Source organism: Lontra canadensis, unplaced genomic scaffold (assembly GCF_010015895.1).
Source record: "Lontra canadensis isolate GAN:19392208 unplaced genomic scaffold, GSC_riverotter_1.0 scaffold45, whole genome shotgun sequence".
In the NCBI taxonomy this organism is placed as follows: domain Eukaryota; kingdom Metazoa; phylum Chordata; class Mammalia; order Carnivora; family Mustelidae; genus Lontra; species Lontra canadensis.
Window position 1 is genome coordinate 10150243 of NW_022631039.1, and position 139438 is coordinate 10289680.

The 139438-nt window shown below is 44.7% G+C and overlaps 2 protein-coding genes and 1 pseudogene across 2 annotated transcripts; 2 read left to right on the plus strand and 1 right to left on the minus strand.

Annotated features, from left to right (window-relative positions):
• The first annotated feature begins 12128 nt into the window (after window positions 1-12128).
• Window positions 12129-12532, plus strand: LOC116876261 (annotated as a pseudogene).
• Window positions 12533-20555: 8023 nt separating this feature from the next.
• On the plus strand, window positions 20556-110698 carry BAIAP2L1 (BAR/IMD domain containing adaptor protein 2 like 1). The gene is made up of 14 exons (XM_032872681.1): window positions 20556-20856; window positions 45810-45885; window positions 51070-51156; window positions 86384-86445; window positions 86553-86624; window positions 87932-88069; window positions 88961-89113; window positions 90831-90998; window positions 93655-93802; window positions 95800-96007; window positions 96667-96744; window positions 98054-98234; window positions 110125-110162; window positions 110623-110698. The coding sequence occupies exons 1-14, from the start codon at window positions 20806-20808 to the stop codon at window positions 110696-110698; spliced, it is 1536 nt and encodes a 511-aa protein (XP_032728572.1). The 5' UTR covers window positions 20556-20805.
• Window positions 110699-112534: 1836 nt separating this feature from the next.
• BRI3 (brain protein I3) lies at window positions 112535-121652 on the minus strand. The gene is made up of 3 exons (XM_032872682.1): window positions 121327-121652; window positions 120671-120773; window positions 112535-112950 (listed from the first exon to the last, which is right to left on the minus strand). The coding sequence occupies exons 1-3, from the start codon at window positions 121466-121468 to the stop codon at window positions 112818-112820; spliced, it is 378 nt and encodes a 125-aa protein (XP_032728573.1). The 5' UTR covers window positions 121469-121652; the 3' UTR covers window positions 112535-112817.
• Between the last annotated feature and the right edge of the window lie 17786 nt (window positions 121653-139438).

Here is a 139438-nt window from a genome sequence, read left to right on the forward strand (position 1 = left end):
TTCCCATTATTGGTACCTGTGGGACGATGCCAGACCAATAAATTCATTGTCAGGAATAAAACCCCAAAATCTCCCGATGTGTCTCTCCTCCCTGGTGTGTATGTACACCAATGGCTAAGACCCTATTACCCTCGAGAAAGAAATGTATCTCCCTCCAATGGTTAGAAGTTTCAATTTAGGAAAGATTCTGATTTAATAGAGGTGAGTGCGGGCACCAGCAACAGAATTTCCCTCCAACATTTTATTATAAATATGTGTTTAAAAACCTAATGAAAAATTTGAAGAATTTCACTGATCCTCCATTCCTCTATCCATCCAGCAAGCCATCTTATTTTTTGATGCATTTTAAAATGAGTTGTAATGTCAGTGCATTTCACCCATAAATACTTCAGCACAAATATTATTTAGAGTCCAATATTTGTTTACACTCCTTTTCTCCCCTTTGAGGCAAAATATGCATAAAATGCACCATCTCAAGTGTACCATTCAATAGATTTTTGACAAATGCATACAGCTCTGTAACCCCTATTCCCATCAAGACAAAACAGTACTATCAATCCAGGAAGGTCCCCTCTGCCTCTTCCCCGTGAACTCACCAGTCCTCTACCCTAGGCATGTTGTGATTTTTCCCATCACAGATCAGTTTTGCTGTTCTAGAACCTAATATTGATAGAATTATATGGCATGGACTTATTGGTACAGTAGCATTGGAATTTAAAAGGCAGCCCAGGGCGCCAGGGTGGCTCAGAGGGTTAAGCCCCTGCCTTCAGCTCAGGTCATGATCCCAGGGTCCTGGGATCGAGCCCCATGTTGGGCTCTCTGCTCAGCAGGGAGCCTGCTTTCCTCTCTCTCTTCTCTGCCTGCCTCTCTGCCTACTTGTGATCTCTCTCTGTCAAATAAATAAATAAAATCTTTAAAAAAGGAAAAAAAGGCAGCCCAGGTGATCCTACTGCCAGCAGGGCTGGGAACCTCTTCCTCAGGTTACAGATTGGGAAATTGAGGCTCAGAGTGACTTTTTTTTTTTTTTTGGCATTATGTGACAGTTAATTGGCCATAGATGTGGGCTAGAACTCAATTCTGCTTACTGTACAAAAATGGGGTACTGTTCTAGAAGAGTAGTTCTCAAACTTCAGCATCCATTAGAATCCCTGGAGGGCTGAGGAGACCTCATCAGTCCAATGCAGGGCCCAAGAATCCGATTTATTTTTTTCTTTATGGTTTAAGTTTTATTTTGGAGCATCAATGCTGTGAGAAATACGTGTCTTTTTTTTATTTTCTTAAATTATGTTATGTTAGTCACCATACAGTATATTATTAGTTTTTTTATGTAGTGTTGCATGATTCATTGTTTGCGTATAACACCCAGTGCTCCTGACGTTTTCTTTTGAGAAAGAGAGAGAGAGAGCATGCATGCAAGCACGGGGTGGGGGGGGAGGTTGGAAAGAGGGAGAGGGAGAGAGAAACACAAGCAGGCCCTATGCTCAGCATGGAGCCCAATGCAGGGCTCGATCCCACAACCCTGAGATCATGACCTGAGCCGAAATCAAGAGTTGGACCCGTAACCAACTGAACCACCCAGGCGCCCCCACTAGAATCTGATTTCTAAAAAGCTCCCAGGTAACGCTGATGCTGCTGGTCCAGCGACCACAGTGGAGAACCCGTGTTCTGAAGATTTACGATCAGAAACGCAGGACGCGTTTCTACAGCTGGCCAAAATGCGTAAGCTCCGTAACAACCCGGAACTGGAGGCGCATGGATGCTGATGATGGCCACATTACAGCGGGGTGTCCTCGCCCCTAGCGGGCTTCCTCAAGATCTTTCTCAAGGTCATTTTCAGCAATCATACTAAGGACTTCCTCGTGTGTGTTTCCGCAAGAGCGTCCCCACTTTGCCTCATTTTCTCTTGAATTGGGAGGAGTCTTCTCTCCTGGCTGAGTCATTTTTACGAGTATCTGAGCTGATGCCAGGGCCCCTCTTCCCTTCAGCTGAGGTTTTCCGGTTGTTTGAAGACCCCCTGCCACTTCCAAAGGCTGGGAGCAGCCCTGGACAGAGCTACCCTCTAGGACAGAGCCCCCGCATGCTGTCTGGGCCATGCGACTAGAGGAGGTGATTAAAATCTTTTTAAAGATTTATTTTAGAGAGAGAGAGAGAGAGAGTTAGCACAAATTTTGGGGAGCGGGAAAGAGGGAGAGAGAGAATCTCAAGCAGACTCCCCACTGAGCATGGCGCCAGGCAGGGGCTCTGTCCTAACCCTGAGATCACAACCTGAGCCGAAACCAAGAGTCGGATGCTTAAATGACCGTGCCACCCAGGCACCCCACACCATGTAATTTTTAATTCTCGTGTTTATGAATTGATTTTAATGGGCCTTAGGAAAGTAGGAAACCCATGATTGTATACTCCTGGCAAATTACTTAAACCTCTTTAAATAAGTGTGAACTTAGAAAAGGAATTAAAGAAGCAATATTGATGGGCTAATAAGACAGGGGCTTATAAAGAGATGAAGGTCTAGGAGGCAGACCGAAGTCTGAGAAACCCCGCTTCAGCAGATTCCAGAAAACACAGGCTGTGCAGTGTCACAGAACAGCATGTCCTCTTAGGAAAACTCACATCCTTCCCCTGCAACTTTTAAATCACTGGACTGAAACAGGAAAACCACTCCAGTTCTTTTGTATTTGTATTTTACCTCTTTTGCATATTATTCTCAGTATCTTGCAATAACTTGCTTATTTGCTTTAAAATATGTGTATTTATCTCTTTGCTGCAATTTTAAAGTGATTCTTATAACATTTCAGGACTAGCGTTCTTTTTCCTTAAGGAACACATTTTCAATTTTATAATGAAAGTCAGCTGGAATATATGACTGCACATACAAAATCACTTTAGAGACAAATTTTCAATATCTTTTTTACTTATAAATGAGTTGTATTGTTATTAAAAAGCAACTTTATTCAATTATGCTTCTTTCTTTCTTTTTTTTTTTTTTACACTCCCCTTCATTCCATAGAAAAGTGAGACAATTCTAGCAAGAACATGTATAAGGTAAAAATTTTAGGGGTACCTGGGTGGCTCAGTGGGTTAAAGCCTCTGCCTTTGGCTCAGGTCATGATCTCAGTGTCCTGGGATCGAGTCCCGCATCGGGCTCTTTGCTTAGCAGGGAGCCTGCTTCTTCCTCTCTGTCTGCCTCTCTGCATACTTGTGATCTCTCTCTCTGTCAAATAAATAAATAAAATCTTAAAAAAAAAAAACCCAAATTTTAAAACTAAGACTGGGAATTAAAAGTAGGAAGTCAAGGTGGGAGAAAGTAAAAAAACCAAATATGCAGACCCTACAGACCCAAGTGGTTAATGTATTACAGTTGAGTTTCTAATTTGACTCTGAGCTCCTTGGCAGCCAAAGCAAAAAGAGACACATACTCTTCTCATGATTTTCATTTTAGGGAAAGAGGAAACATATTCATTTCCTTAGGGAAAGTAGAGATTTTCCCAGGATTTAGAAAAAGATGAAGGGGGATGCCTGGGTGGCTCAGTTTGTTAAGGTCGTGATCCCAGTGTCCTGGGATCGAGTCCCATATTGGGCTCCCTCCTCACTGAGGAGCCTGCTTCTTCCTCTGCCTGCCACTCCCCCTGCTTGTGTTCTTGTGCACTCTCCGACAAATAAAATCTTTTAAAATTTTTCAAAAGAAAAAGATGAAGGGACGGAAGGAGCATTGCATGGTGTAATGGATCCTGCCCTTGACATTCCTAAAGCACAGAAAACAAAACTCCTCCGACACCATCAAAGGTAAGATACCCTCATCTTCCATAATTTTCATCTAAAGTCTTTAGAATCATCCCTGTGTATATAGGTAATGCTGCATGTGAAAGTTTCTCTTTTTAACCAGCCAAAGTGTTTGAAGACCTTAAACTGTTGATACCATCTTTCCATCAACTATTCTCAAGTTTGTGTTCTCCCAGCTCCCAGCTCATGCGTTCAGTGCTCCCCACACATTCTCGCTTGGGGTCTAATGGACATTTTAAACTTAACATGGTCAAACTCCTCCTCTTCCCCTGAAGACCTCCTCCATCCACAACCTCCCCCACCCTGAGCTGATGGCGTCATCCTCCTATTTGATGATGCCAAAGCCCTGAATCTCTCCCATCCTTCATCCAATCTATCAGGAAATCTCCTGGCTCCATCTTCAAACTACCTCTAGGATCTGTCATCTGACCACTTCTCACTGACCACAGGAGCCACCAGGAACACTCCCCTGCAATACACAGTAGCCTCATAATAGGCCTCCCTGCTTCCATCCTGTCTCACCCCCACTCATGGTCTGGTCTCAGCCCAGAGACTGGACTGATCCTTTGAAAATGTGAATTATGTCATGTTGTGTTGGAGCTCACATCCCTACGAAGGTTCCTCTTTCACTCAGAGAACATGGCAACATACTTCCATGGCCACAAGGACCCATGTGACGATGATCTGTTATTTCACAGACCCTTCCCCAAAGTCTGTCTCAATCACATCAACCCATTGCTGCCCCTTGAAGCCATCGGACATGTCTCCAGCCTTTGTCCTGGCTGTTCTCCATCCCCGAGACACTCTTCTCTACAGACACCTGCATGACTTGCTTCCTTTTCCAAGACCACTTTCTCAATGAAGCCCACCTCGTTTGTGCCTCCATCTAGCCCCCTCCACCCTTCCAGTACCACTTATCCTACCCAATTTTTTCTTTTCCCCGTGGCTCTGATCTCCTTCTGGCCCACTATGTAATTATATTACTTCCCTTTTTTATCGTTGTATCAGAATAGGTGAGGTCGTGCTGTGGCAACACACCCCCCCCAAAATCTCAATGACTTAGAAAAACAAATGTTGATTTCTCACTCAGGCCACATGTCTCAGGGATCTGGGCTGAGTGTGGAGCCTCAGTGTGAAATGTTTCTGGTTGCCACGTCAGGGAGGCAGAAGGAAAGCTTTGAAGGGTCCACACCCACCATCAAATGTTCTGGCCCAGAATAATACATTGCTTCTCACAATTAATTGGCCAGAACTGGCCACATGGCTTCACTCAACCCTAAGAAGGCCAGGGAGTAAAATCCAACTGCCCAGGACAGGGAGAACTAGAACCATTGAGAGAATGACAACAATGGCTATGACAATTTTGTTAAAGTTTACCATGTCCCCTCCCCCTTTAGAACAGAAGCTCCATAAAGGCACCTAGAACAGTGCCTGGCACATAGTAGGTGCTCTTGAATGAATGGGTGGCATACATGGCTAGATTCGTATGGGGAACCAAAAGTGTGGAATTAACTATAAACCCCAAATCAGGCGCACCTACTGCAAACACATAGGAAAGAGGTTCTTAATCTATTTCTGCACTCTTCCTGAAGCCTATGAAACTACTTTCAAACCTTTTCCAAGGAGGGTCTCTAAAGCTCTCACCAGGTTGTGAAAAGATGCCCCTAAAACAGATCAAGACTCCTGATGCAGGAAGAGGGCAAGTTGGAGCGTGTCAGGTAGAATGCCAGACCCCACGGCTGATAGTAATTAGGGACTAAGGGCTAAGGGGTGAGTCACTTCGCCTCCCGGCTCAGTATCCTCTATGCGTTGGGCTCCCGGTGGAGATCAATAGAGCAGGTGCTCTCCTAGGTGGCTGGCTGCTCACGGAACCCCAGCCGGCCAAGGACGCCAAGCCGCGCTCACCTGCGCAGCCAGCGCGCCATCTAGTGGACGCGCCGGGCAGTCCAGGCAGCCTGCACGCATTTGGCCCTCGGGGATGGCAGACAGCAACTGGCATCAGAAGTTTGTAAGGACTCCAAGCCTGTGCAAACTGTGGAGCAAAACAGGCCTTCCCTGAAGGGGAGAATGGAACTGCAGGGTTGGGCGTTCTGGGGCAATCCTTCTTTCCGTCTCTATCCCTCTGGTTCACAGACACAGCGCTGTGCACATGAAGCAAAGGTGGAAAAGGACTCGGCACATTTAAGGGAATGCTGACCATTTCCGTAGTGAAGTGATCCTCATGCCATGTTTTAGAAAGTCGAATGCAAAAAAAAGGATCCACGATGAACAAGATAGCAAATGCTCAAATATAGACAGGATCAGTTTTCCTGATCTTTCTACCCATCTCAAGGACCAGAAGGGCTCATGGGCTGTGTCATGGATCCTGTGCCCGGTCAGCCTGGTCTTAGGGGAGCCCCCGAGGGATGAAGGGCCCCTGCTGCACCACCTGGGTGACCAGGCTGAGCCAGATCCTGGGGATCAGGGGCACCCCGTAACCAAGAATCACATGACCTGTAGGAAATGTCAAATTCCAGTCCCAATGGGGACTCTTCCTTTAGACAGGGAAGGAGATTGATTTAAATTCTCTCTTCAGGGGCGCCTAGGTGGCTCAGTGGGTTAAAGCCTCTACCTTCGGCTCAGATCATGATCCCAGGGTCCTGGGATCGAGCCCCGCATTGGGCTGTCCGCTCAGCAGGGAGCCTGCTTCCTCTTCTCTCTCTGCCTGCCTCTCTGCCTACTTATGATCGCTGTCTGTCAAATGAATAAATAAAATCTTTAAAAAAATTTGTTTAAATTCTCTCTTCAGGGATGAAGGAAGGCACTGAGCTATAGGGGCCAAGCCTGCCCTCAAGGCACCCACCATCTTTTGGCTGAGACAGTTATGGACAGGAGCAGAATATCAGCAGCCTCTCTGGTTGGACTTTGAAAAAAAAAAAAAAAGGAACAACAGAGCTAACACTTCACTGGAAGTAAGCGCTTTACAGTAGCAAAGTGACAGGATGACTCTCGGGGACTTTTTCCCACCCTGAGATTCTCGGTGCCTCCACAGACACATCATGGCCCAGAGTGAACACTTCCAGGCTTGGTGTCCTTCACCTTCTCCACAGAGGCCCAACCAGGGTAGCGGCATTTATCTCCAAGGCAAACAGAGCTGCCTTCTTATCTGTCTGTGTTTACTCATGATGTCACATCCCTCCCAGCTTCCTGATCGATGTGACTCAAGGGTGAGTTGCTGGTCAAGGTGAGTCATGCCTTGACCCACCTTGTTCAGGCAAGGCTCTGGCTCCCAGGAGGGCCCCAGTCGCTGGGGAACGAAGCTGGAGTGAGACCCTACAGGTGAGACACAGCATCTGACGTAGGGAGTGTCAATGAAGGGGGGGGTCTCAGCAGCCTACATCGACCTCTGTCCCTGATGAGTATGTAGCACTCCAGTCTCATTCCCGCTTCTCAAATGGGCCGGGGGGGGGGGGCAAAGCCTCAGTGGGGTGACGTGTCTTGCCCCAAAAATACACAGCAAACAAGACACAGAAGGGTTTGCTTTCTGTGTGACAGCCGAAGCAGCAAAGCCAGGCCTAGAGCAATGGCTTCAAAAGGCAGAGAGGGGGTGAGGGTCCGGCCACAGAAAGGTGGGCCAAACCAGGTTGGAGAGAACCCAGAAGCTGAGATCGGAGATTGGGGCAGGGCCCAAATTCCAGCAGCCGATGTAGGTTCCTCCAAGGTGGTTTTCTGCAAAGAGTGGCTTGGGAGCCCCGGGGAATCCCAGCATAGTTTTAGCCTGGTTACCTGGCCCGTCTGTGGCTGGTCACCTTCTCTACCGTCACTGCTGCTAATAGTCAAGAAGTCAAACCAGGAAGGGTTCACCTTTCAAAAAAGTAATAGTAATAATGGTAACAAAACTTAAATTCCATGTGACTTTACAACCAGGCTCAGAGCCGGGGCTGGGGGAGAAAAGCAGGCCAGCTGATCTGAGGGGGAACTACAATCTGTTGACAGTGAAATGGAATGATCTGGACATCAAAGGCAGCTGTGAAGGGGGCGGTGTGGGCAGGCTGCTATCCCAGAATAGGGACCAGCGACCTTCCCTCAGCTTGCGGTAAGGCAGCTTCAGCCATCCCCGGCCTCCTCCTGGCCAGCGACCCCAGAGCAGGGCAACTGCCTGATCTACGCTGCTGCTTTTCCCTCCTGTACATACGGATGGGGAGCCTGGTGGGTACCTACATCTCTGGAGAAGGGCCGCTGCGGAAAGCGTGGCCCTTTCTGGAATACTGTCTACCACCTGGAACACTGTCTACCCCCACTCCTATTGATTCGGACACACAGGGCCAGGAACACGGCGTGACTGGCTCCGAGTCACACAGGGCCCATTATCACCAAGACTAGAAGCTAACCTTCCCACCACGCCAGGCACACTGTTGTCACACCCTGTCCCATTCCAATGGCAGCAGGACACCTGGGTCAGCATATCGCAATGGGGACAGGTCCCAGGAGCCCAGGGCTACTCCAATGCCAAGGTCAGGCTTCCAATGGCCTGGGAACGCCACAAGGCAAGAATGTGGCTCCTCTTTTCCACCAGCTGTTTCTACACAGAGGAAGAGGCATTGAGTCTGCCCATTGAGTCTGCCCTCCAGAGCCTACTCAAGAACCCAACGGCTAGCTCAATCAGAACGGGAGGAAATGCAGACACCCAGATATTCTGCCTGCTTAATAGCAAAGATTCAAATGTTTTACCCCCCAAGGAGCTTCAAATGACACTTTGTGCCAAAATCTCATCTCCTTTCATGTTTGGAAGAAAGCCGCTGATACAGGGGAAATCTTCCAAGACTTATGAGCTCAATTATAGGCCGAGAGATGGATCATCTTTTTTAGCTAATAATAATGCATGAATACTTTCATTTTCGTGTCCTCTGGGGATATTGTCATTGTTGTTGTTTTGTGGGAACAATGACTGACTCAAAAGCAAAGTGGATGATTTATCTCTACAAGGTTTTTATTTGCCAACTTTGAAAAATGATTCAGAAACATATTTCTTGGAAAGTGGGCATAAAATTACATTCTCTGATTAAAGTAAAATAAAAGTGCTTTTAAAAAGTGACGTAAGGATATAAACTCAACAGACAATTTTCTAGGCTTTTCCAGGAGAGTCCCAATTTTAATAACATTCCCCGCTCTGGTTCTCCATAATCATATTCTTCTGTGGCAGTCCATAGATCTTTTCGTTTTATCTGCAAAATATGGTTATCCCCAAAATGAAGACATTTAAATGTATTACAAGTTTCAAAAAGTGTTTTCTCACTTTTTGGATTTTTCATTTGAAGCTTCATTGTGTTTTGTATATGTTGACATCAACATAATCACAAATTTTCCCAGATTCTAATTACAATATATGTCACTTAAGAATGCTTTCTGCCACAGCACCCCACATGCTGTCAGGGGCCCGTTCTCTCTCTCTCTTTCCATACACCTCTCAATTCTTTGGTATCAGTCTTGTTGCTGTTTGGAGCTTGCAAGATGGCGGCCACTTCCTGCATGGACATGACTATCTGCTTTTTAGGAAGTTATGGGGGGGGAGTTAAACAAAAAATTGCCCTAACCCTAACTACTTTGCTTTACCTTCTCAGCAGACCTTTGTTTATTTACTTTGTCTCTTTGGTGAGGTTGGTGTCTATTTTGTTATTCCTCATTGCAAGGGGGACTAGAAATCCAAGTTTCTTGCTCTCCAGACCCTGTAATAGAAAAGGGGCATTAAGTATCTGACATCATGTGCCTGCTTGTTCCTTTACCAAGGCTCTAGCCACTGCAGACTTCAAAGATCTCTAAAAACAACAAATAATGCATAGCATATATGCTTTTAATTGGTGAGTGCATCCTTTGAGAGTATTAAAATGGTGAAGTTCTTTCCACCATGAATTTGTGACTCCTACTTCTGGGCCCAGAGTACTGCCTGACATCATAGCCAAACGCATCCTTAAAGTTTTATAGCGTTCGGATCCTAATGGGACATTACAAACTGGCTTAAGTGGCGGAATCTGCCTTTGGACTCAGCAGAGTTTTCATTGATTCTTCAGTTTTCTTTTGCTTCTTGGTCAATGTCAATGTGAGGGACATTTTTAAAGAAACACGTAAATTACTAGTCAAGGTTTTTGCTTAATTATTTATAATTGGACACATTTGCCTAATGGAAATTTTCGTTTTATGCTGAATTTCAAGATCCTCAGAGCTAATACTTCCCCTTTTAGTGAGACGGTTGCATTTCTCTTTTCGTTTATTGCTCTCATAGATCCATGAAAATTCAGTCAGAGTGGAGGGACAATGATAGAGAGAAAGGTAACAGATGGTCTGAGCTGTTCTGGAAACAAATTCACTGGAAATGCCCAGGTCCAAGCTTGAAGGGGCCCATCTGGTGAGGTGGCACCTGGCAGGTCTGTGGACACAAAACGTGGGTGCATAGTAAAGTGGAGGTGCGGACAACAAAGTTCATCAGAGACAGGACTTTGCTCTCTTGGAAAGAGAATTCAAGTGTAGAAAGACCAGTTGTCCTATTGGCAAAGAATATTCCATTACATTCCATACTCTCAGCCCCCGCTGCTGTTCACGTTGGGGAATTGCTTGACAGCCCAGTGTTCTGGCTTTGCTGCTGCGCCAGCAGAAACAGGGAAGGACATGAGAATGGGCTGCCTGGCTCCACAGATTTCTGTAAAAGCACTTCAGAGTGTCTTTCCCCAAGTCTGTCCTCCTGGGGAAAAAAAAAAACAAAACCCAACTCAAGGTAAAATTCTTCCAGAACTTACTGCGCTTATCTATCAAGATGAAATATTGGGCACATGGTGCGAGAATTTAAGTCTTACAAGGAGGAAATCTGCAGACGTGATCAATGTTCAGTATTCGTTAAATACAGAAAAGAAAGCTGCTTAGAAGGAAGTCTGGAATTTTCCCTGCTGCCGTTTTCCCATGGAAAAAATAAAAGGGCAAATGAAGGCAGACCAGGCTTATCCACTCCCACAAATGCAGCCATTTCCCCCATGAGGCCGAATCACTGAGGGATTTTCAGGGCAACAGACAAGCGTCTCTCCCTTTCTGCCCTTGCAAAAGTAAAGAATGTTCAGGTTATCTTGGCCTCTGGCAAACAGCCTCTCCTCACAGAGGCCGATCTGCACCTAGAGAATAAGACTTCAGAATAAGTGCTGCTGACAGAAGTTAAAAAAAAAATTTTTTTTTCAGACAATTTTAGAACTGAGAGTAACCTGAACCCCAACCACCCCATTTTGGAGGTGAACAGAGACTAAGACGTGGAAAATGCCGTGTCTAGTTCTCCCTATCGATAGAGGCAAACTGGAACGCGATCCTCTGTCTCCTGGCCCTGTACTCATCACTCCATAAGCAGTTTCAGATGGAGGCTACAAAGTCCCTTTCACCCAGTTATAAATACTCAAAATTACATATAAAATGTAGCAAAAATATTTTAACACACAGCTGAGTTTGGGGGAAAGAAAAGGAAACACCAAATGCTAAGAACACAAAGGAAAGCAAAACAAGTCCTTGGGACAGATGATATGGTGGCTGTTGGGGGTGGGGTTGGGAGTGTTGGAGCTGGAGATGGGCCCAAATGGCCAGAGGTTTCCAGTGTTTTAAGTCCCACTTGTGTAAGGACTTGTGACCTGTACAAGATGGAGAGTAGACACTAAGACCTATTCACACTGGTGGGACCCTAGGAAAATGCATGTCAGTAAGAGGGGCACTAGAAAGTACTTTTGGAGTGTTAAGCGTCTGCCTTCCGCTAAGGTCATGATCTCAGGGTCCTGGGATCGAGCCCCGCATCGGGCTCCCTGCTCAGTGGGGAGCCTGCTTCCCCCTCTCTCTCTGCCTGCCTCCCTGCCTACTTGTGATCTCTGTCAAATAAATAAAATCTTAAAAAAAAATTAAAAAAAAGAAGAAAGTACTTTTGGGTAGGAGGAGGACAGAGGAATTTGGCTTCATTAGGTGTTTAGTAGAAAAAAAAAAATCATCCTAAGAGAAAATAACCCACCAAGCCTGTGACATGGGGCAGGAGCAAATTCTGAATTTTATATTCTTCCTTGGTAATCTTTTTTTTTTTTTTCTTCCCTAAAGTAAGCTCTACACCTAGTGTGGAGCCCATTGTGGGGCCTGAACTCAGGGACCTAAGATCAAGACTGGAGCTGAGAGTCAGATGTTTAACTAACTGAGTCACCCAGTTGCCCCACCCTTGGTGATCTTTTTGGAGTGCCTGTCAAGAACAGACGCAAAGCTTGTCTGAAGGAACACTTCATAATCCAGGCCACAAGAGGTTTCTGTAGACAAAGTGGATCACCACTAAAGATGACCTCACAATAATTGCCAGAGCCACCAACATGGGCTGCATTCACATCAAAACCATGAAAAAGGCAGCCTGGGTCACCATTGAGAAGTATTACACGTGCCTAAACAATGACTCCCACACCAACAAGCATGTGTGCGAGGAGATCACCGTTATTCCCAGCAAGGTTCTGAAGCAAGATCACAGGCTGTGTCACACATCTCATGAAGCGGATTGAGGGGGCCCTGTGAGTGGTATCTCCAACAATCTGAAGTAGGAGGAGAGAGAAAGGAGAGATGATAATGTTGCTGAGGTCTCCATCCTGGATCAGGAAATCACTGAAGTCGATCCTGACACCAAGGAAACGTTGAAACTCTAGAGCTTTGGCAGTCTTCCAACCCACAGGTCACGCAGCCTATAGTTGGGATGAATTCCAAAATGCCATGGGGAAGCACTTGAATCTTCCGGCTGTGCTGTGGTATTGTCAATAAACCTTAAACAACAACAATAACCATAACAAATTCCCAGAACAGATAAAGAAATGTTGTGATTTACCATGATAGAGAATCAGCAAACACAATCGTGGCTAAATGAAATAATAAATAACCAAAACCAGACAAAATAGAACCAGTAGACAGAAACTACACAGAACTATCTGGGAGAGACTATAAAATAATGTAAATGATTACAGAGATGAAGGAATAGAAACCATAAGGAAATAACATTCAAAAAAGAAACTGGAAGATCCTATTAAAGGAGATTAGATTCACAATTTTAAAACATCCCACAAGACAAAGTTCAGACCTTGTTGGCCTTCCTGGTGAATGCTACTAAACAGTCAAAGAAAAATAAATACCAATTCTTTGTGAGCTCTTCCAAAAACAGAAGATGAGTTCTTCCCAGTTCCTTCTATAGGGTCAGTTTTTGCCCAATTATCAAAACCAATCAAATGTATCACAAGAAAACAACACATCAATATTCTTTATGATATAGATGTGAGAGTCATCAAGAAAATACTAGCAAACCAAATCCACCAATAATAAAAAGGCTTATACACCATGACTAAGTGGAATTTATCCCAGGAATGCAAGGCTGATTCAAAATACAGAAGTTCAATCATTTTAATACACCAGATCAACAGAACAAAGGACCAAAAAAGCCATGATCATCTCAATAGACACAGAAAAGCCATTTGACAAAAGTCTAATACTTTCATGATGATGACACTTGACAAACTAGGAAGAGAAGGGAATTTCCTCAATCTGATAATAAGGTTACCAGATAAATATACAAAAATCAATTATATTTCTGGATACTCTCAATGGACAATTGGAAAATGAAAACCAGAACAGAGTTCAATTTGTAAAAGCATCAAAAAATACTTAGGAATAAATTTAACAAAAGACATGTAGGGGTGTCTGGTGGCTCAGTCGGTTAGGCGTCTGGCTCTTCATTTCAGCTCAGGTCATGATCTCAGTGTCATGAGATGGAGCCCCACATTGGGCCTTGTGCTAGGCATGGAGTCTGCTTGAGATTCTCTCCCTCTGCCCCTCCCCCTGCTCGAGCTCTCTCTCTCCCAGATAAATAAATAAATAAATAAATAAATAAATAAATAAATAAATAAAATCTTTTTTAAAAGGAAGTGTAGGGGTGCCTACATGGCTCAGTGGGTTAAAGCCTCTGACTCCAGCTCAGGTCATGATCTCAGGGTCCTGGGATTGAGCCCTGCATCGGGTTCTCTGCTCAGTGGGGAGCCTGCTTCCCCCTCTCTCTCTCTGCCTGCAGCTCTACTTGTGATCTCTCTCTCTGTCAAATAAATAAAATATTTTTTTAAAAAAAGGAAGTGTAAAATTTACACTTTGAAAACTATAAAACATTGCTTAAAGAAATGTAAGACCTACATAAATGGGAGGACATTCCATATTCAAGAGTCAGAAGAGCTAACATTGTTCAGACAGTAATACTTCCCAAATTGATCTACAGATTCAACAAAATCCTTATCAAAATCCCAGATGCTTTTCCTGCATAAATTAATAAGTGAATCCTAAAATTGATACGGAGATACAGGGTATCCAGAAGAGCCAAAAACAATCTTAAAAAGTCAAAGGACTCACACTTCCCAGTTTCAAAACTTAGTACAAAACTATGGTAATCAAGGAAGTATAGCAGTTCTGTGGTAGAACAGATATATCGATCAGTTGAATACAATACAAAGTCCAGAGATAAACCCTTACATTTACAGTCAATTGATTTTTTAAAGGATTTTATTTATTTATTTGACAGAGAGGGAGAGAGCACAAGTAAGCAGAGCAGCAGGCAGAGGGAGAGAGAGAAGCAGACTCTCTGTTGAGCAAGGAGCCCAATGTGGGACTCGATCCCAGGACCCTGGAATCATGACCTGAGCCAAAGGCAGCCGTAACCAACTGAGCCACCCAGGCCCCCTGGTCAACTGATTTTTGACAAGGGTGCCAAGACAATTCAAATGAGGGAAAGAATGATCTCGACGAATGGAGCTGGGACAACTAGTTAGCCACAAGCCGAAGGATAAGGTTGGAACCCTTTCTTACACTAGATCCAAAAATTAACTCAAAATGAAATGTAGATCTAAATATAAGAGCTAAAACTATAGTACTCTTCGATGAACACATGGGGGTAAATCTTTCTGACTTTGGGTTAGGCAAGGTTTCTTAGATATGACACCAAAATCACAAGCAACAACAGAAAAAAAAAAGATGTATGTTTCAAAGGACAATGCACAGACTGGAATAGAATATTTGTAAATCATATATCTGACAAGAGATTTATATCCGGAATATATAAAAAACACTGACGACTCAATAATCAGAAGATAACACAGTTTTAAAATGGGTCAAGGAACTGAACAGATATTCTCCAGAGATGATATGAAATAAGTCTCTGAAAAGATGGTCAAGGTGCACCTGGGTGACTCGGTCATTTAAACTCGGTCAGTTAGAACAGCTTAGGTTGTGATCTCATGGGTCGTGTGAATGAGCCCGAAGTAAGGCTCCGTGCCTGACAGGTAGTTTGCTTGGGGATTCTCTCCTTCTGCTCCTCCCTGCCACACACACACTTTCTATCTCTATTTCTCTCTCTCTCTCACATAAAGAAATCTTAGGGGAATAAAAAAAAGATGTTCAACATCATTATCCATTAGAGAATGCAAATCTATACCACAAGCTACCAATTCATGCCCAGTAGGACAGCTATAATAATAATAATAATAATAATAAAAACAGACAATAACAAATGTTTACAAAGATTGGAACAAAAATGTTTCCCAAAGATTGGGAAAATTGGATCCTTCATACATTGCTGGTAGTATTGTAAAATGATGCAGCCACTTTGAAAAACCATATGGCAGTTCTCAAGAATGTTTAGCATAGAATGACCCAGCAAATTCGTTCTTTGATATGTACCTAAGAAACATGAAAACTTATACACAAATGTTCACATCAGTATTATTCACAAAAGCCAAAAAATGGAAATAATCCAAATGTCCACCAATGGATGAATGGATAAAAAAGAGTTGTACACAATGGGCTATTATTCAGCAATTAAAAGGAATTAAGTACTGATATATACCATAACATGGATGAACTTTGAAAACACTATACTAGATGAAAAAAGCAATCACAAAAGACCACATGTTATATGATTCTATTTGTATGAAATGTTCAGAGTAGGCAAAATCTACAGAGACAGAAAATAGATTTAATGGTTGTATAGCACTAAGGGAGAGGGTTGACGGAAAATGGGAGGAGGTAACTCTTAATGACTACAGGATTTCTGTTTGAGGCGATGAAAATGTTCTAAAATGGATTGTACAGCTTCATGAATAACCTAAAAACCATTAAACTGTACACTTTAAATAGGTACCTTATATGGTATGTGAATTACTTCTCAATAAAGCTGTTTTTTAACAGTGAGAGTTGAAAGAGAATGAAATAGCGTTATAGAAATAAAAAATACATTAAAATTTAAAACTCAATGGACAGATTAATTATATAGGGATTTGACACAGTCAAGGAAAGAATGAGTGATTCAGAGGATAATTCTGAAGAAATTATCCAGAATGCAGCACAGAAAGATGTAAAAAAATGTAAAAGAGAAATATGATTTCTATGTCTAGATAAACGATGAGTCGGTAGTGAGAGCCCTTTCAAATCTCCAGTTCTGATTTTGTTACAAGCCTAAGTGTTCTTTGACTCAAGAGACAACAACTAATAATAAAATGTTGCTGAATAACATGTCCGTTCTAGAAAATAACAAAATAACATTTCCACAGTACTTGTTAGTAATTCATAAAGGACAGAGAAGATGGATTAAGATTTGAACTTTCTTCAACAAAGTTGAACCACGTTGAAAAAAACTGAACGAAGTTGAAAAGCAGAAGTGGTTCAAATACCACTGAAATGACAAAATTGGTTTTCATGTGTGACTTACGGAACCCGTTGAATGCTTCATGGTCATATAGCATTTAAAGTATATTAATACGTTCTGCATTTAATTCTTATTCATAGGAGAACTTATACCAGATGTTAATAAGCCACTATACTTTATGGACATTATTTAGTGTTTTTATAAATAGGTGAGTATTTATCCTTTTTTGAGCACTAACATTCTCAGGGTATTCATATAATGATGACTGGATGTCTACTTCGCAATGCACAGCACATTGTAGAAAGTTCAGGACTTTTTCTCTAAATCTGTTTATGCCTACGTTTTGTTACCTTTCGGGATTTGCTGAATTGAAACTAATATCTGTATATTCTTGTACGACCCTCTGTTCTGCGGTCTATTTTATTGTTTTTTGAAAGCTGGAAAAGAAAACCCCTGATGTAGCTGCTTTTTGTGAAATGAAGAGCGTCTTGACTACCTCTTAACTGTGTCTTCCTAGCAGTTCTGGAGCACCTACTATGTGCCAGGCACAAGGCACCTGCTGTGCCCCAGACAGGAGTCATGCCTGCCCTGGTGACATTTGCATTCTGATGGGAGAAAGAGGCAGAAAGAATCTATCAATAAAGAAATGAAAAAGGAAAAAGATTAGTGTTATTAGTTTCCCATTGCTACAGAAACAAATTGCTACACATTGAGTGGCTTCAAACACTACCCATTTATTATTTTACAGTTCTGGGGCAGAAGTCTGAAATGAGTCTCGTGGGGCTGAAATCAAGGTGCCTGCAGGGGTAGTTCCTTCTGGAAGCTCTGAGGAGAGGCTCTGTGCACTTGCCTTTCCAGCTCTACTGGCCTCCTGTACTCCTCGACCTCTTCCCTCCACCTTCAAAGTGGATCACTGCAGGCTCTGTCCCTGTCATCGCATCTCCTCTGACTTTTCCTGTGTCGCCCTTATCCGGCCCTTTGTGATTACAACCAGTCCACCGGGACATTCCAAGACAATCCCTTCTTCTCAAAATCTCTGATCCCATTTGCAGACTCTCTCTGCCATATAAGTTAACACTCACAGTTCCAACACATAGACTTGGACATCCTTGCGGAGCCATTTTCCAGCCTTACCATAGTGAACGATAAGCACTACTAGAATGAAAATTGCATGCCGTGATAGAGAGGACCTAAAATAGCATCTTCAGGGCGAGCGGTGAGGGAAGGGCCTCTCTGAGGCTGTGTCTAGGCTGAAATCCAATCATGGAAAAATGCTGCGGGGGGGGGGGGTGGTGAGGGGCGCACATTCTAGGCTGAGGGAACAGCTTGTGAGAAACTCTATAGCAGCAGTGAACTTGGTGTGCTGGAGAAGTTAGGGCAGCTTGGACTGGAAGAGAGTTCCAGAATGGCTAATGAGTCTTCAACCCGCATTTTTTTTTTTTTTCCCCAGAATGAGAACCCTGAAAGCCCCATCCTCCCTCTTGGTATTTTATATGGGACTCTACCCCCAAACTACTATCATATCAATAGAGACCTCTTTTGTCACAAAACATAGGGAATTGTCCTGGACATCCCAGAGCACCTGTCCAGCCTGAGAGCCCCTCGTCAGGGCTAGTAGTTGATTGTGCCTCAACTATAGCTTCCATTATGGTCCTCCTTGAATTCTAGTTCTTGCACATGTATTGGGTGTGGGTCTTGCACTCCTACATCGCTCCCCGCGCCGCCCCCCCGCCCCAGCAGAGTGTCCAGCACAGAGCAGATAATTAATACTCACTTTTTCTTTTTGTTCAACAAACACTTACTGGGCATCTACACTGCCAATTACTGAGCCGGGAGCTGAACAGCATTACTCTTAATATCCGTATGGCCCAAGAACTGACCATTCTCAAAGACTTCTAAAGGAGCAGGTTGATCCTAACCAGGAAATTGTTTCCATAAAGGAGAGTTAAATGTGACTGAATATCTGCTTGTCAATTTGCATACAGTTATGAACCTGGTCCTTTGATTAAATTTCAACCTTGGCAATCAAATCAAGCCACCTGAGATACTTGCTAGTTTTATGATTGCTTGTAAATCTGTCTTTTCTGAATCTAAACTGAGCTGTGGGGTGTTAAAGGTTAAGTCTCTGCTCTTTCCAGCTCCTCGGTTGACTGGCTTGCAGCAGAGTGAAATGACCCCATTCATCAGAAGGCACAGAGGTGTGTGCTAAGACAAAAGTGACCTGCAAAGTTAAGGCAGAGATTTTTTTTTTTTTAGGTTAGTTTTTTTTTTTTAATTTAATTTTATTTATGTGACACAGAGAGAGAGCACAAGCAGGTAGAGCAGCAGGCACAAGGGAGAGGGAGAAGCAGGCTTCCTGCTGAGTCAGAAGCCTGACATGGGGCTCAAGCCCTGGACTCTGGGATCATGACCTGAGCCGAAGGCAGTTACTTAACCAACTGAGCCACCCAGGTGCTGTAAGGCTGGGATTTCAAGCTTAAATGAAAACCAGCAGGCATACTTGAAGAGCCTAATACGTATTGTTGGTAATTATAAGGTCATGAGTTCATCTCAATATGGCAAATGAAACCCAGTTGGCAAATCTTAGGAGTCAAATGTTAGAAATCTGTTAAGGAAGGAGGCAGCTGCTTCCACTGCCTGAAACCTAGGGCTGATATGTTATTTCCCTCCAACATCCAAGAACATATAATCTTTTGGTTCCCAAGCATGATGTTTTATAATTTGTAAAACCGGATACCATTGTCCCAGAGTCCAGGTGGTTATTTCTAAGTCTAGCCGTATCTCATTCTCTTGGTGTCCCCACCTGGGCCACACAGTACCTTCTTTGTGTACATTTCCTATTGAACTTTTATCACAAAAGCAGTTTAGAAGCTTTATATCCTAACAGCTCATAAAAGATGCAATCCACCCAAATGGAAGTTTTAAAAAATCAGAATAAGACTTCCTTATTGGGAGGATGTCTCGGGTAGTAAGCCGTCGTTCCTGTTTCGAAAAAGCGGCTCTGGATCCTCGGGATCTGGGCTGCGGCTGGGGTGGAGACAAAGCAGAGTATTAGGACCCAGGCACCTGCTTACACTGAGTGCTGAAAGGAAGAGTTCCCTCCACTACACCTCAGCCCACCATGGTCGGTCGGTCTTCCTTTCTTTCTTTCTTTCTTTCTTTCTTTCTTTCTTTCTTTCTTTCTTTCTTCCTTCCTTTCTTTCTTTCTTTCTTTCTCTTTCTCTCTTTCTCTCTTTCTTTCTTTCTTTCAAGATTTTATTTATTTGACATAGATCACAAGTAGGCAAAAAGGCAAGCAGAGAGAGAGGAAGAAGCAGGCTCCCCGCTGAGCAGAGAGCCCGATGCGGGGGCTCCATCCCAGGACCCTGAGATCATGACCTGAGCGGAAGGCAGAGGCTTTAACCCACTGAGCCACCCAAGCGCCCCAGTTTTTTAAATCTAGTAACGATCTCATGAATAGCACAGCTATATTACATCGAGTTAAAGGTCGGCCTTAAAGTTTAAAAACGTACAGCCGTTTCTGCCACCACAAATTTTATTAAGTTTCTGATACACTGGGAGCTTCCAAAACTACAGGTGGCAGCCCCTTTTCTCCATTTATGACAGCCCGTGCCCTGGGATCCCACAGATCTTTGAGGTCAACGAGAAGGGTAAGCAGGACGGGGGTCAAACAGGGAAATCAATACAACTGGGGGACGTGGGTCCCTCTTCCCGCAGTCCCCAAAAGGCAGCACGTTGGGGCGCCCGCGGAAAGTGTGGGTCTCGGGGACTGGCCTCCCCACCCCCCCGTGCGGGCTCTGTCCAAGCAGCGCAGCATCACGACATACTAACGCCTCCCAGGATCCGGGTCGCAGCGTCACCGGGAGCTTTCCGACAGCAGCAAGAGGGCAAGAGGTGGCCGGCGGGCCTGGGGCGCCTCAGGTGAGGACGCTCCGCCTACTGGGCCCAGCTGGCCTCCTCCCGTCTGCCCCGGCCCCTCGGCCCCGCCCACTCGGCCGCCTCAGGTGGGGCCGCCCCGCCCGCCCGGCCCCGCCCACCCCGCGCGCCTCAGGTGGGGCGGCCCCGCCCGCGCAGCCAGCCCGGCTCACCCAGCCGCGTCAGGCCGCGTCTCCTCAATTCCTCGCGGGCGGTGGCTGCGGCCGCGGCGGCGCTACAAGTTTTGACATTTTGGCGGCGGAGGAGCGCGCCGGCATTTCCGAGCCGACGGCTGTGGCAGCGGCCGACCCTCGGGGGCCCTTCAGCTGCGCCCCGGCGCTCCCGCAGCCCAAAGTCAGGGCGGCCACGAGGCCCGGCCGCGTCTTCCCGCGTTCGTCGGCCGGGCGGCTGCAGCCATGTCACGGGGGCCGGAGGAAGTGAACCGGCTCACGGAGAGCACCTACCGGGTGAGCGAGCCCAGCACGGCCCGGGACCACGGGGGTTTGAGGGCGGGAGGCCCGAGGGCGGGGCGCGGCCGGGGGTGCGGGGCGGCCCGAGACCCGTGGAGGACGGGGGTCGGAGTTCGGGGCCGCGGGAAGCGGGGAGGCCGCGGCGCGGCTCGCGGTCGTCGCCGGGGGAGGGTCGACGCGAGGAGCTGACTTTACGCGGGAACACCCTCCCCCCGCCCCTCCCGGCGCTCGGGCCGCCCTGCTGCCTGCACGTTTCACGGCCCAACGTGTCCGGAGGGCGTAGAAGGGCGGGAGGGGGTGGTCTGTCCTCTCCCTGGGGGCCGCGTCCTCCGGCCGGCTGCCTTCGGAGTCCGAGACGGGCCGGCGTGGCCGCGGCGCCCGAGGAGCAGCTACTCGTTCCTGCGGGCGGGGACCGGGCGAGCGCCGTGCGGGGCTCGGGCCGCGCCAGGGGCGCCTCTGGGGGGCGTCGCGGGCTCCCGCCCTCCCGGACCCTGGCGCGCGCGGCTCCCCGAGCCCCTCGGCCTGGACACACCGACTGCTCCGCGAGGTTGCGGTAAAATGGACCTAAATTACAGGAGAGCATTGACGGTCACTCTCTTAAGCCGGTTCTCCAGTAACAGACACGGATTTAGGATTAGTGGCCAGTTTAGGAAGTTTAAGTACTCGTAAATGAATTCCAGTTGAAATAAGATACGTGCTTAATCATCGGCTATTAATAGACGACAAAACAACTTTTGTTTTAATTCGGCTTGGGCTCATTGAACACAAGCTCTCCAAATTCATTTGTAGCCATTTTTAAGGCCAACAGTTTGGTCACCTTTATAGATTTTTTTTTTAGCCCTAAAATTGGGTTTCTAGATGCGCAAAGTCTGAGTGCATTCCTGAAATCAATAGGGTTTATTGACTGTTGTAGGATAAGAATAAAGAAGAGCATGAAAATATATTCATAATCATAAAAAAATTTGAACCTTTGGGTTCAAAACAATTGATTCCCTTCATCTGGATACACGCATAGGTAACGTGAATTATACTTTTTGGCTAGATACGGTGGACACAGTTGACACAGCATTTTTGGTCTCGGTAAGGAACTGTGTTGTCTTAATAGAGAGCAATTTTTCGAAATCCCGGAAATTGTTGATTGTTAAAGTTTTACATTTGTATTGAGCTTGTTAATATTTCCATAATCCTGAAGATAGTGTGGCAGGCAGTGTGAGGTGTTGACAGTGTGTAAATAAGACACTCTTAGATTTGGGGAGTTGGAGCTGCTCTGATGACTGTCAGTTAAGGAGAAACCGTATCCAAGCGAGGAATGCAGATCGTTGTCGATTTCAGGCAGTCTTAAGTATCTAGTGGGGCAGAAAAACATGTGAACACCTAAGTTGCCTCCAAGGAGACAGGCACATATATCTTTCCAATCTGGGATGATAGATCAGTTTGAGACAAGCAATCAGATGCTCTGAAGTAACTCCTTTTCTCCCACTTCTTCCTTTTACTTTAGCAATGACTCAGTGGAGGGGCTGTCCTCCAGTGAATTACAGTGCCACAAATGCCAACTCCAAAGAACTAGGGCAGGATGCAAAAGTGTAGATTTCAGTTTGGGTTTTACATATTTATAGACATTAGGCAGTGTAAATCATTTTCGTACTTTGCAAAGTTAAAGTGAACGTCAGAAACTAGTTACTGACTACTTTCCATTCCCAGGTGTCTTAAAACATATTAAAAGCTAGCAAGTGTCGATTGTGACTTTAATCACCAATTTTTCTTTAATGTTTTGGGATTGTGTTTTTTATGTTGAATGGTGGTAAAAGAATTTACAGCTCCAGACAGCAAGTTTATGTATAGTCTATGAAGTGAATACTGCTGGCTCATGCTTTGGCTATGATGGAAATGTGTAGTGAAATTTTACATTCACAAGACTGATTGAAAGCCTGAAAACCTTCACCACCTCCTCATTGAATTCTTCCCTACCCCACCCTCTGACAACCAAAGCTGAAAACAATTTAAGCTTAATATCATAAAAAAAATTCACAATGTGATGACTCTAGTTATTTTATTTAATTTGTTTATTCATTTTATTTTGAGAGAGGGAGGGAGCAGGGCAGAGAGGGAGAGAGAAAATCTTAAGCAGGCTTCACACCCAGCAAGGAGCCTGGATGAGGGGCTCCATCTCATGACCCTGAGATCTTGACCTAAGCATAAATCAAGAGTTGGACGCTTAAATGACTGAATCTAGTGTTTTGGGCTTTTTTTTTTTAAGAGATTTCCTTTATGTTACCTAATAACCTACAGTGTTTTACTAATGGAAACATAACCAGATGCATTGACAATAGCACCTGGAACTGAGATTTAATGACTTGCTAGTATGGATTTTAGATTTTTTTTTTTTTTTAATACTCAAATTTCTCCAACTTTGAAAAAAAGAATAAATTCTCCGGAAGAAGTGAGGGATTATAAACTAGTGTAATTCTCTGTAATGCGGTATCAAATATCTTTCAGTATTTATTTACACATTTGCTCAGTTCTCTAAAATATGTCCTTAGACAAATGATTAGTGGAAACCCATGCTGAATCCCAGGAGGATGTGTGTTTTATGGCTTCACAAACAAATGGTATGATAATAACCCCCCAAAAAGTCAAGTAATGTTACCATTGCTAATTAGAGGTCAGCCAAAGATCCCTCCCCGTCTCTACATAGTATGCCCATAATTTGCCCTTAGTGCTTGCTTGTGATTTTGCATGGTTTTCTGGTGAGTACATGCTTTAGTGGTACAAGGAAGAGGTAAAGTTTAAAAAAAAAAAAAACAAATAAAACCTTAAGTAAGAGTAACCACACCTTCCTAGAAGTTAGAACAGATAAAGTCTTAGGAAGTTGAGGAGGAATGGGTATGATGTCATCCATCCTGTACCTACCTTACCCTTGCTAAATAAGCAGCAATGAAGGGGGAGAAAGTCACTTAAAAAGGAGGGGGAAAGGGGCAGGTAAGTCTTTGTTTAAATGTCACCTGCTCAAACAACTCTTTAAAATTGTTTAAAATTGCCATCCATCTCCCAATCCCACTGACTTTACCTTTCTCACATAGTGCTTAGTATCTTAAGATATTCTGTATGACAGACTTGTTTATCTCTCATCCCTCTCCAACTAGAATTCGAGTGCCCAGAGGAGAGGAGCTTGGCTTTGTTACATTCTGAATGGTTACTGACAGGTAGTAGGTGTGTGAGTTTGTTGATTATATGAACATTTATTTATTTAGTGAATACCTATGCTAGGCTCCCTCACATCCCTTGACACTTTCCATAGAGCATTTGTTTCAATCTAAGTATACATCATCCCTCGAGGTGGATGTGGATTTTGTTTACTGTTGAGAAACGCACACCCAAAAGTCTAGAGGGAGCAGTGTCCATGTGCCATTTTCCCCGCCAGCCTCCATTCATCTCCTTTTTGTATAGTAGTTTAGTTTCTAGCAGTCAAAAAATGCACAAATCAAATGCCTTTTCGTATTTGGTGATCTAAGATATCACCAGAATTTTGTTCATCATTTTTGTTTTGAACAAAAATTTGTTTAATAAAAAAATGAGGTACTTTTGTTTTATTGAGTCAAACAAGCCTCTCGTCATGTATACTAGGTTTTGTTTGTTTTTATTTTCTGAACTTGGGTTTAATTGGGGATATGGAAGTAAAAGTCCCTGCCTAGATGGCTTCCAGTGCAGATTATGGTATACAGGTCTAGCTTGTGAAGGTTTCATTCGCCTTGTGTGTTTATTGCTGTAGCTGTATATACTATTTGATATCTTCATCTGTTCCCATATAATACTACTTTCTTCAGGTTTGCTGAAGATAAAATGGGATTTGCAGAAGCCCAGACAGCTTGCTCTTGGCTCCATGATGACTATAAAAAGGGACAGTAAGAATCAGGTGCCAGGTAGCAACAGAAAGAATTGCCAGGTATCAAATATTAAACTGAACAGCCCAGTATTGTAGCCTTTTGTCTGGTAAAATGAAAATACAAAGACAAACAATGGTTGTCTTTTTCTGTCATAACGTTTTTTTCCTGATTGGAAAGAGATTTTAGAACTGTGATATCATTATTGCTATGTAAGACAGAGCAGTGTCCTTTATTATGAAGCTTGGGAAGCTGGGACCACTTGGCCAGGTGACACCATCCTCAAGTTTGAGGTTGCTTTTGAGTTGACATTTGTGATATTATTCCAGTATTGGGCATTAATTCTCTCTTGGCACTTCTGTTTTAACGAGCCACAGGCAGACCTGCAGGGGAAACCTAACGTGCATGGAATTTCAACAAATTGGACTTTTATTTTTATCAGCATTCCACAGTTATTTATTCTGCTCTTCAAAAGTAAAAATTATTATAAAAGCTACACAAACATTAATTGAACTTACCTGTAGACATTTGCAAATGTATTTTTTTTTTTAAGATTTTATTTATTTATTTGACAGACAGAGATCACAAGTAGGCAGAGAGGCAGGCAGAGAGAGAGAGAGAGGAGGAAGCAGGCTCCCTGCAGAGCAGAGAGCCCGATGTGGGGCTCGATCCCAGGACCCTGGGATCATGACCTGAGCCGAAGGCAGAGGCTTTAACCCAGTGAGCCACCCAGGCGCCCCTGCAAATGTATTTCTTAAACTTTTTTTTTTTAAAAGATTTTATTTATTTATTTGACAAAGAGAGATCACAAGTAGACAGAGAGGCAGGCAGAGAGAGAGAGGGAAGCAGGTTCCCTGCTGAGCAGAGAGCCCGATGAGGGACTCAATCCCAGGACCCTGAGATCATGACCTGAGCCAAAGGCAGCGGCTTAACCCACTGAGCCACCCAGGCACCCCTTAAACTTTTTATTGGACTATAATAAATATATCGAAAGGTGTGCTTTGGTGTATATAGCTCACAAAATCGTCAAAAAACTGAACATGTGTGTATAACGAACACACATATCAAGATGTAGACTATGACCAACCTCCCTGAAGTCCTTTTTGTGCCCACTTCCAGTCACGTGTTACCTCCAAGATAACTACTGGCCTTAACTTCTAAGCACTGATTAGTTTGGCCCATTTCATCTCCCATCTTTCACCCAGTGTGTTTGTAAGATACACCCCTGTCAGAGTAATTGTAACTCCTTTTTACTATTGTGTAGTAAGTAGTGCACTGTGTAATTACATCATGATTTATCTATTCTCTTGAGGGACTTCTGGATTGTTTTCAGACTACTCCAGGATACAGTGATTAGTGAGGCTATGAACATTCTAGTCCATGTCTGGTGGGCATAGGCCCTCATTTCTCTTGGGTATAGACATGGGAGTGGAATTGCTGGGTTATAAAGTATTTGAGTAAATACTTTTCTGCTTTGGCAGAAACTGCCCAGCAGTTTTCTAAAGTGGTTGTACCAGAGTTCAGTAGCTTGTTTTTGGCAACAGTTGATATTCTCTTTCCTTTTAATTTTAGCCACCGTGGTGGGTCTATGCAAATAAAATTTTAAAATTCAAAACAAAACTGTTTTCCCCAGGTTTGGTTCAATGTCTGCAACCACAGCAGAAGCCCAACTCCCTAGGGGATACTTCCTGTCAGAGCCTACGACCTAGGGAACATGGGTCTGAGAGAGGCCATACAGCTGTGGTACTCAGTAGAGTAAAACATAAATTTAAGTTTAATAGACTCTAAAACTGTCATAGTTGCACACATCAAAAGGTTTTATTGCATAAGAGGTTTTGAGGGCATAGATGAGCCATGCTTTAACAAACTGGAATGCTGGGGGAGGGGGTACAGAGTTATGGTTTATTGAATTTTCTTGTTCCTTTGAGTATTAAAGTACCTTTCCTTTTCTTTTCGTGTGGCTTTTCTAGAAAATGTACCTGCTTTATGTTATAGGCACAATTGACTAATTTTTAAAAAAGAATTACAGTGAGTTACAATTAAATTAAGAGGTTTCAAGACTACTACTTTGTGAAGGAAACGACAGTTTTAATTTGGGTCTTTCCCCCCACTTAGATTGTACATGCTTAAGAACAAATCCCCCAAATCCTACTTCTTAGCATTTACCACTTTCATATTTTGTTCTTTATGTGTGTGTGTTGGTTTTAATCTCAGAGGATTTTTAAAACTGTATTTTTCTGATACTAGAAAATTTCCAAAATTTCTGTGACTATTCACAGGGAAAGTAAAAGTTCCCTGAATCTCACAACCCAGAGAGAATACTGTTAATTAAACTCTTACTGTCACACTTCCCGACAGTTTTTAGTCCATCTCTGTGTCAGTCAGTAGCCTGTGCCTCATCAGCTTGCTGACTCCGCAGTACTCTGTTCTCTATCAACAATTTATTGATCCAGTCCCCTTTTACTGGACATAAGATCGTTGCCAGCACTTTGCTATTAAAGCACTGTAGCAAGCATCATTGTAGGTAAAGCTTTGCACAAATCCGGGATGTTTTCCTTAAGCTCAATGCCCAGAAGGGAGTTGTGGGTCAAAGGGTAGGTACAATTTAAAGCATATTTGCTACACATTGCAAAATGCCCTCCGGAAAACATGCCCGAAGTTATGCTTAATCTGATTTTGTGAGAATGCACCTTTCCTGAACCCCAACTAAGTTGGTCTTTTAAAGCCACTTCCTTTTGTATAACCTATATAGTTTTTTTGTTTTGTTTTGTTTTGTTTTGTTTTTGTAAAATACGTGTAGCTATACTGTTTAGTAGCTATGGACATTGATTGGGACAATACCTGAGATTTCATATCTTCTGCTGTTGGGTATAACTTCCCCCATAAACTTTGTACATAGAGATGTGTGCAGAATAATTACACTCCTGTGGCTCTTCAAGCCTGTGTACTTTTGTTCTTACTTTCCTCAGCCTTAATTTTAAACTCCTATTTGTTTTCCAGACCTTGAGTCTGTCTTTTTGGTTGATTATTGTTTTAGGGACCTGTTCTGGTTTTAACAGCTGCCTCAAGTCCTTGTGGTTACAGGGGAGACTTGTGTAAATGAGATAAAAAGTTGCTGGTTCCTTTCTTATTCAAAAATAAACGAAAAATATTACCAGAAGGTATTCCCAATCCAGGGAGCAAAACAAATGAGCCCCCCTCAGAGATCTAACTGATGGCTTATAGCCTTCTGAAGCTACCTGTGCTTTAAGGAGAGCAGACTGGGCAGTAAAGATGGCCTCAGGTTTGTTGCTTAAACTTTTTATTTGGTGCTTTGGAGGTTGAAAAGTCCCTAAACAATAGCAATTTCTTCACTAAAAGTACCAAAGTATAGCAGTAGTTAAACTATAGGGCAGGGGAGGGAGACTTTGACTTGTCACTTTTACTCTACCTTCTAGAGTATTTATACTCTCTTTGTGTGAATGGATTACTTTTATAATTTTAAGGTTTAAAAAGGCAGAAATTGATGTACCACTTTTAATGGGTAAAAAGCTTCAAAAACTAAGCTAAAATGTGCCATTTTCTTTTTTTTTTTTTTATATTTTATTTATTCATTTGACAGAGATCAGAAGTAGGCAGAGAAGCAGGCAGAGAGAGAGAGCGAGAGAGGAGGAAGCAGGCTCCCCGCTGAGCAGAGAGCCTGATGAGCCTGATGCGGGGCTTGATCCCAGGACCCCGAGATCACGACCCGAGCCGAAAGCAGAGGCTTTAACCCACTGAGCCACCCAGGCGCCCCTAAAATGTGCCATTTTCTACCTGTTTTGCAAACTAACCTTTCAAAGATAAGCCTAATTTATTTATTTTCTTAAAGATTTTATTTATTTATTTGACAGAGAGGGAGATCACAAGTAGGCAAAGAGGCAGGCGGGGACCGGGTGGGGGGGGGAAGCAGGCTCCCCGCTGAGCAGAGAGCCTGATGCGGGGCTTGATCCCAGGACCCCCGAGATCATGACCTGAGCCTAAGGCAGAGGCTTAACCCACTGAGCCACCCAGGTGCCCCTCTAAGATAAGCCTAATTTAAAGTCTCGCTGTTTTTCTCTTAATCACTACTTATGGGAATGCATTTTTAACATTTACTAACCTGAGACTGTGAATGCAACAGAAAAGAATGCAACAAAACTGAGAAACCCAAATTCCAGTCCTTAAACAGTTATCGCTTGAGTCTTGTTCCTGATGTTGCAAGAAGCTGATCCCTTTAGGTGCAGCTGTATTCTTGAAAGGTATAAAGGCATTAATAACAATGACAAGAAAAGGTACAGAAGTGGTAATAATAACCTCTCAGAAATAAGGCTAAAAGTTCAGATGATTAAAACACATTGTATAGAATAATAATGGAGAGGTTTGGAATTGGGGATCAGAGCAGATCTCAGGTGAAGCATTTTTGTATGTACTTAATGTCATTTTCCTCCATTTGACCTTGTGCTCCAATTTTTTCATCTATAAATAAGGACTATAGTAGTACCTACGGCTGGTTATTGTGAAGATTGAACGTTGTAATACATGAAAGCTCTTAGAACAGTGTGTTAGCAGTAGTAGCCTGTGTTTACCGGAGTGTAGACACTAGGAGAGCATTGACTTTCATCTATTTTGTTTACTGCTTATCCCCAGTATCTAATAGAGTGACTGACATAGAGGCAGAGTTGAGTAAATATTTGATAAAAGAATAGCGTTGAAATCATTGGCACGACTTTTTCGGCCAATGAGCTATACCCTTCTTGAGGGTTTTTTGGTTGTTTTGCTTTTTTTTTTTAATCCCTCACTGTGCACAGTAGTAGTCAGAAAAAATTCTTGAATAGATACTGAAGATCTGTGGTTATCACGCAGTTGTAGCTAAAATCCTCACCTTGGTGGCCAGGGGGACTGAGCTAGCTCTGGTAATAATGGCTATGATGTTTTGAGCATCTGTTATGGATGTGTCAAGTTTGCTATCCACATTCATTCTCCAGCTGTTTTTTTTTTATGCACCACAGTTTTACCAAGCACTGTGGTTACCACTAGGAACCACACTGGAGAAGGGGAAAAGCAAACAAACAAACAAACAAAAAACCAGCCTGTGCTTTTCTAGAGTTTATAGCTTTTGATAGGACAAAAATGCCAAGGTTTTAGTCTGTCCAGCCTTTCCCCTCTACCTTGACTTGCCTGTATCAATTATGTTTCCTTGCTCCTCTCCCCACCCTCTTTCCCAGAGGGGTTCTGCCTTTACCAATTCAGTTCTTTGAACTTTGTTTTGTCTCACTGTTGGAAGAAAGAAAAAAATAAATGTATGTGCAGGTTAAGTTCAAGAGGTTTTAAGGCACGTTGTAAGAAGTCTTTCGAAAATTGGTAAGAGAATTAGATGAGAAACAAAACAAAACAAAAAGTAGAAGTTTTGATTCTCCTTACTGGTATCTGAGAACTACATGTAATGAACTTGAAGTATTTTTAAATTATTTTAGGTTTCTGAACAATATTTCTCAGATTGCAAGGGCTGCAGTGTTTTTGTTTTTGTTGTTTTGTTTCATTTTGTTTTTTAAGATTTATTTATTTAGAGAGAGCTAGAGTGGGGGCAGGGGCAGAGGGAAAGAATCCCAAGCAGGCTCCACACTGAGCCTGGAGCCTGACGCAGGCTGGATCCCACAACCCTGAGATCAAGACCTGAGCAAAAATCAAGAGTTGGATGCTGGATGTTTAACTGCCTGAGCCACCCAGGTGCCCCAGGGTTGCAGTTTTAATGCAAAACAAAATGACCCATCTCACAGGGTCTGGGTGAGGGAAGTTCAACTAGAATTACTCAAGATATGGTATAAGAATAGCATTTGGAAAGAACTGGTGAATTACAAAAAGAATGTCACTTGTATTTGAAATTAGCGGTTTACTTTGATCTAGTAAAGTTCCTGTTACCTTTTAAGTACTTTAAGGGCTTTCTAAACAAATGCAACCCAGCACATGAGACATTCTTTCCTGTAAATTCATTGCTTGCTTTTTATTCCAAGACACACCTTTTAAAAACAATAAGTAGGCAGGTAAGAACACTCAACCAAATAGTCTAGTGTGCTCTATAGCCTTCAAAGTATTTATCTGTTGACAGCTGATTGGAACCCAGCAACTTAACTGCTGTTTCCTTCATAGATACCACGTATCTGTGAGAAAGTTATATATTTCTTTTCTTTTTTTTTTTTTTTTTAAGAAGGTTGTATTTATTTATTTGACAGAGAGAGAGAGAGACAGCGAGAGAGGGAACACAAGCAGGGGGAGTGGGAGAGAGAGAAGCAGGCTTCCCGCAGAGCAGGGAGCTGGACGAGCAGGGAGCTGGACGCAGGGCTCCATCCTAGGACCCCGGGATCATGACTTGAGCTGAAGGCAGATGCTTAACAACAGAGCCAACCAGGTGCCCCAAAGTTATATATTTCTAAGTGATATTCAAGTAATATTAAAGATGTTTGCATTTCTTATTCCACCATGTCAGTCTAGATTGCCTTGGTACTTTTTTTATACCTGTCTCCCTATTAGACCATGCATTTTCAAGGGCTAGAATGCTTTCCTCATTCATCTTTGTGTTCTATATGTCCAGCATGAGACTGGGTTCACTATTTACTGTAGGTATGTAATGAAGATTAAACACATACATAATATAGTTGTTTCAAAGGCCCAAACATGAGAAGTACTTTACAGAGTTAGTGGAACGAAACCTAAGTACACATTATCTTGTACTTGCCACAGTACCCTTCCTGCCCCCACCACCCATCGGGAAAAATACTGGAAGAGGCCCATTTGCAGATTCTGATTGAGACTAATGTAATAGTCCTCTTGGTACTGTAGCTGTTAGGGAGGATTGTGTTTCCATTCTTCCAAATGGGAACATGCATCTCTGGGAGCCAAGCAAAAATGGATATTGGATTTCATCATAGTTGGAATTTCAAGAAGTGATTTTTACTTCATTCTCCTAGGTACTTCTCCCTCTGAAGTGCAAGGTCCAAAAGTTTCTTCAGATCTGGGGCAGGGTCCCCAAATCCCTTGTTCAGTTGAGGCCAGTGTGGGCCAAACATGGTTACAGTGTCTGATAGCTTGCTAATTGCCAAGGCTAGGAATGCCTGCTTTCAGCCCCAAAAGCTTTCTTCACACTGCCAAGAAATATATAACTCTATGGAGTTTTATATACATATCGCCTACTGGACCTTGGACCCAGTGTAATTGTCTGCACTTAAACTAGAAGGAAAAGTGGTTTCAAATAATTCTACGACAAATGTAAAACTTTTGTCTATTATTTAAAATAGAATGAAACTTTGTAGTGTTGAGCAGGATTCAGGCCATTACTTTAAGTTTCTTTATCAAGGATGGTCATGAACTCAGATTGCCTGTAACATAGTTCTCCCTCTGCAATTAAAACAAAACAATTGAGTGCCTAGATTCTTATACTAGTTTAGTGGGTGGGATAGCTCTGGGACTTAATATTCTTGAGAGACTTGATAATTTCATGCAAAAGTCTTGAATAGTTATAAGAGCACATGTTTTACTTTATCCCGCCAGTGTGGGATCTTTTTGTTTTGCTTAACTTTGCTTTTTCTTCAGAAAAATCTTGCTGCCTTAGTGAGTAGGGAATAGAGAAAGTGGAGTTTATCAAATCTGAAATAAAACGCCATGGAGATGTTATTGTTTCCAGTAGTGTATCCTAAGAGGTAGCAATACATAGTTTTCTGGATGATCATACTGGTTCTCATCTCTCGGTTGGTTCTTAAGGAGCTCATGATCTAATAGGTTTTTTCAGAACACTCGGAGAATATTCTTTCAGAAGCTAAGCCCAAAGAGCTAGCCCTGTGCTTTGCTGGTCACTAGCCCCGTGCTCAGATCATGTCTCAAGGGATGGAGTCATGTAACTCTGAGGGTATCATGGCTTCATTTCTGGCATGCCTTTTGCGCTCTGAAGGACCGCTTTTGCAGAAATAATTACTTACAAACCAAAGCTTGGATGTGGAGGAAGGGAAGAAAGAAAAGGAAGAATGCAGGCAAAACAACTTAGGTCATAGAGAGAAACTTTCATGGTGAATTTTCTCTGTGGGCTAAAGATTTCCTATGAAACTACCCTTATAGAAGAACCCAGAAATGACTTTTTTTGGGGATGGAGATGCCTGGAGAAACATTTGCCCAACTCTTCCCCAGTCATAGCTGGAAAGGCAGCTGCTAATCCAGCAAGGAGATTATTCTCAAAATAGCTGGGTTATCTTTTTCTACTAATGGATCTAATTGAGTATCACTCTAGAAGGGGAAGTTGCTGCTAACAGGTACGTGGGAAAATGCTTGCAGACCAGTAGCACTCTTCTGGATGATGCTGGACCCATGTTCACAAACATAGTGCATGTCCTGCATCTCAATACACCTGGCTCTCCATGGGCAGGCTAGTTAGAAACAACCAAGGAATGAACAAAGACACATAGCTTTGCAGCATTCCATAGCATTAAGGGTTTAAAGCCTGAGCCCTTAGCAGCCTGGAACGTTAGGAAGAGTCAGGGCTTTTGTTATTGCTGTTTCTTTCCTTTAAAAAAAAAAAAACCAAACACAGCTTAATTGAGGTGTAATTCATTAAAAAAAATTCACTCCTTTTAAGTATACAATTCAGTGATTTGTTTCAGTAAATTTACAGAATTGTGTAACCACCACAATCCAATTTTATAACATTTTCATCATGCCAGAAAGGTCCTTTGTGACTGTTGCTGTCGTTCCTCATTCTCATTCTGAGCCCCAGGCAACCTCTGATATATTTTTGGTCTCTTTAGTTTGTCTTACTAGGTATTTCATATAAATAATCATATAATTGTTAGGTCCCCCAATAATGGGTCCGTGATTAAAGGAGCGAGACTAATAGAAAGTGAAGGTCAAGCAAAGCTTTATTTCGCGCCAAGCATCAAGAATCAGACCAAACGTTCGGGGCTGCGCCTCTTACAGAGAGGGTGACCTCTCTCTGCTTCACAGATTAGCTTTTAAGGGCAAAGGCCATGTGGTTGGGCCTGGCCACGCACAGGTGGCCAATGAGATTGTAACACACAGAGAAAGCTGCACAGTCATGTTAGGTCATACATAAGTGACCAATTGAATTGCAATTTACCCTAGTAGATATTTGAATTAGCCTATCACCTTGGTCAGAATTGGTGCCCAAAACGTTTCCCAAAGGGTGGGGCCCACACTCCTTGGTAACTAGGGAGACAGTATGCACTCCCCTACTGATCGGATGTCTCCACCTGGCCTGACCCACCCTTGTATTTGGGCTTTGTTACCTGGGACTGCTTTCCCCGGACTTGTTTTTAAGTAAGTCCCTTGGGGAAAGGGGGGCAGGGACAGTTTAAGGGTTAAACAACAAGGTTATTGTTTAGCCTGGATGGAAGTGTTCTTGCTAAAATAAGTCCTTACAATAATATGTGGTCTTTTATGACTTCTTTCACTTAGCATGATCATGTTGTGTGTATTGGTACTTTATTCCTTCTTATGGCTGAATAATCATTTATGGATGTACCATGTTCATCTGTTCACCAGTTGGTGGACTTATTTCTAAGAAGGTGCTTTTTTTTTCCCCAGATTTTATTTATTTATTTATTTTTTATTTTGGGGATGGGGAGGAGCAGAGGGAGAGGGACGAGCAGGCTTTGCATTGAGCACCACGCCTGATGTGAGGCCTGATCCCAGGACCCTGAGATTATGACCTGAGCCATAACCAAGAGCCAGTTGCTTAACTGACTAAGCCACCCAGGTGCCCCTAACAAGGTCCTTTTTTTTTTTTTTTTTTTTTTTAAAAGACTTTATTTATTGGAGAGAGAGAGAGAGATGATGAGGGAGGAGAAGGAGAAACAGGCTACCTGTTTCTGAGCAGGGAGCCTGATGTGGGACTCGATCCCTGGACTCCAGGATCACGACCTAAGCCAAAGGCAGTCACTTAACCAACTGAGCCACCCACATGCCCAACATGGTACTTTTTTTTTTTTTTCCTAAGATTTTATTCATTTGACACAGAGAGAAAGATCACAAGTAGGCAGAGAGGCAGGCAGAGAGAGAGAGGGGAGGAAGCAGGCTCCCTGCGGAGCGGAGAGCCCGACGCGGGGCTCGATCCCAGGACCCTAGGATCATGACCTGAGCCGAAAGCAGAGGCTTTAACCCACTGAGCCACCCAGGCGCCCCCAACATGGTACTTTTTTAAGGGCCACATTACTGTGTGATACTTAAAAAGTAATTTAAAAGTCAGCTTGGCGAGTGGGACGCCTGGGTGGCTCAGTTGGTTAAGCCACTGCCTTGGGCTCAGTTCGTGATACCAGGGTCCTGGGATCGAGTCCCACATCGTGCTCCTTGCTAAGCGGGGCGCCTGCTTCTCTGTCTCTGCCTGCCACTCTGCCTCCTTGTGCTCTCTGACAAATAAATAAATAAATATGATCTTTAAAAAAAAAAAACTTGGAGAAACAGGATTAGGAAGGCAAAATTCACAAGGAAAACCCTGACATTTTCAGATTTTGTAAGTTTGTTATGACTTAGTAGTTACAGGGCAGAGCCTTACAGCTTTTGTGACCCTCTGTTGGAGCTGTTACTTTGAGGTAATGAAGTTGCAAGCAGTGATATCTATCACCTCATGCCTGATTTTCCTAGCTAATTGGCCCACTGGGTCACTGTCTGTTGAGTGTGTTCAGAGGAGCTGCGGGCACAGGGTGCAGCCGATTGAGCCGTGAGCACATGTATCTCTTACAGAACAACGACAGCAGTAGTGAAGAACTGCTGCTACTGCTGCTGCTGAGTACATTTTGGGCCTTAAATGATCCAGGCACTGTCCTTGATGCTACAGGTCGTCCTTGGCCTTTTATATGCAGTTCCTACGGAGGGAGCAATAAACAAATGTGCTGTATCCTGTGAGGTCGTGAATAGCCTTCTGAAGTGAGAGAAACATGGAGCGGAGGTAGAGAGAAGGGAAGGCGGAGCAAAGTGTCTCGGAGGTTTGGTGCTGAGGACTGGTGGATGGGTGTCCAGGAAGAGTCTTCAGGCTGAAGGAGAGCAAGTACAAAATCCCTGTGGTGGGAAATGGCTATGGCCTGTTCCAAGAATAGCCCAGAGGCCATCGGAGCACAGTGACCGGAGGCAGGGCACAGAGTGGCCAGAGTCCAAACCTGCTTAATTATGGGAAATACCCAGGCTTTGTGCCCTACCCTGCTGTTAAGGATAATGCTCTCGGGGCGCCTCGGTGGCTCAGTTGGTGAAGTGGCTGCCTTCGGCTCAGGTCATGATCCCGGGGTCCTGACATCAAGCCCTGTATTGGGCTCCCGGCTCATTGGAGGGCCTGCTTCTCCCTCTCTCTCTGCCTGCTGCTCTGCCTACTTGTGCATGCGCGCTCTCTCTCTCTCTCTCTCTCTGTCAAATAAATAAATATATATATATATATATTTTTTTTAAAGGATAATGCTCTTTGATAACCTTAATCTATGACAGACAGTTGAGCCTAAAACCGTTGTAATATACGGGTAAACTACCTTTCATCATTTCTCCTCTCCTACTTAGATATTTCCAGTCATTTGTACTTTTTTAATACTGACAGGGAAGCAGTGAAGGTTATTTTACAAAAGGTACTGTTTTTCACTCATCAGATAGGAGAAATGTATGACGAGTGTTGGTGAGAGTGTGGTAGAAGAGTACTTTCGTACAGTGGCTGTAGGAGCACACATTGTTGCAGACCCTTTCTCCAAAGTATGTGGTGGTGTCTTTTTTTTTTTTTTTAAGATTTTATTTATTTGAGAGAGAGTGAGCAAGTGAGGGAGAGTGAGAGTGCAAGCGTGCACGGAAAGGGGGGCAGAGGGAGAGGGAGAAACAGACTTCTCGCTGAGCAGGGAGCCCCATACAGGACTCGATCCTGGGACTCAAGGATCATGATCTGTGCCAAAGACAGATGCTTAACCAACTGAACCACCCAGGTGCCCCTGTTTGAAAAATCTGTCACATACCCTGTGCTTCAGCAATTCTTTGTCTAGGTATTTTCTTCATACTTGTGTGTACAAGGAGACGGGTACAATCCCTTGCCACATAGTTGTAACTTGTAAGCCATCTAAATGCCACTCAGAGGAAATAAACAAATTGGTTTACTTGATTGTGAAGGCTGAGAAGTCTGAAATCTGTAGGGCAGGCTGGCAGGCTAGAAGCTTATACTGCAGTCCCCAGGCAGAATGTCATCTTCCTCAGGGAAACCTTAGTTTTATTCTAAAGGCTTTTCAGCTGATTAAATGATGCCTACCCAGATTATTGAAGATAATGCTTAAACTGGTTGTAGATGTTAACCACATCTATAGAATTCCTTCACAGCAACACCTACATTAGTATCTAAATGACTGACTGGGTACTATACCCCTGTCATGCAGACTCCTAAGGTTAGCCATCACAATGGGATACCATACAGAAGTTAAATAGTTTAGACTAGTCAATATTTAACAAGGTGGACAGGTCTCGGGAACATAACACTGAATTAAAAAAAAAAATGTAAGAGTGAAATGTATTATGATACCATTTATTAAAATGCATAAAGGAAACTTGTGTATCATTCATGACTAAATACTTGTACATATAAAAGTGTAAAATAGAAAATGAACAGCATTTTTTTTGTGTATGTCTGTAAAGATTTTATTTATTTGATAGAGAGGCAGGCAGAGGGAGGGGGTGGGGAGAGCAGGCTCCCTGCTGAGCAGAGAGCCTGATGAGGGGCTCGATCCCAGGACCCTGGGATCATGACCTGAGCCGAAGGCAAAGGCTTTAAAGCCACTGAGCCACCCAGGCGCCCCAATGAACAGCATTCTTAATTGATGGCTCCCTAGGGAGACTTGACTGGGGTGGTTAAAGCATCCTGTGGTTTGGTAATGTTGTTCTGAGGTGTTCTAATTCCTTGATGCTGAAGGAAATCAATATGGTAGTATTAACCATTATTCCTAGGGGGAATCTTTTTTATTTTATTTATTTTTTTAAGAGAAAGAGAAGAAGGTGGTCAGATATTTGTTTGCTTGGGTAGAATTGGTCAATATTGTGCTGCTGCACGATATTGTGCTGACTCATAAGAAGTCAGTACTATTACAAGAAGTCATCTAAAAAGAAAATATCATAGAGACTCCCATAATTTCTCACACTAGAATAGTGCTCTGTCATACAGGTATTTTCAGTTCACTTTATTGAACAATCTAGTTCGAGGAATTGTATTGAGTCCTGAGGGATGAGTGCAAAGGTTAGCAGGAAGGCCGCCCGGGCATGACCTGTGGGATCGGATTCAGCAAGGTTTTTAAATTTAGCATCTCAAAGCTTTGGTGTCTCATCCATAAAATGAAGATAATAATAACCATGTTGTTAGGATCTAATGAGACAGCCCATATAAAATGCTAGGCACAGAGCCTGAAAAACAGTAGCACTCCATAAACGTCAAATGTATCCCACAGGGAAAAAAAAAAGAATAAATTGTTCTCAAATGAGTAAAAGACATAATAACACCTTCAATTTCCTTTGTACCCCACACTTTTCTAGAGGTTTTTGTATTCATGGTTTCTCTCATCCTGATGTCACACTTAAAGGTAGAATAGCCAGTATCATTTACTTCATGTTACAGACAGGAAGTGAGGTATCTGGAGACATCTGTGGAAATGGGAATGTTCATCCATTTGAAGAGTTGACTAATATTTTAAACTTTTGTCTTGGAATATTAATTATTACAGTTGATTCAGTGTGCACTGATTGTCAAGTGCTTGGAAGAGCACATCAGTGTTCCGTAAATACTTATTATCTCATTGAATCTTTATACCCCTCATGAGATCCAAATGATCATTATTTACATTTTATAGAGGAGGAGATTGAGGCTTAGCAAGGTAGTGATGTGATTAGCTCAGGGTTTTTTTTCCTTTTATTCTTCAAAGTTTTTTTCATCCCATGTTCCCCTGGCCCATTACTGGTGGGATGGCAGGTTACAAATGATAGATAATACAAATTGATACATACTGCAAGTTGATAGCTAGTAGCATAGATAGATAATACAGATTGAAGGAGAACCCAAACACTATTCACATTTGGCAGATAAGCATTTTTGTGTTTTATGAATTTGAAGCTTGAGTACTTCTGCTATAACTTAATACTTCAAACAAAACATCTCTGTTGTCTTATTTTCCTTTACTTGGCTTATGCTCCCCATTCAAGATGGGTATGAAAAATAGGACTCTTCTGACCATCTGCTAGCCCATAAGCAGCTGCTTTATTTCCAAATTTACTCACTAATATTTTCCCTAAAGGCAGGGGGTGTAATCAAATACTGATTATGTTAGTCCAGGAACAGCAGCTTCCAACAACACAAGGAAGTCTTGAAGAAGTAAGATTTTCTACAAATGATGTCTATCTAGAAGTATTCTCAAACAGTTAATCCTTATTAACAAATAATCTTGTCACATGAAATCTAGAATGAGTCCTGATTAATTTAAGCATTTGATACTGCTGGATTAATTTGTATGAGATTGTATAGAATAAAATAATATGGGAAATTTCAAGGATAAATGTTACCTGAAGGGCATCAAAACTCCATCTTAGAGATTCTTAAATCACTTTTAAAAGCTTATTCCAGTGTAAATATTACCCACATTTTTCAAATGAGAAAAATAAAACACTGAAGTAGCAAATAATTTGTTCTTGGTCATATAGAGAATTGGAAAAAGGAATGTAAAGAAACCAGTTCTCAGAAATTTAAAGTCAGCTCAGTTTAACTATCTGGCTAGTCATAATTGTATTAATTTATGCTTCAGAGTCTGTAGTTCCCTACTGGTAAAGGTAATAATTTTTCAAAAATGAAAGAAAAATATGAATGGTGAGGAAGTTAAAGCCATCTTGAGATCGCATAATTATGTTTAAAATTATAATGTGTTGGTCTACAGGAAGCAGAGGAAAAAAGCATGAGATAAACGGACCAACTGGAAATCTAGCGGAAAGTGCCTTCTAGGTTCTGAATGGTCTGTTCCTCAACATTTTATTTGGAAAGATAATCGTTAGTTCTCCAGTCCCGCTGATTGAACCTAGAGCCTAGAACCAACTCTTCTTCATAGGAGACTCAGTACAAGTAGAACAGTGATGTCGCAGGTGTTTTAGTTTAGACTACCCATATTGCTCTCTGAATGGAAATGAAACCCATTCTGGTTGAAACTGGTTGGGCAAATTACCCTCCTTGCCAGGCAGTAACAGGTAAAATACATACGAAGCTTTTGCTTTGATTATAACAAAATAGTGTTTCTTGGACCATTAGTACCTTTTATAATTTATTTTGTTTTTGTTTTTTGTATCTTAAACCTTTTATTCTTAGTGCCAAATCTACATTAAAATGGATTTGTCCATTATTACTGGTGATTTTCTTAAAATCCTAGGCTATAAAAAAAAATTGGGTTCTTAATAAGCCTTACCAGAGCATATGACCTTTGACCCAACAGCTGCCCCCTTTAAAAAAAAAAAATGGGACCCATTCAATTCACAAAGATAGCCACTGCTACTTATAAAACTTTACAGATCGTGGAATTCAAAGGCAGACTGCTTTTTTGTTCTTGGATTTAAAAATACATGTACTTGGAGCTAAAATAACTAGATTAACGGCCAAGAGCCAGGGTAGAGATGGATTTTCCACTGTTCAAAGGGGCCAGAGTTTCCAGGGGAAAAAATTTCTGTAGCTAAAACTAAATAATAAGGAATTGAAGTATATGTTGAACTTTCAAGCTTAAAAACTTGTATTTTTCTCTGAAGCTTATTGTAGTCCCTTGTTTTAGTAGTTAACTTTTTTTTTCCTCCAGTAGCATCATTGGGATAGTGGTTTATGCTTGGTGTTAACTTTGGAAGTTCTCATTAATTCATTGTTTTTCATATTTTAAGATAGGATTTGCATGTAAGCCTTTCAAGAATTATATCAAGAAACCAAATTATATTTTCCCCTTATTTGGCTGAACTAAGAATAATCTTAACAGAGATCTAGGGTTCTTTTCATGACTGCTTATATGCTAGTAAGGGGGTTAGCTCTGTATCTGTTTCCTTATATTCTTATCCACTTATCCACTGAGACTCAGCATCATTAGGATAAGAATTTAAAAAAATTTTAAGTTTTATCTTTTAATTAAAACTTAGGTTTTCGGGGTGCCTGGGTGGCTCAGTGGGTTAAAGCCTCTGCCTTCAGCTCAGGTCATGGTCCCAGGGTCCTGGGATCGAGCCCCACATTGGGCTCTCTGCTTGGCAGAAAGCCTGCTTCCTCCTCTCACTCTGCCTGCCTCTCTGCCTACTTGGTATCTTTGTCTGTCAAATAAATAAATAAAATCTTAAAAAAAAACAAAAAAACAAAAAACTTATGTTTTCAATACCAGACTTGGTCTCATGAGATTATTATAAGAATTTTTTAAAAGAAATATTTGAAAAGCAGTTTTATCTTTTTATTAAAAAGTAATTATTTTCTAATGAAGTTACTAGATTTTAAAAAATTACTGAAACTCATACATTGCTGATGGGAATGTAAAATGGCACAAGTACTCAGGGAAATAGTTCGGCAGTTTCTTAGAAAGTTGAACATACAGCTACCATGTGACACAACAGTTGAACTCCTAGATCTTTATCCTGGAGATATGAACACTTATGTTCACAGAAAAGCCCATATGTGACTGTCCATGTCAGGTTTATTTGCAACTGCAAAAGACTGTAAACAACTGAAATATTCAGTGGGCAAATGTATAAATTGTGATACATTCATGCTATGGAGTACTACCAGCCAAAAAAGGGGATAAACTACTGATAACTCCCAGCAACTTGGATGGCTCTTATGGACATTGTGCTGAGTGAAAAAAGCCAGTCTCAAAGGTCACATTCTGTATGATTCCATTTATATAACATTCTCACACTGACAATTACAGTGATTGAGATCAGTGGTTGCCAGGACTGTTGAGGAGGGTGTGGCTATAGAGGGGTAACATGAGGGAGGTCATTGTGTTAATGGAATATTTCTATAACTGTGATGATACTTAAATCTGTATATGTGGTAAGATTTCATGGGAACAATGCACCCTCTCCCCCAAATGAGTGATACAGAAACCAGTAAATACAATAAAGTCTGTAGTTTAGCTAGTAAGTGTTGTACCATTGTCAGTATCCTGGTTTTGATACTGTACTATGTTATATAAGTTACATTTAGAGGAAGCCTACCTGAGAATTCTGTGGGGTTTTTACAACTTCTTGTGAATGTTAAATGATTTCAAAATAAGCTTAAAAACAAAAGAGGGACTTGAGAAAAGATGATGGACATAGCAGCTGTGGCCACAGGTCTCTGTGATCAGGTATTGAGCCTTACCGTCTTACAGAGAGACTGGTAGAGGAGTCATCCTTGGCTTTGGGGCTTTATGGCTGTTGGTCGTGAATGGGGCTCAGACAAGGGGCTCTAAAAACACGGGATGAATGGACTGCCAGTTGAGCAAAGCAGATTGGCCATTTTTTCCCCTTTTTCTTCGAAGAATACATTGAATTGACAGCAACGGATCTTGAAAAGGAGTGGGGGGTACCATAAACCCATGGTGTTAAGGCTTGAAGAAGACTTTAAGAAGATTTAGCAGTTGATAAAAGACCTAAGAAGATTTGGGGTGATAGAAAATGGACAGAGGAGTGGTAGCTGCCTTAAGAAAACCTAAAGAATCTGCAGTGGGAGAACTGATGAAGGCTGCACCGTTCATCCCCAGAGGCTGAGGAGCAGTCCCACAGAAGGTGGGAATGGAGGGACACCCAGGGCTAGAGTAGGAGTTACACAGTTTGGTTAAACTGCTAGTTTTCCTTTCCCACCCAACCACCAGTACTATCAGCAGCTCCCTCTGCCTGGCAGACTGGAGATTTAAACCTAGGATATGTTGAATCAGAGGAGTTCTCCATGTGGAAACACCAGCAGGAGGAAATAAACCCTGGAGTTGGAGTAGAGAGGAGGGTAGTTCAGTAAAAATCAGTCCAGTAAACTGTGGAATTCCCAATCCACTCCCCTTCGTGATGGGGAAAGCTGACCCAGTGATTGTCTCTTCCTCTACCCTTAACAGAAAATGAGAAACTTCTCTGAAGAGACTCAGTGGACCCTGGTTACTGTCACAGGGCCAGTTTCTCTATAGCTGACTTGTCCAATCACTCCAAATGAACCTGCTAGTCAACAACCACCCTTTGTTTACACCCACACCCACAAGCTTCAAGCCACCATTCTAGGGCTTTACTCTTAAATATGAACTGGCGATCAGGTATCACCAGATGTTTGAAAGCCTCCAACATAAAAGATAGATGGATACCAAACAGTGAAAAGAAACAATCAGGAGATAATATGGGAAACTGGAAGATATTACTTTCAGTTTATTCAAATTAGAGACAATATTCACAAAACAAGAACAGGATGCTTTTAAAAAGGAATAACCAGGGGGTACCTGGTTGACTTGGTTGGTTAAGCATCCAACTCTGGGTTTCAGCTCAGGTCATGATCTCATGGGTCATGGAATTGAGCTCTGCACTGGGCTCCACACTCAGTGGGGGAGTCTGCTTGAAGTTTCTTTCCTTCTGACCCTTCCCCTGCTCTCATGCTCACTCACTCATGCTCTCTCTCTCAAATAAATCCTGAAGAGAAATGGGGGTGGGGCATGGGAGAATAACTAAAAACTCTGAAAGAGCCCTAGTGGGGACTCTGCTCAAGATTCTGTCTCTCCTCCCTCTGCCCCTCCCTGCTCTTGCATGCACTCCCTGCCTCCCTCCCTCTCTCCAGAATAAATAAATCTTAAAAAATAAAGTAACATAATAAGAGTTGGAATGTGAAGTTACCTGTCAGAAATGGGGAAATAAAAGTGGAAAATTAGAGAAAAAAGGTAAAATGATTAGAGAAGAAATCAGGATATGTAAAATATTCATCAGAATTCCAGAAATTAGGGAGAGAGAAGAAACAAAATAGGAACATTTTTCAGACCTAAAGGATGTAATTTTTTTTAAATGGAAGGGGTGAATCAAGTGCCCAATAAAATAAATGAAAAAATTCGCACACCGAGACAGACCACTATGTAGTATACAGGGCTTCCAAAAATAAGCATCCCCCTACAAAGTCCTATACAAAGGAAGAAGAAATGATGGCTGACTTCTCAATAGCAAAACTGGATGTTAAAAATAGTGGGGCAATATCTTTAAAATTCTAAAAGAGAATCACTTGAGCTCTGTAATACTCTACCCAGCAAAATATCAATCAAATATCAAGGTAAAGGTAATTTCAGACACATGGGGACTCAAATTTATCTCTTATGCATCATTTCTTAGGTTGCTCTTGGAGAATGATCCCCAGCAAATAGGAATAAATGAAGAAAGAGGAAGGTGTGGAGTCCAGCTAATGAGAGCTCTAACACAGGGGATCAGAAAGGGATATGTAAGGGTAACAGTGTGGCAGGGACAGTCAGGCCAGACTGAGCAAGAGGACAGAGAGTCCTTGGACGAAGTTCTGGGGGAAAATGGAGTGGAAGCTTAGCTGACAACTTTGTGTGTTAACTTTGTGCGTTGAGAAATACTGATAGACTTCTGCTAGATGTGATAGAGCATGTGGAAAAATTTAAGGTGGATTCATGGAAAACTAAGCGAGGAGGAGGGGATGAAATGATTGTTAATCCCAGGAGAAACAAAGACTGTACCAAGAAAGGAAACCTAATCCTTAGTACATTCCTTTCATTGTATGACCAATATTTACAAAGTCCTAATAACCCTGACTATCGACTTACCAGGAAATTGCTGTTTAATTATGTAGGAAGGATTGAAGTAGGGGAAGAGGGGTGGTGTGGAGAGCTGAGCCTTCATCTACTATAGTAGAAAGCCAGTGGTTATCATCCAAAATTTGAAAAATCAAGAATATTATCCCAAACTTTGGAAATAAATACAAGAATAGTGGGTTAGTTGAAAGTGCTCTTGGGAGTAAGTTCAGGTTTGAGGGAAGGTTGAGCCTGGGGTTGTTTTTCATGATAAGCCTTTATCACTGTTTGATAAAATAAGTTATTATGTTCTCTCTGTACTGATTTATAAAGGAGAACCTTTTTATCCAGCAGAGCATGTATATCAAGTATCTGCCTCTTTGAATGTTGGGTATTTTTCATTCTTTTTATTGCTTGGTCCTCTACAAACAGGGTTCACATTTTGAGGGGGTGGGTAAGGAGACTTGAGTGGTCTGCCTGGAATGATTAATGCTGTGAAGCTCATTATTCATAGGTGTAATGTATTTGTAGATACATTCATTCGCCATGTGTTCTGAGTCAAGAACTCAGAGCCCATAAGAATGATCTATTGTCTCTACTTTGATTTAGGATATTTTAAGTTTAGAACAACTGTCTAAATAATTGACTGTCTCAATACTTACCATAGTATTTGTCTCTATGTTTATGACTTTCTAGTGCTACAGGAATGACACTTTTAGAAATGAAAACCATAATATTTTCACAGCTATGACATCATGAAATCCAGGATAGGGAAACCGTGCCTTCCCATCTACTGTGTGCATAGGACCTACCACTTGGTGGTTACTACATGAGTACTTAATGAATGAACAAGATCTCTTAGAAATTTCTGTTCAATTGATAACCTAGAAATTTCTGTTCAATTGATAACCAAGACATTGCTCATATAATTAAGTTCCGATCATGTGCACCTGTTTTTAACACTCACCTGACAACCATTAACCTACTTAAAACCAAAGGAAGCATCAGCTTCTGGGCCCATAGTCCCTGTGGGGTATGCTTGTAGGTATGCATGTCTGCTACTTGCTCCATTTACAGTAGGTTCTAGGCAGCCCTTGAGCAATGGAAAACTGCCAGGATTACACACGCCTTGCTGGTGCAAGAACCCTGTTCCATCTGTAAGGAAATATATGCTTTTTATTATTTCGGAATAAACGTTCATGGCTTTGTAGACTGTACTGTCAAGCATACATAGGTATCCCAGGCTATTTAGTGACAAAATCTAAAGATTATTTGATCCACTGTTTGCTTACTTTATTAATTTGTTTGTTTTATTTGTCAGAATGTTATGGAACAGTTCAATCCTGGGCTACGAAATTTGATAAACCTAGGAAAAAATTATGAAAAAGCTGTTAATGGTAAGTCTCTTTTTTGAATTTATAAATATAGTGCACATATAAAAACTGTTTAGTCGATATTTTACTTAATTATTTTGAAGTGCTTAATAGCGAAATTTTAAAATATCTTTAAGTTGGTAGAAATTATTTAATTCTATGGAAGTTTGCAATGATAGGATATTAGTGTATTTGAAATGAATAAATGGAAGACGATGGAACAGTCTTTTGACAGTTGTGATACATTTCATGATCAAATCATGGTTATTGATGTGACTCAGTATTTTATATCATTACCGTCAATATGTTTACCACTTTGCAAAACAAATTCTTTGTGAACTAATAACATATGAAATGCGTACTTAAAATATTTATTAGTATTTTGTAGCAAAGGAATTGTTCTCTTTATAAAGAATTTCTTGCTTTTGGGTGTATAACTTTTGATAGTGATATCAGCACATTTTTATCCTGAATGGAAAAACATCTAAATTAAAGGTTGAACTTAGATTCTCATTTCAAAATGAGTGCTTCCTGTAAAATGAATTCAGGCATTTGCTATTGTCTCTCTTTGTGAACCAGACTTGCTTGCTAGTTTCAGGAGGTTTCATTTGAGAAAGCTGACCTGCATCTACACATGCATTTCCCTACTAGAAGGTGAATGTTATCAATGATCACCTTAAAAACTTGAGATACTGGGGTGCCTGGGTGGCTCAGTGGGTTAAGCCTCTGCCTTCGGCTCAGGTCCTGATCTCAGGGTCCTGGGATCGAGCCCCACATTGGGCTCTCTGCTCCGCGGGGAGGCTGCTTCCTCCTCTCTCTCTGCCTCTCTGCCTACTTGTGATCTCATCAAATAAATAAATAAAATATTGTTTAAAAAAAAAAAAAAACTTGAGATGCTAATAATCACCAAATTCTAACATGGTCAAAACAATTCTCCTTATGTAACAAGCGTCACCCCCAAAATATTCAGACCCCAGTTTCACCCTCTACCCTGGTTCACTAAGGCCACCAAGTAACATGAGTAAATTTAGTTTCCAATAGTTTTAGATTTGAAGACTTCAGATCAGGTTTTGTGTCTTTTATGTATAGTTTGTTTCTCCTATTCACCATGGCCCACTTTTGGCTGCTCCCTCTTGAGATTCTGAGAATAAACCCCTGGACTTACACACTCTGAGCATAAGCGTGCCCCAGGAAAAGGGGGTATGGTAGCTAGACTTCGGATGACAGGTGTCCAGTTGTCATAGTCATAGAAAAGTAAAGTGCTTATTTACTATCTTCTGCAGTATCAGTGATTTCTGTAGGTAACCCCTCACCCCTTCAAAAAGCAGGACGGAGACTTGTTTTAGAATTCTTGTACAGCTGACTCTCCCTTGATGGCTGCTTAGTCACAAGGCCACAAAGTCATTGCCTTAGATGCCCGTGTGAAGTAAATCACCATGACCTGCAGTGTTTTGTTTTGTTTGTTTGTTTTTTCTTTCTAGCACTTGCTACCTCTCTGAGGCAGTTATATAAGGTGACTCAAGGACCTGCCAGCAGCTTAGTCTCTTGCTAACAAGGCTTTTCCCCAAAGGGACTATTCTGCACTTTTAAAGTATTTCCAGTTTTTTTCTTTTCTTGCGGGCCATCTGTTTTTTACTGAAGCCATTGAGAAATCAAGATGAATTTGTAAAGTCCTTGGTAAGAATTTGTAGCATAGTTTAGGATGCCAGATGTGCAGTCAGCACTTAGGTCATAAATCAAGACAACACGCAGAGCTAACGAAGAGCATGGAATGAGCAGTGTCACAGGAATTTGAATAGTGAAGGTTGGTGGGAAACAGAGCAGGCAGTGGGCCTTGTAGGAGGTGTGCTAGCTGACAAATGTTAGGTTTCAGGCAGAAAAGACCTCATCCAAGCCTAGATCTGAGGTCCACACTGGCATGGTTGGGAAGCTGTTGGGAAATAATAAAATGCAAGTGGAGTAGGGTCAGGTTCTTAATGCATTTGAATGCAGGGTCAGTTACCTGTTGTCAAGTTATCAAGGGTCCCTAACTTGGTGGCCTAAGACAACAATATTTTATTATTTCTCAAGGTCCTGTAAAGGCAGTGCAGTTCTCTAGCCCCCAGGGGTTCCATCCTACAGCTGTAGTCAGCCAGGGATGCTGGGCTCCTTCCCTCCCTCTTGGGGGCATAGCAGGCTGTTGCAAGAACGCAAACACCTGAGGGAGTTATGCTTGCTGGCATCCCATTGGCAAGTCAGATGACCAAGCCACACAAAATATATAGGCGACTGCAAAGGTTGGGAATTCTGGGAGGTGTGGTTTATTGAAGGCCATTACTGTACAAATCTATCATGAACTCTGTGGCTTATGGGCTTACACTATGGGCAGTGGAGGCTATTACAAGTTTTGATCAGAATTGTAACCTAATGAAGTCATATCTTAAAAAATTATCTGGCAGAAGTATATAGATTAGATTGGTGAATTAGTCGGTCAGCCACTAACATAGAACAAATATGCTTTGTTTCCTTAAACAATAAATGATAGAAACTCTCTTAATGTATTCACCAAGTGGGGATGGCAAAATTATGAGAATATTGTTTGATTCTTTATTAAGTTCTGGATAAATTATATAGTTTTTAAAGTTAACTCCACTTTATGGTAAAAGCAAGAGCATTTTGCCATTCTGAGGTTAGTTTTAAACATAAGTCATCAGTTAATGAAAAATGTCAATGTAATGCGTGAAGGCAAACCAAAAATTGTGTTTATATATTGTGTAAGCCTTCATGCTGTTCTCCCACTGATCTGCTTTTCAGCTTTATCAGTATCTTAAAATTTAAAATCTTCACATTAAAATACTGCACATACTAGCTTGACCGTTTATTGGCTACCAACCTTGTTTTTAGGTGGAGTCTTCCCTTTTTCAGTTCTAGCTGAGATCAGAGAGTCAAAAAGCACTATAACTGAACTGAGGAGGTGACCTTTGCTGGAGTTTCATGCACTCCCTCTGATTTGCCACTGACCTTGGGCATGTCCCAGCATATCTCCACTCCACTCTCCTTCATGAAACAGGGTGATAAAACCACTGACCAACGTCTTCATATTCTTGAAAAACTTAACTAATGGCATGGAAGGTCCGCATAAATGCTACTTGTTATTGTTCTTTTTTACAATTATACTTTAAGGTTATTCTCAGACTTACGAAGTAACTGTATAATAGAGTGTTAGAGTTGTTAAACTTGTACACATATAGTAAAAGCCATAAAATCTATAACTTTTTAACTCAACAAGAAATGCTGAAATGGATGAATTTGCCATGAAAATACTACTTTTTTGGCCAGTAATATCTTCAGCTGGACTTGTACATAATTTGTTCTGTGACCTCCCCCTTTTTATACTTGAAATGCCTTTTTAATTCACCATTTTAAAACAATACCCATCATAAAATAGGGGGAAAGTAGTTGGTTTGGCCTCTGGTTTTCTTCACAGTAAAAGGAAAGGAATCTTAGAGATTCCTAAGGGCTCTTTTAGCTCCAAAATTCTGTGTTCTTCAAAGTTCATCTTTGAGTGAAGTGAAACAAATTTTCTTCAAAATCACCCTAAATAGGCTAGGTCTTGCTGAAAAGCCTGGTGGTTGTAAAATGAAAGAAGGAATTCGTATTAATAACTTTTTATTTGTTTGTTCAGTGGTCCTGCTATTAAGACATTTTATTTATTTATTTTTTTTTAAGATTTTATTTATTTGTCAGAGAGATCACAAGTAGGCAGAGAGGCAGGCCGGGGGGAGGGGGAAGCAGGCTCCCCACCAGCAGAGAGCCCGATGCGGGGCTCAATCCGAGGACCCTGAGATCATGACCTGAGCCGAAGGCGGAACACACTGAGCCACCCAGGCGCCCCATTAAAACATATTATAGATGACCGTCCTTTGTTTCAGAAAGGATAGCTACCTTGCCCAAGGAAGTCATGTCATTAGAAGTGAAGGTGGAATTCAAACTCAGGTTTCTCTTGCCCTCAGTTCCTCTCCCCAAAGAAAAAGAAAGGAAAAGAAAAATCAAAAACAGATTTTTGTACCTTATAATATAGTCATCAGAATCAATTTGAAAGGAGAGCTACTATTTTAAGATGATTAGTTTCTACAGCAATGAAAGTTTCCCTTGTCTCTGCCAGAAAGTTGGTGGGGGCAGGATAGAACCTTCAATTATTTTTCAGGTCATTCTTTTGTGTTTTTAGAATGATAATGTATTTCAAATCTCATAGGTCTTTTTCCCTGACAACAAATATATTATTGGTTGTGGCTCAGAATACCTTTTTCTTTCTTTTTTTTTAAAGATTTTATTTATTTGACACAGAGCAAGTGAGAGAGAGAGAGAGAGAGAGAGAGAGAGAACAAGCCCAAGCAGGGGGAACGACAGGCAGGGGAGAGAAGCAGGCTCCCCACTGAGCAAGGACTCTGATGTGGGGCTCAATCCCAGGACCCTGACCTGATCATGACCTGAGCTGAAGGCAGAGGCTTAAAACTGAGCCACCCAGGTGCCCCTCAGAATACCTTTTTCAGGGGCGCTTGGGTGGCTTAGTTGGTTAAAACCTCTTCCTTCAGCTCAGATCATGATCTGAGGGTCCTGGGATCGAGCCCCACATCGGGCCCTCTGCTCAGCGGGGAGCCTGCTTCCTACTTACTCTCTCTCTCTCTCTCTGCCAACCTCTCTGCCTACTTGTGATCTCTGTGTGTCAAAGAAATAAAATCTTTAAAAAAAAAAGAAAAAAAGAAAGACCAGGTTCCTGGGGCACTGCGTACAAGTTCTTCTAACTAATAATGTTGCAGACCTATAGAGCTGTAGAATAACCGGCTGAGGAAAGATTTCTTGCTGGAGTGGATGTGTTTGCAGCCCTAATTTGATATTGAAAACACATCCACTCTGGAACTGGCATCATGATGAAAGCAGGGCCTTTTCTGGACTTCCAGAGCCTGCTATTGAAGGTTCCCCAGGATCCTAAGATGAGGATCCGATAGGGTTTTCCACTGAGTGGGGGCCTCTGGAAGTGCAGTGGAGAGATCCCTGTCCCTGGCACAGCTATTAAACACCAGCCCTACCTTTTGAAAGCCACCCTTGGCACAGCCCAGACCTTCCTATAGCCAGAAGGGACTGAGAGGTATTTGGAAGCAAACCTCCATGGCACTTTCTCTTTTCTTTGTCTAAGTGATGATTTTTTGTGTCACTTTCCTTGTCTAGCTATGATCCTTGCGGGAAAAGCCTACTACGATGGAGTGGCCAAGATTGGTGAGATTGCCACCGGGTCCCCTGTGTCGACAGAGCTGGGTGAGCTGACTGTCCATTATATACAAACACAAGTCAAGCTGGTTGCAGGGCCTTTCCTCCTGTGAGCCCTAACAGGAACATATGAAGTGGCCCAAATCCAGAATAGTAAGAAGAGCTAGCCCAGTACTCCAGTGTGTTCACTTCTAGGATGATTGAATTTGCTGTGGTCTGTCGAAAGTGGAGGCTTAGTTAGAGGGCAGGCCAAGGCCAGTGGCTGGCCTCCCTGCTCCCTAGGAATTGGGCTTCTGCCTCTAAACTTGGGGCCCTAGCCCTTCCCCTTGGATCCCTGGAGCATGAAGCCCAGGGAGCTTTGACCTACATTCTTAAGGAGATGGGCATGGCGGGCCTCCTGACTCTGGCAGGAGTGTTTCCTGTGACTCACCTAGCAGAAAGTCAGACTCCTTTACGTCCTGCTCTTGGCTCTCGCTGCTTCCACAGTTGCTCTCAGTTGTGATTTTTCCGGTTTTGCTGGTATGAATTGATCTCCTGTGCGCACCCGAAGGGCAGCCACACCCTCAGCACCACCAGCCTCCGAGGGTATCTAGGTTTCTGTTTACAGAGTCCGTTCACTGCGCCCTCTCCTAAGGGGGGAAAAGTCGCTGTTTTTCCTTTTCTAATAGCCCCACACATAACCATCATTTTAAAATCTTGAATAAAGAATGAAATATGTTTTATTTTAAATAAATATGTTTTATTTTACGAGGGGTAAGATGTCTGGCTTCAAAATGTCTGCCATAATTTGAAATGTTCAGAATAGCAGAGGAAAATATTGGTGGAGTGTGTGTATTTAAAGAAATGTGTTTTGGGGCACCTGGGGGGCTCAGTGGGTTAAAGAAAAGTGTTTCTCCGATTAAAAAGCAGAAAGGGAAGCTGGGGTCGGGGGGAGCTTGTGGGGAACATACATTTAGGATTCAAATAATTCACATCATTTCTGTATAAAGTGTCTTAAGTGTTTTCAAGATTGCTTGGAGAACTCTTACCTGACCCATAAAAGTGGAGGAACAAATTCAAGGTGTGATAACAGTGCTGGGGTTGGGGGCTGGGCTGCAGGATGTGAAGTGGAACTGGGCGCTCAGGAACATTCTCTGTCAACTTCGGTTCTTGAAGGGTTTGTAAAGAGTCTTGAAACCTAAGCCTGAAGTGATGTCGTGTGATAAATAAGTCCATACTGCTCTATTTAGTAAAATAGAATAGTTATATGCAGAAATTTTTCAAAGCCCTGACTTGTGTTCGGTTGGTGCCGTCACTTGTGCGTGTTCTGGCAAGGTATGGACTCTAGAAACTCAGTCCTCACCAGAGTCCGTTTAATAAAATACACGCTGCTTTGTGTAGACAGAAGCAGATAGTAAAACTTACTGGGATGATGGAGATGATTAGAGGTTTCCAAAAATAGGATTAAATTAAAAAGAAACATCCTATTTGTGTCAGGCGCCATGGGAAAATGTATGACCCCTACATTAAACCATATGGTGCTCTGATTCACCATCGTTCAGTTTGCCTTTTTAATGTTTTATGGTTCTCGCCACTGTTTAAATAAGATTTCTGTTCCACACCTTACTTTATTCAGCTGTGAATTCATAACGTTGAGTCAGCCATTTCCACAGCAACTGTGTTGTTGCAAACACGGGCTGAAAACTTCTTCAGTTTGGACAAGGAAACTACGTCGCAGTGGTGAGATTTCTTTCATGTGGATGTGCGTTCTCTTTGGAGGGAATGGAAATAACTTGTGTTTTATTTTTGTTTCAAGTTGCCTTTTTGCTTATAGTCCCCACGTCATATAGTTAGTAATTTTCTGCTCATCTGCAGCAATTTTACAATAAAGTGCTGCTCTAGCAAGCTTTGCTTTTGGACGCCCCGTGTTTAACTTGTTTTCACGTGCCTGGTTTTTTATTTTGTTTAAAGTGTAGGCTAAAATACTACCCTATGTCTGTTTAAATCCCATGTATGAAAGACTAATGAAAAATTCATAGATGAAAGAGCCCTAAGGTAGATTCTGTTTCTCTCATTTTTCAAGGTTTTTTTGTCTAATTACTGACTTTTGGTATTTTTATTCCTACTTTATTATGAAACATTATAAATCCCATCTGATAAAACTGAAGGGGCATTTCATATGTGAAGATCATGAATCAATTCAAAATTTTCATTCTTGAAGAGTATTGTCTCTGAAAAACCTTTGTGTGTGTCCCTCCCCTCCATCCCCAGCAAATCCTAGTTTTAAAATTTCAGTTTAAAAATTTTGCTCAGGAAGGAAGTGAAAGGGATGCTGAAGAATTCTTATCCTTTCTAAAACTGAGATTATGAGAGTAGTTTTCATTTTAATATTGAATTCAAATATTTTTTAATGTTGCTGTAGGACAACCTTTGTGATTTTACATACTTTTTTACATGAAGTTTCTGTTTATTCTGATACTTTTGTACTTTGGGAGGTGGATGAAGAAAATATCCTCTAGGTAAAATATTGACCTAATTCATAGAAATTTGCTGTGAGGATTCTACTTGGAAAACCTGGTCAAATGTATTATGAGTGTTAATTAGAGGGGCAGAACTGAGCATTTCAGTCTCTCTTCTCACATTAGGGGGAAAAAAGATCTAAAAGCTGGAGGAAAAAGGTGATTCACCTTTTGCTTATTTTATACTTGTCATTTGGATTGGCATCCACTAAGAGCTGTAGCCATGCCATTTCTGATTCCTGGCTATGGGTGTTTCCATTTAGATATCCCTCTTAACACATCAGCTCACCAAATACTATGTGAATAATTTTAAGATGCTCTTGCCTAAAAGTAACACATACCCAATTAGTAGTGGCTTAGGCATAAAGGATGTTCATTAACACACATAAGAAGGCCAGGAGTAGCAGATGCCTACTTAGGTAATGATTACTAAGAGCTTAGGTTCCTTCTCTCTTTCTTTTCATCCTCAAGCTCAACTCATGGTACCAAGATGGCTGCCATTGCTAGTCTTAGGCGTCACATCCTCTCTCCTCCCATTGTATCCAAAAGCAGGAAGAGGAATTTCTTCTCAGTTGTGCCCTTTACAAAGAGGAAGCCTTTCCCTGGCAGCCCCAGCACATATATCCTCTCATTTCTCATGACCCTGCAGCCAGAGAGCTTTCCCCAGCATTGTTAGCCAAGGAATACATCTGAGGGGGAGAGGACATAGCTGCTAGGAGGACAGGTATTAAGGGTCTTGTTTCAGCAATTTTCAGTGAAAGGAAAGGCCTTATACAAATGTCCTTGCTTTAGCTATGCCTCGGACTGCATAGTGCTTCTGGCATTCTGTGTCTCTGTGGGATTATGTTTTTCTCCCACATGGAGTATGGTTTCACTAGCATGTATATACCTCAGACATTACAATTGTTACTTCTCCTGGATACTTGCTTTTTCTGCTGAAAACCATAGCCATCTTTTGCAGTCTGTTCCTATTTGGGATGTGGAAACAGAGGAAGAGTTAGGGATTTGGGGGCAGTTTCTGTTTTTCTGCCCTTTTGTTTTTCTTTTCAGCCTTTGGGTGACTTGTAATCATGAACTCTGAGGTGCATTTTCTCTGCCTCTGCTACTTTCCTTTCTTTCCTTCTCTCTTCTTCCTCTCTGCCCATGTGTCTGTGTGACCTTACAGCCTCATTTTTAAGAAACTGGGGGACCAGAGGAAAAAAGTCACCTGTAATTTTACCACTTTGACACAAGTACTTTGTCATCACTATATTCTTTTCTGGTCTTTTCTTCCCTTGAGGATACTCATATACAGCATGTCTCATGGCATATGTCGGGTGCTGGCTCTGCCCGGCACAGGGCCCAGCGCCTGATAGGTGTTATTTAATCTCAGAAACCCAATAGCCCTGAGTTGGGTGTAGACACTTTCACTATCTCTCTAGGTGAGACCTGGAAGGGAAGGGTGTGCCTTAGATCACACAGTGGATAATAGGTGGTTCAACTTTAGATTCTGAGTTCCTTGCCTTTGCACTATACCATGCTTGACTGAGGCAAAGAGAAAAAGAGCCAGCCAGCCAAGAAGGGGCCACTGAAGAGGAAGAAGATGGGAACCCCACAATGGGGACCTTTTCAAGAGGGAGATGAGCAGGAAGTAGTGTCAGTGGCCAAAGACTGCAGAGAGGCTGGCAGCTGTAGTGATGAGAGGTCACTGGTCCCCTCGGAATGGGTGGTGATTTCACTAAGGTGCTGACCGGAAATGCCAGGTGTCATGTTACAGGGTTAGGAAGGATGGAAATTACAGAGAAGTTTACATATATATATATGTTTATATACACATGTGTATGTGTAAAATGTATGTTAGATAATATAGCATATATGGCTTTTATAGGTCCTGCTTGACTTTTGCACTTGCACTTCTGTGCTTCATACAGAAACTCAGATCTCATTAAGTGCCTGCCTGCTGTGTGTCATGTACTTTTTACACTGCCTCATCTCATCCTCGGGAGCCTCATGGATGAATTTTTCCTTCATGATTGGCAGGGTGGGCAATAACCCAGTGTTTTCCTTGATGTGACTAATACGCCCTAAGGGTAAACTTGGCAGTCACCTTCTTCCACCTGGTGGGTAACCACGTTGGGTCCTGAGTCCCTGACGATGTGCTCTGTACCCAAGCAAGACAGAATAAGGGTTATAAGAGTTGATGACTCCTAGAGAGTATGGTAGGTGACATCGGTGTCAATGTGGGTCATAGAGTGCCTCCCTCCCCAACTGAAGCACAGGAAAGATCCTAGAACCTAGGACAAGGAGGCCAGGCTAAATTTTATTTTCCCTTGAGACGCTGGCGGATAGCAGGATGCCCAGCACCTAGGAGATGCTCAGTGTGCTGCTGTCGACTTGTGTGACTTTGGGCAACATTTCATGTCTGTGAGCCGTTGGCATGCCCATGGGGGATGACGGTAACCCCTTCTGAACTGTGTGAAGATGAAATGAGATAATGTGCCTTGTGGACTCTAAAGTTTCGAAGACCAGAAAGATGACTCTCTGCTGCCACTTCTTATGCACAAATATTTGAGAACTCAAAAACCGTACAATTTTTTTCATTGACATTCTCTTCTGTAGTGTTAGAGTAGGTGATGTAAGTATGTAAGCACATACATTTTCCTTGATTACTCCTGATTATTCATGAACCAGTTTTTCAGTTCACTCCATTGTATCTTTCTTTTCAATTTCATGAATCTGTACTCTTACCTTTATTTTCTTTTTTCTACTATCTTTGGGTTTATTCTATTGGTATTTTTCTGAATTCTGAAATTCATTAATTTTACGTACAGACCTTGTTTTGCTTTTTATTATTTTTTTCTTTTAAGATTTTATTTATCTGAGAGAGATCAGAGAGGGAGAGGGAGAAGTAGACTCGCCACTGAGCGTACAGCCCGGTGCAGGGCTCAATCCCAGGACTCTGAGATCATGATTTGAGCTCAAGGCAAACACTTAACTGACTGAGCCACCCAGGCACCCTGCAGACCTCCTTTTAGATGGCAGTGCAGGACCATAAAAATGACCATGCAAGTTAAAAACCATCGAAAGCCTTCTTAATAATCAATGGGGAAAATTAAGAATTGTCCCATGACCTTTAAAAATGTTTGTCAAAAACACTAAAAATTCTTATTGTCTGTTATAAGTGTATAGGGAAATGAAAAATATAGTAAAATTAGTATTTATTTGGTACACAGTAGTTTAAAGCATTAGAAATACTGGTAATTAAAGCATCTTTATTTGTAAAACGAGTGGTTTCAACACTTGTCTCCTCCTATAACTCAGGATAAGGGACGGGCCTCTTCTCTGTGCTTTTGCGGGTTGTCGTGCTCTTCCCTAAACTTGTATCAGTTTCCAACATTTTATCCTTTGTGATTTCAATGGGATGAGATATCCTTGAGAAGTCTTTTCATGTGAAGTTTCCTTTGATAGCACTTCCTCTGACACATCTTCATTGTTCTCACAGCTGCTTTGCTCATTGTGTTAAATTCGGGCTTCACTCAGTTCTTGTGGCCGCACATCCAGAGTCTCTCAAATGACCACAGTGTCAGCACTCCCACAGCCAGCTACTTCCTTAACTCTGTTTACTTTTTTTTTTTTTTAAGAGATTTTATATATTTGTCAGAGAGCGAGAGCGCAAGGAGGGGAAACAGCAGGCAGGGGGGAAGCAGGCTCCCCTCGGAGCAAGGGGTCCCATGCAGGACTCAATCCGGGACTCTGGGATCATGACCTGAGCCCAAGGCAGACCCTTAACCGACTGAGCCACACAGGCGCCCCAGCTCTGCTTACTCTTGTTATTACTATCATTCATTTCTTTGATGCACTTTCTCTTTCAGTGATGCATTTTTAAAACCTGTCACATGGGTTTATCTCTGGGAAACGAGGCAGCACAACCACTGCCCTCCTTTGCTGTTTTCTGTGCCATACATTGTAGCATTAGAAACACTTCTTTGGGACGTCTGGGTGGCTCAGTTGGTTGGACGACTGCTTTCGGCTCAGGTCATGATCCCGGAGTCCCGGGATCGAATCCCGCATCAGGCTCCCAGCTCCACGGGGAGTCTGCTTCTCCCTCTGACCTTCTCCTCGCTCATGCTCTCTCTCACTGCCTCTCTCTCAAATAAATAAAATCTTAAAAAAAAAAAAAAGAAAGAAACACTTCTTTTCTGTGAATGGATAATATTGTATAGGTATACGGTGTTTTATTTGTTATTATTATTTAAATAATATATCTTCTTAGAAAATAAAAATAGCTGATGTAATATGACATCATTTAATGAAATTCTTGTAAAGTATTTAGAATTTTCAAAGCAGTAGAAATGCCTTTCTATTTTCTGTTTTATCCATATGAACAAAGGTATCATGCAAGTTTCGCAGGGTGAAGTGACTCAAACATTATGGAAAATATTTTAATGTAAATATCCAAAACTTGTAAGTTATTCTATCTGAAATCTGAGAAATAATAGCAATTTTTTTAAAAAGATTTTATTTATTTATTTGTCAGAGAGAGGGAGAGAGAAAGAAAGGAGAGAGCACAAACAGGGGGAGCAGCAGGCAGAGGGAGAAGCAGGCTCCCCACCGAGCAAGGAGCCTGATGCGCTACTGATCCCAGGACCTCAGGATCATGACCTTAGGGTAAGGCAGATGCTTAACAGATTGAGCCACCCAGGCATCCTGAGAAATAATAACATTTTTAAATTTTCTGTAAATCTGCCAGAAATACATCCTTCCCCCCCCCCCAAAAAAGCCCTATTCTGGTCATTGCCTCTTAAAAATGAAGGGCTCTTTACGAATAGGCTGTTCTATTGTAGAGAATACTCAGAAAATATGTCATTGGTTTTTTTCAACTGCAGTTGAAAGTAAAATAGTAGTGATTCAAGAGAATTATCACATTTTAGTCATTTTTATGTTAAATGCTCTAAATCACTTGAAGATTACAGTAAGAATTAGCATATATTTTTGAAGTCTCTTTCAAATTCATTTTGTTAAAGTATCACCTTTTATTAGTTGTGCCTTAACTGCAGGGGTGAGCAAACCCGAGCCAGAGGGCTGGCCAGCGCCTGTTTGTAATTATAATTTTTTGGAAGCTGACCACACCCACTTTCTCACGTGTTGTCTGTGGCTGCTTTGAGGCTACTGTGGCAGAGCTGAGTGGTTGCCGCAGAGAAGTTTGTCGCACATGCCCCAACTGCTTACAACCTGGCCCTTTATAGGCCTTTTCCAAATAAAAAGCAGTTCCTTACCACCTGCTAAGTGCTTGGGTTTAATTAACCTGCATTAACCACCACAGCAGTATGTCGCAAGAGCACAACCATTTTGCCTTGTTGGGAGGAGCTAACAACAAAGAGCCAGAAACCAGAGCTCTTAGTCAGGATTGGTAGGTAAAATATTTTAATCCACTGTGTTTAGTTGTTAAGTCATAAATTACGTGAAGAACTCATTGTCAGGTATGTGCTTGTAGTGCACACAGAAATCTTTACTCCGTGTACACAGTTCACACCAGGAACAGTACTCATTTGAGAGGGAACCGAAATGTGTATAAAAGTTCCAGATTTGCCCCTAGATCAAACAATGTTTATTTTAAAAACTTAGAAAATATTGAAAAAAGTAGAAAGGGAAAACAGAAATGGCCACAGGAAAATCTTTTGGCAAAATATTTAAAAGAAAGTTTGAAATTGTTTTTTCATTTTTAAAGCATGGATAAATAAAGCTCTTTATCATTTATTTCTCAAGAAATAATGGGAGACTTTCTTTGGGGACTTTAGAGATGTACTATGAGGTTCTTACAGCTCGACATTAAATAAATGTAGACTGTTATTTTATTGCATTATTTTGAATCATTTATTAATTTGTTTGGCCCAGTTTCTTATAACCTTCTGTTTTGTGTCCAGTTTATCTCATCACCAAGAAACCTACAAAAACCACAGGTTTTCTTTTGTTATTGATACAATGTTTATAGGTCATGCAATTGTTTATTTTTTTAGATCATGCAACTTTAAGAAATACATTTGTTATAGTTTTGTCAATGTCAAAATCAGTCTTGGGTCTTAAAAATAAGAGCAGAAAAAAGTATTTGAAGTATCTTTAAAGAAATTTTATAAATTTACAACAATATAACAAGTATATTTCTAAGGTCTGGAGAAAGTAAAAGAATTCATACCAGAATCAATGAGAGAGCTAAGTTGAGCCAAAACAGTTATTATTATTTTTTTAATTTCTATTTTTTAGAGAGAGAGCAGGGGCAGAGGGAGAGGGACAGGGGAGGTAGATTCCCCACTGAGTGGGGGACCCGTATGCAGGCCTTGATCCCGCAATCCTGAGATCATGACCGGAGCGGAAACCAAGAGTCAGACGCTTAACCAACTGAGCCACCCGGGCACCCCCAGAGCAGTTATTGTTGACAAAAATCCCTCATCTTTTAGATGCAGGTTAGGCTCACTTTAAAGAGATAAAAATCCTTCCCACAAAAATAGGGAACAATCAATAGAGAATTTATTTTATTTGCTTAACATAATACCTGCTGTATGCAGGTGCTGTTCTAAGCATCTTACAAATTACTGACTTCCCAAACTCATTGTAATAGCCCTCTGCAGTGTGTACTATTATAATTATTTCCGTTTTACAGATGAGGACACTGGGGTACGAAATGAGTAACTTGCCAAGGTCACCCAGTTGGTTAATGGCAATCCGCCAGCTATATGATTTAATTTTCTACCTATCAAAATGGTGTACTTTTTCTGACTTGCTCTATTTTATGGCAGTCAAGATATCCTATCCTGCTCATTATAGTTTGGCAGATAAAAGGTTGTGTTAAATAGTGAAGCATCATGTAGTCTGAAACCAATTCAACACGTATAATTCTGCATTTTGTGTTTTCATCAGATATTATCAGGATTTTCTATTTTGTACTTCAGAGCATTTATAACATGACTGTTATTGTTATTTTCAGTTTGGGATTTAGAAAAAGATTATCCTGGAATTGTACCTGTGAATATTGCTTTTGGACTTTGCCAAGTGACTTTTATCATTTCAGTTTTCAACTGGCAAATGCTTACTCAACATGTCTTTCTCCCTTTGGGTACAAGAAAGATCTTAGCTTTAGTAATGATAGAGAAAGATAGGATTGTGATTTATAAATAATCTATAAAATATCTGTACACACCTACCATGTAAGTCCCCATATCATAGGAATACTGATTTCTGTATAAATTCCTAAAACTTCAAGAGGAGGTTCTGTATTATAAATTGTACTTCTTTACAAAAACTATTATAAGAAAAGCATTCTTTTTCTTAGCTTTGAGGTAACTAATTATATGTGCAAATGAAGTACTCTAATTAATAAAAACTAGAGATGTAAAAGCTAAGTTGTCAAATCAAGATTAGTCAGTTTAACATTTAATGCTTCCTCATTGCATGGTGAGCACATCCTGAATGTTAATCTGAAACATCATTGCCTGTTTTTCATAACTTTGTTATATTATACTTACATTCTTGTAAATTTTTGAATTTTGAAATATGTGAAGGAAAATTTTGCTTGAACCCAATTTTCACAATTATTCAAATTGGTCGTCTTCTTGAAAGATCCCTTGTGCACTCTCAACACAAGATGGAGAAGAGTATAGGAGCCCCTATTCTCATGCTCTCAGCCATAGCCCAAGAACAGCTGGTCCGGGGGCCTCAGCAACTGCACAGGCCACAGTGAGGGGCAGTGCCTCAGAAGACCCCAGGGGGCTCTGCTTCACCACCACCACCATCATTGTTGGTGGGAACTAGTCACATCCTCTTCCTTATGCTGGAAGATGTCGTACTGTGTTCGTGCCACTGAGCTAGGCCTGAACTTATGTGTCAGAAACAAACTCACTAAGTTCTAATACACAAATAGAGGAGGGGAAGGGACTTTAGAGCATGCCAAGAAAAAGTGGCTCTGGTCAGATGCACAGGAAACAGCAAAAAGGGTGCGGCCCCTGTGACTGGTTGAGGAAGGAGGATAAGTAAATAAAAGGGAGAAGAATCTGCCAGAGATAGGTGTAGTTATTAGAATCATGATGGGATTGGCGCTTGGCTTGACCCTGTCAGATATACATGGCCAAGGCGACGGTGATGCCAGGGTGGAAAGTGACAGCCATGGTGTGGGGTTTTTGGTAGGTTCTTTGCTAGTACAAAGAGGGTTCTGACAGTTTTTTATCTTAGCTGCTTGGTAATGTATTTTCTTAGGTACTCTTTCCTGTTCCAAATGACTTAACAAAATTATTAAAAGTAAGGATGCCAACAAGCACATGCAAAGATAACCAACATCATTCGCTATTAGGGAAACGCATATCATAACCACAGTGACATACCACTTCATGCCCAACAGACTGGCTATAATTTAAAAGACAATAACAAGTGTTGGCAAAAATTTAGAGAAATTGGAATACTTCCTTATATGCTGCTGGTGGGAATGGAAAATGCAGCCCCTGTGGTGGAAAAGAGCCTGGCGGTTGCTGTGGGCAGAGGGAGGGATGCATGAGGAGTGACGGCTAATGGGTACAGCATCTCCTCTTCAAGGGGTGCAGTGCTTTTGAACGGGACTGATAGCATTTGTACAACATTGTGAATGTACTAAATGTTGCCACTAATAAATTTGTGTTATGTGTATTCTACCATACAGACATACAGAAAACAAAAAATGCGGGGCACCTGTGGGGCTCAGTTGGTTAAATGACTAACTCTTGATTTTGGCTCCAGTCATGATCTCAGGATCATGAGATCGAACCCCACACCAGGCTCCATGCTTGGCACAGTCTGCTTAAGATCTCCCTCTACCCCTCTGCCCACCCAAGTGCTTGCTCTCATGCGCAATCTCGCTTTCTCAAATAAATAAATGAAATCTTAAAAAAAAAAAAAAAGAAAGAAAAGAAAGGAAAAAAAGAAAGCTTTTTCTGAGAAGTTGCCAGTATAGGGTGTTCTGATTCATACTATAAACAATATAGTAGATTAATTCAAGAGGCCAGTTGCACCTGCTTCCTATTCCCCTTGAAAATGCAGGCAACCCAACAGCAGTGTCACAAACATCTAATTATGACCTGTTCTCCTCAACTTTTCAATAGAAATAGGCAAACTTGAATTAGGACCTCAGTTGGTCAGAAAAAAATTTTTTTTTAAAGATTTTATTTATTTGACAAAGAGAGACATAGCGAGAGAGGGAACACAAGCAGGGGGAGTGGGAGAGGGAGAAGCCCGCTTCCAGCCAAGCAGGGAGCCTGATGTGGAGCTTGAACCCAGGACCCCGGGATCATGACTTGAGCCAAAGGCAGACACGTAACAACTGAGCCACCCATGTGCCCTGCTAAGAAATTTTTGAGACTGTCTGCTCTGTGCTATACAGCACGTCTCACATGAACTAGCTCCTAACCTCACCATAACCTGGGGAGAGTTTTAGTTGGCCCAGACCCGGTATGAATAGCACAGTAAATTAATTTTGTTGGCGGTCGTGGAGGTTCAGAATTCAAAAGTCTCATTTAATTCTCACAACAGCCCTCTGAGGTAGGGATAGTATTTCCATTTTATGGACAAGAAAACAGAAGCTTAGCTTAAGTAACTTGTCAGACTTAACTAGTTCAGGGTGAAGCTGGGGGTCTGTTGATTCCATGGAGAGTGGAGGGCTTTCCCAGACTCAGGGAGCAGAGGCACAGCACAGCTTTTAAAACCTTGTACTTAAGTCTGAATTTGTGATTTTGTAGTCCTTAAAGAGGACCCCACAGAAGTTGAGTTTCTGTGTAAGGAACAAATTATGAAAGTAGTCTGAAATCTAGAAGACTGGACACATGACAGGATTTAGATCCTCTGTGCGTTCTTTTTCTTAAATCCAGTGGAAAGAAGAAACTGGAAGCCAGAATTTGATTCTGTATAGAAAATAGCCCTGGGACTTGTCCCTTCGTAAAACTGAAAAGGAGCTGTGACTATCATGCTTCCGACAGTATCTCCAGAAGGATTCTGATGCTGGGGGAAGTGTCCTGACCGCCATTCAGCAGTGTCTCCTGGAGTGGGGAGGCTGGTGAGGCAAGGAATGTGAGAAGTGGATATTCTCTAGGATGAGCTTAGAATGATTTGTTGATTGACTAAAAGAGCAAATAAGATAAGGGTTTGGGGGTTCTTCCATTCTAATTCTATGAACGAGGTTTCTCTAGGCTCTCTTAAAAGTGTCACTTTCAATTTACACCATTCATAAACTTGGTCCCACCTTCAAGGTATCTACAACATAGTAAGGGACATTATGAAAATATATACATACATACCTGTAATACCGGACTGAGTGCTAGAGTGAAAGATACACAGGCTACAGGATTTCATGGGAAGAGGTACTTACACCTGAGTTGGGCTGAAGAAGGTAGAGGGAAACCCGAGTGTCAGGGATGCTGTAACTTTGTGATGGTCCACACTGGAGGTAGAAAGGTGCTGGTTGATGGAGGGAGCAGTGTGGGGTGGGGGCTGTGTATTTCAATTTGCCTCCTCTAATTTAGGACTAATGGAGAGGATCATGGGTGTAATGGGGACAGATTAGAATTGAGGCCTTGTTAGTTTGAGTGCTAGGCTACAGATTGTGTTGGTATGCCTCATTTCAAATTGAAATAAGAATTAGGATTATTAAGACTGAAAAATTTTGAGTTATTAAAAGCTGACTAATATTTTAGGAGCATGGGTTCAAAGACAAAATTAAAAGGTGACTACAGAGCAAACTGAATGGCAAGCCCTTCACTGCTAAGAAGTGGACTCATAACAAAGAGTCCAGAATAAGTCTGTGCCTGTGACTCCTGAATGCAGTGACGCTGACACCTGTGTGACTCAGGCATTTTAACTCAGCCATGCCCGATGGTCAGCTCCCATTTGTGTAATCGTGGAAATCTGTGACATTACTAAGGTCTCTCTTTTCTGCGTCTGTGCGCACGTATATGATTAATTAATTAATTAATTAAAGTAATCTCTCACTTTTCTACTCAATCCTCCCTAACTTCCCATTTCAAATTAATATTTTAAATAACTTGTGGTCTTCGAAGAACTTTAGGACTGTACTTTCATTTTACAATGAATATTAAAATATACTTTTAAAAAATTAATGCCTTTACTGAAAAATGAACCTGATAAACACTTTTTCTACCTCTATTATTTTCAGATGTCTGTTTTTACATAAGTAAACCTGTGACTATATAAACTATTTTGTGTACCACTTTTTTTTTTTTTTTTTAAAGATTTTATTTATTTATTTGACAGATAGAGATCACAGGTAGGCAGAGAGGCAGGCAGAGAGAGAGGAGGAAGCAGGCTCCCCATTGAGCAGAGAGCCTGATGTGGGGCTCGATCCCAGGACCCTGGGACCATGACCTGAGCCAAAGGCAGAGGCTTTAACCCACTGAGCCACCCAGGTGCCCCTGTGTACCACTTTTTTAAATTAGGCATTCTACTTCTGTTTCTTTGAGTTAATAAATAATCAGTTTACTTACTGTTTTTGATGGCTGCCTACATTTTGCTACTTTACATTACCAAGATGGAGAGCCTGTGCTGGGACGCAGATGGTGAGTGTTGTGGTATCAGGATGAGTACAAGATTTGTTTCTTCTTTGCTGTTGTGAAAAATTGTCCCTTAACTGGGAAGAAAAAAAAAAAAGTCATTCTGTGGTATTCTGAAAAGCACATAGAACCAAATACTTAGTACTTAAGGGATTATAGTAGTTTTTCTTCCCTCACTAAATCACAATATAAATGAGCATCTACTATCTGGTAGGTGTTGTTGTAGACACTACGGAGAATACATAGAAGTCGCTGCTGTCCGGGAACTTACATTCTAGTGGGTGGCAAATGACCAGGTCTAATACGCCAGGTAGTAAAAAGGTAAGGTACTGAGTGATAGAGGAAAGGGGTGGGATGGGGCTGGTTTAGGGAGAGTGGTCAGGGACATGCAGTAGGGAGGGAGCTCCACAGGCAGCTGTCTGGGGAGACCATTCCAGCAGAGTCCAGCAACTGCAAAGTTCCTGAGGCCTTGTGAACTTGGGTCATGGTGTCGAAGCCAGTCTTGTTGAGATGCAGTTAAGGATAGAGTGGGAGGGGATGAGTCTGTAGGTATAGCAGGTATGAGGGCGGGGCCAGGTCAGGTAGGGCCTTGTGGGTCTTGGTAAGAATGTTGCCTTTTAATCCGACTTGGGGGTGGGGAGCCTCTAAATGTTTTGAACTCAAGCGTGACTTGGTTTGACTTACATTTAAAAGCTCCTTGCTGGCTTGTGTGCAAGAATAGAGCATAGGAGGATGGAAACCGGGAGACCGGTTGGGAGGCTGTTATACCAGTACAGGTGAGAAAGAGTAGTGTCTTGGACTGGGATTGAAGGAGACAGTGAGGTTTGCTGTGCATTAGATGTCAAGTGTGGAGAATGGGGTGTGGTGGTGTGGGGTCAGGGTTTGCTTTTGAATGGGTTTGGGACACCTATTAAACCAAGTGGAAATGTCGAGGCAGCTGCTGGAAACGTGAGTCCGAAGTTCATTGTGTGAGTATGTAGTTCTATATCCCTGTGAACAAGTCAGGCCCTGTTTCGATTGCCCAACGACCTTGACACTTAACACTCCATGCCCTGGGGCGTCCCTCGGTTGGAAACCAACAATTACTGAGGATCACAGCATGCCAGGTGCTTCCCTTCTGTCTTGTTTGAGTCTCGCCAGGTCCTGTAAGGGACTGTTTATTTACATGTCCATCTTATAAATGATAATTGCAATGGATAATCATCTTTTTGTGCCTCCCAAGCTCCTTTGCTAAAACATTTTTTAGTTCCAAAGTTCATGCGCATGGAGCAGGTAGCCATTGACCACGCTGTTTGACTGGGAGTTAGGTCCCGTGTGTGTGTTTGGACCTTGATAGGTGTTGAGCAGGGCTCATTTTCATGGGGTGCCTTGGGGAGTCATTCTCACCGCTTTGGTTTTACTTCTTGCATGACCTAAACACTGAGCTGAAATAGCTTTAAGCAACCAGGCCCCTCCCTCACCCACTGATACCGCCCAGCACCCAGAGGTAGCCCGTTCCATTTTCAGGAAGCACTAGTAATTAAAGTGTCCTGGCTGATGCTGAGTAGACATTTCCTTTCCCTGTAATTCACACACACTGGGCATCATTCCATCCTTGGGTACCCAGTAGAGAAAATGTAATTTCTCTTCTACATGGTTTCTCGTTGCATATTTGAATGAGGATGCAGAGTAGTTAAGAGCACAGGCTTGGGATCAGATGCGAGTTCAAATTCCACCTCTTAGTGCATTTCAATTTGCCTCCTAGAATTTAGAACTAATGGAGAGGATCATGGGTGTAATGGGGACAGATTAGAATTTCAGTGCCACCTTTTAGTTCTCATGTAAACATGGGAAAATCATCTAACCTCTTAATGTCTTAGGTTCCTCCTCTGTACAGTGTGGGTAACAGCAGTACTCCCTTCTAGGGTGTGAGGACTAAATAAGGCTGTCTCTGTAAGGCACTTAGCACAACACTTGGTACGAAGGAAGGACTCCGTCGGTCCCATGCAAACTACTGCTCTCTCTGAGGATCTTATAGTCGTGTGGTGGTGCTTGTCCTCTTCCCTCTAAGGTCGAAGGTGAGGACAACAGTTGAACTGAACAGTTAGTCTCTTTTCTGTGTTTCAGTTGTTGTAGAATAAGAGATACAACAAAATGATTCTGTATTTTGTGGAATCTACCTTAAATTCACATCATTATAAAACCACCCAACATCTACATAGAGTATGTGGTTTTAGATCAAAGGAATAAATGGCTTTCCATCCGAGAGTTGGGAGCAGTAGTCTTTTTTATTCTGTTTTTAAATTTGCTCAGTTAGAATTGGTTGCTTAAAACAACCAAAACCCTTCATTCTTCTGAAAGAAATTCTTCAGTTAATTTTTTTTTTTTTAAGTAGACTCCCATCACAGGGCCTGAACTCACGATTCTGAGATCAAGACCTGAGCCAAAAATCAAAGAGTTGGACACTTAACCAACTGAGCCACCCAGGCACCCCTTCACTTAACTTTTTTTTTTTTTAAGATTTTATTTGTCAGCACACACAAGTAGGGGGAGCGACAGACAGAGGGTGAAGCAAGCTCCCTGCTCAGCAAGGAGTCCTGCGGAGGGCTTGATCCCCTTAAGGAACTGTGATCTGAGCCAAAAGCAGACACTTAACCAACAGCCACCCAGGCTCCCTACTTAGAATTTTTGAGATGGTTTTACTTAGTAATTCTGAACTGAAATAGTCTTAGTGCCCTCTTTACCTATGTATTTTCCTCTCTTTGTGTTTTGGGGTCCTGTTTCAATTTTTTTTTTTTTAATTTTATTTTTAGAGGGGGGCAAAGGAGGAGGGAAAGAAAGAATCTTAAGCAGGGGTTCAATCTCAAAACCCTGAGATCATGACCTAAGCTGAAATCAAGTTGGACACTTCACATATCCCCCCATTTCAGTATTTTTAAGAACTTTAAAAAATTTCAGGTGTAGCATTTTTTAGGGTTGCATGAAAATGTCTATAGTTAATTAGTGATCCCATATGGAATAACTAGTTGTCAGTTTCATTCATTTTTTTTTAGTTTCATTCATTATTGATAATACACCTGCTTTCATTTTTGTTAGTATCAAAATGTTTGTATTTTAACCTTAATCTACTAATCGATGAAAGAGGAAGATGAATAATTAATGTTAACACACCTCAATATAATAGCTTATAGAAAACTTCTAATCTTCTGATGCTTCTTTACATTCACATGTAAAGAAAACAATTGCTTGTAATCTGTATATGGATGCAAAATTGATAAATTATTTCTTTGTGTTATATAATTGATAAGCTTGAATAAATTAATGTCAACCTTTTAGCTAAAATAAGAGTGGTACATTAAAAAACCCACCTTGGGAAGTATTTTTCCTTCATTGCAAATCCTGTGCTCTACCTTGACAGTGCTTGTGTACAGCATATGGGCTAAATTAGTTGAATAGCTAATCAAAAATGAAGTGGGTAATAAACATTTAATGTGCTTCTTGAATCAGTTTGTCAATCCTAATGACAGAATTAGCACCTGAGCTCTGAATCTTCCCGTACCTTTACATAATACTTGGTTATAATTTTCAGAGAGGACATCTCTGCTAGGTCCTACCTTAAGTATTGACAGACCAGATTGCTGGTATTAGGCACGCGTCTGTTCTCTGCCTCACTGAAAAGACTTGAGTTTAAAATATCTAGATGTTTTCTTTATTTAAATTTTTTTATTTTAAAGATTTTTGTTTATTTGAGGGGGCAAAGAGAGCATGAAATGGGGTAGGGGTACAGGGAGAGGGGAAAGCAGAGTCCCCTCTGAGCAGGGAGCCTGATGTGGGCTCAATCCCAGGACCCTGGGATCATGACCTGAGCTGAAGGCAGACACTTAACTGACTGAGCCACCCAGGCGCCCCTCTAGAATGTTTTCTAATGATAATTCCATTGAGATTTTAAGTCCTTGTGTGAAGATAACAGTAATATTTTCTTTTTAAACCATTTTTATATATAAATTAAGAATTCATATGTCGTATAGCGTTTATTGGTTTCCATTTATTCTTCCTGCAAACCTTATTATGAGTTATTTCGTTTCTTAAAAAAGAAAAAAATTGTTTAGTGTGGCTGTCTCTAGCTACCTTCATATTTCACTTTTCTTTTATTACAGACTTCCAAAGTAAATGGTTTGTACCAAGTTCCTCCTTTTCTGCATTATCTTTCCTTTCTCACTTTTTAGCAGAAATCAGGAAGCTGGAAGGACGCTTACTCTGAGTGTTTAGCCTGCATCTTGCTCTTGGCACTTTTCCCTGTTAGGACACCTCACCCTCACAACTTGGGTTGCCGGTGTCCAGCCCTGAACCCACTTAGTCTGGTGTACTGTGTTTCTGGTTTGGCAGAATGAACATTTTATAAACAAAATTGTCCCTTGTTTTTTGGGGTTTTTTTGGTGAGGGGGTTCCTTAATGGGTTGTTTATGGCTCTGGATTCTGAGACCAGACCTCAGTGTTCTTAAGCCTTGGTGACGGAAAACAAAGGCGGCCAGAAATCTGCTCCGGAGCCTCCAAGGACGGAAACCCGCCTGCGTGGTGCCGGCCCTGCCGAGAGAGCTTGTTCTTCCAGGGCTGAGCTTCCTCGAGGTGGATGCCAGGTGCTCACACTCCAGATACAGCTGGGGTCTCTACTTCCACAACAGAAGCTTCCCCATCTAAAACCAGTTGTTAAGCGGGGTGGAGAGGGCAAGTCGAGGACCAGGCATGAAGTTTCAACAGAAATCATTCTTCCTATAAGAATTTCTGTAACACCTGTGTATTCAGCAATAAATTCAAATATTACAGATACCACCTCATGATGGGTCGAACTTGCCAGAGTTTTCTTTCCCTGCCCCCACTATACTTCTTTATATTTTCTTTCACGGCAATTACCTTTCATTCACTTATTCAGTGTACTTATTTATTGATCAGACTTTTAAGAACTATTATGTGCCAGGTGGGCACTGGCATTACATAGGTGACTGGGATCAGAAGATGAAGTTCTTGTCCACGAGTAACTCCCAGAAATATTCAGACACTGCCTGTGTTTTCCTCCGAATTGGGTACTACTTCCTAATTATTGCTAGTTCCTGATGGCTGTTCTTTTGTTTTTGATAAATTTGCTTTTTTTAGAGCAGTTTTAGGTTTATAGAAAATTGAGCAGATCTTACCCGGACTTCCTACAGACTCCTCTCTCCCTCACTCAGTGATGAACCAATATCAATATATTGTTGTCAGCTTAAGTCCATAGAAGGTTTACTGTTTGTGTTAACATGAGTTTTGGCAAATGTCTAATGACATATGTTCATCACTACGGTGCCCTTCCCCCCACACACCCTCTTTGGCAGCCGCTGATCTTTGTATTGTCTGTGTAGTTTGCCTTTCCCAGGATGCATTTAGTTAGGATTTCATAGTACAGAGTCTTTTCAAACTGGCTGCTTTTACTAAGCAGTATACATTTTTTTTTTTTAAAGATTTTATTTATTTATTTGTCAGAGAGAGAGAGGGAGAGAGAGCGAGCACAGGCAGACAGAATGGCAGGCAGAGGGAGAAGCCGGCTCCCTGATGAGCAAGGAGCCCGATGTGGGACTCGATCCCAGGACGCTGGGATCATGACCTGAGCCGAAGGCAGCTGCTTAACCAACTGAGCCACCCAGGCGTCCCTAAGCAGTATACATTTATTTAAGCTTGCTGCATGTCTTTCTGGGGCTTAATAGCTTGTTTCTATATTATCCCTGAACAATAGTCAGTTGTACACATGCACTACAGTTTATCCATTCATCTTGGTTGCTTCCAAGTTTTGGCACTGGGAAAAAGCTGCTGTTAACATTCGTGTACTGGCTTTTCTGTGGACAAAAGATTTCAAGTCATTTGGGTAAATACCTAGAAGCCCAGTTACTGGATTGAATGGTAAGACCTCATACCTTTGTAAGAAACTGCCACATTGCCTTGCAAAGTGGCTGTGCCGCTCTGCGTTCCTACCAGTAATGAATGAGAGTTCCTGTTGCTCCACATTCTCAGTGTTTGGTGTTGGCAGTTTTCTGGATTTTAGCCATTCTGATAGGTGTGTAATGGGTGTCTCATTTTAGTTTGCAATTTCCTAATGGTATATGATGTGAAACGTCTTTTCACATGCTTATTTACCATATGTTTATCTTTTTTAATAAGGTGTCTGTTTAGTTCATATTTTAATTGTGTTTGTTTTCTTTTTGTTTTAATGGTTCTTTATGTTTTTTGTCTTTAATATCTATTTGTATATATTTTATCTTTATGTATCTTTTTGTCTTAATGGTTCTTTATGTGTATTTTGAATATAAGTTCTTTATCAGATATGTGCCTTGTAGACATTTTCTCCCAGTCTGGCTTATCTTCTCATTATCTTACGAGTGTCCTTTACAGACCAGCTTTTAATTTTAGAGAGGGGGGAGGAGGGACAGAGGAAGACAGAATCTTAGGCAGGCTCCATTCCCAGCGTAGAGTCCCACATGGGGCTCAGTCTTACAACCCTGAGATCCTGACCTGAGCTGAAATCCAGAGTTAGATCCTTAACCACCTGAGCCACCCAGGGCCCCACAGACTGGTTTTTAATTTTAATGAAGTCCAACTTAACCAGTTTTTTTCTTTCGTGGATTATGCTTTTGATGTTGTCTCTAAAAACTTACTGCTAAATCAAGGTCATATAGATTTTCTCTGATGTTCTTAGAGTTTTATAGTTTTTCATTTTGCATTTAAGTCTATGATAGATTTTGAGTATAATTTTTGTAAAGGTGTAAGGTCAGTGATAGGATCACATGATTTTTATTTTCTTCTTTAGCTTGTTGATGTGATGAATTACCTTGATTGACTTTTGAATGTTGAACCAGTCTTGCATACATAGAATAAATTCCACTGGTCACGGTATATAATTCTTTGCATACATTACTAGAAATTGTTTGCTAGTACCTTGTTGAGGATTTTTGCATCTCTATGAGAGATACTGGTTCATAGTTTGTCTTTCTTGTTTTTGTTTTTGTTTTTGTTTTTAAGATTTTATTTACTCATTTGAGAGAGAGGGAACATTAGCTGGGGAGAAGGAAGGGAGAGAGACAAGCAGACTCCCCACTGAGTGTGAAGCCCAGTGTGGGGCTCAGTCCCAGGACCCTGAGATCATGACTTGAAGTCAGATGCTTTAACCAACTGAGCTAACCCAGGCATCCTTTTCTTGCTGTGTCCTTATCTGGTTTTGGTATTAGGTTAATGGTGGCCTCATAGAATAAATTAGAAAGTGTTCCCTTTGCTTCTATTTCCTGGAACAGATTGTAGAGAACTGGTATCATTTCTCCAAATATTTAAATATTTGGTAGAATGCACCAGTGAAATCATCTGGGCCTGTTGCTTTCTGTGTTTAGATGATTGTTAATTGTTGACTTGATTCCTTTATTAGATTTGGCCTATTCAGATGATCTATTTCTTGTGTGAGTTTTGGTAGATTGTGTCTTTCAAGGACTTGGTCTGTTTAATCTCCGTTATCAAATTTGTGGCATAGCATTCTTTATATTCTTTTAATGTCCAAGGGGATCAGAAGTGATGGCCGCTCTTTCATTTCTTTTTTTTTTTTTTAAGTTTTTATTTATTTATTTGACAGAGATCACAAATAGGCAGAGAGAAAGAGAGAGAGAGGGAAGCAGGCTCCCTTCTGAGCAGAGAGCCCGATGCAGGCTCGATCCCAGGACCCTGGGATCATGACCTGAGCCAAAGGCAGAGGCTTAACCCACTGAACCACCCAGGTGCCCTGCTCTTTCATTTCTGATACGAGTATAGGTTTGGTTCTAGATATTGTGGGTTTGGTTCTAGACCACTACAATAAAGCCAGTCAAATGCATTTTTTGGTTTCCCAGTGCATATAAAAGTTATGCTTATACTTTACGGTGGTCTTTTATGTGTACAATAGCATAACGTCTTTTTAAAAAGTACATACCTTAATTTAAAAATATAGCTTAAAAAATGCTAACCATCATGTGAACTTTCAGTGGGTTGTAATCTTTTTGCTGGAGGAGAGTTTTGCCTCGATGTTGATGGCTGCTGACTGATCGGGGGGTGGCTATTGAAGGTTGGGGTGGCTGTGGCGAGTTCTTAAAATAAGGCAACAGTGAAGCTTGCCACATCAGTTAACTCTTTCACAAATGATTTCTCTGTGGCATGTAGTGCTGTTTGATAGCATTTTGCCCACAGTAGAACTTCTTTCAAAATTGAAGTCAATCCTTCAATCCCTGCTGCTCCTTTGTCAACTTAGTTTTGTTTTGTTTTGTTTTTTAAGATTTATTTATTTATGAAAGAGGGAGCACAAGCAAGGGTAGCAGCAGGCAGAGGGAGAGGGAGAAGCACGCTCCCTACTGAGCAGGGAGCCTGACACGGGGCTCCATCCCAGGACCCTGGGATCATGACCTGAGCCGATGGCAGACCCTTAACCATCTGAGCCACCCAGGCGCCCCTTGTCAATTTAGTTTGTGTAATATTCTAAATCCTTTGTTGTCATTTCAACAGTCTTCACAGCATCTTCACCAGGAGTAAATTCCATCTCAAGAAACTACTCTTTGCTCATTCATAAGAAGCAGATCCTCATCCATTCAAATTTTATCACAAGATTGTAGCAATTCAGTCCCACCTTCACGTTCCACTCTTGATTCCACTTCTCTTGGTGTCTCCACCACATCTTCAGTGACTTCTTCCACCAAAATCTTCAACCCTCAGAGTCATTCATGAGGGTTGGAATCAACTTCTTCCAAGCTCCTACTAATGATATTTTGAAGTTTTCCCATGAATCACAAATGTTCTTAACGATATCTAAGAGGGTGAATCCTTTCCAGAAGGCTTTCAATTTACTTTGCCCAGATCTATTAAAGGGATCACTGTTTATGGTAGTGATAACCTTATGAAATATATTTCTTAAATGATAAGACTTGAAAGTTGAAATGACTCCTTGGTCCATGGGCTACAGAATAGATGTTGGGCTAGCAGGCAGGAAAACAGCATTAATTTCATGGTACCTCTCTATCAGAGCTCCTGGGAAACCAGAGGGCTTGTCAATGAACAGTAGTATTTTGAAAGGAACCTTTTTCTCTGAACAGTAGATCTCAACGGTAGGCTTAAAATATTCTAAACCATAGTGTAAATATGCTGTCATCCAGGCCTTGTTGTTGCATTTACAGAACACAAGCAGAGCTAACTTAGTATAATTCTTAAGGGCCTTAGGATTTTGGGAATGGTAAATGAGCATTGGCTTCAACGTAGTTACTAGCTGCATTATCCCCAGGCAAGAGAGTTAGCCTGTCCTTTGAAGTTTTGAAGCCTGGGATTGACATCTCCTCTTTAGCTATGAAGATCCTGAAAGTCCTAAATGGGATCTTTCTTCTAATATTAGGTTATTTCGTCTACACTGAAAATCTGTAGTTTAGCATAGCCACCTTCATGAGTGATCTGTCCTATCTTCTGGATAACTTGCTCAGCTTCTGTATCAGCACTTGTATTTCTACATCACTGTGTACTTTTATGTTATGGAAACAGCTTCTTCAATTAAACTTCATGAGCCAGTCGGTGCTAGCTTCAAGCTTTTCTTCTGCAGCTTCCTCACTTCTCTGCCTTCCTGGGCTTAGGGAGGGTTAGAGCCTTGCTCCAGATTGGGCTTTTGCTTAGGGGAATGTGGTGGCTAGTTTGATCTTCAATCCAGACCACTAAAACTACCTCCGTATCAGCAAGCAGATTGCTTTCTTTTCTTATCATTTGTGTGTTCACCGGAGTGGCACTTTGAATTTTCTTCAAGAACCTTTTCTTCGGGGCGCCTGGGTGGCTCAGTGGGTTAAGCCTCTGCCTTCAGCTCAGGTCATGATCTCAGGGTCCTGGGATCGAGTCCCGCATCGGGCTCTCTGCTCGGCAGGGAGCCTGCTTCCTCCTCTCTCTCTCTCTGCCTGCCTCTCTGCCTGCTTGTGATCTCTGTCTGTCAAATAAATAAATAAAATCTTTAAAAAAAAAAAAAAAAGAACCTTTTCTTCGTGTTCACCACTCAGCTAACTGTTTTGGTGCAAGAGGGCCTCACTTTCAGCCTATCTTGGCTTTTGACATGCCTTCCTCATTAAACTTAGTCACATCTAGTTTTTTATTTAAAGTCAGAGATGTGTGGATCTTCTTTTCACTTAAACACTTTAAGGCCATTATAGGGTTATTAATTAGCCTGATTTCAATATTGTCTTTGTCAGGGTTTGGGGAAGCTTGAGGAGAGGAAGTGAGGTAGGGGAACTATTGGTTCATGGACTAGTGAGAGCACAACATTTATTAAGTTTGCAATATTATATGGATGAGGTTCATGGTGCCCCAGAACAATTATAATAGTAACATCAAAGATCATTGGTCAGAGATCACCATAACAAATATAATAATAATGAGAAAGCTTGAATAATTTTGAGAGTCTCCAAAATGTGACAGTCACAAAGTGAGCAAATGCTGTTGGGAAATGGCACCAATAGACTTACTTCACATGGGGTTGTCACAGACCTTCCAATTTATAAAAAATGTAATATCCGGAAAGTGTGATAAAGCCAAGCATAATAAAACAAGTTATTCCTATGATTTGTGTCTTTTGTCTTTATCTCTAGGTTAGCCCAGCTGGAGGTTTACCAGGAGTATTTTAAAGAACTAGCTTTTGATTTCGTTGACTTTTCTTTGTTGTTTTCCTGTTTTCATTTGTTCATGCTCTAATTTTTATTAGTTCTTTTCTTTGCTTGCTTTAGTTTAAATTGTTCTTTCTCTTTTTCCTAAATTGGAAGCTCTTATTATTGACTTTATGTCTCTCTTTTCTAATATACACATTGAATGCTATAAATTTCCCTCTAAGTACTGCTTTTGCTGCATTGCACAAACTCCCTTTGAAATGAGGCTTCTTTTGTTCATTTTCTTTATGTAGATTCAAGTTTCTGGCCTATATGATTTTCTCTGGAAGAATCTCAAACTTCAGTTTTCCTCTGATGTCCTTGTTTTTATTCCCTCTACCCCCTCTTGTCTTTAGGTTTCCTTCAAAATCCTTCCAAGTGAAGTCAGATATAAACCCTGTTGAGGGTGATATAAATAGTAAAGTAATTGAGAAGGCAGATAATTCTATAATTTTAGATTTAAATCTCCATTTTTTGTTCTGTGGGGTGTTCTTAATTTTTAGTGGGTCACAGTACCTGTGGTATGACCTTCAGAAGAGTTTCTTAGCCTTCATTTCCCCCTCCCCCCAACTTAACTTGAGACAGGAAGGCTAGAGGGCTAGATTTAGCTAATTGTCCTCCCTCAGTTCAGATAAAGCTTTAGTAAAACAATTTCTCTTGAGGACTAGCCTTCCTTGTACAGGACAGAACAAGAACAGAGCAACACTGGGCGGATTTTAAAATGCTTATTTTCCCCCTCCCCTACCAGAAGCCCCAGGATTTTCTCTAGTCTTCATAGTAAGAACTTGGTGGGGGCTTCTAGCAGTAATAGTCATAAAAGTGTGAGACTCTCCCATAAGACTGAGCACGCTGGAGTATTTAACTCAAGCTGCTCCAGGTTGAGCCTCCAGCAACTATCAGTTACAGTTGCAAAGTTTCTAGCAGTACTGGCCCCAGCATTGGTTTCTGCTGCCAGTAAACTATGATTCTCCATATTGCCGGTCTCTGGTGGCAAATCTTTACCTGTGAACACAATTCTCTAATGAATCTAAGAAGCACTATTGTTTTTTGATTTGTTCAGCTTGTTTCTTGATGTGAATAAGAGAGTGATGATTTCCAAGCTTTTTACATGTTGGAGCAGAAACCAGAAGTACCCCCAGCGGTTCATTTCTAACCAACAGTGAGTGGTTGGTCAGATGTTACCTGTTCTCTAATGGGTGATTCCTGATACAGTTTAACTATAGATTGTCAGTACTTAAACCTGAGGTGTCAAGTATTTTGTTTAATAAAGGGAAAGGCTATGAGGTGGAGGAAAGTAGAGTATACTGTATGTGTTCTTTTTTGATAATAGGAGATGGACAGTTTCTCCTTTGGGGACTCTAGGAATGGGGGAAGAAACATAAGAGGAACACTAAGCTGAGTTTAGGAGAGGTAGGTGTCCATTTGTCTTTTTTTGTAAGTTTTAATGTGAGTTAATTTAAGCTTAAGATGTTTAATTCTGAAACATTTTAAGCATATTAAAGTATAGGAAAGAATACATAGATGTGTATGTATATAAGGAACAAAAAATGTTGAAACAAATGTGGTAGCTAGTTCTAAGTTGACGCCTTGTATGTAGACTTCATTTCCAGAAAACAAGTATTCACCCAAAAAGAAAGCCATATGGGTCTGTTTTGGGGTATTATGCATTATTGGACTGATTTGCTACTCGTGTCTGGATGAACACACCTTACCAAACAGTACTTCTCTTCAGAGCACAGGAAAGCACTAAACTCACCAATCCTGTGAAGCACATATTTAGTTACCACCATACGGCTGAGAATACCGAGGCTCCATGAGGTTACCTGGAGAGAGGAGGTGAAGGAACTTACCAGAGCCTTGTCTGGCACCATTGCATCTTCTTGCAGATGCTCTGACCTTTGCCCAATTTTTGTGCCCCTGAAGTTCTCTGTGGGTGATTACAGTCCAGAGCACCTCACTTTCTGAAAATGCTTTCAGTCTTTTTGCTTTCACAGCACTCCGTTCTTTTCCACCTTCCTTGACCAACCTTTCATCTTAACGAGTTCTTCTTCCTAAACATCTTGTGTTCTGTCCCTGAGAGATCAGCAGTAGCTCCTGGCCTTTTATTACAAAAGAACAATGTCCTTTGGGCAACCTATTCTAGGCCGATACATAAAAGTTCATTTGTTCTGTCTAAAAGGACTCCTCTCCTCTCCAAGAGGGAAAAAAATGTTTAGGTTTGTAGCTACAACTTCTGTTTGACTCAGAGAACTCAACATACTTCTTCATCAACCAGCATAGGATTGACCACCAGAGGAAGATGAAATAACTTTATTCTTCTTCAAAAATAAATAAATAAATAAATAAATAAATAAATAAATAAATTTAATACTGACTGAAGAATTGGTAGGAAATAAACCTGTATCAGAAACCCTAAAAGGGAATGAATGGTCAAGAACACAAGATCTTACCTCTGAAATGCCAGGTCTTTGTGATTAGATTCAGGAGGTACGTTCTTGGCTAGAATTCTGTCTAAGTCATTTTGGGTGCTGTGAATATCAGATCTGGGCATAAAGTGTTCATCTGCCTCTCATTTGTGACACTAATTTTGATGGCCTAGTGAAGGGTTTGTCTGATTTCTTCACTATAAAGTTAATTTTTTTTTCTACTACTGCTACTACTAAATTATGGGGGGAGGCACTTTCAGACTATGCAAATATCTTATTCCTCATCAACATTTGTTCCTTAGATTTAGCATCTGTTAATGAATTTTGCCCAAGCCAGTGTTTACTTGTTATTGAGTGATGGTTTTCTAACTCTAACACTCCCTCCGTGTTTACCATTTGGCACTTGGCGTTTTACTTTTAGCGGGAACCCTGCTTTCTTGCCTCTTTATTGTTGTGGACCTATGGATTCCAAGATTTTTTTCAATGATTTAAAACTTATTACTGGGCACCTGGGTGGCTCAGTGGGTTAAGCCTCTGCCTTCGGCTCAGGTCATAATCTCAGGGTCCTGCATTGGGCTCTCTGCTTGGTGGGGAGCCTGCTTCCTCCTCTCTCTCTCTGCCTGCCTCTCTGCCTACTTGTGATCTCTCTCTGTCAAATAAGTAAATTTAAAAAAAAATTATAACTTATTACCATCCTTAATTACTTTGGTGCTCAAACTGTCCTGTATTTTGGCCAGTAGGAGCTCCTTCAGGCTGACTCTCATCCATTCATTCACTCATTTATTCATTCATTTATTTTTGTGTACTTCCTCACTTTCTTACATAATGGTATGTTCCAGGCTCACTTTGTCTCTTCTCAGGTGTGGAATCAATGGCCATTTTTTTCTGAGGAGTGATACTTCCTTTTATAGTGGAGAACGATATTAGAAGGTACAATTTGAATATTAGGTATGCTCATTGCTATTGAGGTATCATCTTGGTCCTTTCAGCAAACAGAGCTAGGAAATATATACATATATATCATGTATACTGTAAACATACATATACACAAAAACAGATCTATTTATATACATATATATGCATATATACACTTGGACATACAAAAATAACCATATGCACTTATATATTTTGGAAATGTGTATGAACATTGGCTCCCAATAACCTTAACATATTTATATATTTTCTCAATCTATGATATATCTAAAACAGTTCTGGAATTAAAATTTACATCCATTTAATATAACACTGTATATTAATTATACTTGAATTCAAAAAATAGAAAGGAAGTCATGGGTGCCTGGGTGGCTCAGAGGGTTAAGCTCAGGTTGGTGCTCCAGGGTCCTGGGATGGAGTCCCACATTGGGCTTGCTGCTCAGTGGGGAGTCTGCTTCTCCCTCCCTCTGCCCCTATCCCCAGCTTGTGCTTTCTCTCTCTCCCTCTGTGTCAAATAAGTAAATCAAATCTTTAACCAAAAAAAATTTATTTAAAAAATGAGGATCCTGAAGAGATAATTTGCACACCCATGTTTTTATAGCAGCATTACTCACAATAGCCAAGAGGTGGAAAGAACTCAGGTGTCCGTCAACATTTTTTTCCAAGTGATGAATGGATAAATAAAATGTGGAATATCCATACAGGGGAATATTATTCAGTCTTAAAAAGAAAGGAAATTCTGACACATCCTGTAAGGTGGATAAACCTCGAGGACAAGGTACTAAGTAAACCAGTTACAAAAGGAAAAAAGTTGTATCAATTTATAATATATTACAAATTATTTATATTAAATAAAGTATTATTAGAATTATAAAATAATATATTTTGGAATACCCCCTCCAAAAAAAACACTAAAAGGAGTACAAAGTTTATAGGTTTGCCATTCACCCTGTCTACTGATTTTTTTTTTCCTGTGCTGAATATTGTGATAAAATATTGTAGAGACTCAATTGTTTGATTGTGAAGTTTTATTCTAGTAGGCATACTAGTGGATAACCCTGATTTGTAGAGGCTTAATCGTAGATTTTTTCTGGTGGTTCCCTTAGTCCTATGATTTAGTCTTATTCCAAAGGTGTGTCCCTACTGGATGTCAAGGGGAAGTCTGTGGTATTTACCAAGCCTTTCTCACTTGGTGGGACTTGAATTCCCAACTCTGTATTCCTAGTACTGTGTGTCTACTGAGAATCTCTGCTAAACTCCACATCTTTCCAGCTGCTGATTTTCTTAGAGTCTCACCCTACATGTGTGCAATTTAGGTGTTAGCCAAGGATTTGGTAGGAATTTATATACAGATTTTGGGTCTTGCTCCATTGTATAAGTTTATTCTACCATTTATCCATTGTAGTGTTTATAGATGTTTGAGTTGTTTCTGAATTGAAGATACGAATAAAACTGCTATGAACATTCTTGTGCTCGTCTATTGATAAACAAATGTGCTCATTTCTCCTGGGAATATATCTAGGAGTAAAATTGCTAGGTCACAGAGTAGGCAGATTGGTTTATCAGATACTGTCAGTTTTGCCTTTTATGGAATGTTTTATAAATGAAATCATACAATATGTAGCTTTTTTAGTCTGGCTTCTTTCTTTTACTGTATTTTGGAAATTTATCCATGTTGTTCTGTCAGTAGTTAATTTCTTTTTATTATTAGATAGTATTCCATTACATTCTTGAAATGAGTGTTTAGAGCATTTTTTTTTCACCCATTCTTTTCTGATATGCATTTGAAGGCTACAAATCTCCTCTAACTACAGCTTTAGTTGCATCTTACATGTTCTTATATACTATATTTATTATTTCACTTCAAAATAATTTTAACTTCTATTGTGATTTCTTCTTTGACCTGTGGGTTATTTGAAAGTCTGTTTCTTCATTCCCAGTATATGGACATTTTCTGGTTACCCGTCTGTTAATGATTCCTAGTTTAATTTTGCTGTGGTTAAAGAGCATACTCAGTATGATTTCAGTCCTTTGAAATACAGAGAGCCTTTCTTTTGATCCCTTTTTAACATACTGTTTGCTTTAAAAATGAAATTACCAGATACTGTATTCTATATATGTTCACTAGATCAAGTGTATTTATCATTCAGGTCATCTATATCTGTAATGATATTTTTGTCTGCTTTTGTCTCATTTACTAGGAGAAGTATATTGAAGTCTCCTATAATAATTATTGACTTATCTATTTCTTTTTATAATTCAGTTTTAGTTTAAATATGTTGAGACTATGTTAATGATGCATACAAATAAAAAAGTTTTCTATCTTCCAGATGAATTGAACTTTTTCCCATTATGAAATGATTGTTTTTATATCTAATGTTTCTCACCCTCTTTGACTACTTTGCCTTGTTTGGTTTTAATAAGCCTACATCAGCTTTCTTTTGGTTAGTATTTGCTATGTATCTTACTCCATCCTTTTACTCTCTATCCCTGTATTTAAGGTATATCTCTTATAAGCAAAATATAATTGTGTGGTTTTTTTTTAATCCTAACAATCTTTGTCTTTTAATTGGATTATATAGTCCATTTACATTCAGTGTAATTACTTTTTGCTCTATCTGTGGTCACGTCTTCAGTTGACCTCTTTTTGACTGGTTGTTTTTTTCCCTCTCTATTCACTTGGTAGTTAGATGCTTTATTCTTTATTATTTTCATGGCAACCCCAGTGGCATTTTTTCTTATCAAAGTCAGATGCGACTTGGCACTTTATTTTCATCTCAGACTATGAAAGAACTTTGGAACACTATATAATTCTAATGTATAATTTCTGTTTGTCCCACTTGTTTTCATAGGATGTTATAAATCACAGTCAGTGGTAGAATAATTACAGTCTCCATGCAAGACATTAATTAGAACTGTGGTACTACCACTGGCTAAGTCAGAAGCTAGGCATCTGGAGGAATATTGGATGAAATGCTTACCCGATCGTTTTTTGTTTTTTTTGTTTTTGTTTTTGTTTTGCATTGTTCCTCTATGCATGCTGTTACTGGTATAGTACTGACACTGACCAGAGGAGAACACCTCTGACTGCATCTAGGGACTGTGAGTGGGCAGCTACTGAGGGCTATTCTTAGAGGCGGGCAAAGCCTTTCAAGTTTAGTCACATGTTCATGGTTGCTAATCTGCCTCTGTACTAATTCAGTACTGGTGACTCTAATCTGTAGGATACACACTTGTGTATTTAACATATCCCATCTGCGTGTAGTTTCCTTTTGCTTCCATCATATTTTCTCCTTATCACATTTGATATTTTGAGAATTGTCAGAAAAAAATGTACCCTTTTTCTAACTACATTTTTGGTCAGATTTACTTTAATTCATAGCGTGTAACTTTAGGTCCACAATAGGTTGGCTTCCACCTTGTCATTTTTTGTCTGATTCCACTTGAAATAACATGGAGGAAGTAATGTGTAACTCAGTCAATGCTCTGTGCTTTCTGGAAATAGAGTATTCTGATTATCCATGATTGAATATAAATGGAAATATGTATGCCTACACATTTAGCACCTGTTCTATGCTGCTCATGTCCATTAATACTCTCCATTTGGTTTGTCTAAATTTATACCATGAATTGATGAAGAATTATCTAGTAGAAAATATATTAATAGTCCAATGACTAATCTATACTTCAAATGAAAACTTTCTATGTGTTCTTATCAGTAATACTCTCTAATTTTATTTAACTGGTTAAAAGTCCATTCTGATTATTGACGAAATTCATATCTTTATATAGTATTGTCCAAATTTTTGGACATGTTTGTTCATAGCTCCTAAAATTGGAGTGATATCACTGTCAGCTATTTGTATGAATTTTAGGGAAAAACTGATGGTAGACATTGACTTTTAGCAATGTCAAGTTCATGATTTTGAAATATGTATATATTTAAATTACTTTAATATTGCCATTTAAGAATGTAATTTACTCAGACTGAGTCATATTACTGTACTTACTACGTGTTTCTTCCCAGAATGTTTACTCAGAACCTAAAAGGGAAAAAGGAAATGGTTGATCCAGTACATACAGTGCTATGATTTCTGAGACCAGCACATTGGTTCCTGTTTGGGTGTGTATTTAGTTCTGCTCCGTTAGAATCTGGGCTGTGCTCCACCCTCTCCTTGAAAAAAATTTTTTTCTTCTCAAATGTAATTTATGAAAAATTAGGTTACAGGGCTAGGAGTAAATAAACGTGTGTGATGCCACATTTTAGACATAAAGTAACACTTGCTGTATTTAAGAATAAACTTCTGTAGAGTGAACATAAAGGCTGTTTTCATTTTCTGCTTCAAGATACACTTTTGGCAGCTCCCAAAATCACAGTAAAGATGTTTTCTAATCCTTCTTTTGACCAAGGACTGCTGCTGCCATAAAGTCAGCATTTAAATTCCACGAACTGTGAGGGACAGGAATAACAAGGATAAGGTCAGGTGTTCCGTTCCTGCCCACAGAGTGAATGGGCTGTTTCAGTGAGCCTTTCCACCAAGCCGCCTGAAGGGAGAAAACCGCCCCGCGCGGGAGGGGCCTCAGGGCCTGAGCACCAGGTTGGGCAGTGCTGCCTTTCACCCAAGAGCCGAGAGAGCCGCACTAGCACATGCTTTTGTTTTGGCAACATGCTTCCCAGAGATCCACATTATACAAGGTTGTAGTGATAAAGTTCATGATGGTTTGGGAGGAAAAATGAGTGCCTTGAATGTAGCCTGAATCACTGTGATTTAAGCACAATTATTTTTAGACTTTTTTTAAGAAGTAGATCTGACTTGCCAAGAATGGAGTGCTTAATTTTCAAGTAATTGAAGTGGAGATTTTGTTGCTGTTGTTTTTCATCTCCAGCCAGGAGTTATTTATGGATTTAAAATGGATGTGAAAGTAACTCAGACTATTTCAGTATCTGAAATCACTAAATGATAAAATGATGTATTAATATAATTATATTCTTGGTCATGTGAAGGCTTCCTTTGTGAAGAACTCTGATTTGTTTCATGTTGAGCTTTAGGAGAACTTAATTATGGGAGAAATGAAGTCGGTGTCATTCAGGATGGAGAGTGGGTATCTTAATACCTTGGTGTGGTGGGGTGAATGCTGGGGATGTGCACGCCCTCACTCTCAGGTTTATGCAGCGGGCTGTTCTGTTAGACGTTCCTAGAACCACAGGCCGCTTAGGGACTTATAGGTTATGTACCTATAACCTAATGAGGAGACTCTCTGCCCCCATCATGCCATGGTTATTTTAAGCAGCGTTGTTCACAGTGGGCTTCGTGCTGAGGAGTTGGTTTATCTGGGACGCCATGGGGACTGGGGAAATGACCTGGTACAGTTGATTTTGAGGGATCCGTGGCATCCCTGAGGAAGAGGGTCTGGAAGAGAACAATCTGGGAGTCAAGAGAAATGATAAGAGCTCGAGGGGCAAGACCTAAGAGGTGCAAGTGGTGGGTTTGAATGTCCAAGTGGTGGGGGACAGACTAGGGAGCCTCTTTCCCCACCCCTCATGGGACAAATGATTGGGCTCACAGAGACTTCAGAAGCCATTCCCACATACATTCTCTCCCAGGCAGGGAAGGGCCGGCACATTTGTTGCTCAAGGAAGCAGGATGAGTAAGGGGCGTGATTTCACCCTAGAGGCTGGCGCAGGTGATGACACACATGCACAAGGGAATGAGTCTTTGTTTTTGAGTGTGACATATGGGTGAAGTGTCAACCCCAAGTGACCGGCTGTGAGCTGGCAGCCAACAGCTGGGATTGGAGAATATGGGGTAAATTCACTTTTAGACATGTTGAATGTGAGGTACCTAATGAGACATCCAGGTGGACATGTTCAGGAAGAGGCTGAATTTCTTAGTCTGAAGATGGGGTAGGGGGACGAGACTGGCCATTGAGAGTCCATGTGTCCTTTTTTTTTTTTTTTTAAGATTTTTATTTATTTATTTGACAGATAGCGAGACAAGAAACACAAGCAGGGGGAGTGGGAGAGGGAGAAACAGGCTTCCCGATGAGCAGGGAGCCCAATATGAGGCTCGATCCCAGGAACCTGGGATCATGACCTGAGTCTAAAGCAGACACTTAACAACTGAGCCACCCAGGCGCCCCGAGAGTCACATGTCTTGACTCTTTCTAAAACGGAGCACCATAGTATCATCTGTGTAAAGGTGATAGCTGAAGTCACAGTCTAGTTGGTATTCTTTCTCTTTCCCTGTACCTACCACAGTCTTAATTTTAATTCTTCATCTGGAGCATTTCAGTTTACCCAAGGAATTCCTACCAAACTGTGGGAGGATCTACCCAACACATTTTGTTACACATATGGTCTGGTGATTGTTCCAAATGATGCTGTTTGAACACATATGGTCTGGTGGTTGTTCCAATATGATACTATTTTTTCCAGTTCTTAGTTATCAGACCCATTTGGTTCCTATAGATAAGTGAACAGGGAGAGGCTCTTGTTCACCTTTATCAGAGTTTAGGAGCAGAGATGCATCACACTGTCTCAAACTGCAAGAGATGTACTTTGGAAATCAAATGGTTGTCTTGCTCCTTTTGGAGTAAAGCTCAATTCTGGAACATTCTCCATATGACTGTACTTGTTTCAAAGAATTGATATAGTCCCTGGAGATATGAGGCAGAGCACTGTCCTTGCTGCATTTTCCCATGGTATTAATATTTTCCAAAATGATATAAGAACTAATACGAGAAAAAATAACCTTTATCTTTTATGCCTGACATATAATCAGATTACTCTGGGGATTAGATAAAAATAAGTCATTTGTTCCTATAGTTAGTTACTATAATGACCATGATAATCTTGTATAAGAGAATTTAAAAATTAAATCAGATAAATAGATTCAGCTTAGGGAATGAGAAAATATAGAAAGCATGATATGAATTTGAAGACAAAGTTGGCATTCTTTGGATGAACGGTGTTGTAGAGTAAGTTTGCTAGGTCCTGGGTCCCTCTGGCATCAGCCCAACCACGGGCATGCAGTTGGTACTTCTTACATGCCAGGGCCTGATGCTTCCAGGCACCGGAGGCCAGCAGTAGATTGTGCTTCATTCCATTATTTTACTTTGTTTAATATCTTTACAAAATGCACACAGTGACTTTTCCCCTTAACATGTGGTTTTCTTCACAGGCCATGTTCTCATAGAGATTTCAAGTACCCACAAGAAACTCAATGAGAGTCTTGATGAAAATGTATGTAAACTATTTTTATACTTATAAAATAAAATATATTTAATTTCTAAATTATGTTGCTTAATGTCTCAAATCTGGTGTGACTTTTTAATTGCTTTTGTTAACAGTTCAAAAAATTCCATAAAGAAATTATACATGAGCTGGAGAAGAAGATAGAACTTGATGTAAAATACATGAATGTGAGTACATGGTTTTTTCCACCTCCATGTTTGGAGGTGGGTATGGATCATGGGGGCCTGGCGTTCTGGAAGGCTGGGCCCGCCTGATCTCTGAGCCGGAGGAGAACTTTCTCTCACTGTTTATCCAGCAGCAGAAAACATGGACAGAGCTTAGTGTTGAGTATATACCCAGAAGGCATGAAACTGACAAGGTCCCTTGGAGCTGGGTGCCCTGTTTGCTTTAACACCTGGGATCTTTATTAAAAAGCAGAGAGGAAAATATTGCAAGGAATCCTCCTGCTTCTAGAAAGCATTGTTTTCAAAGAACACGAGTATAGGGACAACATCTGCATCTGTATTAGTGTAGCTGCAGCTGTTGCTTTCACAAACCAGCACTTCAGGTTGCGGGATGTGGGTGGGAGAACACCATCTAGGGCTCCCCGAGGCTCCCAGGTCCATTCAGCAGAGACTGCTCCTGTGTGGTGTCCCTTGCCTATCACCAGGTATTGATGACTCCAGCTGTTTTCTTCTTCTGCCTGACCCTCCAGCCGTGTCACATGGCTCTTTCCATCTCTCTTATCTGCTATAGAATAGCTGCTTTCTTTGCCATTCAGAGTCCCCTTCTCATCAAGACTCCCATGCAGCAGTAAGCAGCGTAGTTACCCCGAAATCACCCCACTGCCCCTGTGTGCCTGTGCTCTGTGTACTCTGGAGGAAGGTGGCAGGATAGGCGACAGCGGCTGAGGGGGATGTAATGGCAGGCATTTTCCATACATTATCAGATTTTTATCCCTACAGAAATGCCATAATGTAGCCATTCTTATCCTCACTATACAGATTAAAGGGAAAACATGAACTTTAGAGAAATAAATAGTTGCTGAGATCACACAGGAAGTGAAGGATTTCACCAGAATTCTAACCCAGGTCTGTGAAGCTCCAAAAACACCTTGCTACACAGCACCCACGATAATCTGAAGTGCTTGCACTTGTTCATTCTGTTTTTTAAAATTGTAAATCATAAAACAGAAGCATGTGACTTAATATTGTTTTTTTAATTCATCAAAGCACTTAACGTTCAGTGTCCTAAAAAATTTGAGAAAACAAGGAATAAAAGAAAAGACGTTCTTTTCTTCTAAGAGCTCCCCTTGGGGTCAGTGGCCCCTTGTATGAACAGGGGACTTTAGGTCAGACAAAGCTACATGCTGACGGGAGGGAGCGGTATGAGGTGAGGGCGTGCAGGGCGACGCCCAGTGGAAATGTCAGCCTCTGTAACTGCCCAGCAGCTGCGGTGGTGCTGCACTCAAATCAGCACAACGTTTAACTTACAGGCAACTCTCAAAAGATACCAAACGGAACACAGGAATAAATTAGACTCTCTGGAGAAGTCTCAAGCAGAGTTGAAGAAGATCAGAAGGAAAAGTCAAGGAGGACGAAATGCACTCAAATACGAACACAAAGAAATTGAGGTGATCTCTTCAGCACTATTTTATTTTGTTGACAATTTGTACAATATACAGGGATGCTTACTTAGCTCAGTCGGCTTATATTTCATCCACTCACAGCTGTGCTGCTGTTGAAGTTAAAAATGAGCATATTTTACTTGGTCTGAGCTGAAGGCTACAGAGTTTTCCAGAGTTAATAATTAGCCTCCTAAAAACATTGGCATTTTCGGGGGCGCCTGGGTGGCTCAGCGGGTTAAAGCCTCTGCCTTCGGCTCGGGTCATGATCCCAGGGTCCTGGGATCGTGTCCCACATCGGGCTCTCTGCTCAGCAGGGAGCCTGCTTCCTTCTCTCTCTCTGCCTTCCTCTCTGCCTACTTGTGATCTCTGTCAAATAAATAAATAAAATCTTTAAAAAAAAAAAAAAAAAAAAAAAACATTGGCATTTTCTCCTGATTTGGGGGCGGTGGGGGGGAGGTGTTGGTAAGAGATGTGCCATGATTAGCATTACTCTCCCCATGTTACAGATGAAGAAAATGGGGCTTAGGCCAAGTCATGTGGTTGTTACTTAGAACTAGGGATTAAATTTGAACTTTCTGGTTTCAAAGTCCTTGATTTTCCAATAGAACACAATCTTATCCCTGAAGTATGAAGTAATATTTTGTGCAGATTGCCCAGCGCAGAATGTAAGGCCTTTGGCAACGTCCTTCCACACATGAGTCAGGAATCTTAATGAGAATGGTGATACCTGCTCAGGTCAGGTTACAACTTTGTTATTTTATCTCATGTTTATCTGCATTTAGTGTTTACTCCATTTCAAAATAAACCAAGTGTAAAGATGGCACAAGATAAATGTCTGGCTGTTCAGCTATTTGATTCCTCATGACATACTTGTATAATTATTATTTATTTTCCTAGTATGTAGAAACCGTTACGTCTCGCCAGAGCGAAATCCAGAAATTTATTGCAGATGGTTGCAAAGAAGCTCTACTTGAAGAGAAAAGGCGCTTCTGCTTTCTGGTCGACAAACACTGTAGCTTTGCAAATCACTTACATTATTATCATTTACAGGTGGGTTTGTGACAGCAAGTTTTGTTGCATTATTAATAATTTAATTTCGTATTCAAACGCCCTTGGGATGCTTCACTTTCCACATGTGTCTCAATGTAAAGCGGTGGGCCTAGTTTGCCGATGAGAAGAGATGCCAAAAAAAAAAAGACCTCTTGGCCCATATGGTTATGTAAACTTTCAGAAATGTGGATGAAATGATTAAATATTGTTTATAAGATTAATTTGGTAGTATGTGTTTAGAATCTTTCATAAAATAATGCTTAATAATCGAGAATTAGTACTTTTTTCTTTTCTCACCTACGAGTCCGCTTTTCTCAGACTCTTTCTAATGCATCCTCAGCTCAGTGCTTCACCAGAGCCATGGGAGGAGGCCCAGGCCCAGGCCCACCCCACCTGGGTAGTTTGAGTGTCTGCCTTGGGCGTCCATGCACAGAGGTGTCCCTGGAAGTTCTGTCCCAGCTGCAGACCCACTCACAGCATCAGGACAGTTGTGGTTCCTTTTTCATTCCTCTTTAAGGTGTTTCCTCGTGATCTCATCACCTGTGGAACTGGCTTTACTGCCCTCCTTCGAGCACACGTGGTTGTGAGGTTTTACCCCCAGGAATCATTACAAGATACATGTTACTTTCCTTCCGTTTTTTTTTTATTATTATAAATTTTATTAGGCCTGTATAAGCATCTAAAACTAGCATTGAGTGAAGTCAAATATTCATTGTTATTTATAATAATTGAGGGAGTACTCCATGGTAGAAGCTTCCTAAGAGCTTGAAAATAAGGCAGCTTCCTCTTTTTCAGGGGAAAAAAACTTGGCCTTGTGTGTACCCATCGGTCATCTGTTACACATTCCATAAAGTTTTGCAACTTTAAGGACCATTCATCTACCAAATCTAAAGCCCTAAGATCTAACATTGTTACAGGAAAGGAAAGAATTGCGGTATTGGACGATCACTTTGTACTCAGTTCACCGGTGTCCGTTTCCATGGTGAGGGTGTCCTGCTGGACAGGGTCATAAGTTAAGTGACCCTGAAGCTCTTCCTGTGGCCTAGCCCTGCCAGTGATGGGGTGCTAACTCTGTCGCAAGGCAACCTGGCCTATTTGCAGAGAGCTCCAGTTGGTGGCAGATGCTTATGCTTAACCTTGGATTCCAGTTACTCTTTTTAGCAACAAAATCCACTTCTTTTCTCCACTGGAAGAGTCTTCACCTCTCTGAAACCCACTTCTGTGCCTTACCTTTTTCTGGCGCCAGCATCCTAGTCCTTTTAGTGGCTCTTTGGACAAAGCAGGCCCAAGCAATCAGCGTGTCAGGGCTACAGTCCAAGGCCATCAGTGGTTTGGGGTGAGGGTTTTGCCCTCTCTTAGGTGTGGGAGGAAGAAAACACTGATCAGCATCTCTGGGGCCACTCGGGAAACAGTGGGGCTTGATAAGATTGCTCAACCCTTCCATTTTCCCGTTTGAGCTCTTTCTGTGTCAGTCTCCAGCTCTGCCTTCACTCCGAGGGAGAGGGCAGCTCGTGTAGAATGGGGGCCCATAGCTCGCGCAGCAAATAGCACGGGGCGGAAGCTCATAGATGGCTAAGTGCTCCCTGAATTTGACACAGAGCTCTCACACTTCTGGTGGCAAGCCAGTAAAACATAATCACTAATATTTGACGTGACTTTTCTCAGCTCCTTGAACAGTACACATTTGTGTTTTGTTGTGTTTCCCTCTGATTCGCAGTCTGCAGAATTACTCAATTCCAAGCTGCCCCGGTGGCAGGAAACCTGTGGTGACGCTACCAAAGTGCCTGAGAAGATCATGAATATGATCGAGGAAATAAGGACCCCGAGCTCCACCCCCGTGTCCGGGACGCCCCAGCCCTCACCGATGATCGAGAGAAGCAGCATGGTAGGGATGGGTTCTCTCCGAGATTTCAGTTGTGTGTTTACTGACCGGACTGGGGCCAAATTTGCACAAAGGATGAAGGCGTTCAGTGGTGGCAGTCACAGGTCCTTCCCTCTTCTAGGGCCTCCCTTGTCTCACCCTGATCCCCTTACCTTCAGATTTGACATTAGCTGAGCAGTGCTCAGCACTGCGTAGTGCTATGTCCAACTCTATTATCCTTGTTTTGGAAATGTTATTGTTACTGTTTTTAATTGTAAGGATTCTAACTTCATAAGTTTATCGCCAGGGAAGGAGGCATAGGTGTCTTAGAAAATAACTAGCAAAAGTCTGGTGCCATTCATCACGACATAAGGCACTTCAGAAAAAAGTAGCCACCAAAGTATGTAAGGTAATGAAATCAAACACTGTAGTTTGCCGCTCCTTGAACCTTGGCTTTATTACTTTTTGCAGACATGGAAATTTGGCTCCTGTGCATAGTTTATACACATGGGTCCACCCTAATCTCTGAAATGAAAGCAAAGATGCTAAAGGCCAGTCGACAACCTACAGAATAGATCCATAACCGCATGGGGAATAAGAGAAGGGGCTGTCAGTGGGCCAGAAACGAGTATCAAAGAGAGAAAGGCAAGATCAGTGTGTGGAGAATCAAGAGAAAAGCAAATCTCAGCCCCAAGCACCTGCAGGGCAAGACTGTAGCAGAGGGCAGAGCAGTGAGCTCAGAGCCAGTGAGTGTAAGAGAGGGCGGAGAATGGCATGTCGTGTTCCTGTATGTGGTCGGTTCTAGATGATTCACATCCTCTAAGCTGCTCAGTTTCTTCCTCCTGTCCCAACCAGTAGGCAACAGGGGCTTTTGTCCACTGGCTGAAACTGTGTTTCTGCAGAAGAGGCCAGGCACCTTCCTGGCTGTGTCTTCTCTGTCCCCACCTACCTCACTGCAGGTAGTCTGCAATAACGAAAGTAGGCGGTATACAGACTAGGATAAATAGGCAAAAGAATAGGCAATGCTGTACAATACAGAGATGGACAGATAACCAGGAATCCCTGAACAAGTGAGGAAAACCAATATCATGAAAAGACACACTGAAAGAAGAAACGGGAGTAACCAATATTGGAGGCAATAGAGGCAGTAGGGCAGAGGAGAAATCTTAAAGAAATGAAAAGATACTATGTCCCCAGAGGAGAATCAGCTAAATATTTTGGAAGTTAAAAATGGATTATTATTCACAATTGAAATGTCTGGGATTTGCTCCAGCATATTCCAGGCACAAGGGAAGATGGGTGTAGCATATACGAAACAATATTGGCCATGAATTCTTAATTGTTGGAGCTGGGTGTTGGGTACAGGGAGATTTATTGTGCTGTTCTTTCTCCTTTATACATTCTTGAAATTTTTCTAAAATAGCTTTTTAAAATTTTCCTTCCCCTTCCCCCCCCTTCCACAAAGAACATAAAACAAGAAAACCTCCACACCAATGGATGGGCTCATTAACGGAATGGAACTGCTTGGGAAATTAATCCAAAGAGCTCTCCCAAAACACAGAACAAAAACAGAGAGAGGATATAAACATAACGTTAGACAGATTGGAGATACCCAATTGCCTTCTCACAATCATCTCCAGATGTCTAATGGGGATCTCAAACTCAACTTGTCTAAAACCAGATGACTGATTTTCTTACTCTAAACAGGCTCCTCTAGTCTTCCCCATCCAGAAGATGGCAGCTCCATCCTTCCAGTAGCTTGGGCACAAATGTGGACTTCTCTCCCTCTCTCTCCCCACTCCCTGCCTCCTCCCCCGACCCCACAGCCAAACCCTGGGCATGTCCTGTTATTTCCACCTTCACAGCATATCCAAGTCCAGCCACTTCTCACCCCTCCACTGCCCTGACTATGGTCCTTGCAGAGATTACTGTAGTTGACTCTGCCTCGTCTTTAACACAGCAGCCACAGTGAGCCTGGACAAATGGGAAAAAAACAAAACCTTAAGAGATTGTGGTCAAGTTGCAGAAGAGGCTAGAGAGAAATTTCTAAAAACTTCCAGAGAGGGGGGAAAAATAGATTAACTTAGAAAAGAGAACACCACTGGTACCAGATTTCTTTTTATCAAAACAAGATGTTAGAAATCAGTGGAGCAATGCACTCAAAATTCCTTAGAAAAGTTATTTTAAACATAGAATCCTAGGGCACCTGGTGGCTCAGTTGGTTAAGTATCTGCCATCAGCTCAGGTCATGATCCCAGGGTCCTGCTTCACAGGGAGTCTGCTTATCTCTCTGCTCTGCCTCCCACTCATTCTCTCAATCTCTCTCTCTCAAATAAATAAATAAAATCTTCTTTAAAAGATGGATGAATGTAGAATCCTGTAGCTAAGAAGCACCTAAGAGGGAACCTAAAATCCATAGAGACAGAAAGTAAATTAGTGGCTGCTAGGAGGTGGTAGGAAATGGGGAGTAATTGCCTTTAAAAAAAAAAAAAAGAAGACAAAAATGAAAAAAAGAATGTGATATTCTTGAAATAATAATTCAGAATGGGGCATTGCCATCCAACCAAGAGAACTTTGGGAAGAAAGTGGAATTTAAAGCATGTTAAAATAGTCCTGGGAATCTCTATAATTCCATCGCTGTGTTAACACTAATATTAAACTAATGAGGAATTTTTCACAGGTTGGGAAAGATTATGACACTCTTTCTAAATATTCACCAAAAGTGCCCCCAGCTCCTTCAGCCAGAGCGTATACTAGTCCTTTGATCGATATGTTTAATAACCCAGCAACAGTTGGACAGAATTCAGAAAAGATAAAGAATTCAACAGGTAAGATATTTATTTTGATTTCTTTTAAAATACCTTTTAGGGGTGTCTGAGTAGCGCACGCAGTTGGGCATCCGACCCTTGGTTTTGGGTCGTGATCTCGGGGTCGTGGGATTGAGCCCCCAGTCATTCTCTGGGCTCAGTGGGAAGTTGGCTTGAGATTCTTTCCCTCTGCCCCTCCCTCTGTTTGCATCCCCCCGTCCCAAATAAAGTCTATAAAATTAGCTTGATAAAAATAAATAAAGCACCTTTTTAAACTTTTTTAATATTTTGGATAAATGTTACCCTGAGGTAGAGGTAAATAAACATATGTGGTAGCACACATTTAACATTGCCTTGTTGAAAAAAAAATTTTTAAGATTTTATTTATTTATTTGACAGAGATCACAAGTAGGCAGAGAGGCAGGCAGAGAGCAGGGTGGGGGAAGCAGTCCCCCTGCTGAGCAGAGCGCCTGATGTGGGGCTCGGTCCCAGGACCCTGGGATCATGACCTGAGCCACCCAGGAAACCCCCCCCAATTTTTTTTTTCTTGAAGATTTTGTTTATTTGAGAGAGCATGAGCAGGGAGGAGGGGCAGAGGGAGAGGGAGCCTGATGCGGGGCTCAATCCCAGGACCCCAGGATCATGACCTGAGCTAAAGGCAGAAGTTTAACCAACTAAGCCACCCAGGCACCTCTGCCTTATTGAAACTTACACTTCAAAGTAAATAAAGGTCTGGGTTTATTATAAAACCATAAGACATTTTATAAGTGACACATTTCTTCGACAAATTCTAATTCCATGTACTGACTGATGTTTATATGAAGGAAACTTACTATGGAAAGTTGTTACATTTTAAAATGGGATATAATGTACAAAGAACCTCGTATCGTGTGCCACATTTGGTGGCAATTGTAATGAAATTTCTTTTTCAATACTATAAAAGTTCACGTGACAAAATTATGGTTATTTATCTTACCAGTAAGCTTAGTATTTTTCATCATGTGAAACAGAGAACTTCATGCTTTCTGCACACTTAAGTTCCAACTGCTTAAATTTCTTAACTCTGTTGATGCTTTTTCAATAAATCAGGATAAGTTACTGTTTGCAGAGATTTCGGAGCTTTGCTTAGGCTCCACTCTGTGTAGACAGAGTCTGGCACCCAGAGACCCCTCTCTGTGTGGGGTATCTCACGGGCCTCTAAGGCATGAAAGTCATGGCAATCGAACCAGATCAAGCCGCGTGCTAGAGAGAGCCCACAGACTGCAGCATTTGTAGCTGCTGAGTGAGATCAGAGAGGAGAGTTTCAGGAGAGCAATTTTGTTTCTTTGGAGTGGTCAGTATCAGCTGGTGTGGGAACTTAGACCCAAAGGTATAGCAAGGCACTCTTCACATGGTGCAGTGACTGTGGAGTCAGGCCACCCACACCCCATGCTGGCCTGCTAGCTGGGATCCTGGTGAGTCACTGCAGACGGTACCCGATAGCTGCGCCTTCCCTTAGAAGCCGTGAAGCATTAAGAGTGTGGACTGGCACTTAGGGAGGGTTCCATAAACGTGCTGGTCCCTGCTGCATTTGCAGGTGAGATGTTGAGCAGTTGCACAGTGAGAACATTTCCAGTCTCCTCTTGTTCTTAGTGGGATTTGCATTGATGCCCTACGCTGCCTTGGGGTTCATGTTGGGAGAGTAGGGCAAGGAAAGCATCGGACCCTCTAGTGATGCGTCATTTTGCCTCTGATTAAATCAGAGTGCAGGTGAAGCTTGGCACGCACTGTATCCTCTCCACCTGGAAAAGAGCATTTAGCCCCAAGGGTCCTCCTTGGTGGGGGACCTCAGGCTGCGGTTCTGCCTCAGTTCCTCGTGGTCCCTGTCCATCCAGGCAAAGTCAAAGGTGTGGAAATACAGCACACGCGGAGCAGCAGCAGGAGTGCTGGCAGGCGAGAGTGGGTGGCTTTTCTGGGGTTTGTTTGAACTTGTTATAAAGTCCTTGAAAGGTGACCACTGCTGTGCTCATTTTCACCAGATTCTTCAGATGATCCCAGTTTACAGCGATCAGTTTCTGTTGCAACTGGACTGAACATGATGCAAAAGCAGAAAGTAAAAACCATTTTTCCACACACCGCCGGCTCCAACCAGACCTTGCTCAGCTTCGCCCAGGGAGACATCCTCACGCTGCTTGTCCCTGAGGAGAAGGACGGCTGGCTTTATGGAGAGCATGACACCACCAAAGTGTAAGTCGCAGGACAGATGCTGTCCCCACAGCGGTCGGTCAGGGCTGCCCAGGGCTTCAGAGAACTGTCATGTCTCCTTTCAGTGGCAACTTGTCTGTGTGGTCACAGGAGCATTTTTACCAAAGTTAGGTTCATGATTTAGTTATGCTTCTAGTTTACTTCATTGCAGTTACTCTGTCCCAGGCTATTTTCTGTATGTGTTTGTGTGTCTGTGCATATATAGATGAATTTGATACTTGAACAGGTCATATGAAGTCACCTCTGAAAGTAGTTTAAATAATTCTTGTTTAAAAAAAAAAACTTTGGATTTCTCAAAGATAATCTGCACATCATGTGGATTTTGTTAAGATTTAGCTCATAAATAGTTTAAATGCCAGCATCGTCATTTCAGCCATGAGTATGTGCATAGGCCTTACTCTAAGCTGGTTAAATTGGTTTTCTGGGTAGATTATTCGGCTATTAAATAAATGTGGAAAAAAGCCAAAAAAGTAATCCAAATGAAACTAATGCTCTATATAAAATGCACATTGTGTGATGTGGTGAAAATGGACTGGTCTGCCCCTGAGCTATGTCTGAGCTGTTCTATTCCCTGCTTATCCTTCACTTGTCAGCTGCTCACCCCACAATCAGGCCTTTTTTTTTTCCTTCCTCACCTGTAGGAGGGGCTGGTTCCCAGCATCCTACACAAAGTTGCTGGAAGAAGATGCAAAGGAGGCCATGAGCGTGCCCATACCAAGGTAGGACCTGACTGTGGCTCCTGTTTCCCAGTGACAAAAACTCACCTTTGATCTCGTGTTTCTGGGCATATCAGAATTCTATCTAGATTGTGTAGTAGCCCCACAGGGAGACCTCTAGTCATGTAGGAGAGTACAAAAGGAGGACTGTTACCCCACAGCTCTTCCCTTTGTGGTTTCTGCTGTGGGGACATGCTCCCAGATTTTGCTCCTCACCCTCCTGTCGGCCCTCTGGAACCACCCTCTGCCTCCCCAACCCCCACCCCCCACCAACTCACTAAATCCAAGGTGAGCGTCATCGCCATTACTGCTTAGGAAGTGCCAAATTGCCTTACGCTGACTATCTTGTTTAATTCTTATAACAACCTTATGAGGTAGGTCCCCACTTTAAAATTGAGGACACTGAGGCACAGAAAGATGGAGCCAAGGCTGGCACCCAGGAAGGTCTTTTCCACGCCTAGCTATGAATATTTATATGTGTGTCAGCCGCTGAAGTTGGTTACCCTGTGGGTCCTCAGAAGTGACACATCCAGGGGCACCTGGGTGGCTCAGTCGGTCAAGCGTCTAATTCTTGATTTCAACTGAGGTCACGATCTCGGGGTCATGAGATCCAGCCCCAAGTCGGGCTCCCTGCAGGGCATGGCGTCTGCTTAGGGCTCTCGCTCTCGCTCTCCCCCTTCCCCTCCCCCCGCTCCTCTCCCCTCTACCCTTCCTGCCACAAGAAGGAAAGAAAGAAATGACACATCCACACTGCACTTCTCATCTTTACGCTAAACTGCCTTGTCCTCAGTGTTTCCCATCTCAAACCCTCTAACCCATCCAGCTGTCCCTGCAGACCTTCGAGCACCACACTGGATGCCCCCTCCAAGTCCTGCTGTGTGTCATCATCCCTGGCAGAACAGCTCACGTGCCACCAGGCCAAGGAGTGAAAACTGCATTTTGTATTTATGATGTCAAAATGCTGAGGGTTCTTTTTGGGGTTTTGTTTGGTTTTGTTTTGTTTTTCGAGTCTGAAATGCTCAATGCTTTGCTAAGGCTTTTGCTATAGTCTTCATTTTCTTACTGATCTTAAACTAATCAAGAGCCAGTTCTTAATTCAGTTTCTTTGAGCGTACGTTTATAAGCCAGTAAACACTTCACGGTATCTTTCTTGTAGCATATTGTGTGCGCTCACGCAGGTCTCGTCCTCCCCTCTCTCACGCCCTGTCTGATTGTTCATCTACTGTAGTTCTGGCCCTGGGATATTTAGGATGTTTGAGATTCAGGTGGCAGGATCTAATGTAACTTGTATTCTCTGCTCGTTGGTCGGTAGCCCGGCCCCGGTGAGAAGCATCAGCACCGTGAACTTATCTGAGAAAAGCAGTGTCGTCATCCCCCCACCTGATTACTTGGAATGTTTGTCCTTGGGAGCGGCTGCAGATAAGAGAGCAGATGTTTCCAAAAGTATCTCTACCTTTAAAGCACCGGTGTCCAAGCCAGAAGCCACATCTCCTGTGAGTGAAGCTGCGGGGTAACATGCCGTGTACCCCGACCGTGAACGGCGGTGGTGTCCCTGGGATGGGGTGGGGGCTGGCACTCTCTCCTGTCTCTTCTCTCCCACCCTCTCACACGGCCGTTCAGCTTCCTGAACTTAAGTCCTGGTGTTTGTTATTTTATCTGTAAATGTAGTTCCTCTGATGGTATCAGGTATATTCTCTCCTCGCCTTTAGTCCTAGCGGCAGTCTGTCAGTCTCCTCACCACTTTTTCTGTATTTTCTGCAATTTTCATGCCATTTCCCGAAGGAAGACTTTAGGGTAAAAGTGGTAACTTTATCTTTGTTGTCTTCAGAAAGTGCTTACTTTGTACCAGGTACTGGGTAAACAGCGTATCATGTACACTCTCTGTAATCCTAAATAACCCCGTAAGAAAGACCGTAGGGGCCAAGGGCTCCCAGAGTCCCTTCATTCCTGTGGCACCTGGTCTGCTGAGCATGGGTCCCTGGTGTTGGCTTTCAAGGTATAGAGGTACACAGGACCAGTTTGGGGCTCTTTTGGAACTTATAGTCTAGTGGCGGGAAGCAGACGATGAGAAATAACAGTTACCAGAGATGGAAGCTGTGCAGAGAATTAAAACAAGGTGAGATGACAGCGGGTTGGGGCGACAGCTCACAGGGATGTCACCGGTGTGTGTGCAGGTGCTTATGAAGGGGAGCAGCATTTGGGGAGGGGGTGGCGTGGAGCTGGACCGTGAGGGGAGACAGGCCTTGGTCACTGGCATCCCGGGCAAGAGAGCTTTAGCCGGGGTGACTTCCCAGAGGGCCTGCACAGCCCAGGGCAGCGCTCCCTGCGTTTTCCTATTGATCCGGGCAGCACACGACTGTGTCTGCACCCCTGAGGAGGGGACATTGAAACTGAGACCTGAATGGCAAGGAGTCCATCATGTAGAGGTCAAAGGGAGGAGATTCCCTGACGCAGGGAGCAGAGGAGGGCACGTACTTGGCCCACTCATAGATTCCGAGATGACAGAGAATTGAGGAAGTGGGGGGTCCATGTTCTCTTTTTTTTCTCAGGATAGGTTCTACTGTCAAGAAGGGGAAGGATGGAGGAGAGGACAGTGACTGGGAGGGTGAGAAGAGCACACACAGTGTGTGGGGCCGGGAGCAGGGAAGGCAGTGAGCAAGAAGCCGTGGGCGCGGGCAGAGGTGCGCACAGACTGGGCAGTTCCTGCTTGAGGATGGCGACTCGGTGGGGAAGCGAGGGCATCAGTGGGGCGGGTGGGCGGAGCGAGCAAGTGTAAAGAAAGCGAATCCGTGAAACAGGTGTTCTGAAGAGTGAGAACACGTGTGTGCTACAGAATATGGGGACTGCGGGGGTAATGCTGATACCCATTTACGGTTTGGGATCATGATTGAAAACGAAGCCAGACAGTGTGGTGGTTCCTCCAATATGTAGCTGCTCGGGCTCCGCCGAGAAGTACTGAACCGGTCGGGGGTTACCAGGTGGTAGTGCTGGGGGAGGAGCAGGGAGTTCCTGGTGTTTGCACGGGTAGGGTTGGGGTGTCCCACACCCTGGCATTCAGACGGGACCATGAACAGATCTGGAGGGTGTGGGAAGGGAGGCATGGTGGGGTGTGCGAACCTCTGTGAGGCTGCACGGTGGCCAGAGTGCGGTGGGAAGGAGCCTAGGAGCTGAGGGTCAGAGAGTGGACTAGACTTCCGGGGGCTGTGCCGCTGAGCGTAGTGCCCGGGGCTGCACGTCGGCCAGACGGCCCCAGAGCCTGCCTCACCTGTGCTTTCGGCAGCTTCCTCCCAGAAATAACCCTGGGTTCTATGGGCGGTCCGCAGGCAGTTGGTGCATTGATACCGGCTACTCTTTTATTTTATGGCCATTGTATGGTCCTTTCTGTAGTACAGGGAGAGGCATCTCCCTGCTTCTCATGGGATGCGTGGCTCCACAGCTCTGCCCCATCGTCAGTGCTACTGGTGGCCTTTGTTCAGCTGGGAACCGTGTATGGGTGTGGTCTCTGGAAACACGCACATGGAATGGGAACTCGTAAAATATGCCTTGCATTTCGTTGTGAGCCTTCAGGTGTTTTGGAATATGCCTACCTCATCATAAACTGCAGTGGTGCGTTCTGACCTGGGAAATGCAAGGTTTTTTAGTCTCACTCAAAAATGTCTTTGGCTCAGGGCACCTGGGTGACTCAGTAAGTCAAGTGTCTGCCTTCAGCTCAGGTCCTGATCCCGGGGTCCTAGGATCGAGCCCCGTGTAGGGCTCTGCACTCAATAGAGAATCTGCTCCTCTCCCTCTGTGATCTCTCAACGCCTTTGGCTTCTCAGATAAGCAACTATATGATACATTGTTTATTCCTTTATCGTTCCAAGTTATTCCAGATACGTAACAATTATTTTCAAGAGAATGACACACAGCTGTTGAAAATGGAGCTTTTCCATTCTGTCATCATGGAAGAGAAATTGCTTGGATGGACAAAGATACCAAATGCTATTTTATTAAATGCCCTAGAACATTTTAAAACGATATTCAGACTCTTTGGAACTGATCTTAAGACATTTTTAAAAAGCAAAAATTCCTTTTGCTGGGATGGGAAAAAAAAAAATCCTTAAAACTGCCTGTCTCACAGCTCAGGATCCAGGAATATGAGGTATTCCATTCTGGGGTGACCTGTCTATAGAGCCTTCTCCTGTTTTTGTTTGATTTCCAGCTTTTTTTTTTAAGGGAAAAATTCAAACATAATAAAAGGTGGAAAGAACAAAGCCTTTTTTTTTTTTTTTTTAAAGATTTACTTGAGAGAGAGCACACATGTATGTGCATACAATCAGGGGAGGGGCAGAGGGAGAGGGAGAGAGGATCCCAAGCAGACTCCAAGTTGAGCACGGAGCCTGAGGTGGGGCTTGATCCCACAACCCATGAGATCATGGTCTGAGCTGAACCAAGAGTTGGATGCCTGACTATGCCACCCGGGTGCCCCCCAAGTCTTTTTTCATCTTGCCCCTGGCCGCACCCAGATCAATTTGATGCTAATTCCAAACTTCGTTAGTTCATGTCTAAATACCTTAAATATAATAACACCTTTTATTTTTACATGACCAAAACACCAATTATCATAGCTTTAGAAATTGGCAGTAATTCTTCAGTATCATCAATCCGTCACTTCAAATTTCTGATTATCTTATTAAAAATTGAACAGTATCGTTCGAATCTGGATCCAGGCCAGCTCCATACATTGCAGTTGGTCACTGAGTCTCATGACGAGTGTTTTTTAATCTAAGGTCTCCCCTTTCTTTTTCCTCCTAACTGATCTGGGCGAACCAGATTATTGGCCCTGGAGGGTGGCCCCAGGCTGGATTTCGCTAAATGCATCCACCTGGGGTCCTTTAGCACATTCCCCGTTCTCCTGTGTCCTCCACCTGGATCGGAGTCAGTGTTACTGTTTTCTTTCTTTGCCGGTTTTGTTGGTTTTGTTAGAGCATTTCATCGGTGGTGGTAGCAAGTCCATCCAGAGGGACACACCTGTCTGGTTATCTCTTCTTTTGTGATATTAGCAGCTTCGATGATAACCACCTCATTCCATTACTTTAAGGTTGTGTATTTTAAGATAAAAGAATCTTGCCCCAAGTCATCATTAATACTGAAATTATAAGTGAAAACACTGACACTTTAGGGCACCTGGGTGGCTCAGTCAGTTAGAGGTCTGCCTTTGGCTCAGGTCATGACCCCAGGGTCCTGGGATCGAGTCCTGCATCAGGCTCCCTGCTCAGCAGGGAGTCTGCTTCTCCCTCTCCCTTCGCCTTCTACTCCCCCTGCTTCTGGGCTCACTTGCTTGCTCGCTTTGTCAAATAAATAAAATCTCTAAAAACACACACACACAAATTTTAGCCAACACAGTCTCATTTTAAAGAACAGTTTAATTTTCAGTATTTTTACCGTATTGGTAAAGCTTTATGACGGAAGCATTGATACAGTTCTTACTATACTGAATTGGATACATTGAAAAATCCTATGTATTAGTATATTCAAAAATTATATTATTTAGCATTTGGCAGTTTATTTTAAATTTATTTTTAAATTTTATTTTTAAACCACTTTGGCTGGATCAGAATAGACTGGCCATGTCAGGGGGCTGCCCCGCAAGTGCTGAGACTATCGAGTAAACTGAGGGTTTGGGGCAGAGTGCAGCTTTGGGCATGTAACTTTCTCCTGAGGGCTGGGATGGCGCTGCTGCAGGGGGTGGGCCTGTGTCTCTGGCCACCTCGTGGAAGCTGCTGCCCTTCCCGCCTCAACCTGGGTGCAGGAGTCCTTGGCTCACTTCCCGAGTGCACCTGGTCCTCGGTGTCCCAGGGCTGCCTCCAGAGAAAGCTCCACACCCCAGGCCCCCTCTCCCCAACACAGACCACTTTCACTAACGAGTAATCTATAGTCTCCTCACAGAGCGCAGACCTGATGGCTTCACTGGTGAGTTCTGCTCTACATGCAAAGAATAGCTAACACCAGCCTTCTCAAAGTTCTGCCCAAAAATCAAAGAGGGGACACTTCCTAACTCATTCTGAGGCCAGTGTCACCCTGATACTCTCTGGTCAGGCCCATTTCTGTCTTTAGGCTAGAAGACTTTCGTCTTTCCATTTTAGCAGCCTTTAATGTTTGGTTTCATATAACATTTAAAAGCCCAAATATCTAATGAAAATGCCCTTCTTTTGTGGATTCCAGTGTGATTTTAGTTGTCATTGATTTTGTGAGTGTCAGAACAATGAATGTTGATGAACTCTTTTCTTAATAATTGAGACCTTCTGTTAAGAAGGCATGTTCAGCATGGGACGCCTGGGTGGCTCAGTCATTAAGCGTCTGCCTTCAGCTCAGGTCATGATCCCAGGGTCCTGGGATCGAGTCCCACATCGGGCTCCCTGCTCAGCAGGAGGCCTGCTTCTCCCTTTTCCATTTGGCCTCCTTATGTTCCCTCTCTCGCTCTATCTCTCTGTCAAATAAATGAAATCTTTAAGAGAAAAAAAGAATTATACACTTTAAAAAAAAAAAAAAAAAGGCGTGTTCAGCACTTCACAGAGGTACAGAGTTAGTACCTGCAATGCGGTCCCCTAACCTGGGTAACTAATGTTCTGCACCACCAGACTGCTATGACCAGCCACACTTCTTTCTTAAACACAGCCAAGTGGCCGGTGAAGGTATGCTGCCTGGAGGGGATCTGTGGATCAGAGTGAGACCTTCCCCCTGGAATTCATCCGTTGAACATTGACTGACAGGCTCCTGTGGTCCAGGGAAACAGAGAGGAGTAAGGCAGGCCTAGAAGCTGAGTCCATTGAACGGTGTGTTTATTGAAGCTGTGCAAAGAGGCGACAGAGGGAGGGAGGGAGGGAGGGCTCGGGCTCCTGGCAAACATCAGAGGGGGCATCTTGGAGGCAGGTATTTGAGCCAAGTTCTAAAGGAAGAGCTCTGACAAAACACAGAGCCTTCCAGATGTGTGTTCTGGGAACTGAGGTGGCTGGGTATGGTCCAGGGCCATAGCCAGATAAGTGGTGGGATGGATAGGCCAGGAGAGAAGCACACCGAGCCAGGAAGTGTGGGCTGCATGTTATCCTTCCTCCGTCCTCCTGGGTGGTATCTGCAGGTGGTGGTATCCTCGGGGTGCACCCTGGATCCTCAAGATGGGGCAGGAGGCTGTGCGGTTGTCCAGGGAGAGTGGGCAGCGGGGGTCATGATCAGTGGAGATGGGAAGGGGTGACAAGTTAATTCAAGAGGTAAGGACTGACAGAGCCAGTGACCAGCTGGTATAGCCTACTTGGGAGAAACCATTGTTCTCTCTTAACTCTGGAAGCAGTTCTGGTTTGCTCATGTTCATGTATTTTAGAGCTGCTTTTTTTTTTTTAATTTTTTTAATTTTGAGCTCCAGATTTTTGACATGCAAACATTAAAAAAGGAAAACCTTTTTGGGCAACCCTCTCAGGTCCCCTCCCTCCTTGGGAGCTTTGTACTATCATTCGATAAACTTTCCTTAAAAAGGGGGTGGGGAGGGAGGAGGGAAGGAAGGGGAAGGAAGGAAGGAAGGAAATTCTTATCTGTACTTAAGTTACACATGTAACTACTAGAAAAACATTTTGGGGGGTTCTGAATAATGCAAAATAATCAGGGCCCTATAAGTATGATCATGAAGTTACTTTATGGTTTTTTAAAGTACCTACAATTTGAAAGACCCATCTTCTCACTTTTGGGAAAAAAAAGTTTTCTTCCATAGATGGAAGAAATTTCATTATTTGTCTACTGTCTGAAACATAGAAGGAAGTGGCATTGTGGTGAAAATTTTTTCTAAAATTCTAATACGGGGGCACCTGGGTGACTCAGTTGATTAAGTGTCTTCCTTCAGCTCAGGTCATGATCTCAAGGTCCTGGGTCGAGCCCCGTGTCAGGCTCCTTGCTTAGTGGGGGGCAGGGAGAGTCTGCTTCTCCCTCTCCCTCTGTGCTCTCTCAAATAAATAAATAAAATCCATATAAATTAAATTTTTCTAAGAATCTAAAAAAAATAGAATTATAATATAACTAAATTGATAAATTATCCCACTCTTGAGACAGAAATAAGGATGCTCTCCAATTAACAACATTTATTGATAACCGTGCACTTAAGTAAACAGATAAATGTTTGTTTTTTTTTTTATCTCAAATGTTGCCATTTGCTGGATAAACAGATGCTGAAAAGAAGTTTCCTTTAAATCCACCTCGCAGTCACAGCTGCAGGTCTAAGTTAAAGAACAAAGTCCGAGTTTGTAAAAATTAAAATATCTAATCATGACACCTTATTTAAAATAGCTTATTTAAAAGTAACACTCTTCCTGCTTATAAAAATAACCCAGGGAATTTTTGTTTTGCTCCAAAGTATCTGTAATTTCACTTCCAGGATGACCACAGTTAGCACCACATTATATCTCCTTTGAGAAAACTATAGGTAAATTAATTTTAAATATTTTATCCTCCCTTCCCAGCACCCGCACATGGGAGAATCAGAGCATTTGCTCCTATCAGAAAGCATCTGTGAGTGCCAGACGAGCCCCAGAACTGCCCCGGCTGGTGTGTGATGTGAATGGGGCCGATCCAGCTTTCTGACCTCCCAGGCTGGGAGGCGGGGGGAGAGGGGGAAGCACAGACCGAGAGCAGCAGGCCCCAGAGGTCCTTGCCCTGACTGGTCCTCCAGTTCTAAGACCTCAACTATCTGCTTCTCCGTGCCCCGCCCCCATCTGAACACTTGGTGAGACAAATACCACTGTCCTCTTGTGCTGTTGCTGAGGCATCGAGAGGTTGCTTTTTTTGTCTTTGTGATCTGGAGGGTAATGGAAAACAGTTAATGAAGGTCACAAGAAACTATTAATTGGCTTTTTAAAAATCAGCGAAGGCCACAAGGTTTGAGGGCCTCCCTGAGCAAGGCACCCCCCCGCCATGGCTTCAGCGGCTCCCTCCCCCATCACCCCCTTCAGGACAGTCACTGTTCCTTATCTGTAAGACCATAAAGAGGGTAATAACCCAAAAATAAGTACACAGTGCTTCACAGATGCACAGTGAGATTAAGAGACTGATTTATATTCCACTTCTATCACAAACATGTTTTGAAGTAGTATTTCAAGATCCTCTGCAAACTGCAGAAAAACCCCACAACTCCATCACGGGAGGACAGCCCGCGTGCCTCCGCTGCGGACCCCGTTCTTTCAGAGGGGCTGCTGCCTCACTAGTCAGATCCGGGGCTCCAAGAACAAAACTGAAACACGCAGGCCCGCCCCAGGGAAAGACAGAAGAACTGATTTGCTCCAAAGAAATGACCTCAGGAGCAGGGGAAGCTCCTGTCGTCAGAACAGGCCTCCCTGTCTCCGTAGCCTCTCGAAAGAGCAGCCGGAGGCACAGGATCTAATCCTCCCGCATCAGGGCCTGGGCAAAGGCGGTAAGTGGAGAATTTATGGCCAGACAGAAATGTCCCAGATCTGGGCTGCCCAGGACAGTAGCCGTTGAGCACTGGAAAAAGTGGATACGCAACTAAGGAGTTTGTGTTTGTATTTAATTTTAATGCGAACAGTCATAGGGGTAGTGGGGGTTACCCATGTTGGACAGTCGGGTACAGAGCGCCCGGAACAGAAGGGCGTTCCGTTTAAAAGCTGCAGCTAGGGATGTGCTGGTTGGGAAGCAGGGAGCATGACTGCGGCCTGCCTGGTAGCCCCTGGGGGCTGGGCACATGGTCCTAGAATTTTGTATCTCAAAAGTTCTTCCTCCAAAGAGCTGATAATTTATTTTTCCTAAACTAAGATGTTTAAGCCAGCTGATGATGGTAGGGAAAGGGATGTCCTATATCAGCCAAAGGCTGGGATCCAAGGCAGCTGGTAAAGCATCTTAATGCTTTTATACGCATTTTTTGATGTACAGCCGTTCGTTAATGCCAGCTGCATGTGCAAATGCCCCATTTGAGGAATAAGGGGTTGAACTAGTTCGGAGGTGATGATTCAGGAGGTCCGTGCCACCCGCAGCCGAGAACCAGCATCAGCCGTGAGCCGTCAGGGCTGCTGGTGGTGCCGTAAGAGCCGAGCTCCAGCGGCCTCGGACAGGAAGGGCACCACCGGTTCCATGGGAGCGGCAGCCCAGGGAGCGTCGCTACGGAGGCTGCCTCAGGGCCTTCTCATCACTCCTCTTGGCTTCCGGTATGTGGGCTCCCCACTCCGCATTCTCACTGGGCCACGGAGGTCCCTGTCTCACCTAAGTGTCTACCTGTGGCCAGAAAATGGGCTACACTGGGCGGTCTCAGCTGACCTGACCACCCGTAAGCTGGGACCAAGGAGTCCCCTTGAAGGCACATGGGCACGCGGTAGACACCCGAGCAGAAATCTGGGTAGTGGGAGAGGGAGGGGGAACGGACAGCCTGTGACCGTGCCCACTCAAGGTGGACTCGGCTTTTAGGTTTTCTGGGGTAAAGAATCACAAGATGTGTCCCCTTTCTGCCTTTTCCCACTCAGCCATCATCATCTGGCTGTAGTCTGTTGCTGGTCAGGCCTAAGGCCTTCACCGCCCTTACTGTCTCACGGGTATCCTGGCCCATGCTGATGACGTGCCTCGCCCGTGTTGGGTCCTGGTTTCGTCACTCGATAGCCCTGTCTTGTTGAGGCGCTGGTTCCCTGGAGGGGACGCCTGGCAGTGCCTACGAGCCGTGGGTCCTGGCTTTCTGTTGAGCTGTGTAGTGCGGACTCCCAGCAGGGCCCGCGGGGGTGTGACTTCTTCTGCCTGTTGCCTGCGTGACCCTGGGGGGCTCAGCTCTGCAGACACGCACTCGCACGTGCTGTGTGCCCGGAGCTGTGCATGTAGAGAAGGTGGCTCCCGGCCTGCAGAGCCCCGTCAGTCTGTGCGGAGAGGCCGAGGGCCCACAGGAGCCCTGTTGGGACAGGCCCGGTCCAGGGACCCAGGACAGAGGAAAAGACAGGATTGGGGAGTACAGAGACCAGGGACCCCAAACCCTACCACACGGCCCAGGGGAGGCAGCAGAGGGACAGGCTTGGTTGGAACGTTCGGAGGCAGCCCAAGGGATGGGGCCGTGTGGTCAGGTTTGAGGTGGGAAGATCCTGAAAACGCTTCTGAGCGGTGTGACATTTGCTCCCTGATGGAACAAGGGCAGTGCCACGTGGCCTGGAGGCGCGCTTCACTGGCAGAAAAGGGAGCGGGAGGAGGGGCAGGTTTGGGGACAGCAGTCAGTTGTGACCACAGCAGTGGGCTCAGTGCAGTGGGTTAAGGGAGAGTGTTTACTTTAAAAAAAAAACCAAAAACAGACATTTTCAGAAAGTAAACACTGAAGAATACCATATATGGAAAATGTGTCACTTTTCACAAAACAGCATGTAACCAGCACCAGATCAAGAACTAGAATGTTATCCGCCAGCAGCCTCCCCCAACACACACACCCCGGCCCCTCTCCCAGTCCAGACTGGCCCATCTGGTGTGGTCCTCCCACGAACCCCCCGTGCAGCGTGCCTTCGCGGCGCTCTGTTGTGAAGCGTTCACTGGAGGGAAGGCAGTCGTCCCTTCTGCTGACAGACGTTTACGCGGTTCTGACGGGACTGCTCGAGTGTCCTGGCTGGGGGGGGGTGGGGGAGCGGGTCTCGGCCCGTGTGCGCACGGGGTTCACACCGGCCCCAGGTTTGCCCCAGCACTAAATGGCTCCAGGCTGTCCTCAGTGACTCTCGCCGTTCTCCCTCAAGTTGCTGCTGCTTCTTGCCACTTGATTTTTGGAGGACTATGGCGCCCCTCTGCCGCCGTGTGTTTCTCTCAAATGTCTGGGCCAAGTACTCGGACGGCAGAGCTCATGAAAATGTAGCCAACCTCGCTGTACCGTTGAGTTGCGCCAGTCGCGGCTCAGGAGGCCCTCCTGGGAAAAAGCCGTCAGTCTTCCCCCGGAGGGCTGCTTGTGGGTCCTCAGGGAGAGTTGTGTGTCTGGTTTCCAGTTCAGGGTGCAGAGCTGTCCTCGGACTTGCAGGTGCACCTGGCAGGGAGACAGTGCCGCCCCCAAGGAAAGGGAGCAGGAAGGTGGTTTCCAGTGAGACTGTCAGAGAGCAGGAGGGCTGTGCGCCTCTGGGGCCAAGCACATGCCCCCTAGAGGCCACACCTGGGGAGTCTGGCGGGGCAGAAAGTATGCTTTCCCGGCTGCGAGGCTGCAGGCCGCCTCCTCCCAGTGGGACCTAGAGCGTCCCCTGCAGGGGGCTTTCTGCCCAAGGCCCTAAACCGCTGCCGCCGGTGTCTGTGCATGCGCAGCGCTGAAGGGCAGGCATCCTGGTGCTTTTTAAATAAATTATAAATTAGTCTGTAACCATCCTGAAGTATGAGCACTTCCTCACTAACGACTTACTCTGACACCTGCTGGGGAAGCACGCACGCCGGAGGAAGAAACCACTTTGCAGCCATTTAAAGCCCGATTAGGGCGTGCTGAGGGGGCAGTGGAACGTTGACACGGCATCAGGGTGCCTCCTAATGCTGGGGCTCCCCGCTGGCATGACCCTGCTGGCCCCAGGGCTCAGAGTCAAGCTCTGAGGTCCTCAGAGGCACAGAGACAGCAGGCACGGGTCGGAAGTGGCCCAGGTGCCCGCAGCCCTTCCTCTACTTCTGGAGTCTTTATGTCCAGCACCCAAGAGCAGCATCCAGAAAGAGCGCTGACCTGGACTTCCGCCTCCGAGTATGGCCTTTGACCCCCAGGCTGGCAGCAGGAGGTGGGAGGAGCTTTCAGGTCGGGGACCCTGAGACCACAGGAATCCCAGGAGCTTTCAGGCCTGTCAGGTCTGGCCCAGGGACCTGTTGCTCGGACGGTGTTACACTGCCCTCTCCTGGGCGCCATCTGGAGAATTAGCCCCACAAGCTCGGGCCAGTCATTTCTTGGAACAGCCAGAGCAGATTTAAAGCAAACGTGTAAAGCCCGCAAGCTTACAGAGTGAAAGACAGAAGGTCCATACTCACCCCTGGTCCCAGCCACACTGGGAGACCCCTTTGGCATCAGTCTGGGCACCAAAACCCAGCAAGGTCTTATTTTTGCTGTCTTTTCATGGCATCATTCAGGATGAGGCTCCAAAAAACCAACCGCGGCCACTACAGTCACACGGCCGGAGCGCCACTGGTGAGGAGCCGCACGTCCTGGCCTCTGAGTCTGAGTTCTTCCAGCGCTTGTGAGGGTCCCTCCTTGTCTTAGGTCTTATGTTCTTGCCCTGATTCTTTACGTGACTTTAGACACAGATGGTCTCAGATGGCTGAGACTGCGAGGCACTTTGTAGAACAGGCATCAGCCAGCGATAGAGCCCCTTATGCTTGAGATGGCTTTGTGAAAAATGCCCCAATTTCACGAGCCTTCCGTAAACTTCGTCTTTATCTTCACAGAACGATGCAAATGGGACAGCAAAGCCTCCTTTCCTCAGGTATGTTGAACTTAGTCCATGGGGGCCTTCAGTGAGCAGCCCAGGAGGCACGACCCTGAGGCGCCTCAGGCCTGTGGCGGGGCGGGGGGTCTGAGAGGGATGCGGCCACCTTCTGCTCATCAGTCTGGGGAGGAGGGCCTGGAAGCTCTGCTGTCTTTGCCCGGGACCCCGGGACCTGAAGGGGGACGGTGGGGAGAAGCCTGGTCACAGGTGCGCTGGGCAGCTTAATCCAGACCCTGTCCTCGGTAGCGCTCCCACCCCAGCATCTACAGCTCTGGAGAGCTGAACGGTGGGTGGCAAGGAGAGAACGGCCACAGAGAAACGCTCGTGTTCAGAAAACGGCCAGAATTTTATACAGGAGCCACAGAATTTCAGAATGAGGACAGTAGTTCATAGCTCTTCTAAAATGAAATTTCCATCTCGTGGTATTTCTGCAGCCGTCTTTTTCCTCCCCTTGCAGCGGAGAAAACCCCTTTGCCACTGTGAAACTCCGGCCGACGGTGACAAACGACCGCTCCGCACCCGCCATCCGATGAAGGCGGGCTTGGGAACGCCTGTTCCTCCGACAGGAAGTTCCCACTTGCAGAATGACAGCTGTCGGACGCGCTGCAACTGTGGTAAAGCTTCGCCAACGGGTGCCTGATTCTACCTGAATCCTACTTGAGCAGATCAGCGCGTTCTCTCACTTTAACGTAGCTGGGTTGATACTTCTTTATCTTCTTAAAGACAGAAATGTAATAGTTTGGTGATCAACTCAATCATTTAAAATATCTATTCTGTTCCTCAGAAGGCAGTAAATTTGGTTCCAATCCTTACTGTATCATTTTTTAAATGTTCTGATTTTTTTTTTAATAGCCAGAGTAAGGGATAGTCTGTGCTTTCATGACTGACTTTCCGCACCCGAATGCAAAGGAGACCACAGTTTTATTTTATAAAGCACGTGCTCTTACCTAGCATTATGATGTTTATCTACAAGAAATTATGTGTAAATTTGCATCTTAGCATGCAAATCGTAACTGTAAGCAATATAAATTATGAGATTATATACAAAGCTTTTAACTTAAACATTTTAAATTGTTTAATCAAATGTAGAGCTATGTAGGGTGGAGGAAGCCCTAAGCCGCCCTCGATTTAGACGCGGGTGCAGCGCGCACGGACGTTTGGCTGCTCCTGTCACGGCCATGACGTCTAGTACTCCTGCACCTCCAGAGCTCCTGGGCTCGGCGGGTCGGAGTTACGGACCGGACGGACCAGCGGCAACACACCAGGCCCTGTTGCACTTGGGCCTGACTCAGAGCGTCCCACGTGCGGGCGAGGGCCTGCTGTGAACAAGTGTCCCCGCGGCGCTAGCTGCCCGAGGCTGCCTCCGCCGCTAGTGAACTCTGAAACGTCCTGGGGGCCAAGTTTCTCCATTTCTGAATCGTCCTGGCCCCTGCCCCTCCAAAGAGCACGTAGGAAGCCAGAAGCCTGAGTGCTGTTGGCTGGGAGGGGAAGGCCTGCCTTTCGTCTGAGAGCTGCCATCATGCCCTCAGAATCGAGAAGTCCGCGCCAGTGGCCACCTTCACCTCTGGCTGCCGGAGACGGGCACTGGTTCGGAGGAGGGCAGCAGCGCGCCGCACGGCCGGCCCCTGCGCTGTGCGGGCGCAAGGAGGGCCTCGTTTATCGCAGCAACTTGGGTCTCGCCATAAATCCAACCTTTTTCTATAAGCTTCAAAGTGGGCACAGTCAAATGCCGGTAAACCAGTGGAAGCGTGTGACATTTCACGTTCTTGGTCCTGTCCTGCCTGCCCAGTGAACCCGGCCACCGCACCCAGGGCCGAGTTCTGTGGGCAAACGCCCGTCCTGAGCAAAGACGCGCCAGCCGGTCCAGTAAAGACAAGACAGAATGACATCTCACTGGGGGTCCCCGGCTTCTCCCGCCATCTGAGTAAGAGGAGGGTTCATGGAAACGCAGCGTTCTCTGCGGTGGGGGTGAGGCCGCCCTGACCTCCAGGGCTCTGCTCTTCGGGATCCTCAGGCTTTGTTATGGAGATTCTCAGGCGCCTGGGTCTCACCCCTCACAGAATTGGGGGGGGGCCCCCACCTGCCCCACCGAGGGGGGGGGAGGGCTTCTTAGGTCCTGGCACAGAGGCGCGTGCTCTGTAAATGTCAAGGTATTATGTCTTGTTATATTAATAAAATTTGGAAAGCACACTCGTGAGCTGCGGCTGTCTACGGAGGCCTAGATGAACACGGGCCAGGAGCTGGACCGCGCTGAAGCCCGGCGGCACGGGTGTTGCTCTAGTCTGTTTGGTTACAGGAACTTTCCAACGTGTACACAGGTTTGTTTGCACAGCAGCGGTGTGTACGCGCTGAAAAAGCAGAACCAGGTAAACAATGGTATGAATTTCATTTATTTAAAACAGTGTTTCTCACCTTCCTCAAATTGAAGACTGCAAAAAATAAAAGCAGTGCTTGAGCTGTCATTCACCCCGGAGCAGTGCTGCTGTGTCCCCACGCTGTGACCCCTGCGCCCACGAAACCGCAGCTCACGCCATCTATCTCCCCTCGCTTTACAAAACAGTCCTGAAAGCTTAATCAAATAAAGCTACTGTACATGACATTTACATTAGAAAAAGACAGCTGGATGTAGGAAAGCCAGGTGTGGTGTTCCCTTTAAGTGAAGTTTGCTCCACAGTTAGGGCATCTTCGCTTCCTCAAGGCAAAACAGCAGATGAACCCAAATGGGAATAAGATGATGGCCAAGAAGATGCCCAGGAAGGTGAAGGAGTCCTCCAGAACCCCGACTCTGTGGAGAGAGGAGAGGGGCACTCATGTCAGGGCCCTGGGCAGAGCCACACCTAGGGAGGCCCTTCTGTCCTCAGCCCCCCACACAAGAGGGGACAGAGACCGTGAGCACGCGGGGCCCGCGGGGCCTCAGTGACCGTGTCCCCAGCTGTCCCGCGAGCGGGTTACGCAGGAGGCGGCCGGCTACTGCTCTCCACCGCTACTCCAGAATGTGAAGGGAGGGGAGAGTTACCGGAAGGAATCATCACATCTTGACAAGAACATTCACTTTGCACGTTACCGACTATGTTCTCTCCTCCGTTACAAAAGGAGAACAAGAAGCAAATGCTAGTTTCTGTAGAAATCCTAGACCAAGAAATTAGACCAAGGAATCTGCATCATTTTAGGGTATTTTTTCCCCACTGTTGAAAAATGTCATTCTTCCATCCTCTAGAGGGAAATTCAAAAAACTGGTACTAGAATTCTGTTTGGGGAAAGGTTACCATAGGTTTTAGTGAAGGATTAAAATCAGCCATATTTACAAGGTCTCTAAGAAGACGACTTATCTTGAGAAATTTAATCTCCATTTCTTCTTCACAAAGTCAAGTTTACACCTTCAGGGTGCACCAGACACATGCCCAGGGGCTGTCACCCCAACCATGTGCTAGGAGTGTGGGTTGAATGACCTGAAGTCACCGCTCCCATTCCAGGGTCACGTTCAGAGGCCCCAAAGGTGGGAAGCAGGAGCCATGTGCTCAGCTCTGTCACCGCTTCTTGGGCGACTTCTGGGACGTTCTGGACAGAGCTGGAATTAAAACAACAGCCAGCTCAGCCCTAATGAACAATGCCTCGCATTCCAGAGAACCAAGTTCCTCCCTAGGCAGCCAGGGACCCCTCCAGCCTCATCCACCACGCTGTGAGCAGAGAGCCCTTGTGAACAGGCACTTCACCAGAATTCGCCAGAACAAACATGCCAAATCCCCCAGGGCTAGTACCGAGGAGGAAGAAAAGGGACTTCAGGGAGGAGCTGCAGGGCTGACAGGAGGTAGACCAGTAAGCGACAGACTTGACACCCCCACCCCGCTCCCTGCTTCCCTCCCAGAGCCCGCCTGCCTGCATGGGGCGGGAGCCCCTCCCTCCTCGGCCCACACCTCCGCTCCTGTGTCTTCAAATGCTGCGGGGGACCTCCTGGGCCCACGATGCTTTGGGAGCAGCTGCCCCTCCTTTTGCCACCTTGTGCGCAGAGAAGGAAGGTTCAGCTTAATAAAAGGTCAAGTGTCAAGGTGAAGCAGCCACCAGAAGGCTTCCAACACTCCAAATGCCAAACCTGCCACCGCCCCTTCTGATCACAGTTTCCTGCCCACAGCAGTGGTGACCCCGCTGGGCCAGGGCTCCAGCCCGCGCCCTCTGCCCTGCCCAGCAGGCGCCAGGCCAAGAGTCACGAGAAACAAACTAGACTGAGGAAGCCTGGTTTGCAGCAGCTTAAAGCAAAGTCCCACTCGATGCCCACTTCCCGTCCTACCCACTCAGGAAGGAGCTGCCTGAAACGTCTGCAAGGGACAGGACCCTGTAGCGCCGCTGCCCAAGGGGCTCGTCCTAAAGCACCAGCTCCCCCAGTAAGCTCTGCAGAAAAGAAAAGGAAGTTTTTTAGTTAATTTGAGGAAACTCTCCCCCCATCCTGGAGTCACAGCGCAGGAGTCCGAGAAACCCCGAGGTAAAGACCCTGTCGCACTGTTCGAGCGGGCGCTTCCGTGGGCCGTCCGGCCGCAGGCAAGGCCGGACCCGAGGGGGAGCCAATCAGCCCTGAATTTCCGTCAGCAGAGTTGCCTGTTCTCGTCTACGCTGCTACACAAGTCTTGTAACCGGAGTCCTCTAAGGACTGCCAAGGTCGCCAGGTCCCCACACTGTTCCTCAGCCCTGGTGGCTGTCCCTGTCCCTGGGAGCCAGACTCAATGGTGCAGACCCCACCTCGCACCTGCCCCGCCTGAAAAAGCGCCAGCGGCCTTGCTGCCCAGGGCTGAGGCTTCAGGGAGGTCCTGGGCCACACACGGGGACAGGAACGCACCTGCTCTGTCCACCGTCCTCACCAACAGCTCCTGCAACTATGGAAGCTAATCAAGCCACTTTCCCAGCAGCTGGAGGTGGCCTGGGACACCCACACCCCCAGCTCGGAGCTTTGGTACCATCCAGGTCCCCCTGTCGGCCCCTCTCTCAGCCTCTACCTAAGTTCCACCCACAGTCGAAACCCCAAGAATCCCACCAGTTCACGCGCAGTTAGAATGCCCAAGGAGAAAGCGGAGGGCAGCAACGAACCAGGCCTCACAGCTGGGTCACAAGCACCAGCTGAGAACCTTCCAGAGAAGCGTGCCCTCTGTAGGAGTGTGGAGGAGGCCTTGCCCAGTGTCCCCTCCAGGGGCAAGTGAGGCCCAAGGACAGGGACTTACCTGGCCGAGCACCCACCCAGGCTGGACACTCCATGTCAGCCCACTTGCGGATCGAAGCTGTTAGCACAGCCTAGAACCCAGTGTGTCCGCTCGAAGGCTCCAAATGTCTGGAAGAAGGCCAGGCCCAAGGCGTGTCCTGCTGTCCTCCAACCCTCCGCACCCAGAGCCGTCTCCCCGCAGCGGAGGGACGCCGGGGGCGGGAGCTATGGGTGCGGCCTAGCACACCTCCCTATACGGCGCGCCGGCGGAGGGCAGGCGGCTGTGGGGCAGCGCGCCCACCTGCGTCTCCGAGACCGGCTCTCCGCGGCCCGCAATGGAGGAAACGCCGGGGGCACGTGCACCCCCAGGCCCTCTCTGCCCCTGAGGCCAGGGACCGGCCCTGCCCAAGCACTAAGCTTCCCAGCAGCAGAGCAGTGGGTAACGTGGGCCAACGAGGGCCCCCGCTCCTCCGTCCTGAGGAGCACTGTCAGACGCGTACGGGGGGCGCCCCTCCCCTGGCCCACTGCCCGGGTCAGGTGGCTCGCCCCACCCGCCTTCCCGCACTACACACGGCCTGGCCACAGGTCCCTGGGAAGAGCAAGGGCCTTTCCCTTCAGGGACGAGGGACCAACCCCTCCAGCAAGTCCGCGACCAAACCACCTTCCACAGGGTCACGACCCGAACCCGACACACTTTCAAGCCAGTGGGCGCCTCCAAGCATGGGGTCAGCCCTCAGGTACCACACTCGCCACCCAGGAGTCCACACGCGGCTTCCAGACGACAGAAAGCCCTGGGAGAACTTGACTACAGCTTTGTAGCGAGCGCGCCTGGCAGCCACCTGTGACCTGAACTACCTCATGGCCATTCACGGTCACAATTCATCCTCTTCACGTGGATATTCATGTCTTGCTGCAAAAATAATGTTCTCACCATGGGTACTGCCCCCAACCTCAAAAACCATGCTGGCGTAACTTACAGTTTTTAAAGATCCAGAATCTTCTGAATAGAGAAACGCAATCTGATCTCTGGGCCACTTTTGATGGAGCAAGACTCCAGGTGGCAGAACAAACCTGTCCCCAGTGCCTGTCCCCATGAGGCACCCCGAAGGGAAGGGACGCCCCAGGATAACCCTGACCCAGGCTGCCTCCTGCAAACGGGGTCACACACTCTTCCTCTCCGACTCCCCCCACTCCTGCCCCGAAAAGCCCGGGTCCGTTCAGAACGAGCTTCAACTCTCCACTGGCTCAGAACCCAAACCGACCGAGCAAGCCGCCCCCGCTGAGGCTGGAGGCCAGCCCCACTCTTGAGCAACAGATGGGGGGGGTGCCAGGGAAGGATGTGGAAACTGGAGAAACTGGGAACTGACAAATTCTGAAAACGCTTCTTTAAACTCCTGACTCCGACCCTACGGAGAAAGCGGCCACTTGGCGTCTGACCGGCGCCGGCCTGGGCAAGGTTCTCGGGGAGCAGAGGACGGGGCTCCCGCCTCCCGAGGGACAGCAGACCGGCCGAGAGAGGCCGAGGGGAGTGAGGGCCGAGTGGCCCCGGGACCGGCCATCAGCCACCAGCAGACCCCGCAGTCCCGAGGCCGCCTCCGTATTCCTCACGGCAGCCCCGCCCCAGAGCCCCGGGGCCTTCGGGGCCACAAGCTCCAGCAGGCCCCGCTCGTCCTGGCTGCTCAGGACACAGGGCACGATCCACCCCCAGGAGCATTCCCAGACCGGCCCTCCGGGGAAGCCCAAGTCTCCTCAGGGAAGAAAAAGCAGAGACCTCGTCCCAGCGGCCTTCAGCCCGGAGCTGAGGCTCGGGGACGAGATGCCCAAAGCACACAGCCCACCGCAGTCCTCACCCCGCTTGGAGGCGCCCCGTGTGGCCTTCTGCTGTCCAGCAGCCTCCACTACTCACGGGCCTCCCGGAGCAGAAGCGCACAGGGCAGGTGCGGGGGGGGGGGGCCTGCAGGAGGTGCTGCGGAGCACCCCAGCCTGGGCCTGCACCCACAGAGGCCCCAGCACTCGCGAGCTGCGCACCCTGGCCAGCGCCGCCCAGGGCACGAGTCCCAGGCGCTCCCAGTGCTGCCCTGTCAGGCTACGGAGAACCCACAAGCCGGAGGCCGTGGGCAGGGCCCATCCTAGCAGCCTGTTTTCCAGGCAGCCCAGGCCCAGCCCACTCCTCAGGGCAAGGCCAAGGCCAGAACTAGATGCCCCATGAGCTGGGGCCCCTATAATAGGAAAGCCCCTCCCCACCCCCCGCCTGCGGCCCACTATCAGACACCCTAGGTTCTGTCACAGACACCTTCCTCTCAGGACCCCTCCACACACCCCACCCTGTCCCCCCATGCCCTGGATGTAGCCTCAGCCTGCCTCTGCCCCCAACCAGGGCTCTTCCAGGGTCGCCAGCCCCCTCCCCGCTGACCACCCCAGGACCTGACCGCTCGGGCTTCTGGGTAAGCATCCAACCCTGACAGCTGTTCTTGAGCCTCTCTTGGCTTCCAAGGCCCCACTCATTTCTGGATCTCCTCATACCGCTCCAGTTACCCCCAAAAGTGAATACCCAGAGACACCTGGGCGGCTCGGTGCCTGCTGCTTTACACACGCTCTGGCCTCTGGCCCATGCTGCCCATCAAGCCTTCCCGACAGGCTGCCCCGCACAGCCCACGGTGAACCCAGCCAGACCCGGGCTCCCAGACTCCCGGGGGGTGCCACCTCCCCTCCTCCTGCATCGAGGGACAGCCCCCGCCCCCCAGGGGAGGATCGGCTGCAGAGAGGCCAGGCCTGGCCAAAGCCCTGGCTGGGCAAGATGGCGCCGAGTCCATACAGACGGGGGTGAAATGAGAAGCACGCGCACCCGCTGGGCTCCAAAGAAAAGCGTTCTCGGAGCCCACTAGAAAGGGAAGATGGGGTCAAGCTGCTTAAGATGATGGCCAAGCTGACAAGTGACACAGCCTCTTACGCCAAGCCTCACTCAGAAGGAATCACAGACGTGTGACTTGGGCAAATCCCTGCCAAGCTACCAGGGAGGGAAGGGGACACGGCCTGGCGGGTTGGATGGAAAGGGAGACAGTGTGGTCACATGACAAGTGGCCTGTCTCCCAAGCCCCGATGCCAGACAGTGGCCTCACTGGACTGTGCCCCAGGGGACACCTCTCCACTCTCCCCATAGGGGAGCCACCCCAGGGCCATGTACCCACTCCCCAACCACAGGAAAGCTTCCTTAGGAAGCACCCGGCCTCCCCCACCTTCCCACTGCCCATCCCCCAGGCCCCCCGCCCGCTGCCTGGGAAGCTGGCCCCACACCCCACCACTGCAAAGGCAGAGAAAGGCCTCCCGGAGCCAAGGGGCCACCCGTTCTCCAGCAGCAGAGGACACGGCGGGCAGCAGGTGGAACACTCATGCCTGAAGCACCCAAGTGCTGGGGGACCCTTACTGCCAGCATCCGTCCTTCTCAATCCGCAGACAAGAGGGATAATGGGGACAGGCCAAGAGGGAATCAGAGCCTTTGGCCCCAACTCAGTCCCCAAACTTGCTCTCAGAGCTCCCCCCTCCTCACTCCTACCACCCAGAGACAGGATAGTGATCCCGACGTGAAAAAACCCATGCCCGCTGCGGGTGCCGCACACCTCAGCCTTCAGGAAGCTGACCTTGATCCAGATTCTGCAGGACTAGGGCTCTGGGACCCTCGTCAGCAGAAGCCACAGGCCTCTGACTCTGGGGAACGGGAAGTAGCCGGGGAAAGCGCTCCCCACTTGGGAGCAGCCTCAGGGGCCTTACTGCTACTCTCTCACCCCAGATGCTTGGGCCAGGAAGGGCTTCACAGAGCACCCCAAGACACCCCCACTTCCCGGGCAGGAAAACAGAGCCGAGATCCGAATGCAGCGCCTGCAGCAGGCTGGGCACCGGCTGGGATGTGACACTCAACCATGGCATAGACACTGAAATGCCAGCCAGACGGCTCTGCCCCAGACACCTTTCTGAGCCTCCTCCTAAACTGGGGAGATCACTCCAAGATTCTCCCGCCCAAAAATAGGTCCTTGGAATCCTCCAGCTGGCCCGACTAGAGACTGTCACCGCAGGACTGTGTACACAGCCAGGGCTCTGAGCACCCAACACCAGCCTCAAAGCCAAAGACAGGGAGTTTCCCATCGCCCCCTTCTGCACACAAGCCCCCGTGAGTCCCAGGGGCTCTCTTCACAGGCGACCCGGCCCCAACCCCTGCCCGGCCCAGTAGCATTCCTCGAGCTCTCAGGCCACGTCCCTTCTTCCCACCCTCGTGCCTTCAAATCCCAACAGCTGTGATGCCCCCAGGTGCCCACAGAGAACGGTGTCCACGAGGGTGCAAGTCATTTGTCTTTCCCCCAACCCCCTTCACATTCCCCAAAAGCCGTATCAAAAGACACACCTGTCCTGAGTTTACAGACGAGGTCCCTGCCCCACAGGCCCCCGCTACTAGGCACACGGTTGGCTCTGGAGTCCAGCCTCCTACCCCCCATCTCTGTGCGGCCCTCCCTCTCCCACACAGTGACCCCTGTGACTCTGAAACCTTTAACTTCCCCCCTGACTCCACTCTGGGCCTTCCAGATACACCTTTGACATTAAGTCTAAATGTAAACCAGCATTTCTCAATTTCATCTCGGAGACTTCAACTTCCTTCTGCCAGACAAGCTGAAGACCTGCACTCTTGCATCAGGCAAGCAAGGACCGAGTCTCAGCTGAATCTGAACCCTCACGACCCACACACAAGCACGTAGCTAGCTGCAGTTCCGACACCATAAGGACAGTTGTGAGACCCTGGAGGCTTTGGTTTGAGAATACGAAAAAGAGCTCCTGCCCCACACAAACAACCATGGTGTTTCCATCACCCTCCAGCTAACAGCCTGGCGTGGGTGTTGCTCCCCTGGCCTCCTGGACCTGCGGATCCCTGGACTCTCTGGCCATCTGAGTCAGGGCTCTCCTGCCAGGGCACTTCTAGCTGCCCTTCCCAGGAAAAGGAAACCTCCCACCACCTTCAAGAATCAATTTTAGTGTAAGTGCTGCCCAAGCGAGCACCACCTTCAAGAATCAAATGCTGGTCCCAGAACCAGGGACAGCACATGTTACCATTTCTGCATCCCACTCAATTGGGACTCAGGGACCCCAAAACCACTCAACTCTGCAGGAAAGAAAACCCCTCCCTGATGACCCATGAAACCGTGTTGACACCTAAGGACAAATGAACCCACTCTCCCCCACACCGCAGGTCAGCAGCTTGTCCCAAGACTGACCCACCTCCCAGCCAGTCTGCCTTCCTGAAGCTCTGGGGGCCAGCCCCCAGCCTGTGACATACCTGCAGACTGGGCAGCCTCCAACGACAACGATGGAATTGGCAGGGTACCTGGTGACATTTCGACTGTGGATGTTGTAGACCCTGGGGTGGTGGGTGGGTATCCCTGTGGGCAGGAAGGCACATCAGAACGGGGCAGGGAGGAAAACTGGGAAGTCTGAGGAATACTTCTCCTGCCGTCCCCCCACCCCGCACCCAAACTTATCCTTTCCAAAATCCAGACAGCGGCCCGCCTCTACTAAGTGCCCGCTATGGGCTTTACCGGGGGCTAATTTACAGACGGCACCTGGTTAACTAAGTTAATAGGAAACAAGGCCACGGCGCTTCGCGGGATGGAGGGCCCAGGGCTCCGCGACCCCCAGGCCGGCTGAGGGCCCGATAGCGGGCTCCCGGTGCGGGAGACTCAGTCGCCCCCCTCCCCGCCGTCCCCACGAGCTCGGCGTTCGCGGCCCCTCGGCAGCGCCCGCATGGGCACCCCCCCCACCTCCCGAGCACGGCCGGGCCGCGCCCCCCGCCGCAGCGGCGTCCGGAGAAAAGTTGGTTTCGGGGTTAAAGGTCGCCACAGGTCCGGGCCCAAAGTTTGGTCCTAGGGCTGTGGGCCCGGCGCCCAGCTCCGACCCCGGCCCTCCCCGGCCCTCCCCGCCGGCCGCCGGGCGCACCTGTGACGAGGTAGGGGTAGGGCGGCGGCGGGGGCGCGGCAGGGATGGCGCCGTAGCCGTGCGGGCCGCACGCGAAGTCGCCCTGGCCGGCCTCCAGGTTGTAGGCGGGCGGCCGCTCCTGCAGCAGGGGCTTGTGGTCCATGGCGGGCGGCGCCCACCGCGCCCGGCCCGGCTCCCGCCCGGACTCTCGCAAAGACTCCCGCTCCCGCGCTGGCTCGGACTCGCGCGGACGCCCGGACCCGGCGGCGGGACCCGCTCCTCCGGGGCGGCGGCAGCGGCTGCGGGGCTGGGCCCCTCTCGGAGGCGGGCGCCGCGGGCTTCCCCTCCGCGCCTCCCCCCTGGCCAGTCACAAGACCCGGGTCACGTGGCGCGGCTCCCGGCGGGGGTGCGGCGCGGGGCGGGGCCGGAGCGGCGTCTTAAAGGGCCCGCGCCCGCCCCTGGCCACCCTGTCGGACACTTGTTGGCCTTGACCCCGCGCTCTTCCCCGCCCCACCTCCACGGCCCAGAGACCGCCGCCCGAGGGGAGACTCCGCGCCACAAACACGACTGCAAAGGAGACTTCGCACTGGGGTCGCGACCTCTATGGCCCGCGGACTCCGCCCCTTCCAGCGCCTGGGCCCGCTCCACCCATCTCCGAGTGAAGACCCCCTTGGCCAGCTGGACATCTGATTCCCCGAACCCACTCACCACAGGGAAGGGTAGGGGCCCGGGGCGGCCAGGAGAAGAGTCCAGAAGGGGCGAGTGCCCCGGCCTTCTCCTGGTTGTCACCGCTCCGGGGCAAAGGGGCCGGAGGCTCCGCGTTCCGAGCGACCCAGGATCCCAGTCAGGGCGGCGACCCGGGTCAGTGGAAGCGCAGACTCCTGCAGAAAAAGCAGCACGTGCTTTTTCTCAGCCTTGCCTGCTCACGCTCAGCTGACGTTCATTCCCTCGGTTTTCTTCTTGATAAATTAGGTAATTTCTAGGAGTTGTAGCCGCTGATAACAAATAATTCCCCGCTTGGGGACAAAACTCTAAATATTGAGCACCTACTACGTGACAAGCACTGTTCCTCCGTCGTTCGTCGGTTTTGCTTATCGTCACAAAAACCCGGGAGATACTTATTAGCCCTAGTTTGCAGCCGGGGGACCGAGGCTCAGACAAGGGGAGTGGCCTAAACTTGACGCAAAGACCAACCCACTAGGTTGGGTTCCCCCACTGTAGCAGTCTCATTGCCGCCCGCTAATGCTTGGTGGGTTTGTAGTAACACTTGGAAAAGAAGGATCTGCAAGCTTAAAGCCCCTTATATTCGTAGCTCCTCTAGGTCTTTCCAGGGCCTTCCGTACCCTTTGGTGTTTCCTATCTCCTTTCATGGGACCTGCAGAGTGATCCAGCAAGAGGACAAAGGACAGCTCAGACCCCACCGTATTTTTAACTTTTCCTCAGAGACCATCTTATCCCTGGGTCACAAAGTTTAGCTCTTCAAAGCCCACCTCCTGTACCAGTAGTCATCATCATCTCAGCATCCTGTGGGGGAGAAATGAGGGGCGGGCCTGACTAGCATTAGGGGAGAGCCAGGTCAAGAATGGAGACGGGACAAGAGTGGCCCAAGACTTTGTAGCCAGCAGGGGTGCTGGCCTCGGAGAGAGATGGCCCCACAGTGTGAGAGCCCCACCAAGGAAGAATAGGGGTGCATCCCCAACCTCACCAACCAGTGAAAAGTGGGCTTGGGTCAAGCCTGCTAACATCTGGGCAGCTGTGGACACCCGTACGGGCCCCTATCATTCCCGGCCTTGCAACTGCTCATGAGGTAGTTCAGTGAGGTCCTTTCCGTCCTTTCAATTTCCTGATTAATTTTCCCTTCATGATATGCCTTTGTTTACTAACTCAAACTCCACAGAATCCTTGGCCTCTGGCTCCCTTCTCCTCCAATGATTGGTTCCCCGCCCCCCGCACCCCAGCAGTGTCCCCTACCTTGGAAGTCCATATTCATGAATGAGGGTGTGAGCTTGGGATTTCCCAACATCACTTTGGTGGACATTGCTCACAGACACAAAATAGGTCCTGCCGCATCATTCAGGAGCAAGTTGAATGTGACCTATTATCCTGGGTTCTGTCTTGAAAGGCCTGGTGGGTAGTAGCGTAGGGACAAAAATGACAGGTGGGGGACACACAAAAGAAGCCCTCTGGTAGGGAGTGATAGTAAGCTCACAATGGCAGTGCAGCAAGGCTTATGCAGTGAGAAGGTTAGAAGTACCCCTGAACCCTGGGTACCCTAAGAGGGCCAGGGCAGAAGTGCCATTTAGAATACCAGTGGTGGGGTGCCTGGGTGGCTCAGTGGGTAAATCCTCTGCTTTCAGCTCAGGTCATGAGCTCAGGGTCCTGGGATCGAGCCCCGCATCCAGCTCTCTGCTCAGCCGGGAGCCTGCTTCCCCACACTTCTCTCTGCCTACTTGTGATCTCTGTCAAATGAATAAATATTTTTTAAAAAAGTATTTATGGAGCACATACTCTGCCCAGGATGCAACAAAACTGGCAACATCCTGCCTCGTGGAGCTACACTCTAATGGGGTGGAGGCGGTCTCAGAAAGTGGGGAGTACTACAGGGTGGAAATGAGCAGGGTCAAGGGCATGGGGGTGAGGTGGCCAAGGTGGTGCACTGGTGTGTGATCTCGCATCGGTGTTTGGAGTGGGTGCCTTGAGAAGGTGAGCAGAGCCTGGAGGGAGGTCAGAGTTAGCCGTGAGACCAGAAGGACCAGCTTCTGATTGTGCTCTGAGGGGAAGGAAGATAACAGCATTTGTATGACCTGATGGGAACTATCTGCATAGGAAGAGGGAGGATGTGGGAGAAAGAGGGGAGAAGGGGCCGTGCTGGGATCCCAGGCTCACCCACAGAAACGGGAGAAGGTGGAGCACGTGGGTGCCCAAGCAGCTGGACAGGGGTGGGGCAGGGGGTTCGGTCTTCTGACTGCTTCTGTTTTCTGTATGACATGGGAAGCAAGGTCAGCAGTGAGACGGAGGCTAGGGGAGCGGTGCTGTGGTTCCAGTAAAGAGAAGGAAGTAGGGGAGTCACTGAGGAGAATGGGCACTTGGCTAGGCTAGAGAGCCAGGCTCTGACCACACGGCAGTGTAAGAGCGGACCGAGGTCAGTGATGCTACGTCAGAGCGGGACCGGGAATCATCTCACCCGTGTTACTAAAAAGAGACAAAGCAAACCAAGACTTAATACCCTGCCACACTGCAGTTTCAGCCCTTCCCAGGAGTGCACTTTTAAACCAGTCAATCTGGAATCTCCTGGCCAGCAGCGGTGAGGTGACCCACGGGACAGAACTCTGCTATCCCCCTAAGAGGAGGCTCTCTCCTTGCCCTGTCCCCTTCTGCCTATGAAAGTCTCCCATTTTTTGCAGCTCTCCGGACCGCCTTTCTATCTGCAGGATGGGATGCTGCGTCCAAATTGACTAAAGTCAATTTGATCTTTAAACCTACTCAGTCGAGGTTATAAACACCTCAGTTCATCCTTGGGGCCATCCCATGAAGTAGAGTTGCCCGCCCCATCCACTGCTTGACTCAGAGAGGTCCAGTAATTTTTCTAAGGTCTCTCAGCCAGGAAAGATGGATCTTCCGATCCCACATCGGCACTCTTGCCACTAGCAATCCTTATACACTGCTTCCACGCAAAGTGCACCAAAAAGCCAACCACTACTGATTTTTACCAGAAATGCCCTCCCGATTGTAGAAGACTTGGAACATATCTTCCTCTGAGCACATTTTTCAGAGAGCTAAAATTCTACACGTTTATCTCATGCGTACATCGATTTTTTTTTTTTTTTTAGTATTGCCCCATCCATAAAAGTGAGTAAATACGATTTTTAACTGTTATGTGTACAGGTCTTAGGAGCACTCTGCAAGGGACCTGGTCAGGCAGTGCACGTGCTGGCCCCTGCCTGGGAGGTGCCACTGTGTCCTCCAGACCTTGACAGTCACCAAGGACTCTCCTCAGATGTAGCCAGAGGAAACCAAAACAAGAATCATGCCCTTTTTGCAAAATGCTGATTACCCATCACGTGAGTGTCTTGCACATTCAGGAAACTAGCATCTCACATGGTTGGGATTGTGGTTTAAAAAAAAAAAAAGTTGAGAGAGAAAGAAAGAAAAAGTAACAGCAGCAGATATTTCAAAATCCAAGGCGGTGACCAATTACAAGCGCCTGGCTCAGAGAACGCACTCACCAAATATTTGCTAAATGTTTATCTTAGATAAACACTAAGTTTTAAGTTTTATGGGAAGTCTTCTAATTCTACTAGGCAAATATTTCTAAGTATTTCATAAATTAAGTACATACGTTCTATGCACACAGGTGACAATTTTATGCTGGGTCACATGGTAACTCTCATCATAATATATATTACATAATATATATTACTAAATAATATATATTACCATATTTAAATCCAAACAACAGCCTTCATTCTCTAAGAAGTGGTCCTCCCTCCATCAGTCTACCTGGTAGAACACACTCATACAATGAAACATAGAAAATGTCTCTGTAAGTCAACATTTTCCAGCAATTTTCACAAGAACAGAGAGTAAATTCTGGATAGCAAGTTTCTAGCTAAGTAAGTTTTCAAGCAGCTGTAATCAAACCCCCTGAAAAGCAGCTCCGTATTAATGGATGTAACCGGTGTATCTGGACTAATAGGCAAAAACAGGGAAGTCAAACACATTTGCGGCAACCATGTGCAAAAATTAATCTAATGCCTTTTATAGTTAACAGAACATGGTGCTTTTCCAAGACTTCTTGATCGGGGGCAGGGTGGGGTGGGAGAGTCCAAAAAAACTACATCAAATTTGGATGTTGCGGGCGGCACACAGAGGAAGTGGGCTGAGGTTGGGACAATAGCTGGTTGCTGTCCAGATTTCCACAAACAGAACAGCTCTCAGCTGAGCTCATCACTTAACCTTTGTAAGCCAGGCTTCCTTAACAGTAAGACCTCAAGCATCCTCTCAAAACTCTAACAATGTCTCTTCTGTGGGGGCATTTCTACCTTCTCACCTTCCACAATGACAGTATCCCCATTTCTGAATGGAACTTACCGGGAGAAACTCAACCTTTCTCACGCTGTTATGTGTTGGGGACTACATGGGGATTCAGATCAGGGCCAGGATAGTCAGATTTTATGACCCCCAATTTACATATACGGAAAGCACCTATCTGTCCACTAAGTGAGGCCCATTGTGGTTTGGGATAGTGTGTTCTCCCTGTTTCCCCAGCTCCTAGGGATTGTAGGTGCTCAAGAACCACTGACCTTGCCCGAGATCATGCGGCTGGTAAGGATTTAAACCTAGATCCTCCCACCTCCAGAACTGAGCTCTGGCCCACAGGACCACGAAGTGCATCCCTCTTCAGGCTAGATATAGGTCTGGATCATTCTAGACAACCATTCCTGGTTTTAAAAAGCCAAGAGTGCCCAGAGTGTAGGGAAGATGAACATGACCGACGCCCTTCGGGACCTCACTCAGCGGTTGTCGTGATTACTGAGTATCATTCAGCGGGCGGGGAGGAATGTACCTCCAGAACTTTTCTACCATCTTCCAGAGGTCAGTGGAAGTTACTCAGAAGTGCATAGGTATTTCCCTTTGAACTCTGTCACCATTGTTTATGACAGTAAAGAGAAACCAAGTGCTTGTTACCATTTAGCACAGCACTGAATTCAGTGACAACTGGGCCTCTTTGGTTGGGGGAAAGCACATGACCACTCCCAAGCTGAGATGGGAGGTCACCTCCTTAGAGCCGTGAGGGACCTCTGTGAGCTGCCCCAGCTGGTGATTTTTACAGCCCCTTGCAGGGCCTCTAAGGGTTCTGACCTTCCTTCTCTCAGCCTTTATTCTGTTTAACCAGTGACACCCAGAACTTGGTTCTTCTGCAAGCCACAGAGTGATACAGAAGAGGCTGAGGCTTTGACATGGTTTCGCAGTTTCATGAAGGAGCTCTGTGAAACCAGCCAGCTTGGAGGGCTGAGGGGGCTGAGGTCCCCTAGAAGAGAGGCCACCTCCACTGCAAGGGCCCTCCCCATCCTCAGTCCCTCTCTCCTGGCCAGCCCACCCCGCCCTGTCCAGTGGCCCAGTGGCCCCTACCTGCCGCTTGCACCGTTGTCATGGCTAGCTTCAGGGGGCTGCCCCTGGGCACACGGAGGGAGCCTGAGGCCGGGGCTGGGAACAGCCCCCTTATGCTCCAGCAGAAGACAGGCAGTGGCTGACATGAAGAAGTGATGGAGGAGAAGGCCCCGGGGGAGGAGCCATCGCGGGGCAGGGAGGCCCAGGAGGAACCAGGCAGAGGACAGAACACAGCCTCACAATCCTTCCCTGTTCCAAGATTCTCAGGTTCCGAGCATGGAGTCCCACCACTAGGTACCACCCACAGGACTTTGCCTCTGGCAGTTAAGACAAGCCCACTTAAGATCATTGCCAAGGCCATTCTTGATTAAATCCATGACTTAGGAGAAGTAGGAACTGTAGAGCTATCCAGGTAAAGACAAAATGTAACTGGCACCAAAGACAAAGGCCTATGTCCCATTTTGTCCTGTGTCCCTGTGTCCTGTGCACCTGTCAGTAGGGACAGGTGCAGCAGGGGATTGTAGCCTGCACCATGAGGCGAGAACGGCCCCCTGAATTCCAGGAACCAAGCACCCTTCGAAACCATCATTCATTCATTTCTGTGGGTCATTTCCCTGACCTTCCTCAGTCGAGTTCCTTCTGGGGTGCCAAGGTAGACCTAAGATAAAGGAAAACTACTCTATGCCTCCACCAGGAGAACGCACATACCCAGAAGCTGTGCGTAAAGCTGGTGTCAGGATCCAGAAAAGCAAGGGCTGCTGGGAAAGGCCCCACAGGGCCCACTCTGTCCATGGTGGACACCAGAGTGTCCTGTGTTCACTGGTCACCAGCACTTCAGCCTGAGTACTGCGGGCCGAAGGCTGGAGTGGTGTGAAATATGGACCGGCTCCGCACTGCACACCGCACACCATGCTGCCTACAAATCCGTTTTCAAACCTGAGCTCTTATCTGAGGATCACATCATTACAGTAAGTGAACAAAACCAAGTAGTGGAGAAAAATCTGTGGTTGGCGGTGTTATCCGTAACACAACCCTCGGCCCTCTTTAGCTTCAGAGAAGCCCCCCACAGTGAAAACACATCCTCCACCCACATGCCTACACACTGGAACCAAGACCTATACAGCCTGTCCTTTTTAAGAAACCCCCTAAATAGCCCAAGATGTAACTGTGAGGTCTTTCTTTTAGAGGTGACAGAGCTTTCTTGCCCATCTCATGGCTACTGGCCTTCGTCACCTGGCCTTCGTCACCTCTAGGCCTCCAGATGGGGTCCCAGCCTCTAGTCCCTCGGGGCACCCCTCCCACCAAGCCTGGGAAGAATCACCCTTCAGAACCACCGCACTCAACCACGCCAAACAGCTCTCCTTGCTTAAACCCAGCAACGGTTCCCCAGTGCCTGCAGCACAAAACCCCAGCACTACGGTGTATCGTCCAAGAGCTATGGCGCCGCGAGCAGCACGCTCTACATGGCTTAGTCCTTCCCTCCTCCTCGGGGCTTCCCACGTCACTCACTTGGCATGTTTTCCTGGGACCTGAGTTGATTGGTCCTGCTCCCCACGCAGAGAGTCCGAGAGGTAGGGCGGGCCGCCCTGCGGGTTTCTGATTAAGCACACGGGCTCCAGGAGATCAGCTGTCCAGATTCCAGGCCTCCATTTCCTTGACCTACTGACTTGGAGCCCACCTAGGCTTCAGTTTCCTTACCCGTCAAATGGGGTAAGAATTGTAGCAACCACATCGGATTTTTGTGAGAGGTGAATGTGTTTGTGTGGGGGGTGGGGGGCACTGAGTGTCAGGCAGTGGTGCATGGTCTCTGTCTCCGAGCACTGGGTGCTGCCCGGAATCTTGTACAGGAATCTGCACGTCAAACACCGACATCAGGTAAAGAAGGACAGTCCCTCTGCACCCATACGTATCACAGTAAAGTTTGGAGCAGATCTCTTCATCCTTTCCCAGGGGTTCCATGCATATGTGATTTCCCAGAGCTGACTTCTCCCCTTGTGGACAGTCTACGTTTTGTTGTACAATTTGCTTTTTCTTCTCACTTGAAGATCTTTGCACCTCCATGGAGATGCCCAGGCCCTTTGTCCTCTTACTACAATAGAAGAGATGTCCCTGTTTGTTGGAAGGCCAGGCCCCAACTGAGATTCCGGAATCCAGATTCTTCCCGAGCTGACTAGGTTCCTAACTGTCCCAGAGCATCAAGCATGAAGAGGACACCCACATTCCCTGTACTTTTTTAATGCTCAGTGTAAGCTCTTATGAACCAAATTGTACAAATCTTTCTTTTTACATCTAAAACCGAACTAAAGTAATTGTCTCCAACAACTTAACCTGTAGTTATAAATATGGCATGGTTAACTACTGCAAACACCACAGACAGCACAGAGGGCATAGACTAATTTCCTAGGCTAAATATCAACATCATCTTAAAATTTTTTTTACTTTTTAAAAAACCTATCATTCTAGGATTATAGCTATATTTATTTTTATATTTTTCCAGGCTAAAGGCCCCAAACAAAAAGAATACCATCTCTAAGCAGCTGAATTAAAGCATTTTGGTTACAGATGGATTCTTGGTGAGGGCTGGATCTAGGCCATCAGACTAAAGTTGCTTTTTAGAAATGCCATTTCCTGCATTGGTCAGATCTAGAAAACCCACACCTTTCACACAGGTTTTAGTTCTTTGCAACCTATGTTTCCCCTAAAATTATGTTGTTTTTTTAAGATTTTAAGTAATCTCTATACCCAATGTGGGCTCAAACTTACAACCCTGAGATCAAGAGTCACATGCTCGGGGCAACTGGGTGGCACCGTCGGTTAAGCATCTAACTCCTGATTTCAGCTCAGGTTATGATCTCTGGGTTATGGGACTGGGCCCCGCATCAGGCTCTGAGTTCAGTGGGGAGTCTGCTTGGGATTCTCTCCCTCTCCCTCTGCCGCTCTTGACCTAGCTCCCTACTCCCCTTACCCCTCAAGTCACCTCCCACCCCGCATGCACATGCACTTTCTCTCTAAAACAGTCACATGCTTTACTGACTGAGTCAGCCACGCACCCCTAAAATGATACATTTTTAAAGTCTTGCTGGATGGTATTCCAAAACCCACCTCTGGGTTTTTATGATTGATTAACCTAGTCCTGTCATTACAAAATAGTGACTTCATCTGTCAGCATTACTAAACATTTATGTTTGCCTTATTAGCATTGTTTTAAGTGTTTTTTTTAAAGATTTTATTTATTTGAGAGAGTGAACGAGAGCAAGAGAGCATAAGCAGGGGGAGAGGCAGAGGGAAAGGGAGAAGCAGGCTCCCTGCTGAGCATGGAGCCGGACACGGGGCTTGGTCCTGGGATCATGACCTGAGCTGAAGGCAGACACTTAACCAGCGAAGCCACTCACACGCCCTGCCTTATTAGCATTGCACAAAAATTAGAAAGGCCTCCAGAAATTTTATCATCCAGAAATGAAGGACTGAATCTTCATGGTGCTGTCTTCCTTTGACACTTGGGTGACTGACATTATTACCTACCTGGGAACATGCTGTGAAGCCCGCTCATTACCTGGCTTTTGTGTGTGACCACTGGGGCAGGCACCTGCCCGTTCTCATGAATAATCACCAGCACTGACTGTTCCTGCTTTTTCTGGGGCCACTGACTTTGTTCCTTGGTCCCTTGCATTTAGCTGTTTCTACTTACACTGACAAAAAAAAGTACAAAGCACTGCTTTATCATTGGGGGAAATCAACACACACATATATTTCTTTTTTTTTTTCACACATATATTTCTAAGTGTGTATACCTACATTAGAAATCTCTTACTGTATTCATTTTCTAAGCTACACAACAAAGTACCCCGTATTTAGCAACTTAAAACAATGTCCATTTCTCATCTCACAGTGTCTGTTGGTCAGGAGTCTGGGCACAGCCTTGCTAGGTCTTCTACTCAGGGTCTCTCAAGCCTGCAACCAACATGTCGTCAGGCTATGTCTCCACTTGGAAGCGTGAGTGGGGAAGAATTAACTGCCAGGCTCATTTGACTGTTGGCTGGATTCGTTTCCTTGTAGTTGACTCCTGAGGGCCCCAGCTTCTTACCGGTTGTTGGTCGCCCTCAGATTCTAAAGGCTGCCTGAGTTCCCCTGCCACGTGGCCCTCCCCAGAGGCCGTTTACAACATGGCTGTTTGTTTCTGCAAGGCCAGCAGGAGACAGTGTCTAGCCTTAGGAAAGCCCAAGTCCCTCTTAAAAGGGCCTTTATCTAATTAAGCCAAGCTTACCCAGGATCATCTCCCTTCTAATTAACTCAAAATCTACCGATTTGGGACCTTAATTACATCTGCCAAATCCCTGCATCTCTGCAGGATTCTACTAGCTAGAGGAAAGCCACAGGCCAGCCCGCATCAAAGGAAGGGACGACAGAGGGGGCAGAGATCATGGGGACACATTGGGGTCTGTGTCCACACCTACTTAGTGAAAGCAGTGACGTTAAACAATCTCTTACAGCTACGCTTGTGCACACTTGGGAACGTGTCCCTTGGGCTTCGTTACGAATGCACGGCTCTGCCCTAACCCCAGCCGCCCTCTCCCTCCAGGCCCTCTGAGCTCACTGTTACTCAGTCTCATGTCTCCCCAGCTCCAGCCACCCTGCCTCCCTGCTGGTCCTGGGCTGTTGCACTTGACATTCCCACTATGCACTGCACTCATGTCCTCACTCCTTTATTCAGGCCCCTGCTAAGATGTAGGTCCATCAGAGAAATCCTAAAACTGTGCAGGGGCAGATTAGTGATGAAGAACACAGGCTCTGAGGCCACACGCCTGAAGGTTGAATCCCAGCTGCCTCTGGGCAGGGTGACCTCCCCACGTCCCAGAGTCATTCTTGGTCAAGTAAGGACAACAGTCTGGGCCCTTAGAATGGCCTGGCTCATACACCTAATTGTCCACCTCCCTCCTTTCCACCTGGGCTGAGAGTGGACTCCTGTGTGGTTTCAGGGCCGGCCTGCCTGCCTTCTTGGCTGTCCAGACACCCTGGTCAGGGATCCCACCATGCTCCCTTCCCTGGTCCTTTTTGGTTTCTGGAGAAATTTCCTTTATAAACTTCTTTCAATTTCATTTCTTTTGGAGCAGGAGATGTATTGGCTGCCTATGGAGGCCTCTCCATATCTAAATCAAATTCATTCTCGCTCCTATTTCTCCAAATCACTTCCACTACCTGTCCCACCTCCAACCACTCTCCAGTATTTACTAAGTACTTACAATGCCTAAAGAACTATACCAGGTAGTGAAGTAGCTTGTCAAACCACCCCGAAGTTCACGTTCCTAAAGCTTCCTTTGATGATCTTCATCATTTAGGGATATAGTGACAATAACTGCAAAATACAAATTGGGAAAAGATCACAGAGCACTTCACCCTTAAAACACACACTTGGAAATACAATGGGGGACTAGAAAGAGGAATTCAGGAATTCTGTAATAAGACCTAATGTTAAGGGCAGTAGTAATATACACCTGACTTTTTTTTTTTTTTTTACATTAATGGATTGATTTTAGAGATAGCATGAGCAGGGGAAGAAGCAGAGGGAGAGATCCAAGAGACTCCATGCTTAGTGCAGAGCCCAACACGGGGTTTGATCCCACGAACTTGAGATCATAACCTGAGCAGAAACCAAGAGCCAGACGCTCAACCAGCTGAGTCAAGCAGGTGCCCCCAGCTGATGTTTTAAGAGATTAGACTACAGGCTCTCTCAAGCAGGAGCCTGGAGTATTTAAATTTTGTACCTGCACCCACACTGTCCTTGGCCTGCTGTCGACTGGCTTGAAAGTAACTCAAGAGCTGCTGTTGGGACTGATTCTTGTGTGAGTGACCTCAGCAGGTTCCCGCCTACAGCCCTAGCGACTGCACATATGACACCAGCAACTACACGAGGGGGTGAGGACACCACCACTGGTGACTGGGGTTTGCTACCCATCTCACCCCCAGGTCCAAAGCTACTCAGAAGGAATAGTGGAAATTGGTGTCATCCGGGGCACCGGTCCCAGCCCTGCCACTGCCTGGCTCTACAGGGAAAATGGATATGACCATTTCTAACCATTCAGTGTGTGAACTACCTTCTGTTGCCTAAAAGATCTGGGAATCTTGGTAGGGCCCCTAAAAGGTGAGATCCTTGCTCCCTCAAACCCCAAGTCCCTCAGATATAGGCAAAGCAGTTGATGTTGGCAAACTGGATACTTGAGCCTGGGACTTTGGGTCTGCAGTGAGGGGCTGAGAGAACGGACAGATTGGAATGTGTGCCGCCGGTGGTGGGTCCAGAGCGGAGTGGGGGCCATGGCACTGGAGCAACACCCAACAGCATCAATGACTGCACCCTGGTGAGGCTGGTGCTGTGGCAGGAAGGGCACGGTGATGGTGGCTCTCGGGGCCCTCATTCCTGCTTGTTTGCTGAACATGGTTTTCCAGCCCACTGTCGATGCTGTGAGTTACACAATTCCCACTGCCATGGATACCCTTCCACCTTTCAGTCTGCAACCCCCAAAATTTGAAAATTAGCGGTGTGAACACTAGTAAATTACTTTTTCCTTGTGCTGTCAGATGGGGCTGGTGACAGCTACTGGGACTGTCCCAATACAGACAGCGCTCTTCTTTCCCCTGGGAAGCTCCCAGAAAAGATGTGGCTGAGGTGGGCTCAACTTTTTAAGAATAAAAATGAAATGGATGTCAATTTGTAGCATTTATTAACTTGGTTTTATGTATACATTTCAAATCAGAGATACACGTATAAAATGTTTAGAAAATGTTTTTTCACTCTTACTTTTCTGGAAATGCTTCAAACATCTCTTCATGTCACTGTCACCATGGTGTCACTATCATGCCAGCATTCTCTCTGTGCCCTCAGATTTCCATCATTTTATCTTTTCTCTGGGTTGTTTGAGTTATAAAATTCTTGAAAATCCTATGTGATGCTGTCACTGGCAAGTTAATCTCATTCATGTAAAACTAGGACTGTTGCTTTTACCATGTGTCCTTTGGAAAAAAAACTTTGATTTAATTAATTATTTTAAATCCTCAGGGTTTTCTGGATTTTTTCTTGAGAGAGAGAGAGAGAACATGAGAGGGGCAGAGGAGCAAAGTGAGAGGGAGAAGCAGACTCCCCACTGAGCAGGGAGGCGGATGTGGGGCTCAATCCCAGGACCCTGGGGCCACAACCCAGGCTGAAGGTAGACGCTTAAGCAACTGAGCCATCCAGGCACCCCAAAACTAAACCTTTTTAAATTATAAAATATAATAGAAAAGACTGAGACATAAATATTGTGAATTATCATAAAGCAGAACTTATATAATCACTGCCCAGGTGAAGAACTAAAACACTGGCAGCAATCCCCAAGCCTCAGTATGTCCCTTTGGTCCTCCAAAGGCATCACATCCTAGTTTTTATGGTAATGTTATGATAACCATTTACTTATCTTTATATTTTTACCATAAACATATGTCAGCAAACATAATTCTTGCCTATTTTTGAACTTTGCATATAAAAGGGGCCATATGTACTCCTTTAGGAGAGCTTTTTTTTTTTTTTTAAGATTTTATTTATTTATTTGACAGAGAAAGAGAGATCACAAGTAGGCAGAGAGGCAGGCAGAGAGAGAGGGGGAAGCAGGTTCCCCGCTGAGCAGAGAGCCTGATGCGGGGCTCGATCCCAGGACCCTGAGATCAGGACCTGAGCTGAAGGCAGCGGCTTAACCCACTGAGCCACCCAGGCGCCCCGAGGACAGCTTTTTTTTTTACTCACCATATGTTCTAGGTTCATCCATGTTATTGCATCTAGTTGTACTTCATTTTTGTTTACCAATAATATTTCCTGTATGACTGTACCACATTTATTCATACATTCCACTACCGACGGACACTTGGAGCTATTAGAAACTGCTGCTAAGAACGTTCTCACATGTGCTCCTGGTGTTTGTATTAGCGAAGGCACTGCTGGCCACGGGGAAGGCCTATCTTCAGCTTCACTAGACAGCATCAGACTGACTTCCCCAGTGAGAGCACCCATTTGTACTTTCACTTGGCCTATGCGGTAGGCAACTCCTTGTGGCTTTAACTTGTACTCTCCTGCTTACTGGTGAGGTTGAGCACTTTTTCCTGTTTCTTAGCCACCTGTATCTCCTCTTTCTTCTTATGTGCCGTTCGGTCCTTCACCTTTTTCACAATTTAAATGTTTGTCTTTTTCTTACTGATTGGCAGGAGTTCTATGTTCTGGATCCTAGCCCTTTGTTGGTTATGCGTGTTGCAAATATCTTCTGCTCTGTGGCTTGCCTTTTTGCCCTTTTAATGGTGTCTTGATAAAGAGAAGTTTTTGATTTTAGAGTAGTTGAATGTGTCCTTCTCTTTCAGTATAGTTGGTGCTTTATACTTTTTTTTTTTTTTTTTTTTTTGGTGGAAATCTTTCTTTACCCCAAGATTTGTGAGATTTTTTTATTAGGGGGCACTGGGTGGCTCAGTTGGTTAAGTGTCTGACTCTTGATCTTGGCCCAGGTCTTCATCTCATTGTTGTGGGTTCGAGTCCCGTGTTGGGCTCCATGCCAGCTGTGGAGCCTACCTTAAAAAGAAAAAAATTAAAAAAAAAATAAGTTTTTTCTTGTATTATCTTCAAGAAGTTTTGTTCTTTACATTTTAAATCTATAATTAGAGTAGCCATATATCTAGCTTTGTAACTCCTGTCCTGGCATCTCCTCTAGTTGGCATCTCTTCTAGTTAGCATCTCCTTTCACTCTTTGAAGTGTCTAAAAATTTCCTTAAGCGTTTCTTCTTGGAACAATTTAGCAGCAGTGAATTCTAATTCTAGCCACAAGAGATTACTGGTTCTTGGACAGGTATGGAGAAGCATATCAGAATGCCTCAAAAGAGCCAGCTTGGGTCTGGCTTTCATCCCTAGTGGTTGGGTGGCACCTATCCTTGATGCACTGCCTGCCTGGAAGAGATGTGGTAAGCCCAGCAGAGCTGAGGCCAGGAACTTCTTTATCAGCCACCACCCAGGGCCAATCCTACCTGTGTGGCAACCATCAGTGGAGCTCCATTTCTGTACTGGAAAGAGAGCTGATGGGGTTTGAGATAGGAAACCTCACTCCAGAGTTGGTTAATAATAAATTTCCCTTGTGTAAATGATTATAAAATGCAATGAAAGACATTTTAAGTACAAGTGGCTTGTTTGACAAAGTATATTTCTGGAATCAAATATACAATATGTTTCTTTTACATACAACATAGACTACGGTTTGGCTTTGCACATTCTGTGTGAGTCTGCTGCCATTAGAAGTGTCTGGGGTGTTTGGCTGACTCAGTTGGTACACAGGATGGATCTTGATCTCCAGGTTGTAAGTTCAAGCCCCACACTGAATGTAAAGTTACTTAAAAATTAAAAAGAAAGAAAGAAAGAAAATAGTTGTTCCAACTACTGTCAGCCAGTACTTGTCATGGGGTCTGGTGCAGAGTGATACATACAGGAAGTGCAAAGGAACTATTGTATGAGAAGCTTCTGGCCCAAGAGATAAACAGATCTGTACACTTGCTGGTACATAAATATTAAGGACTTAAAGGCATGAGTGCCAGCTTTACGTTGCTTCCTGGAGCAGAGTTCATGTGAAGCAAATTAACCTGAGTTTTCTTTGTCTGCTCCTGACCCATGTACTTCACCACTGACCTACCAGTTTATCCTCCTAAACCTCAAATTAACCAACTTTATACACACAATTCAAATACAACCCTACAGGTTATAGTCTTTCCTGGCTTCTAATTCGGCCTTCTACCCACCATTGGACCTTTTCAGCTCCAGTGGAAAAGGTCTCTTGGCTGATTTGAATCCCCAGCAGCACTAGGACTAACCTAATGTAAGCACTCCAAAGATGGCTGCTGAACAAACGCTTGACTTGGCCATGTCTCTGTGAATTTGTAAAACCAGGCAGAGATGAGACAGCTGGGATGGTTTCTAACCCCTGGCTTCCAGGTTTAGCTCATTGTTTGTTTGAGTTTTAGATTTTAGGTATTATAGGTTTCCTCTTAGAAAGGAAAACATCACTTCTTCACTTTAAGGCCCTGTTGCCTATGTAAATCAGGACATACATATACGTGAACTTTCAGTTGTCCTTTTCAATAGTTGGTTTCTTCTGCCAGAGATGGTGGAAATATCACATTTTTAACTGCTTCATCTAGCATCTAAGTAACTGTACAGTTTGGATTATCAGGAGTGAGTCACTATTGACTAAGCAGTGAGAAGGCGTAGCTGAAGTCCAGGAGCAAGGCTGTTTGGGGTCCAGCCTTACCAGGTTCTTGGCCAGACATTTGACTCATCAGCTTTACATAAGGGTGGAATGACTGTAAACAGAATTAAAGTGAAAGTATCATGAACCACTTGTGATAAAGAGCTTACTCCTAGCAAATGAGTTTCCATAGAGAAAGGAAAAATCCAACAGTAGTCAGCAAAAAGAAATCCCATCAGAAAGACCTTAGAACAACCTTACCACATCCATTTAACACATGTGGAGCCTACTGGAAGCCATGTTAAGAAAGGGCCAAGGAAGCCATGCTTGTTGGTGGTGGAAGTGGGGGATGAAATGGACAGAGAGTGATGTGTATGGGTCAGTTCTGCTAATCTCTGCTGTATTTTGCTCAGGCTCTTCCAACATTTTTCAGTGCATGGCTTACCCAGTATCTGGGGGCCTGCAGGAGGGATATTCATTCCTTTAATAAAAATCAAATACCTATTATATGTTAGGCAATCACTAAGCCTCGGAAATTCAATAGGAGTAAGAAAGTCACTCCCTGGGGCACCTGGATGGCTCAGCTGGTTAAGCATCTGCCTCTGGCTCAGGTCATGATCCTGGGGTCCTGGGACTGAGCCCCATATCGGGCTCCCTGCTCAGCAGGAAGTCTGCTTCTCCCTCTGCCTCTCTCCCTGGCTTGTGCTCTCTCATTCTCTTTCTTTCAAATAAATAAATAAATAAATAAATAAAATCTTTTAAGAAATCATTAAGTCACTCCCTCAAATATACTGCAGTGTGGTCAGGGATACAGATAGAAAAACAACTGTAAGACAGTATGTGTGGGGCTAGAATAAAGAACATATAAAACATGAGGACAAAATAACCCACATCTGCTTTCCTTTGGGTTTAGTAAGAGCTGACCTTTGATCTGAGACTTAAGGCTGAATGAGAACGGACAGTGGAAGGAGGATGGTAGGGCATGTGGGACAGGAGGGGCTGTGTAGAAGAAGTTTAGGGGTCTGATGCGGCCGGGACCACAGCAGCAAGTTCTGCCAAGGCTGGAGCTTAAAGGTTCACAGAAGCTGCCACAGAATTGAGGCTAACGTGGAAGGTAGACATGGTGAGGAAGAGCCAGCCAGTTGGAAAGCCTGAGCTCTCTCCTGTAGCAGACGGGCAAGTGTTGGGGAAATCCAGACCGCCCAGCCTGTCATCTTCCCAGCTATTCCTCCCTGACCCAAGTATGAGAGATGGATACAGTAATGTCCATCATCCTGAAAGCAGACCTCTATCAACCACCTGGAATGCTGCTGAACCCACTACTGCTTCTAAAACTCTTAAGACTTGATGCAAATGGCCAGGTGCCTTGTATCCAAATATGCAGAGACTATAGTAACAATACTAGTAGTATGTGAGTGCTTGTAAGCGCTTTTCGTATGCTTTCTCACTTTGTCCTCCCTCCAACCCAAAGACAAAGGTGGTGTTGTTTCCATTTTACTGATGAGGACACAGGCTTGGAGGTGAGTGACGTGTATAGTAAGTGATGGAGTGGGGATGTGAACCTACTGCATCTGGCCCAGAAGAGAAGTGGCAAGGAGGATAGACAAGAAACAAGAAACGAAGATTAAAACAAAAGTGCAGAAATGGGAACAAGCTATGGTGAGGGCATAAAAATGCAGGCCTCTTGACAACTGAAGAGAGTCGTCAGCTCTGCAAAGACTGAAAGGACTGGGGTTGGGAGTGGTGGCAGGGGGAGGACTGTGGGTCCCCAGAAGTTCCACTGC

Bases quoted from the DNA above. Each gene is read 5' to 3' on its own strand.
- BAIAP2L1 (XM_032872681.1), top strand. From the start codon at position 20,806: ATGTCACGGGGGCCGGAGGAAGTGAACCGGCTCACGGAGAGCACCTAC. The intron at 88,070-88,960 runs GTGATCTCTTCA...TTATTTTCCTAG, and splicing joins ACGAACACAAAGAAATTGAG to TATGTAGAAACCGTTACGTC. The intron at 89,114-90,830 runs GTGGGTTTGTGA...TCTGATTCGCAG, and splicing joins TACATTATTATCATTTACAG to TCTGCAGAATTACTCAATTC.
- BRI3 (XM_032872682.1), bottom strand. From the start codon at position 121,468: ATGGACCACAAGCCCCTGCTGCAGGAGCGGCCGCCCGCCTACAACCTG. The intron at 120,774-121,326 runs GTGCGCCCGGCG...TCCTGCCCACAG, and splicing joins CTACCCCTACCTCGTCACAG to GGATACCCACCCACCACCCC. The intron at 112,951-120,670 runs GTATGTCACAGG...CTCTCTCCACAG, and splicing joins GGAGGCTGCCCAGTCTGCAG to AGTCGGGGTTCTGGAGGACT.